This window comes from Bacillus rossius, chromosome 3 (genome assembly GCF_032445375.1).
Source record: "Bacillus rossius redtenbacheri isolate Brsri chromosome 3, Brsri_v3, whole genome shotgun sequence".
Lineage (NCBI taxonomy): Eukaryota > Metazoa > Arthropoda > Insecta > Phasmatodea > Bacillidae > Bacillus > Bacillus rossius.
In genome coordinates, this window is record NC_086332.1 from 29,715,541 (window position 1) to 29,859,719 (window position 144,179).

Here is a 144,179-nt window from a genome sequence, read left to right on the forward strand (position 1 = left end):
TTGTTTGCACAATTTTGTATATGAATATGTTAAGGTATATATTTTTTTTTTTACGTCAAAGTAGCTTTAAAGCGACAAGAATTAGTTTCCGCACGGCAAATAATTTCTTGAAAAACATAATATAGGGGAGTAGTTAAATGATGGGTTGCATCATGCAGTCTCTCGGAAACCCACAATTTCTGTTCCCTGTTGTGGCACGAGAGAAGGCCGCGGTGGTCGCCGGGGGCAGACGCCGCCGGCAAGGCCGGGGCGCCAGGGCCTACATATACCAGCTCCTAGGGGCGAGCCGCGCCACTGTGGCGGGGGACACCGCCCGAAGCGTACCTCCCCTGTCCGAGCGGCGTTCCGGCGCCGGGAGACCGTGAGTGACACCTGGGGCTCATTCTGCACTTCCAACACGACACCTGAGTTACAGCAACCGACAGCGAGTAACACGCAGTGCACCTGCACACGTGCTACCAGGTTTTATAACAAAACATTAGATGTATTAGGTCTGCTCGTATGGTGTGAGATCCTCAGGAATATTCACGTAACAAAATTTGAATACTTTAAAATGAAAACAAAATAACAGTTGAGGCCAAGTCTCAACCAAAACTATTTAAAAAAAAATGTTCTAAATAGTGAGATACGTTAAATTTAAATGACAATCAACCACGATATGAACAAGAAAATACCTTGAAATATCTAAATCATTTGCGTTATCCGACTAATTGCCCATTTATTAAATTAAAACAGAAAACTTAAAAAAAAAATTTAGGAAGTGTTTCGTCTGCTGGTACCCTGAAGTCTGCACGCTACATTTGAATAAAGGTTTCGCGTGAAGTGAATGTAGATAGAAACTGTAAAACATGTTGGGGAATTTATTTATCAACGGTAAGGCAATATTAAATAATCTTGTAGCGAAAACTCCTCTACTAACCTATTGAAAATTGTAAAAAAAAATTAATCGATAGCTGTAAGGATCGTTCTTTATCTATTGATAGAAAAAAGTTAAATTGAACTCTGTTAAAGAAAGATAGAGGAATTAATAACGTACGAATGAACAAAATACTCGAAATACATGAACACTTGAGAAATCATACATAGATACACTCTCATTAATTAATTACATCAAGTTAATAAAATAGTATATTAAATATGAAAGCCATTCAAACTATTTCCTGAGCAAAATAATTTAGCTGTAATAAAAAAATATCTACCTAGCGTGGCCAATATGATGAGCGCAAACTATGCAAATGTCTTCACTCGAAGAAAAAATTCTCAAATAAAAAACTCTTCGTTTATTTAATAAAAAAAACTAAAAAGTCTTCAATTCACTGTTATTTCCATCAGTGTAATGACATAGCACGCAGGCTAAATTGAAGTTTTTGGCGACTATTGGCATCTTAAAACAAAAACAAAAATTGGTGTCTGTAAAGTCGTTTTACGGACGATAGTTTAACGTGACAACGTCATAACAAAACATTGATGAAATGATTGATCCAGAAGAAAAGGAAATATCATATTCGGCCTGAGACTGAGCCGTAATAGGTTTTTGCAACCAAACCATTTAGGCATTAAAAATATTATATTCTTTGAGGAAGAATTTTTTTTTAATTTTTCTATCTTTTGTATGATAAAATCTACCGCTGAATACTTTTATGAATAAAATTGAATCATTTTTATTGAATTATCACTATTTTGTATGGATACAAAGGAGTGAAATGAAATCTACAATTTAATTGACAAATTTACTTTTATTTTCATTAATTTATTCAAATATATTTATTACTTTTGTAGTGTCGCGCGCGCCGTATTTATTTTTACAAGTAAAAAAATAAAAAGACCGCAGCAGCCGAGCTTCGATCCGTCTAACCTTAAATTGGTTGTCAGCGATGCTAACCGCACGGCCACGAGGCCATATTAGAAAGAATTGTTTCAGATGTAATATATATAGTTATAAAATTTTGTTTTGTGTTGTGGAAGTTTTAAAAACGTATGTAGTCCGCCCGTTTTTATAACACGATTTTATAACAAATACGCATCCCAAATACACCAAACTTATTTATAATGTGTTACAATTTTTTTTAAAACATTGTGCAAAAGATCCCGGGCGTAATTTGAATTATTATGTGTAACTGTAAAACACCATTGTTGGTTCAAAACGTATTTGAATATTCAACATTACTTTTAAATAACCGTAGGTACCGATTGTGCTGAAAATCGGTGGACGATCCTTAAATTACATAATATTAATAATTCAAACGACGAAAATATTATTGAAAAGTCAAATCGATGGTTGTTCCAATCGAGTGGAAGAGTGATGCCTCGCATGCGTACAATGAGCATAACAGGACACATCGGTAGCGGGACATCCGTAGTGGGACAATGTGCGTTACGGGACACTTTTTCGTGCGTGCAGCCGGCGTTCATCGATTTATTAGACGTTGTCACGTCAAAAAAAAAAAACCGTGACCGAGTCTTTGACCCAATTTACTATGCAAGGCATGTGGCAATGATCATTTCTTCACTCGACGAAACCGGTTTCTGCCGTGCGCGACGTGGACGAAGATTGACTTTGCCGCGTCTTTGCTTGGTCGATCCGCGCAACCGTGTTAGGACGTAATGATGAAGTTAATGACTTGTGGTGGGGGGTTAGAGAGGTTGTAAAACGGGGACGTAGCTCGCGGGGCTGTCGCTAGTCGCACAAGAGCTGATCCAGCGGTCATACGGCGGTGCAGTCGTCGAAGGCAGCCGGCGCTCGGCCTGTGAGGGCCCGCCAGGTCCCCGCCGTCGAGCAAGGTCACCCCGGGGAACAAGAGGTCGTGCGAGGTATTTCACGAAACACGCATAACAGTGTTGAGAGGGAGGGGCAGTCGCAGTTTTTATTTTTTACGTGAATTTCCGACAGGAATATGAATGCCTTTTCTCGGGTTGGGTGTCACTTCGGCTGAGGATTCGACACCGCTTAGAACTCGTAAGCTATGAAAGCTTCAGAGTTGAAGTAAATATACTAGTAGACAGGGGCGCAACAACTAATTTTCCAAACGGGGGGCAATATACCTTTTTATAAAGAATCATCGATCGCCCCTATTGAAGCGGCGGGTCCGGGGGTCCTCCCCCGGGAAAATTTGAATTTCAAGGTGGAAAATGGTGCTATTTAAGCAGTTTTACTATCTAAAATTTGATTACACAGCACTTTCTTTGCCCCCGTTTGCATCCACTTCAAGGTTTTAGAGGGGGGGGGGGGCAAAATACCCTTGCCGCCCCCCCCCTGTTGTTGCGCCCCTGCTAGTAGAGCAGACTTAGCTCATGGTCGTTACGTGTGACTCGCCCGGTTAACATTTGCAGTGATGACGTAATGAGCGTTGAGAGCTGTAACTCCGAAAGTAATAGACCGATTTGCGTAATTTAAACTTGAAGTTGCTCGTCAGTAATCACAGAATGGCGCTAGTTGAGTGGAATAACTATTAAAAAAAACTATATAAATGCCTAAGCGAAAACAGGTTATGTTGCAAAAGGAAAATAAAAAACCAGCGAAATCGCCCAAGTAGAAGCAATGAAAAATGCAGACAAGTGTCGAAGGTATTTAATGAGGCAAAAGGTAGCCGAGAAAAATGAGCCAGTGGGGCAAAACGAGCCCCCGAACGAGGCGCGAAATTTGCTCTCGAGCGAGCCTCAGAGAATGTAGAAAATTGTTTGGAAATGGACGTGGATATTCTCTCTGATGATTCTGATGTTGGTATGAAGTCGGTTTAGCCGATGATTGTGAGCGATGGGCCGAGTTTGTCGCGGTTTGGTGTCGCAATTTTTCTGGCGTGGCTGCTCGACCTCAAGTAAGACTTTCATAGAATTCACGTCACAAAATAAAGCAACGTCAATTTTGTTCAATTATTTTATTTATTTCGCACACAACATTCCTGTTCAGCGCGATGTAAATTCGTGAAACAATCCCCTGGCGGCTGTAGTCCAATATACAGTTTTTTTTATTTAAATAAATTTTTCGCAAGATATTTTTTCTTTTACCACCGATATTTAAATGTAGAATTCTTTATGTCATGGAGCACAAACACTACTACATTTACTGAATAAATAACAGTGAATTTTTTTTGTAATACATTTCGGTCGGAGCCATTCTTTAAGGCGGTATTTTTTGTAGTTTATTTATTTTGTTTCTAGGAGTTAAAAGCTTGTATTCATAAACTATTAATTAATGGGCATGAGGGAGTAGGACGTTCACTGGGAAAGTTTATTACATTAACTCTGAGGAAGTGCTCTTTTAGGATTTGGGGCAGCAATACGATAAAAAAACAAGGCACTAACACAATATTTCATGAAAGCGAATACATCATACGCAATCAAGGCATTATGAAAAATAGTGTATACATGACACGTGTTAAATAAACAGTGAATAAATGGTACATATTACATACATGATAGTAATAGTACAACATAGTAAAAGTTCAGTCTAACCTAGGAATGTAGGATGTCAAAATAGTAACATTTCAGTTTAACCTAGGAATGTAGAATGAACATTGAACAGTGTGTGATATTAAAGTGAATATTTTTTTTATAAATGGTTTTATCACTTCAATAAGTTATTATTGAAATTATTTAAGAACATCGAATGCCACTTTTAAACCCTGGCATGAACTAAGAGCATGCAATCATGAGTGCACAATTTCGAATTAACCGTTTGTATGTAGTCCTTGTCGCAAAACTGTCTGGTCAATTCGGTTTCCTTAAAATTCTGAGAATCAATTTTACAGGAAATTTTTTGGGAAACAAATTTTTAGAGTGTTTTTCGAATGATATCCTAGAATTGAGAAGTTTTACAAATAAGGCTACATACCAACTTTATTAGGTAATTCAAAACTGTATACCTAGAGACCTGCAAAATTCGCGGTTTCGATGGCCTTCAGGATAGACTGCACATACCCCTGTACACTCGGGCTAATAACGCAAGTTCATTGGCTGCCGACTTGTAAGTCGTCTCAGCTGGTTTGTCTGTGATTCGATCCTTCTTTGGTTGAGGGTTTATAACTGGTTGAGATTCGTCCAGATGAACAGTAAGCCAATAGCAAAATTATCTAAGAGGTATATGTGTTTGAATTCTAGCCTATCACCGAATGAATCCGCGAATTTTGCAGGTCTCTATGTATACCACACGACTTATTTTCTCTAAATTCATTCCAAGGTTGAAACATAAATTGTTTTAAGGTTCTCACAGCTAATAATAAAACACTTTTTGAATTTAAGTAACCATATATGTATAAACCTTTAATAGGGCCATGAACTTTCCGCAAAAATATTTCTAGACCAGCTGTGCGTTAAAACATTGTAGCCATTGTCTTTGTTTCGTGGATGCTGGGTTTACTTAAGGCACTTGTCCACTGTCAGCACACCAACCATAGCCATCCAGTGCGGAAGCAAACGCGTTCTGACTGTCCCGCCAGATGGGGCAATGGCGCAGAAGGGCACCAATTACAAGGAAACTATCTCTAGCGCGGACATAGGTACCTTATTTCAGTCTAATGAGTTGAGACCTGCAAAATTCGTGGATTCAGTGACCTCCAGAGTAGTATAGTTTGGCCGGTACTAGATCAGGATGCAGGTAGTGGAGCCGAGAGCCGGCTCCGCCATCTTGGATTGTGACGTCACGGCGGCCATCTTGGATTGTGACGTCACGGCGGCCATCTTGGATAAGCGTAACGTGACACTTTTTCGTGCGTGCAGCCAGCGTAACGGGACACAGTGTAACGGGACACAGCGTAACGGGACATAACGTAATGGGACAAGTATATCACGGCGTCCATCTTGAATCCGCCATTTTGTATGACGTCATTGTGTGTTCTCGAAAATTCCGGTGATGTGTTTTCCGCCATTTTGAATTATGACGTCACCGTTGCAATTTTCGTTACGGCCGCCATCTTTAACTTTTTTATTTATTATCCGATTTTAACGATTTTTTTTTAAATTTAAAAAAAAATTCACTTAATATAAATTTAATAAATTATTTATAAAAAAATTACATAAACGACACGGAGTTCGGAGTCCTCGGTTCGAACCCGACAGAGGCAAAAAAAAATAAAAATGGCGACCGATCCAACCCTCACAGTGGACGCAGGCAGACTGACCCCCACCACTTATGTCAATGCACATATACCATCAGGTAGTATGGCATAATGTCCGCCATCTTGAAGTTCGGACGCCATCTTGAAAATCTTTATTTATTATCCGATTTTAATGAAAAAAATTCCAAAATTCATCAAAAAATTAACGTATTTGAATTCTGTTTGATTATATCGATGCACGTCCTTGGTTCGATTCCCGACGAGAGTAAACAGTCGATCCTTCCTCCATGAAAGCTACCTAGACTGATCTACCACCACCAATACCAAAGTATATACCGTCAACTGGTATGACATCATGTCCGCCATCTTGTCTTCATCTGCTGGAGACCGCCATCTTGTTTTCGTATGCTAGAGTGTGCCGATACCATGTAGTATAATTATCTGGTCACCACACCTTTGACCTTGACCTTGACCTTGAAATTTGACCTTGACCTTGAAATTTGACCTTGACCTTGAAATTTGACCTTGACCTTGAAATTTGAACTTGACCTTGAAATTTGACCTTGACCTTGAAATTTGACCTTGACCTTGAAATTTGACCTTGACCTTGAAATTTGACCTTGACCTTGAAATTTGACCTTGACCTTGAAATTTGACCTTGACCTTGAAATTTGACCTTGACCTTGAAATTTGACCTTGACCTTGAAATTTGACCTTCACCTTGAAATTTGACCTTGACCTTTAAATTTAACTTTAACCTTGAAATTTTACTTTGTCCTTGTCAACCATCATGGACCCGACATTTAATGTTCAGTACATGCTACCAGGAGCGACCAACTGCTGGAGTACGTCATCTTGTGTGTGTACTCATATTATAGAGTACATTTACATCTGGTTAATTTTATTTTAACCTGCTACAGTGCAGTAATCATTTATTACCGAGGTGCCCACCGCCATCTTGAAATTCGGACGCCATCTTGAAATCATGTAATAATGTAGCTAGAAAAGCGGGAAAAAATCCAAAATTCATCAAAAAAATCACTCATTAACTTACAAATCGAATCGATGGATCCCTGTCCACGGTTCGATTCTTGACCAGAGACAGTTGTAACTAATTATTAAATAAATGTTAGGTTCTGTTTTCCATTACCTTTCGCGGAGTTTATTAATCATTCATTCTACGAAAATCAACTCAAGTCAATATACCGGACCAACGAATTAAATCAGTGCCGATTAGCCTATTATGAAAGTCTAATTTTTCATTAATCTGAATAACATATAAGCCGTTCATGTACAAAGCCACACATATAGATAAATTGCCTTCAGTCCATGAGACCGAGTCATGTCATTATCAGACGTATAGGCTAGTCATTTCAGGACCACATGACCTTCGTAATCCATCGTGACATTTTTATACATTCTAAAGGACCAAGTAACCTTGTAAAATATTTTAGTAACACCAAGAGGTGATAAACTAGTAAATATTCAATCACTACATTTTGTACTACGCGCAATCAACAAAAAAGGAAGCACCAACAACGAAAAGATAGCACCACCAACGAAAAGGCAACACATTTAGAAGCACCGACTACGAAAAGGCAGCACATTTGGAAGCACCGACAACGAAAAGGCAGCACATTTGGAAGCACCGACAACGAAAAGGCAGCACCGACAACGAAAAGGCAGCACCGACAACGAAAAGGCAGCACCGACAACGAAAAGGCAGCACATTTGGAAGCACCGTCAACGAAAAGGCAGCACATTTGGAAGCACCGACAACGAAAAGGCAGCAGCGACAACGAAAAGGCAGCACATTTGGAAGCACCGACAACGAAAAGGCAGCACCGACAACGAAACGGCAGCACATTTGGAAGCACCGACAACGAAACGGCAGCACATTTGGAAGCACCGACAACGAAACGGCAGCACATTTGGAAGCACCGACAACGAAACGGCAGCACATTTGGAAGCACCGACAACGAAACGGCAGCACATTTGGAAGCACCGACAACGAAACGGCAGCACATTTGGAAGCACCGACAACGAAACGGCAGCACATTTGGAAGCACCGACAACGAAAAGGCAGCACATTTGGAAGCACCGACAACGAAAAGGCAGCACATTAGGAAGCACCGACAACGAAAAGGCAGCACATTTGGAAGCACCGACAACGAAAAGGCAGCACATTTGGAAGCACCGACAACGAAACGGCAGCACATTTGGAAGCACCGGCAACGAAAAGGCAGCACATTTGGAAGCACCGACAACGAAAAGGCAGCGCATTTGGAAGCACCGACAACGAAAAGGCAGCACCATCATCAAAAAGGCCGCACATTTGTCATTGGCTCCAATATTCATTGGCTCCAATATTCATTGGCTCCATTATTCATTGATTCCATCAGTCTATTGATTCCATCAGTCTAGTGACTCCATCTGTCATTGGCTCCTACAGCCATTGGCTCCTACAGTCATTGGCTCCAACAACTGTCTTTTGTCTCACCAACTCCAAATATATATATTTGGCTAGAATTCTACGAGTCTAAGAGACTATGAGACCACATGGCTACGAGTCTAAAATGATCTAGCTGGTTACGAGTTATACGTGGCTTGCGAAGCTACAGAGCTACGAAGTTTCTAGTACACAGGTTTACATGACTGCGAGGATACAGGACTACAAGTCTGCAAGAGTACTTGACTACGAAGGTACTCGTCTACATGACTCCAGTTACCGCATCTGTCTTCGACGGAATTTTCTCTTTTGCTCCAACTGCTCCATCAGCATTATGTTATAAGATTACAAGGCCTCTTGCTTACGTAGCTTCAAGTCTACAAGCCTCCAATGCCTCATGACTGCGAGACTACGATCAATGAGGTTACGAGTCTACGCGATTGCGAGTCTTCTAGGTTACATGATCGCGAGGCTATAGGACTACGAAGCTTCTAGAACGCATGGTTACGAGACTGCGAGGCTACAATTCTACGAGGTCCCAAGACATCCAGGCTACGCGACTACGAGCCATGAGGTTACGAGACTACGTGACTACGAATCTTCAAGTTTACGAGACTGCGAAGCTACAGAGCTACGAAGCCTCTAGTACACAGGTTTACGTGACTGCGAGGATACAGGACTACGCGACTTCGAGCCATAAGGTTACGAGATTACGTGACTACGAATCTTCATGTTTACGAGACTGCGAGGCTACAGAGCTACGAAGCCTCTAGAAAACGAGTTTACGTGACTGCGTGGATACAGGAATACAAGTCTGCATGAGTTCTTGACTACGAAGCTACTCGTCTACAAGGCTCCAATTGACACATCTGTCTTCGATGGAATTTTCTCTTTTGCTACATCTACACCATCAGCATTATGTTATAAGATTACAAAGCTACTTGCTTACGTAGCTTCAAGTCTACGAGGCTCCAATACATCATGACTACGAGACTACGAGCCATGAGGTTACGAGACTATGCGATTGCAAGTCTTCAAGGTTACGTCATCGCGAGGCTATAGGACTACGAAGCTTCCAGAACGCATGGTTACGAGAATGCATGACTAATTGGCCGCATGGCTACGAAACTTTATGTCTCTAACTGACTACAATAGCACTATTCAGTGGTGAGAGTTAATTTATTTCATGCAAAGGTACTTGCTGCAAGCAGTTCCACTTTTCAACATCAGATGACGTCACGTTTTGCTTGCAGGTAAAATAATATTTATTTATTTTATGCGGGATGCGGGTTGTTCACTATCGATCGCATAAGAAGAATGGCATCGATAGTCTTCAAGGAGAAGGAAGTTCGTCCTTCCTGCTAGTGCTTCTCAGATTTCTCACGGTCCGCCATCTTGGATTGCGACGTCACGGCTACCATCTTAGATGGGTGTGACTTTGACCTTTGACCGAAACCGCAGGAATGATCGCAAACACACGGATTAACCATCAAAATATATATAAGAATTATCAGGAGCACACGGAGAAAACCATCATAATATTGGCAAGAATAATCAGGAGCACACGGAGAAAAACGACATATGTTTTCTTTGATATCATAAAATTACAGAAAAAAAATATTTAGAAATAAAAAAATTTAAAACAAAAACAAAAAATACATAAATAGATTCTGCTAGCTTGTAAACTTATCATTGCTGAGCAAAGATAGAGTTCTAGTACAAGCCAGAATTTTATGTATTTTTTGTTTTTATTTTAAATTTTTTTATTAATTTTTTTTATTTCTAAATATTTTTTTTCTGTAATTTTATGATATCAAAGAAAACATGTGTCGTTTTTCTCCGTGTGCTCCTGATTATTCTTGCCAATATTATGATGGTTTTCTCCGTGTGCTCCTGATAATTCTTATATATATTTTGATGGTTAATCCGTGTGTTTGCGATCATTCCTGCGGTTTCGGTCAAAGGTCAAAGTCACACCCATCTAAGATGGTAGCCGTGACGTCGCAATCCAAGATGGCGGACCGTGAGAAATCTGAGAAGCACTAGCAGGAAGGACGAACTTCCTTCTCCTTGAAGACTATCGATGCCATTCTTCTTATGCGATCGATAGTGAACAACCCGCATCCCGCATAAAATAAATAAATATTATTTTACCTGCAAGCAAAACGTGACGTCATCTGATGTTGAAAAGTGGAACTGCTTGCAGCAAGTACCTTTGCATGAAATAAATTAACTCTCACCACTGAATAGTGCTATTGTAGTCAGTTAGAGACATAAAATTTCGTAGCCATGCGGCCAATTAGTCATGCATTCTCGTAACCATGCGTTCTGGAAGCTTCGTAGTCCTATAGCCTCGCGATGACATAACCTTGAAGACTTGCAATCGCATAGTCTCGTAACCTCATGGCTCGTAGTCTCGTAGTCATGATGTATTGGAGCCTCGTAGACTTGAAGCTACGTAAGCAAGCAGCTTTGTAATCTTATAACATAATGCTGATGGTGTAGATGTAGCAAAAAAAAAAATTCCATCGAAGACAGATGTGTCAATTGGAGCCTTGTAGACGAGTAGCTTCGTAGTCAAGAACTCATGCAGACTTGTATTCCTGTATCCACGCAGTCACGTAAACTCGTTTTCTAGAGGCTTCGTAGCTCTGTAGCCTCGCAGTCTCGTAAACATGAAGATTCGTAGTCACGTAATCTCGTAACCTTATGGCTCGAAGTCGCGTAGTCCTGTATCCTCGCAGTCACGTAAACCTGTGTACTAGAGGCTTCGTAGCTCTGTAGCTTCGCAGTCTCGTAAACTTGAAGATTCGTAGTCACGTAGTCTCGTAACCTCATGGCTCGTAGTCGCGTAGCCTGGATGTCTTGGGACCTCGTAGAATTGTAGCCTCGCAGTCTCGTAACCATGCGTTCTAGAAGCTTCGTAGTCCTATAGCCTAGCGATCATGTAACCTAGAAGACTCGCAATCGCGTAGACTCGTAACCTCATTGATCGTAGTCTCGCAGTCATGATGCATTGGAGGCTTGTAGACTTGAAGCTACGTAAGCAAGAGGCCTTGTAATCTTATAACATAATGCTGATGGAGCAGTTGGAGCAAAAGAGAAAATTCCGTCGAAGACAGATGCGGTAACTGGAGTCATGTAGACGAGTACCTTCGTAGTCAAGTACTCTTGCAGACTTGTAGTCCTGTATCCTCGCAGTCATGTAAACCTGTGTACTAGAAACTTCGTAGCTCTGTAGCCTCGCAAGCCATGTATAACTCGTAACCAGCTAGATCATTTTAGACTCGTAGCCATGTGGTCTCATAGTCTCTTAGACTCGTAGAATTCTAGCCAAATATATATATTTGGAGTTGGTGAGACAAAAGACAGTTGTTGGAGCCAATGACTGTAGGAGCCAATGGCTGTAGGAGCCAATGACAGATGGAGTCACTAGACTGATGGAATCAATAGACTGATGGAATCAATGAATAATGGAGCCAATGAATATTGGAGCCAATGAATATTGGAGCCAATGACAAATGTGCGGCCTTTTTGATGATGGTGCTGCCTTTTCGTTGTCGGTGCTTCCAAATGCGCTGCCTTTTCGTTGTCGGTGCTTCCAAATGTGCTGCCTTTTCGTTGCCGGTGCTTCCAAATGTGCTGCCGTTTCGTTGTCGGTGCTTCCAAATGTGCTGCCTTTTCGTTGTCGGTGCTTCCAAATGTGCTGCCTTTTCGTTGTCGGTGCTTCCTAATGTGCTGCCTTTTCGTTGTCGGTGCTTCCAAATGTGCTGCCTTTTCGTTGTCGGTGCTTCCAAATGTGCTGCCGTTTCGTTGCCGGTGCTTCCAAATGTGCTGCCGTTTCGTTGTCGGTGCTTCCAAATGTGCTGCCGTTTCGTTGTCGGTGCTTCCAAATGTGCTGCCGTTTCGTTGTCGGTGCTTCCAAATGTGCTGCCGTTTCGTTGTCGGTGCTTCCAAATGTGCTGCCGTTTCGTTGTCGGTGCTTCCAAATGTGCTGCCGTTTCGTTGTCGGTGCTGCCTTTTCGTTGTCGGTGCTTCCAAATGTGCTGCCTTTTCGTTGTCGCTGCTGCCTTTTCGTTGTCGGTGCTTCCAAATGTGCTGCCTTTTCGTTGACGGTGCTTCCAAATGTGCTGCCTTTTCGTTGTCGGTGCTGCCTTTTCGTTGTCGGTGCTGCCTTTTCGTTGTCGGTGCTTCCAAATGTGCTGCCTTTTCGTTGTCGGTGCTTCCAAATGTGCTGCCTTTTCGTAGTCGGTGCTTCTAAATGTGTTGCCTTTTCGTTGGTGGTGCTATCTTTTCGTTGTTGGTGCTTCCTTTTTTGTTGATTGCGCGTAGTACAAAATGTAGTGATTGAATATTTACTAGTTTATCACCTCTTGGTGTTACTAAAATATTTTACAAGGTTACTTGGTCCTTTAGAATGTATAAAAATGTCACGATGGATTACGAAGGTCATGTGGTCCTGAAATGACTAGCCTATACGTCTGATAATGACATGACTCGGTCTCATGGACTGAAGGCAATTTATCTATATGTGTGGCTTTGTACATGAACGGCTTATATGTTATTCAGATTAATGAAAAATTAGACTTTCATAATAGGCTAATCGGCACTGATTTAATTCGTTGGTCCGGTATATTGACTTGAGTTGATTTTCGTAGAGTGAATGATTAATAAACTCCGCGAAAGGTAATGGAAAACAGAACCTAACATTTATTTAATAATTAGTTACAACTGTCTCTGGTCAAGAATCGAACCGTGGACAGGGATCCATCGATTCGATTTGTAAGTTAATGAGTGATTTTTTTTGATGAATTTTGGATTTTTTCCCGCTTTTCTAGCTACATTATTACATGATTTCAAGATGGCGTCCGAATTTCAAGATGGCGGTGGGCACCTCGGTAATAAATGATTACTGCACTGTAGCAGGTTAAAATAAAATTAACCAGATGTAAATGTACTCTATAATATGAGTACACACACAAGATGACGTACTCCAGCAGTTGGTCGCTCCTGGTAGCATGTACTGAACATTAAATGTCGGGTCCATGATGGTTGACAAGGACAAAGTAAAATTTCAAGGTTAAAGTCAAATTTAAAGGTCAAGGTCAAATTCCAAGGTCAAGGTCAAATTTCAAGGTCAAGGTCAAATTTCAAGGTCAAGGTCAAATTTCAAGGTCAAGGTCAAATTTCAAGGTCAAGGTCAAAGTCAAATTTCAAGGTCAAGGTCAAATTTCAAGGTCAAGGTCAAATTTCAAGGTCAAGGTCAAATTTCAAGGTCAAGGTCAAATTTAAAGGTCAAGGTCAAGGTCAAAGGTGTGGTGACCAGATAATTATACTACATGGTATCGGCACACTCTAGCATACGAAAACAAGATGGCGGTCTCCAGCAGATGAAGACAAGATGGCGGACACGATGTCATACCAGTTGACGGTATATACTTTGGTATTGGTGGTGGTAGATCAGTCTAGGTAGCTTTCATGGAGGAAGGATCGACTGTTTACTCTCGTCGGGAATCGAACCAAGGACGTGCATCGATATAATCAAACAGAATTCAAATACGTTAATTTTTTGATGAATTTTGGAATTTTTTTCATTAAAATCGGATAATAAATAAAGATTTTCAAGATGGCGTCTGAATTTCAAGATGGCGGACATGATGCCATACTACCTGATGGTATATGTGCATTGACATAAGTGGTGGGGGTCAGTCTGCCTGCGTCCACTGTGAGGGTTGGATCGGTCGCCATTTTTATTTTTTTTTGCCTCTGTCGGGTTCGAACCGAGGACTCCGAACTCCGTGTCGTTTATGTAATTTTTTTATAAATAATTTATTAAATTTATATTAAGTGAATTTTTTTTTAAAATTAAAAAAAAATCGTTAAAATCGGATAATAAATAAAAAAGTTAAAGATGGCGGCCGTAACGAAAATTGCAACGGTGACGTCATAATTCAAAATGGCGGAAAACACATCACCGGAATTTTCGAGAACACACAATGACGTCATACAAAATGGCGGATTCAAGATGGACGCCGTGATATACTTGTCCCATTACGTTATGTCCCGTTACGCTGTGTCCCGTTACACTGTGTCCCGTTACGCTGGCTGCACGCACGAAAAAGTGTCACGTTACGCTTATCCAAGATGGCCGCCGTGACGTCACAATCCAAGATGGCCGCCGTGACGTCACAATCCAAGATGGCGGAGCCGGCTCTCGGCTCCACTACCTGCATCCTGATCTAGTACCGGCCAAACTATACTACTCTCCAGGATAGACTCTACTACACTCTACACACTTGGGCAAATACCACCTGTTCATTGGCTGCTGACTTGTGAGTCGTCTCGACTGAGTGTCTGTGATTCGACACTTCTTTGAGAGAGGGTCTCTAATTGGCCCTCATTACTCCAGATGAACAGTGAACCAGTGGTAGAAGCAGCACTAAGGTATAATTATTTGAATTGTAGCATATCACGAAATGAATCCGCGAATTTTGCAGGTCTCTACTAATGAGGGATCAGATTATTTCATTAAAAAATACATCCCCTTAACCATTAACCGTAGCGTACTATGAACTAAATTTAAAAATGGTCCAAAAACAAAATAAACAAAATATTAATTAATAAAGCCACGCCCTTAAAAATAATTATCTGTTGAACTACGGGAGAAAATATTCATTGCAGGCAATTGCATCAGTTTCAAGCAGTTTATTAAATTGCATGCTATATCATAACGAAATGATATCTGTAAAAAAATATTAAACGATGAATTGTAATGATAAGATAACCATTGACGTCCAGATGACATTTGTCACTTTAAGACACTACTCACCTTAAAAACAAATATGATGGTAGTTCGAGAAAAAGTAACCGTACAGGTACCGAAATTTTTTTTATACGTTTCAAAACTTCAACGTACTTTACTTTTTGGACATAATTACCATACCTATTGAGGCACTTCTCATAATCAAATCCCCGGTCAACAGCAAACAGGCTCAACAAATAACCCGGAAAGCCAGCCAAAAGCTTCTGAGTGAAAGAATTGCCGCATATCACTGCCAAAAAAATCAAATCTTTTAAAGATAACACTTCTCATAACGTTTAACCAGTTTGGATATACCCTCTTCATAAAAATCATCCTCGTGGGAATGAAGCCACTCAGTAAAAACAATGCGGAATACACTGTCATCGTCGAAGCAGTGCGACACAAGCCACTGTCTCATGTACCCGAAGAGGTGGTAGTCGCTCGGTGCCAGATCCAAGCTGTGCACATCCCAACGGAACTGCTGCAAGTGCCCTCGGGTGCGTCTGGCGCTGTGCGGCTGAGCGTTATTGCGAACCAACGTGGTGCCGCCCCGTCGCTCGTACTGGATGGCTCGTTTCAGTTATATGAATTCGATAAGAGTATAAAGAAAATAAACAATTTCAAATTTAAATCGAATGAACGGTTCATCAAAACAAATGAATAATTTTGCTAAACTAATTTTATGTACTTATTTAAAATACTAAAAACATGTTGGCAGATACTTCTCTTAATTAAACCCGTAATAAATTTAAAAACCATGCAATATTTTTATTTTTAGTTTACATATCAAATAACATAAACCACCGTAGCCTTACAGAAATTGGGTACTTGCAATTTCAGTTTAATATTAAACACGGTCATAGTTTATGAAATGAGCTACTGTATAGAATTTTAACTCTTTCCATACCATACTAATTCAAGGAAGGATCAGAAAATTAAATTGGTATTATCGGTAAAGTCATGCTAAGTTACAGTGTGTTTCTCTCAACTAAATTTAAAATTTAAGAACACATATAAACGAAATAGTGTTGGGTGCTTCTTGTAGCCATAGTTGCCACTGCTATGAACGTTTAAAGTATTGTTATGATTTTATAATGTGTGGTGAATTGGGTTCGTAAGGGATAGCCCAATTAGATTTTATTATAGTTTTATTGATTTCTAATATTTACATTAATAATAAATAATTGTACTTAAAATTGTACAATCTCAAATCATTGACACTTAAAAACGTTTGTTCTCAAGTCACTCAATGTCTGTCAAGTTCCGCAGTTCGCACTCACTGGAGCTAGGCTGAACAGTGGTTCGCCCCTTACCTCGCGCCTGCCCACACTAAAAGTCTCGCGCCACTCAGTCGCCGCACTCTCACGATCCAGTCGAACTCGGCGTCGCGCCACTCTCTGTGAAGGGGGGGGGGGATCTCTCACCCTCTCCCCCCGCCATGTCGCACTTCCCTTCGCTCGGAATCCGCTCGGAACTGCCGCAGAGGCCGGCGTCGCTGCTTAAGTAGTGTGTGGCGCCCTTCTCGAACAGACGAGAACAGCTGTGACGAGCCGCGCCATCCCGGGCCGACCCGACGCCCGAAGCGTTTCAAATAGCGTCGCTCACTCACGTGACTTCACGTGGCGGCCCGCGAAATTCCCAAGTCCGCTCAGCGATAGATAAAAGCACCGAGGCAGGATGATGGGCGGGGAGCCGGTTATGGGGGGGGGGAAGGTTTGGAGAGTTAACGACGACCCTTTGTTATCCGGCCATCCACGCGTGGCATGCCTTACGTCAGCGGAAGCCACGTGACACGCGCATGTCATCAGTAGCCTGTCAGTGCCGCCAGCCAGCTCCGAACCTGGTGCGTGTCGCGGTCCTGTTTGCGTTCGTAACACTATTTTAATTTTATTCTATTACAGGATAAATGTCTGTTTCGTAACCAAACGTTTTCATCCAGTCAGTCACAAAATGTATAATTTATAACATTCATATTGCTACGCGTTGTGCCTGGCACCCGCAGTATCATATTCATATAAGTATGCAAAAGAGTCATGCAAAACAAAAAAAAAATAATGGTTACGAAATATTTCTTGAAAGTTCTAGCATAGTCAAATTTATTCCTATACCAAAAAACTAAAAATGTTTTCTACCATCTTTCACATATTGTTTTAGCACACAATCTATATTAAATGCTGTTTCACATAATAAAACTAAAAAAACACACCTTTTGGTTGTGATAATGCTTTAGTTATTTAGAAATATCATTATAGTTATTTACATAAGAATTATTAAACTAAAAAAAAGCACCGAAAAAAAATATCTTCCAGATTTCTTATAGTAATGAACTGAGATTTTACCACGCCTTAGGTTTTACATTACGCACGCTTAAATATATTCTTTGAAAAAAAAACCCTTAAGAATACTTGCATGAGTTTATTAGTTATTAAGCAACAACACACACTGCAAACAAATAGGAGGGATTTTAAAAAAAATGGTTTCTTTTGTGTTTATAAACAAACTGCAAATATTCTGAGTATTTTAAGAATGCCTTAAAATATGTCAAACAACAATTGGACTGGTTGGACTTTTAAGGCATTTAAAATTGATCAACTTAATAATCAAGGGAATAGTGGAGGGTGAGGTTTGAAGAGGTAGCCAAAGACTAGAATGTGTGAAGCAGATTACAACCTTTGTTAGAAACAGCTGTGTGGATTGTTCTGTCTAAGATAACACATTCACAACTGCGGAGACATGACAGTCGCTGATTACATTCCAACTTCCGGCTTTTCTCATCTTAATTTTTAATCCATGAGTTATTACCGAAATGGTTCAGAGTACACTCTACTCTTAGAGGTCCCTTCGCCTTAAGGCTTTCTGTGTTTAACTGTAACGCAAACAAAGGAAGATGTAGATATGAAGTAATGGTCAGCCAGTCACACATTTATTATTGAAATTTAAATATTTGCATTAAATATTGTTCAACTATAGACTTTTCTAATTACTTCATTTTCGCAAAGTAAAATTCTTTTTGGTGAATAATTTTTGCAATTATATTTCTTTTAAACCTTTTTTACTCATAAACAGAACAAAGTAAACTATTACATGGACTCTTTCATATTAAAGTCAATGCTACTGGTTACCTCATGACATAATTATAACCTAAGATGATACATCAGTTTTGTAGCATAATATTATCAAAAACTTTTGACACTTAAAAAAAGTACGATTATTTTATCTCAGACAAATAAGCAATGAGTAGGAAATTAATGAAGCTAGTATCCGCCGTATCTAATGATATCAGATAATAAGCCGAATTATCATCAACCACTTAAGATTTGTGAACAGCGATATTCAGTAAAGCTGAAAAATCTCATAACGTTTAATTTTGTTATACTTGGGTGCTTTTATTATCATTTTGCACTTTGTGAATATGACCTTATTTGTAAAGCAGTGAAGTCAAGGGTAGCATATGTACGGGAAGTGTTAATAGATACCTATAGTCAGGGTAATGAAAATGTTTTAGCATTTTCCGTTCATTTAGTCAGCATTGCTATTCAAAGTTACTCTTCTTGTTATTAGATCGGGTTTCATTAGACAGTTTTTAATACAGTTCCCTATTAATGTAGGCATCTCTCCGGGATCCGCAATATGCCAACATGCACCATGTTAACCAATATAATGCATGACTTAAAATGTTATTTATTAATTTTTTTACTGTCTGTACAGCATTGTTGGAGATATAGCGCTTGGCATGAACATTGTACTTTAGGCTTACCTCATTCAGACCTAAACAAAGAAAAGAGCGTTATTAAACTCCTTGTTTGAATAACCTACACCAGAGCAACGCTCGCGATAACAAGTATTCGATACTTAACTACCTGTTTGGCGCTGCGAGGACTGGTAAATCACAGCCCTCCAGTGCGCAGTTGTGCTTGAACGTGTATTCACACGCGTCTGTACATGAGATAAAAAAAAAGATAAAGAGGGGATACAAAACAGTACTTTACCAATGACATCTTAGGTGACATTCCAGACGGAAAACCACTTGTATTATTAGTCTTTTAGTCTAGTAGCCAGAAAGATATTTCACTATAAATATTTTCATGCTAGATTTTAACGTTTACATGAAATTATATAGTTTAAAGTAAAATATGTTTACCCTCCATGTGTGATGGTTGTTTCCCATCTTGTCTTTCCTTTTGGGTTTCATTAAATTGTATTACAGTAAAATAGACTTTATGTAAATAAATTTTACCAAATTGTGATCATTTCTGTTTAGATATCTTCAATGGGGAGCTCCACGCCAACACCGTGGATGGACCGTGAATGGCTTCAAGAGATTATGAGAGACGTGAAGAGCGATGGGCATTTACTAGTAACTGAGCACTGCGTAACGAACATGGGCGGCAAGGGCGAAAACTACCTCAGCGAGATGCAAAGGATAAGTGTAAAAACACGACAGTCTGATGACACCGAAGGCGAAATATTCATGGTCATTAAAAATATCCCTCCGGGGAAAGAAATGCAGAAAATCATAATGGAATCTACTGCCTTCCCAAACGAAATCAAAGTATTCAGAACAATCCTGCCTAAGTATCAAGAAATTCTGGACAAAGTGGCTCCTGGAAAGTTTCCCCCATTTGCAGCGAATTACATTTTCTCAGAAGAAAAGGAAACTCGTTTCCTTATTGTTGGAGATTTGGCAGCAGAACGTTTCAGAATGGCCAAGAGGCAAGAAGGCCTAGATCTCGACCATTGCAAAATTCTTATGAAGACTTTGGGTCGCTACCACGCGACTTCTGTTGCACTACATGACATAAATCCATCAATTGTAGAGTCTTTCAAAGAAAATATGTTTACGGAAGAGTCATCAAAAGATTTTGTAAGTAATTTTACGAAAATGGCCATTGATTCTGTGACAGACATGGTGCGGTCCTGGCCGGAGTGTGGGGTGAGGATGGCAGGGAAGTTAGAGACGTTATCTTCTATAACTCATGATATAGTAAAGGAACAGCTCAGACCTGATGGCAACCGTCTGAATGTGTTAATTCATGGCGATCTTTGGGTTAACAACATGCTATTCAAGTACGACGAAGAAACAGGCGATGTCCATGAAGTCAGGCTTGTGGATTTCCAAATGAGCTGCTATGCTTCGTTTGCAATGGACTTGCAATACTTCATCCACACCAGTCCCAATGATATGGTGCGTGCGAGGCACACAGAGGACCTCTTGAAGGAATATCACACAGAGCTGGAAAACACTTTGAACTTACTCGGCCAAGGTAACAAATCAATCAGCTTCCACGAACTTGTTGAAGAGTACGAAAGTAAAAACCTTTTCGGTTTTATTATGTCATTGCTTATTCTTCCCATTATCCAAGCAGACCCAGAAGATGCGGCGGACTTGGAGACTTTCCTCAGTGGTGGTGATGAGTCATCAAGTATGAACTCAAGAGCATGCAATAAAGAATTCGTAAACGTCATGAAGAGACTTCTCCCACTTTACGAGAAGAAAGGATATTTCTAAATAAAATTTCTTAGAAAAACCCAACAACTTTATGTGCCTAAATAAATCAGTCTAAGCTTAGATAAATATGACATGAACAACTTAAGAAAATATGTAAAACATATTCACTAAGCGGTACTGTCTTTAATGTTTATTTAGGTCAACATTTTTGTTGCGAATGCTATTATAATGCTGTCAACCCAAAATTATTTGAACAGAGACAGCATACGGAATAATAAGTTATAGCCTGTATTGCATAAGCTCTCAAGGTCTTTCACGCCAAAGCCATATTTTTAATGTAAATTTTCAGTATTATTTTTGGGATTATTTGTTAAAAAGCCATTTCTGTGGTATAGAAGACAGGTTACTCAACATTCAGTACCAAAGTTAAAGTCTAAGTCCCGCTTAAGACACGTCTGCATTTAGAATTGTTAAGTTTATGTGTTGTGCACCATTAAGCTTTCAAAAACGAACCGGGGACGTTTATATTCAGTAGCGGCCGGTGATGTTAAATTATGGGTGTTCACACACTCATACATACACACATGCTAATACATATGCACTCATAAATAAAAAAAAAGACCTGCTACCTTACTGCGTTCTTGAAGCCTGTTTTGGTGTCAGATTATCTGTGTTGGTGCGGCACCGTAGCAGTTACTGCTTATCTTGGAGTCGTGAAAGATATATTTCGTTTATTACACAAACTCATGTCTGTAATTGTAGCTCGAATTAACACAACGAAGCTTATTGAGCAGACTAGTTGTTTTTAAGAGATTTTAAATTGTAATTCAAATGGTAGATCGCTGATCTAGCCTCACATAAATAATAAAAAATTATGTTTGATGTTCTTGATTTTTCAAATTTGTGGCTGGGCTTAAGCTTATCAAAGTGTTGCGCCTGAAAGCAATGTGAAGCTAAAAAATATGATTTTACAAACTGTAATGCTACAAAGGTATTGCACCATTATTTATTTGTAAAAAAAAAAAATCCATTCTTCTGGTTTTCAGCTGAGCAAACTTGTTGATGACTCTATGATTAAGATCATGCATGCTATTTATTAGTCTTTTTTTCTATTGACAACATTGCTAAAGCAGTAAGTCTTTCTTCTGACATAGTGTTCCTAAATTTTTAATTGTTAACTTTTCCTTGTAGTAAGTTTTCTGTTCGCTAAAATTGTTTGTACGGAATTCATTATGGCGATTTTTAAAAATTGTACATTGCAATACGCGCCAAATAACGCAGTCACATTTTCACAGTAAAGTTAAAGTCTTACAACAAAAGGAAACTTTATAACATACCTCAGAAAAATGTTGTCCTGCGTAAGGCACAGAAAAATATTTTACAAACGCACAGTCCCACTATTATTTAAAAATATTTACGCTCGCATTGAACCACACGCAAATACTTGTTTCTACTGGACGTAAAAAACTGAAAACGGAAAGTTTGTTTGGTTAGGGGTGATAGTATTGGAGTGGACAATACTGGCATCTACCGGGCTGATTCATAAGTTATGACTTACTTCTCTGATCAGTGCTGCTGTGCGTGCTGAAATTTGTAACTACATCAGGACACCAGGACAATCACGAGCACACCAAGAGTCGTGCACTCGTCCAATGATAAATGTCCCGTAGGAGGTGACGTAATTCCTTCGTGCGCATGCGCAAAAGGACCGAGGCAGGCATGCAGGCAGCGCGTTTCGTGCACAGATCCATTGTGAACATTACAGCGTTGCCGTATCGCCGCAATCGAAAAAATGAAAACAGATGTCCGTGACAGATGCAAACAAAGCGACGAGTGTAACTCTGGTAGCTGCCACTGGTAAAAGTAGATAAAAAGGAACTTTTTAACTCTACAAAATAAATAAATGTTCTGTAGAAAACTGGGTGTGCACGTGCACTTGTGCTCTTTAATACCGGCCGCTACTATTTACATTCTCCGAAAAATCAAACTAATTCTAAAGACCTTTATAAAATCAACTACCTACTTCTTAGGTTGTGTTTTACAGGGCGTATACGCACTCTGGCTCTATGACATTACGTACAAAAGTTACAAAGTACGTACAACTTCAAAACTGTAAATGTAGTTCTTTGAATTGAGTGTGTGTGCAATATTCTGATGTAAAGGCAATTGCAAGAAATAAATCTTTAGTTTCGAAAAAGAACAAAAGAAGCTTCTTAACAAAACTTTTTTTTTCTTAAATTTAAAGTTAATAGTACCTATCGTTCCTGGAGCCAACTTTTTGGACAAACTTAGTGTTGCTTTTATGCCGACAGTTCATAGGAAAATACAGTTACAGTTTTCTGCCACTCTTCTTACCCCGAAATTCTGCATAAAGGGGCGACATTGAGGCCAGATGTTCTTAAAACTTCCATCGATACTTTTGAAACAACAAATGTGTGCTCCTGTACGTGAGTATGGCAACCTATGGCTGGGCTTTGTTGTGACTGGAGATCATTTTTTTTTATCAATAGGTCTCTCCTGCAAGTTTGAACACGACTTTCTTCGATCTATTTAGTGTTTAGCGTGTCACAATACGAGTTCACATTTATTTCGGTTTCATCACGGGATGTAAACTCAGCGAGTGGACCATGTCTGGCCAAGAACGCATCAACCTCTGTCTTGGTTGTTCTTCGGTTTGAAGGGAGATCATGGGTGGTGCCATGCCGTGGGTTGGTCGAATGGTGCAACTAAGATTTTTGTTATTAGTCACCATGCTGCACAGATCTTTTACAACTAATTTTTTTTAAAACAAATAATTTTTTACATTTCAAACTTATTTTTTTTTGCGCACGATAGTCTATCCATCTCACAGCTGCGTCGTGAGGGAGAAGGAGACCATACTTACGCACAATCAGTACTTAATAAATCGCAAACTTCTCACAGCAGAAAGGATGGGTATACCGTCTTCTACAAGGCAATCCCTCCAGTTACCATGACCGTGGGTCCAGAACAGTTCAACCTTCAACACGATTATTCAAAATTCCGCCCAGATACCCCAGATATTACTCAAGGAAATCTTCCTAGAGAATCAGTAACACAGAGTTTGACTCATACTGGTCCTGTATCTCTATTCACTAGCGGCTGATTTCGAAGAAGGTATCGAGAAGCTTGTATTATGATATGATAAATACCTCAATCCTTTTGGCGATTATGTAAAAAAAAAAAAAAAAAAAAAGGACCCTGCTGAACTTTTGGCGGTAACATTTTTATGTTACGTTAATTTGTCTTTTTTCATAGCCCATCGGAGGTTGATAAAAAAACTCTCCTCGTATATTAAGAAAACTACAGCCTTTTAGTTTATGTTTTTTTTATTTTCAGTGATAATTTTTCAGCTGATTATCGTATTCAAATTGGAATTTTTACGTCAAAGTTATAAAAAAAACTGAACGATAGTTCAAGCGGGAAAAAAAATATTCGTCACCATATTTACAATACAGTTTAAGCGATTACAAAAATAAAAATATAGTACTTATGTCTCTCAATGTGCAATTATAGAATACTCTTGAAGTATAAATTTGCTACATTATATAAAAAAATTTCAATTGTAGTTATTGCAAACAGTCAGAGGCATAATTTCAGCTTTTTAACTGGGGCGGTAAGGCGTACCGGGGGTGTTTGGGAGAGGGGGAGGTGTTGAATGCTCCCACGTGTCTGGGGGTCCTCATCCGGAAAATTTTTAAAACCTAGCGTTAAAATGGTAGTTTTGAAAGATTTTACAGACTATTATCACCATAAATCATAAAAAAAAATGGCTAACAATCTCTATTTACCTGAAAAGATTCATTGTAATTACTTTCATTAATATCCAATACATTTTGTTTTTCTGCGCTTAATATGGCTTAATTAATAATGAATCAAGAATGTGCGGTGGTAGTAAAATTTTATTTTACATTTATTTGTAAATTATTGATATTTTTTCCATGTAAATTGGGTGGCTAAATACTGGGTTGAAAAAACTGACAACCAGATTTACACCTATGGAAATTTTTATGGGTTTACAGAAACAACATGGAAAAATGTCAAATGCATTGCTAATTGACGAGCCGGGGCTACAAACTCTTTGGTCGGGCAAAAACTGGCTCAGAATGCGATTTATATAAATACACATTTACTGTTGATGTATTTGTAAATGTTGTTCACAAATTTTGATTACAAAAAAATTAAAATGAAGGTGGGTCCCAAATAATATAATTTTCTCCGAGCCCTGGCTAACAGGGCGTCGAAAAAGCCAATTACATCACCCACGTGTGGCATGTATCCAGTTCCAAACAAACTTTTGGTATTTATGGGGACATTATTCAGTTATGACGTCAGTGGACAGGCAGAGGAAGCATACGTGGAAAGGTTAAACAAACGTTTTCTTCTGGCACAATAAGAAATTCGATGACGTGAGTACGCTTGTACGAAAATTTATATATGTTTATGTGTATATACTAGCTGCGCCCCGCGGTGTTACCCGCGATTAAAAAGCATGCCCTTTTACTCTATATCCTTTTCTGTAGGTACCCCTTGTATGCAATATTTCATGATGATCGGTTGAGTAGTTAGGGCGTGAAAGCGTTACAAACAAACAAATTAAGAAACAAACAAACTCACTGTCGCATTTAAATTTCGCATTTTTTATTTATTGTAAAAAGTTATAAGTTAAAAAAAGAGTTAAGAAGTTAGGATTAAGATTCCAATACCGCAATGTAAACAACATTAAATGACTTATTATTTTGCGCCAGCACGTGCAAGTTTCGGGCACTTGAAACACGTGAACAACCAACATATAATGGACCGCGTGAGAAGCACGGAGTGCCCAAATGAATGCCTGCCACTTTTAAGGTTTGGCCCTGGGATTTGTTGATGGTCATTGTAAAAGCCAATTTTAAGGAAAATTTCAACCTCTTAAATTGAAACGGCAAGTTATTTGGAATAATGGGAATGCGGGGAATTAAAACACTCTCTCCTTTAGCAGCTCATGTCATAATGGCGGCTTTTATAATATTACTGCCCAGCTCTGTGATACGAAGTCTGGTGCTGTTGCACAGTCTGGGTGCATCCAGGTTTCGCATCAGCAAAACTGGAACACCAACTTTAAGCTCCAGCTTATGGGACGGCATGCCCATTAACTCCAGGGAGTTGAGAAATTAAATGGGGTAAGCAGTAGTATCGTCATTAGCCATCACAGTGTCTATAGATGTTTATACTTTTGAATCGCTGACGATCATGTTTAAAATTTTTTTCTTTACTGACCCTCTCGTTCTTTGGCGACATCGCTGCCCTCTCACACAACCACTCTTCGTTATTTATATTAACCTCCAAATTGGGAAAAACTTGCATGATAAGTTCATCCTCTGTAGGCACTGGATGAGAAAATTCTACGGAAAATAGAATTTTCCCATCTGAGTCCGATTCTAGACGACCCTCTCCAATTTGCAGCAGCTTATTCGCAAAGACACCTGATTCATGGTCGTTGTACAGATGGACGCGCATGTTGCAAGTAAGATGGAGCTTCTCGATCCTGGACCACAGTGGCAACGCCTTGAGACATGCGAGTAGATGTATATAGTTCATCCTGGGGCAGGGGAGGGGGGAGGGGGATCGGGGATCCGATCCAGCCACCTTAACGCTTCGCTTCATCAGCCATGTTGGATTATGTCACTTCCTTCGACCATACACACACGAAAAAGTGTCCCGTTATGTTCATCAGCCATGCACGCACGAAAAAGTGTCCCGTTACGTTCATCAGCCATGCACGCACGAAAAAGTATCCCGTTACGTTCATCACCCATGTTGGATTACGTCACTTCCGCCGGCCATACACGCACGAAAAAGTGTCCCGTTATGTTCATCAGCCATGTACGCACGAAAAAATGTCCCGTTACGTAACGAACGAACGGAGGAGGACGGACAGACCAGCTCGCCAGGACGTCTCGCTCTGAAAAGTATTAGGCGGTAATAAACAGCCAGGAGGTAACGAATATAAGCCTACTTCTACACGTGTTATGAACGCCGGATACATACGGCCAGGCAACCATGTGTTTTGGCGCGCTCTACTTCCACGACGCGCAACGGCACCGGCAAGTTTTTATTACTACCTCCTCTCAAGTTCTGATCTCCTAATACTTCACAGCAGAGAAGCGCTGTTGGTCGGAGCCTGTAGGTACTTCCTTCGCACACCTAACCTAACCTAACCTAACCTAACCTAACCTAAACTAACCTCACCTAACCTAATCCATATGCTAATCTATGCTAACCTAACCTAACCTAACCTAACCTAAACTAAACTAAACTAACCTCACCTAACCTAATCCATATGCTAATCTATGCTAACCTAGCCTAACCTAACCTAACCTAACCTAACCTAACCTAAACTAACCTAACCTAACCTAATCCATATGCTAATCTATGCTATGCTAACCTAACCTAACCTAACCTAACCTAACCTAAACTAAAATAAACTAAACTAAACTAAACCTAACCTAACCTAACCTAACCTAACCTAATCCATATGCTAATCTATGCTAACCTAACCTAACCTAACCTAACCTAATCCATATGCTAATCTATGCTAACCTAACCTAACCTAAACTAAACTAAACTAAACTAAACTAAACTAACCTAACCCATATGCTAATCTATGCTAACCTAACCTAACCTAAACTAAACTAAACTAAACTAAACTAAACTAAACCTAACCTAACCTAACCTAACCTAACCTACCCAAACCTAACCTAACCTAACCTAACCTAACCTAATCCATATGCTAATCTATGCTAACCTAACCTAACCTAACCTAACCTAATCCATATGCTAATCTATGCTTACCTAACCTAACCTAACCTAATCCATATGCTAATCTATGCTAACCTAACCTAATCCATGCCAATCTATGCTAATCCATGTCAATCTATGCCAATCCGTATGCCAATCTATGCTAATTCGTATACCAATCTATGCTAACCTGTATGCCAATCTATGCTAATCCGTATGCCAATCTATGCTAATTTATATGTTAATCCATGCTAATCCATTTGCCATTTTGTATTTCTAGTAATTTCCACCAACTTCGAATCGTGACGTCACCGTTGCACTTTTCGTCACGGCCGCCATCTTGGATTCGAATTTTTTTTTCGAACTTCAACTTTTCGAAATTTGATGTAAACATCAGCCGCCATCTTTTGCCTTCCTTAATACATACCTAAGACGTCACATTTGAAATTAAAATTATTATACAGCCACCATCTTTAATTCCAGCACAGACTACCAGATGGCGCTAAATTCAAAAATTAGTTGCCATAGGCGAAGCCATCTTGGTTCTCAAGTTGGTTGGTAGATGTCGCTAGTATCGCGCGCCAAATTCAAAATTAGTTGCCAGAGGCGCCGCCATCTTTAATTCTTAAAGTTACTGCCGGAGCGCGCCACCGTCGCCATCTTTAATTCTTAAATTTACTGCCGGATGTCGCCAAGTCGGTAGCCTGTATTCACCAAGTTCTCTGTTGCCGCCATCTTTAATTCATAAAGTCGCTACCAGATGGCGCCACTGTCGGCCATCTTTAGTTCAAGGCATTGTCGCCGGATGATGACAAGTTTGAATTTAAAAAACCTACAAGTGTTATGCAATGTGTAACCAGTCGAGACAAGTAGAGATAAGTTTGGAACATGAAGCCATATTCTAAACTACGTTTAATATATATATGTATGCATTTATATGTTTAGGTTTGATAGAGTAATGCAAGGGAATGGCTTTTCATTTATATTTGCGACAAACAAACCATCCATCCGATTACATTATTCCAAGTAACCATATTGGATGATGACATCACCGTTGCAAATTCCGTTACGGCCGACATCTTTAAATATATTATCCGAGTTTAATGAAAAAAATTTTTTAAATTTATAAAAAAAAAAAACTTTTACGACACTGAGCTCGGAGTCCTCGGTTCGAATCTGGTGAGGGCAAAAAAAATGGCGACCGATCCTTCCCTCGTGGTGGCTGCAGGCAGACTGACTCCCACCACTTTTTTTTCAAAGTATATATAATGTCATCTAGTATGATGCCATGTCCGCCATCTTGTCTTCGATGCTGGAAGCCATCATCATTGTATCGTCAGCGAGAGTACGCTGGCGCCATGTTAGTTTAGTTCTTATCCACTAGAGTGCAGTAATCATTTATTACTGTGACACCAGACATCTTGAAATTTGGCCGCCATCTAGAAAAACCGTAATTATTTAGTTAGGAATTCAGGAAAAAATCCAAAATTCATCAAAATAATCACTCATTAACTTACATATTGATTCTATCCGCTCCAGTCCTTGGTTCGATACTATATCGATGCAATAAAGTTTAATTTTATGAAAAAAAAATAATAATTTCAAGAAACCATGTTCAACATTCTTAAAGAGAAATAAATCCTCTACTACCATCATCCTATCAGACATCAAGACCAACATCTTTGGAATATTCGTAATAATTAACCTAGAAATTCAGGAAAAAGTTAAAAATTCATTAAATAAATTTGCAAACAATATACTGATTAATTAGGTCGACTAAGGTCCTTGGCACGATCCTGGACGAAGCTAAAATATAATTTAATTTAAATACCAGAAAAGTGTAAGGTTCGAGAAATAAAACACCACAAAGTCTTTTACAAACATAATATTTATTACACAATTTCTATCCTACTACAGGATTTCTTGCGAAAGCCAGCAATCTTATAAACATTTAGCCCTGCATAGACGTGCAACGACTACTTCTTAGCTCCAACAGCTCCAAATGCTCCAACAGCTCCAACAGCTCCAAATGATCCAACTGCCTTTTCTTTCAACAGCTCCAATGATATTGGGCTACAATGGTACGAGTCTAAGAGACTACGATGCTACAAGGCTACGAGTTTAAAAGGATCTAGCTGGTTCCGAGTTAAACATGACTGTGAGACTGCATGACTAAAAGACCGCATTGCTACGAAACTACATGTCTATGAAGCTACATGGATACAAGTCTACTCGGCTCCAACACGCAATCTACACACAGTACACACAGGAAACTGAACGTACACACAGTACACACAGGAAACGGAACGTACACACAGTACACACAGGAAACGGAACGTACACAAAGTACACACAGGAAACAAAACGTACACACAGTACACTCAGGAAACGGAACGTACACAAAGTACACACAGGAAACAGAACGTACACACAGTACACACAGGAAACTGAACGTACACACAGTACAAACAGGAAACGGAACGTACACACAGTACACACAGGAAATGGAACGTATACACAGTACACACAGGAAACGGAACGTACACACAGTACACACAGGAAAAGGAACGTACACACAGTACACACAGGAATCGGAACGTACACACAGTACACATAGGAAACGGAACGTACACACAGTACACACAGGAAACGGAACGTACACAAAGTACACACAGGAAACAAAACGTACACACAGTACACACAGGAAACGGAACGTACACAAAGTACACACAGGAAACAGAACGTACACACAGTACACACAGGAAACTGAACGTACACACAGTACAAACAGGAAACGGAACGTACACACAGTACACACAGGAAATGGAACGTATACACAGTACACACAGGAAACGGAACGTACACACAGTACACACAGGAAACGGAACGTACACACAGTACACACAGGAATAGGAACGTACACACAGTACACATAGGAAACGGAACGTACACACAGTACACACAGGAAACGGAACGTACATACATTATACACAGGAAACGGAACGTACACACAGTACACACAGGAAACGGAACGTACACACAGTACACACAGGAAACGGAACGTACACACAGTACACACAGGAAACGGAATGATCATACATACAGTAGCGGAAACACACAGGCTTAGTTGGAAATCGGAATACAAGAAATAAAAATATTAAATTTTTACTTTCAATATTTAATTACTTCTCAACATTACCCAAATACAAGTAAAAGAAGCCATTATTGTATGTAGCCAGCTCTCCTCAGTTCTTTGATTATGAAGGATATTTCTTTGATGCACGAATAGTTTCCTGCACAAAGCGAGCCATGTAGAAGTCTTAGCCGGTCAACCAATATGTTTGGATCTATCCATGACGTGTAATCAATCTCTTCTACCACCATCTTACTTGCTTGTTTATTATAAATTCTTTTATAATCACAATCGTCCCAGTGATCATAATAAGCATTATCAGATTTATTTATTATAACACGACGTTTCCATCGTTTCGGTCTCAGGACATCGCCACATTCTTCGATCTTGTCAGCTCTAGGTGCTTCATCACAGTCTATGCCTTTGTCAACAGCATCAGAGTCACTGTAACAATCACTGTAGAAGACATCCTCTTCACCCAGATTACCGTATGAATTCGCTATCGATGATGTCGAAGTGTCTTCATCGTCTTCATGCTTCCTTTCTAGGAGTCCATCATTTTTACAAAGAATGGAGGATCTACTGAATATAGGCTTGAATGTATTCTCACTTTTCACGGTGTTGATACTTACATTAGTTTCAGTCTTCCCGAAGCCATTAGCATCCTTCAATTTATGTTCTTCCTCACGATCGGGTGAGCTAATACCATCACGCTCAGGACAAGGAAAATTATTGTCGTAATGCAGATCACTCTTCTTTAGTCTAGTGGATTCATCGGTGTCCTCTATGCCGTAAGTAGTCTTGACTTTACATGTTCTACCATGTCTTTTTAAGCTGTCAATTCGTGTTAACAACCTGCTACAACGATTACAGCTTAACATGTTGCGTAGTGGGTTTCTAGCACAATCATTCTTCTCATGACGTCTAGCATTCCTTCTCATGACAAAATCCTTGCCACAGTATCTACAGTGGCTTCCTTCCGATTCAGCTGCAGATAACAAACCATGATCCATGGTAGCTTCTGTGACTAATGTTAGATACAAACTGTCAGTTTTCTCCAATTGGAACCATTTCTTAAATAGAATTTTTTAAATATTTCATCAGCGAGAGTTAAGTTATCTAATGCAAAGCAAATTGATGCAAGTAGTTCTGGCTGTCATCAAAAGATGTCGCCACGTGTTGCTTGCAGGTAAATAATATCTATTTCATTAATGCGGGATGCGGAATGCTCACTATCGATCGCAAAGGAAGGTTAGTTTCGCTAGACTCCAAGGAGAAGGAAGTTCGACCTTCCTGTTAGTGCTTCTTAGATTTCTCATAGATTATTATTATTCGACTGAGAAATGATTTTTTTAAATATCCACCTGATAAAAATATTACAAGTGATGATTCAGTGGCAGAAGTTCACTAATTAAATGCAACCTTGAATAAAAATTACATGCCTCATTAAGTAAAAAAATCCTTCATGCAGAGATCAATTCCTCATCAGTAACCAGAAGCACTCGGAGAAAACCATCAGATGTCTAGTCAGGAATAATCAAAAGCACCCCGAGAAAACCATCAAAATATTGTCAAGTATAATCAGGAGCACACGGAGAAAACCACAATAATATTGTCAAGAATAATCGGAAGCACACGGAGAAAACTATCAAAATATTGACAATAATAATCAGGAGCACACTAAGAAAACCACCATAATATTGACAAGAACGAACAGGAGCACCCGGAGAAAACTACCATAATATTGACAAGAATAATAAGGAGCACACGGAGAAATCCACCATAATATTGTCAAGAATAAACGGGAGCACACTGAGAAAACCACCATAATATTGACAAGGATAATCGGAAGCACACGGAGAAAACCGCCACAAGTTTTGTTTGATATCATAAAATTAAAACAAAAAAAATATTAAAAAATTAAAAATATAAACGAATAAAATTCAAAATCTGATTCTGGCTTGTACTAGAACTCTAACTTTGCACATCAAAGCGAAGTTCACAAGCTAGCAGAATCAGATTTTGAATTTTATTCGTTTATATTTTTAATTTTTTAATATTTTTTTTGTTTTAATTTTATGATATCAAACAAAACTTGTGGCGGTTTTCTCCGTGTGCTTCCGATTATCCTTGTCAATATTATGGTGGTTTTCTCAGTGTGCTCCCGTTTATTCTTGACAATATTATGGTGGATTTCTCCGTGTGCTCCTTATTATTCTTGTCAATATTATGGTAGTTTTCTCCGGGTGCTCCTGTTCGTTCTTGTCAATATTATGGTGGTTTTCTTAGTGTGCTCCTGATTATTATTGTCAATATTTTGATAGTTTTCTCCGTGTGCTTCCGATTATTCTTGACAATATTATTGTGGTTTTCTCCGTGTGCTCCTGATTATACTTGACAATATTTTGATGGTTTTCTCGGGGTGCTTTTGATTATTCCTGACTAGACATCTGATGGTTTTCTCCGAGTGCTTCTGGTTACTGATGAGGAATTGATCTCTGCATGAAGGATTTTTTTACTTAATGAGGCATGTAATTTTTATTCAAGGTTGCATTTAATTAGTGAACTTCTGCCACTGAATCATCACTTGTAATATTTTTATCAGGTGGATATTTAAAAAAATCATTTCTCAGTCGAATAATAATAATCTATGAGAAATCTAAGAAGCACTAACAGGAAGGTCGAACTTCCTTCTCCTTGGAGTCTAGCGAAACTAACCTTCCTTTGCGATCGATAGTGAGCATTCCGCATCCCGCATTAATGAAATAGATATTATTTACCTGCAAGCAACACGTGGCGACATCTTTTGATGACAGCCAGAACTACTTGCATCAATTTGCTTTGCATTAGATAACTTAACTCTCGCTGATGAAATATTTAAAAAATTCTATTTAAGAAATGGTTCCAATTGGAGAAAACTGACAGTTTGTATCTAACATTAGTCACAGAAGCTACCATGGATCATGGTTTGTTATCTGCAGCTGAATCGGAAGGAAGCCACTGTAGATACTGTGGCAAGGATTTTGTCATGAGAAGGAATGCTAGACGTCATGAGAAGAATGATTGTGCTAGAAACCCACTACGCAACATGTTAAGCTGTAATCGTTGTAGCAGGTTGTTAACACGAATTGACAGCTTAAAAAGACATGGTAGAACATGTAAAGTCAAGACTACTTACGGCATAGAGGACACCGATGAATCCACTAGACTAAAGAAGAGTGATCTGCATTACGACAATAATTTTCCTTGTCCTGAGCGTGATGGTATTAGCTCACCCGATCGTGAGGAAGAACATAAATTGAAGGATGCTAATGGCTTCGGGAAGACTGAAACTAATGTAAGTATCAACACCGTGAAAAGTGAGAATACATTCAAGCCTATATTCAGTAGATCCTCCATTCTTTGTAAAAATGATGGACTCCTAGAAAGGAAGCATGAAGACGATGAAGACACTTCGACATCATCGATAGCGAATTCATACGGTAATCTGGGTGAAGAGGATGTCTTCTACAGTGATTGTTACAGTGACTCTGATGCTGTTGACAAAGGCATAGACTGTGATGAAGCACCTAGAGCTGACAAGATCGAAGAATGTGGCGATGTCCTGAGACCGAAACGATGGAAACGTCGTGTTATAATAAATAAATCTGATAATGCTTATTATGATCACTGGGACGATTGTGATTATAAAAGAATTTATAATAAACAAGCAAGTAAGATGGTGGTAGAAGAGATTGATTACACGTCATGGATAGATCCAAACATATTGGTTGACCGGCTAAGACTTCTACATGGCTCGCTTTGTGCAGGAAACTATTCGTGCATCAAAGAAATATCCTTCATAATCAAAGAACTGAGGAGAGCTGGCTACATACAATAATGGCTTCTTTTACTTGTATTTGGGTAATGTTGAGAAGTAATTAAATATTGAAAGTAAAAATTTAATATTTTTATTTCTTGTATTCCGATTTCCAACTAAGCCTGTGTGTTTCCGCTACTGTATGTATGATCATTCCGTTTCCTGTGTGTACTGTGTGTACGTTCCGTTTCCTGTGTGTACTGTGTGTACGTTCCGTTTCCTGTGTGTACTGTGTGTACGTTCCGTTTCCTGTGTATAATGTATGTACGTTCCGTTTCCTGTGTGTACTGTGTGTACGTTCCGTTTCCTATGTGTACTGTGTGTACGTTCCTATTCCTGTGTGTACTGTGTGTACGTTCCGTTTCCTGTGTGTACTGTGTGTACGTTCCGTTTCCTGTGTGTACTGTGTATACGTTCCATTTCCTGTGTGTACTGTGTGTACGTTCCGTTTCCTGTTTGTACTGTGTGTACGTTCAGTTTCCTGTGTGTACTGTGTGTACGTTCTGTTTCCTGTGTGTACTTTGTGTACGTTCCGTTTCCTGTGTGTACTGTGTGTACGTTTTGTTTCCTGTGTGTACTTTGTGTACGTTCCGTTTCCTGTGTGTACTGTGTGTACGTTCCGTTTCCTATGTGTACTGTGTGTACGTTCCGATTCCTGTGTGTACTGTGTGTACGTTCCTTTTCCTGTGTGTACTGTGTGTACGTTCCGTTTCCTGTGTGTACTGTGTATACGTTCCATTTCCTGTGTGTACTGTGTGTACGTTCCGTTTCCTGTTTGTACTGTGTGTACGTTCAGTTTCCTGTGTGTACTGTGTGTACGTTCTGTTTCCTGTGTGTACTTTGTGTACGTTCCGTTTCCTGAGTGTACTGTGTGTACGTTTTGTTTCCTGTGTGTACTTTGTGTACGTTCCGTTTCCTGTGTGTACTGTGTGTACGTTCCGTTTCCTGTGTGTACTGTGTGTACGTTCAGTTTCCTGTGTGTACTGTGTGTAGATTGCGTGTTGGAGCCGAGTAGACTTGTATCCATGTAGCTTCATAGACATGTAGTTTCGTAGCAATGCGGTCTTTTAGTCATGCAGTCTCACAGTCATGTTTAACTCGGAACCAGCTAGATCCTTTTAAACTCGTAGCCTTGTAGCATCGTAGTCTCTTAGACTCGTACCATTGTAGCCCAATATCATTGGAGCTGTTGAAAGAAAAGGCAGTTGGATCATTTGGAGCTGTTGGAGCTGTTGGAGCATTTGGAGCTGTTGGAGCTAAGAAGTAGTCGTTGCACGTCTATGCAGGGCTAAATGTTTATAAGATTGCTGGCTTTCGCAAGAAATCCTGTAGTAGGATAGAAATTGTGTAATAAATATTATGTTTGTAAAAGACTTTGTGGTGTTTTATTTCTCGAACCTTACACTTTTCTGGTATTTAAATTAAATTATATTTTAGCTTCGTCCAGGATCGTGCCAAGGACCTTAGTCGACCTAATTAATCAGTATATTGTTTGCAAATTTATTTAATGAATTTTTAACTTTTTCCTGAATTTCTAGGTTAATTATTACGAATATTCCAAAGATGTTGGTCTTGATGTCTGATAGGATGATGGTAGTAGAGGATTTATTTCTCTTTAAGAATGTTGAACATGGTTTCTTGAAATTATTATTTTTTTTTTCATAAAATTAAACTTTATTGCATCGATATAGTATCGAACCAAGGACTGGAGCGGATCGAATCAATATGTAAGTTAATGAGTGATTATTTTGATGAATTTTGGATTTTTTCCTGAATTCCTAACTAAATAATTACGGTTTTTCTAGATGGCGGCCAAATTTCAAGATGTCTGGTGTCAGTAATAAATGATTACTGCACTCTAGTGGATAAGAACTAAACTAACATGGCGCCAGCGTACTCTCGCTGACGATACAATGATGATGGCTTCCAGCATCGAAGACAAGATGGCGGACATGGCATCATACTAGATGACATTATATATACTTTGAAAAAAAAGTGGTGGGAGTCAGTCTGCCTGCAGCCACCACGAGGGAAGGATCGGTCGCCATTTTTTTTGCCCTCACCAGATTCGAACCGAGGACTCCGAGCTCAGTGTCGTAAAAGTTTTTTTTTTTTTTATAAATTTAAAAAATTTTTTTCATTAAACTCGGATAATATATTTAAAGATGTCGGCCGTAACGGAATTTGCAACGGTGATGTCATCATCCAATATGGTTACTTGGAATAATGTAATCGGATGGATGGTTTGTTTGTCGCAAATATAAATGAAAAGCCATTCCCTTGCATTACTCTATCAAACCTAAACATATAAATGCATACATATATATATTAAACGTAGTTTAGAATATGGCTTCATGTTCCAAACTTATCTCTACTTGTCTCGACTGGTTACACATTGCATAACACTTGTAGGTTTTTTAAATTCAAACTTGTCATCATCCGGCGACAATGCCTTGAACTAAAGATGGCCGACAGTGGCGCCATCTGGTAGCGACTTTATGAATTAAAGATGGCGGCAACAGAGAACTTGGTGAATACAGGCTACCGACTTGGCGACATCCGGCAGTAAATTTAAGAATTAAAGATGGCGACGGTGGCGCGCTCCGGCAGTAACTTTAAGAATTAAAGATGGCGGCGCCTCTGGCAACTAATTTTTGAATTTGGCGCGCGATACTAGCGACATCTACCAACCAACTTGAGGACCAAGATGGCTTCGCCTATGGCAACTAATTTTTGAATTTAGCGCCATCTGGTAGTCTGTGCTGGAATTAAAGATGGTGGCTGTATAATAATTTTAATTTCAAATGTGACGTCTTAGGTATGTATTAAGGAAGGCAAAAGATGGCGGCTGATGTTTACATCAAATTTCGAAAAGTTGAAGTTCGAAAAAAAAATTCGAATCCAAGATGGCGGCCGTGACGAAAAGTGCAACGGTGACGTCACGATTCGAAGTTGGTGGAAATTACTAGAAATACAAAATGGCAAATGGATTAGCATGGATTAACATATAAATTAGCATAGATTGGCATACGGATTAGCATAGATTGGCATACAGGTTAGCATAGATTGGTATACGAATTAGCATAGATTGGCATACGGATTGGCATAGATTGACATGGATTAGCATATATTGGCATGGATTAGGTTAGGTTAGCATAGATTAGCATATGGATTAGGTTAGGTTAGGTTAGGTAAGCATAGATTAGCATATGGATTAGGTTAGGTTAGGTTAGGTTAGGTTAGCATAGATTAGCATATGGATTAGGTTAGGTTAGGTTAGGTTAGGTTAGGTTTGGGTAGGTTAGGTTAGGTTAGGTTAGGTTAGGTTTAGTTTAGTTTAGTTTAGTTTAGTTTAGTTTAGGTTAGGTTAGGTTAGCATAGATTAGCATATGGGTTAGGTTAGTTTAGTTTAGTTTAGTTTAGTTTAGTTTAGGTTAGGTTAGGTTAGCATAGATTAGCATATGGATTAGGTTAGGTTAGGTTAGGTTAGGTTAGCATAGATTAGCATATGGATTAGGTTAGGTTAGGTTAGGTTAGGTTAGGTTTAGTTTAGTTTAGTTTATTTTAGTTTAGGTTAGGTTAGGTTAGGTTAGGTTAGGTTAGCATAGCATAGATTAGCATATGGATTAGGTTAGGTTAGGTTAGTTTAGGTTAGGTTAGGTTAGGTTAGGTTAGGCTAGGTTAGCATAGATTAGCATATGGATTAGGTTAGGTGAGGTTAGTTTAGTTTAGTTTAGGTTAGGTTAGGTTAGGTTAGGTTAGCATAGATTAGCATATGGATTAGGTTAGGTGAGGTTAGTTTAGGTTAGGTTAGGTTAGGTTAGGTTAGGTTAGGTGTGCGAAGGAAGTACCTACAGGCTCCGACCAACAGCGCTTCTCTGCTGTGAAGTATTAGGAGATCAGAACTTGAGAGGAGGTAGTAATAAAAACTTGCCGGTGCCGTTGCGCGTCGTGGAAGTAGAGCGCGCCAAAACACATGGTTGCCTGGCCGTATGTATCCGGCGTTCATAACACGTGTAGAAGTAGGCTTATATTCGTTACCTCCTGGCTGTTTATTACCGCCTAATACTTTTCAGAGCGAGACGTCCTGGCGAGCTGGTCTGTCCGTCCTCCTCCGTTCGTTCGTTACGTAACGGGACATTTTTTCGTGCGTACATGGCTGATGAACATAACGGGACACTTTTTCGTGCGTGTATGGCCGGCGGAAGTGACGTAATCCAACATGGGTGATGAACGTAACGGGATACTTTTTCGTGCGTGCATGGCTGATGAACGCAACGGGACACTTTTTCGTGCGTGCATGGCTGATGAACATAACGGGACACTTTTTCGTGTGTGTATGGTCGAAGGAAGTGACATAATCCAACATGGCTGATGAAGCGAAGCGTTAAGGTGGCTGGATCGGATCCCCGATCCCCCTCCCCCCTCCCCTGCCCCAGGATGAACTATATACATCTACTCATGCGTTTATTTTATGCGCTGGTGTGCCCCTCTCTATAAGTGGTAGTGTCTGTCTAAAATCGCCTGCGAGCAAAACGACAACGCCGCCCATTAGTGCCTGGTTGCCGCCGATGTCCTGCAGGCTGTGGTTTAATGCCTCTAATGCATGCTTGTGCGACATTGTGCACTTCATCCCATACTATCAACTTGCACTGCTGCAAAAGGACTCCCCGGCCGCTGTTTTTGGTGATGTTGCATGTTGGGGTATCTTCGCTTGCAAGATTAAGCGGCAATTTTAAAACGGAATGTGCAGTACTGCCACTGTTAAGCAAAGTTGCAGCGATGCCCGAAGAAGCCACAGCCAGAGCTATATTTCGGTCCTTGCGGAGTTGGCCCAGCAGAAGATTCAGCACAAATGTCTTACCCGTACCCCCTGGTGCATCAAGAAAGAATAATCCTACATCTCCTCTATTGACTCGGCGCAGAATCGTTTCGTAGACTTGACGCTGCTCAAGAAGCAATCGTGGTGCCATTTCATTGACCTGGGCTTCTAAATCGGCAGTATCGTAATTTAGCTCCATCACAACATCGCTTGATAATTCGCCTCTTCGCTGCGGTGTGGGTAGGCCGATATCAGCAAGACGTTTTCCAGATATGGGAATCATTTTATCCTCAAACAATATCAAAGTTTTGTTAATGATTAAGTCATTGTGAGCGCCATCCAGCTTATGCGCGATATCTTCTAATAAAGCTTCCTTGTATTTATCCCACAGCTGGAGGGGATTGGATAGTCCGCAAGTGCTCACTAAAATTGCGAACAAGTCCCTTACTTTGGTCGCTGAGCGACAAAGGGCGGCTTCCGCAATAGTCGCATCCCAGTGGTTGTCGTTTACTAATAGCCCATGGGCCTCACATGCTTCCCTGAAAGTTACTCGCTCTTGACCACCTACGGTTTTAAGAAACTGGAAACTTGATGGGCCCTGAACCTCATTAAGCAACATTCGCAAGCAATAACATTCAAAGTTGTTGACGTGCACTGTATATATCCGACCCACTGCGTCTCCTGCCTTCACACCTGGCCAGTTTTCAACCAGTGTTCCCTGTACACGACGCTTCCATTCCTTCCTACATTTATTCCATGTATAGTATCGTGGTACTTCAGAATAGAGCAGAGTTTTTGCATAATTGTCATTTTCGCACAGTTGGAAGAATGCAGTCAGTGTTGTTTTTGGAGACGTCGCCGCTCTATCTCGGAAATTCTGCAAAGTGAAGTACACTCGCTCGCCATTGGAAAAGTGGACTGCCAGGTGGGTGACTGTGGGATGTCTCTCGTGCAGCGGTAAGCCCAGGAACCTCCATGCTGCTTCGTTGCTGCTGACGTATCTACCTACCCTAAACGTTTGGCATTAATACCGGCGTTACCATGTTGGGCACTGAAAACCGCTTGGTCATTTCCTTTGCAAATATATTTACAAATGTATTTAATTGCTTGAACAGAAATGCAGAATTCAACATTTAAATGTGCGTTAAATATTTTAGACAAAAGGGGCGAATAAGGCAAAATCCAGCTGTTGTCCACTTCAACTTCTACAAGGCCACCACGAATTCTAATTTTAGTAGTCCTAGCACCATGCTCGGGGGCTCTCCGCCTGTATTGGGGATATCCATTGTTTTTTGTCTGGGTATCCATTAATAGTGGCCAGGGATACTTGTCCATGCACTTTCCGTCCTTCTTGCAAGGAGACTATTGGTTTTGTACACCGCAGGGTCCGTGAATAATGTTTTTCACAATTATATCATGCAAGTTTTTGTCCGTATTCGGATCAGGAATCTCGGCAATTATAATGTCATCAATTTGATTGGGATGTATTTTTTCTTTCAGCCACAGCAATAAATGAACATGGGGCAATCCACGTTTCTGCCATTCAATCGAGTACAAAAAGCATTGTACCTCCCCAAATATTTGGCCGTTAGTAAGTAGAGCAACTAATTTTGGGACCTTTATTTTGAACACTCTAGCAATGAGATCGTATCTGTCGTTTGCTTTCTGGCCAGTAATGAGCGCTTCAGTTATTTCTATCCAGGCAGGGTTGCACGTAAACGTAACGAACAGGTCTGGTCGCCCGTAGTTGTGAATGTAAGCGAATGCGTCTTGTGTGTACTCGTGGATATATCTTGGGCTATTTACAAATGATGAGGGCAGGATTACCATTTGTACTAAATTGTTGGGATCGACGTTACCATCGGTTATTATGGTATCCTGCAAATGTATATAGCTCTCTTCTCACAGCCTGGTCTGATTAAGCGCTATGTATCTCAAGCGCTCACTCACTATTTTGACATACATGTCCACCAGAAATTGGATCAAAAGTTGCCTACACCACATTAGTAAATTAAAATAATTTTGCCGGAACATCACGTGGAACGCGTAAAGGTCCATGCAGGATACCTTTTTGTTTGGTATTAGACGGCTAGTAGCTGGATTAATTAATTGGATGTCAAAGTGATATTCCACCTGTCCTTTCCAAAATATGAGCGGGTATTCTAAAGCATCGTAGAACCGGTGCGTGTCGGCGATTCTGGAGAGTGGGCCATCGCGTGCTCGTAAAACAATGTCTCGAGCTGTGGTCTGATCGCTGCCTGCAATCACGACCGCTATTTCGTTGCTCGTTGGAGCGTTGTAGCGTCGCTCGTGTTGTCCGCGCGGCACACGGTCGGGGTGGACTACTACCTTACAGCTATCATCGGGCATGTTCTTAAGTGCCGTTTTGAATTCCCTGACTAAGGTGTTATTACCGTGCAGTACTCGTTGTATTTAACGGACCGTCTCTCTATCGACCCCTGGAATAAGCCTAGACGGTCGCTCAATTTCGGCTTCCTCGTCATCCATGAAAAACACCTGTAAGAACTGTGGTTGCATGTTCGAGGTAGGAAGTAGAGAACCAATTCTATGATAAACTTGACCTTGAATGGTAAAAGTCGGTGAAAATCCTGGCATCGCAATCACTCTGTCAGCACCAAAAGATGTCATATGGAAGCATTATTCAAGAAACGTCGTGATTCCTCAGTCTCGTAAGAAAATAAATGTTTTAAAGGCTCTACCGGCTCCTCTATTGAAGGAATAGAAACTTTTCCTCCAGAACAACACATTCCTGCAGTTTCTTCCTTCCATATAAGTGCCATGCAAAATCTACACTCTTTATTTACCGTCTCCATTTTTATAAGCCTATGACTGGCATAGTCAAGTGTTGATTCATACTCACACGCTGTTTTATCAAATACGGACCACGTGTTTCTTGCATACGTTTGCCGTCGCTTTTCCATCCGGTCAGCAATGGCTCGTCGACAATTTTCTGCCTCTTTAATAGATTCGTTAGCACGTAGCGATACCAAATATTGTGCGTGCTGTAGCTGTCTCAGTTGTGACTGCTCCGGAGTTTCAGCAGCATGTTGACTTGCCAAATATTAGGCGTGCTGTATTCGCCTCATTTCTGACTGCTCCAGTGTTTCAGCTGATCTAGAAGTAGCCTGTCGCTCCACTTGCTCAATTCTTCTAAGCTCCGCTTGAGGAGTCGTCTCTAGAATTCTAGCTACTTTCATAGCCCGAGCTTTATTACTCCTCTGCGAAATATTAGATTTGCGTTTTCAGGGCATTTCAAAAGACTACGACAACTATAAGAAAACAGCAAAGCAATAAATATAAATCAAGTCGGTAGTTTTTGATATAGGCTTTTAAAGATAAAGGAGCCGAGCGAAGATTATTTCGAAAAACTTCCAAATAATAAACAAATCACATAAATTATAAGTAACCTAAGAACAATGAACTTAAACCTGTAGGCACAGAAAATTTAACTAACCTTAAAATAATTTAATTACAGTTCTTTGACACTTTTTTTAAAAAAAAATATTCATAATCATAACTTTATCTCCTCAGCCGGTTGTATAATGTTCTCTGTTGCTTTTATTGGTCACAGTATGCTGCACAGTATCTAACCAAACAAACCGTTGTTTTTAAACGAACCAAAAATACTATTCTAATATCTTAATAAACAACAACAAAAAATTTGTTTCTTCCAAGGAGAAGGTGCCAGATCGACATAGAAGAATCTCACACAATCAATGTACATTGTTAAAAACGTATTAGTAAGTAAGTAGCCTATGTGTTAAGAAATAAATATTCACACGCATTCAAAAATGATAGCACGTTTATTTTTCAATTGATGAATTTAAGAACTAATCTGTTAGTGTCTCCTTTATTTATCTAGCCGCCGCGAGCTACACTAAGCGGACGTGTTCTTACCAAGGAGAAGAATATGAAGTTGCCAGACCGACACAGAAAAATGACACACAATTACTATTTGTATGTCTATGACCTATTATTTTTGTTATAAAAATGAATTTATCACTTTTTAACAACATTAGGGGGTGTAATTTCATATTAATATGTGGCCTATGTGTTAATCTAGGTTATAAATTATCTGTGTGCTAAATTTCATTCAAATCCGCTCAGTAGTTTTTGCTTGAAATAGTAACAAACATCTATCCAACCTTTCACGTTTATAATATTAGTGGAATTTACATGCTCTTAATTAACTTCTAATGTGATTTTTATCATCAAATAATTGTTGATTTCTGTACGTGCATCTTCTATTAAATTTTAATTTTTACCAAAAACACATTTATGCTGAGTAAATTATTTTTCTAAATTAATAGTTTAACCTAAAAAAATTGCATTTGAGACTAAATTTATCACAACTGTATCCTGTATTTTCTCAAAACCTGTATCAGTGAAATTGCTTTACCAAAAATTTCCCTGTCCGGATTCGTTGACCACCCCAATTTCTATAATTGCTAAGGCAAATGTTTAAAAGACTTTCAATTATCAATGCATCACAATAAAATGCATAAAATGATGGAAATGTGTCGAATTAATATTTACATAGCTAACACCTCCATGTTCAACTACAAAATGTAGGCGAATAACCATCGTGTCAAATATACGACATGTTGCGATGACCAAATGCTGCAAGAGTAATTAGCCTATTTGAGCTATGCTAAAATTTATTCGAAATAGAGATTATTCATAACTAGCTGCAGTACCCGGCGTTGCCCGGGCTGAACACAGGGTGAAGGGGACCTTTATCGAAATCAGATGTAGTTAATAATGTCAAGTGTGCAAAATAATTTATATCACTTTCAAATCCCGAAAGACTTTGTTCTGCCAGTGTATAGTTATTTACCTTTATATATCTAAAAATTGGTGGTCTGTATGTAATCTAGACTCTATAAAGCACTCTAGAAAAAAGCTGAAAAATAAGAGATTACTAATATTGAAAAGATTCCATTATCTAGCTAATGTTCGGCATGCATCGCAATGCCTCCTTAAGTTTTGTTTTTTAATATGTTTGAAGTAGTTACACATTTACAAATCATCTATCCATCTATCTAAATATATATATTTATTTCTATATATATACTTATATCTACATATCTACATATATACCACCCACTATATCTATCTCTTCTATATATAAATCTCTATATAGCTCTATACATCTATATATCTCTTTATCTAACCCATTTCATTCTCTATACCTCGCTACCTCAACTTGTCTCTCTCTATATCACTCTATCTCTGACTCTTTTATATTTAAATAAATTGTGTCATGCGTGCGCACTTATACAACAAAAACAGACGAAGTGCCGCTATATAATGTGAAATAAACACATTTTTTGAAACGATTCGTGCTCCAACTATTGCAAAATAGTTATACCGTCTCAGAAACCTTCACGGGCATGCGCATAACAACTCACCAAGATTTCATCTCAATCGGATGAATGGTATAGGAACGCATACGACACAAACAAACGAAATTTAAAGACATGACAAACACATCAAACGATGGTGCGTTTAAAATTCAAGGCAACTATATCTAATGACGAAGTTAAGAACAAAACTGTTATTAGCGCCTTTATTTTGCTAGCCACTGCGAGCTGTTTAAGCGGGTTGGTCTCACCAAGGAGATAAATATGAATTTGCCCAACCTTACTATGTGTATGATCGTGTGGCAGACATAGAGAAATGACACTCACTCACTATTTGTATGTCTATGACCTATGATTTTTTCTATTATAAAATGAAATTATCACTTTTTCGTTCCCTTTGGGATAGAATTTCATAATAATATTTTGTCTATGTGTTAATCCAGGTTATGAGCTCGCTGTAGGCCAAATTTCATCCAGATCCATTTAGTAGTTTTTACGTGAAAGAGTAACAAACATCCATCCATCCATACTTACAAACTTTCGCGTTTATAATATTAGTAGGAAGGCTAAGGTGATTCTAATTCTTGTTTATATTTTATGGTTTGCTAATATAATCATTTATATAACTATTTCTCCTTGCTTAACCCCCTAATAACATTAAAACAAATTTTAAAAGTTGGTGAAAGCCATGTGTATGAATTAACAATTTCCTACTCTCAAATTTAGTAATTTTTATTAATGGTACAGATTAAATTCATGAATATCTATTTCTAGGTTGAACATTTTTATTTTCAGTTTCAAGCTATATTTTGGTAAAATATTCTTAAGCAACCATACATCTTAAGTTAAGAATTATGAGAATCAATTGTTATATTTACTTAACTTTAAGTTTTATTGTAAAATTATATTAAAATATGGAAGAAAATACAAATTAACTCCTAAAACTTCCACAAAAGTTTTTTTTACCAGCATTTGGTGCAATTGTTAATAACTACACAATCTAATGATAAAGGCCGATAGCTGACAATATTTTTTTCTTAATCTTATCTGTTTCGATATACATCTTTATGGTATCTATTATCAGTGGAAATTTACTCACAACCTTGATCTAAATGATTCATATATTTATCTGCGTGTTTTAATATATCATTTAATTTTGTGAATGATATGCAATATGTATATGATAAAACTATCGCCTTTAGAAAAAATTAAGTTCAATCTTTATGCTGTACTTATAACGGGATAAAGGTGTATCCCTATTAAATCGGTTATTGAAAAAATAATTTTCTTTGAAATTTCGCAATGTGCTTGATACTCATTTCGATATATAACAATTATAAGTATATTAATGCTATTAAAAGATAAAATAAATAACATGGAATAATGCAACCAAGAATCTATAATATTTTTAAATTATTAAAGATTACAATACAACACTAACAATTATAAAATACTATGAAACTCCAGGTCTAAGAAAATTAATATAAATTATATGTACAAATAAAAATGAGTAAACCATACTTTAATAATAATAAATATTTTCAACTGTAAACTTAGTGATGAACCTTTAACACTTCACTTAAGCCTACTACACACGGGACTCTTTTGTGAGCAGAAAGGTGTACACTTTCTTGCTTACCTCGACTAGTAGCCAAATCGTGTCGTGTGAACACCCGACTCGCATGCGCGCGACTCGCATAATCTGAAGTGTATACTAGCTAGTATCGATTAGAGCAGGTACTATTTTTCGCTCTCTTTAGTGAGCGAGTCAAATGTAAATAAACAATACTATTGCGCGCGCGAATGTTTTTAATGTAAACAAACATTGTTATTGCTGGTATTTGGTATGGATTATTAAATAGTCTCTAAGCACATAAATATCATAAATAATAATACAAACAGTTGTGAGTGTGTGTAACTGGTAAGTGTTTGTAGTGAAATGTCGGACTGGACGAAAGAAGCAGTGGAATATTTAATTGAGACCTACAAAAAGCACGAAGTTCTGTATAATAGCAAACTTCCGGGATATCTGAATAAACACTCCAGAAAATATGCTTTAGAAAAAGTAGTTGTTGAGGTTAAGAAGGTGCGCCCTCAAACAACAGTGGAAGATGTAAAAAAAAAATTTCTTTCATTGCGGACTCACTATGGTCATGAGCTTCAAAAATTACAGCAAAGTCAACGAAGTGGTGCTGCAGCTGACAGTGTTTACAGACCTACAGTATGGGGGTTTCCTCTGATGGGTTTCGTGAAAGACCACATCCAGGCCAGAAAAGGAGAGTCAACAATGCCTTCTTCGTTGCAATGCGGAGAGCCAGCATCAGCGAATGTATCTGGAACAATGCTGACTGTAGAGGTAGGTTTTTCTTCTCCTTCTCAATGTAGGACTGCATTGAGTCTCCCTTGTTCTGAGTTTGCCTGGTTATGAGACATTTATGGGTAATTGATTTAATATGAAATACCTGCACTGCATACAGGTACATGACTGCAATGAATTTGTGCTTATTTTGATTACAGAAATTGTTTGAGTAAAATATTACATCTTTGTTTGTACATTCATGCAAAATAATAGGAAACACAGTGTTTTAGATTTATTTTTATTGCAGAAACACATTCACAATCCTGTAAAATTTATGAGTAAATTAATTTGTGAAACATAAAGCCAAAGGCCACATCACTAATGTTAAATAATAACTTAACCAAATATATATTTACAAGCATGGAAATAAAGCCAAGCACCTACAGCCTAATACAGTACAATACCTTTATTAACTTATGAACCAGATATAAATTATACCAAGTATCAATGAACAATAAGTATTTATTTAAGGAATTTCTGGTTGCTTCAAGTGTATTTCCACTCATATACATATTTACAACAAAGTTTGGTTATGAAATTGTAGACCTGTATACCTGGATTCCAAAATTTATGATAATAAATGACATACACAGTCATGCTTTCAAGGCTAGCAAGCAAAAAAATTAAGTAATGCATTATTTTTTTAGGAACAGATGTGCCTTTTTTGTGTACTGCATTAATTTAGAAATTGAATTTATTGACACATTCCCACTGCCAAGGCACAGCGCCAATACTGTTGAAATAAGCACATAATTTGTTTCTTATTTCAATTGCACTATTTTGGCATCTATTACCTATGTGTGCCCTAAGGCCTTTCAGACTATACCCTTGTTTAAATGTTGAATTTTGAGTATCTTCAGTTTCTATGCCACTTAGGTAACTACTTGAATGTTCTTGTATTAAATAATTGTGAAGTGCACAAGCAGCGAGTGTTATAGTTTGAACCTTGTCAACTGACAGATTAATTTTTGTAAGGAGCACGCGAAACCTATTCGCCAGGATGCCAAAAGCGTTTTTCACCACTCTCCTGGCACGACTTAAGCAATAATTAAATACTTTGCGCTCTTTTGTCGCAAACCTTTGACTGTATGGCTTCATTATATGCGGATGTAAAGGAAATGCATCATCTGCAACTAATGTAAATGGCGATACAATATTTGTGTTAGGTAAATTCATTGGTGGTGGGAAGTTAAGAGAATTGTTCTTGACTAATGAACTTAAATCGCTATTATTATACACACCACCATCACTAACACGGCCATTGCAACCAACATCGAGAAAGAGAAATCTATAATTTGCATCAACAACAGCCAAAAGTACAATACTATTAAAACCTTTGTAGTTATAAAAATATGATCCATAACATCTGGGGACTTGAAACTGAATATGCTTTCCATCCATAGCCCCTAGGCAGTTGGGGAAGTTCCATTGATCATAAAAGTCTCGAGAAACCTTTGACCATTCTTCTGTAGTGTTGGGAACCTGTAAAATAAATGTTTGTCATGTACCTTTTGTACACGCTTTTGTTACAGGATGAAGAAACACAGATTTTTTCACAATCATTGCCTGCCAGTGATCTCACCCACGAACAGTCTATTCCAGTAGATCACGAAGAAACAATTGATGTGTGCATGCAAGAGGTTCCAGATGAAGGGACAGTTACTGCCTATGATTTGTCGCCTGCCCCTTCCGGTTCATCTAGTATAAATTCTGGACCAAGTAGGAAGAGAAGGAAAGTGAATAGCGACATGGCACCACTTTTTGAAAAAGCAGATACAATATTGAATACTGTGCAGTCCAGACTTGGCTCCCAGTCACGCTCAGAATCCGGCACGCAATTGTTTGTCAGATTTTTGGCTGAACAGCTTGAAAAGATTCACGATGAAGAGTTAAGGCTGGTAACACAACACAAACTGCAAACAGTTGTGATGGAAGCGCAACTACAAGATATGCGGAAACGCCGACCAACGAACAATATAACCTATCCCGAATATTAAATAATTTTGTTAAGAAAAGTGTGCAAGATAAATGTAACATATTTGTTTGTATTTTAAATTGTATTTATTTTCATCCTGTTTTCCAATCTTTTGTTACCTATTTATGTTTACTTACCTTTAAATAATCGTCTTTTAAGGCATCATAAATAGCTCTACAGGTAGATGGAATGATTCCGCTCAATGTGGACGCAGTTATTCTGTATGCAAAGCTCAAACTTTGGTAAGTTTCGCCCGTTGCCAAAAACCTCAATGTAACAGACAACCTGAAAATATAATATACTTGCTGTAACTCATTCAAAACACTTACAAGTGTTATGTTTTTCTCATATAAACATATACCTACCTTTTCTCAACAGAAATACTTTGCCTCATATTTGTGCTCTTTTTTTTAATGCGTGATTCAACTACCCTTTTTAATTTTTGAAATGATTGCTCATCCATACGAAGGTAGTTTTTGTATGATTCTGGATCTTCCATTTTTAACTCCTCGTTCACTAGCCTATGTACACAGCCAGCCCCTTCATCACGCCTCTGTATCCAAGGTCTTGTCCACCACCTACGCCTTCTCCATCTGCTACTTTTCAATGCACATGCTATTTGTAAAGCACAAATAACACCTACAACACCAAGTACTGCTTCAATGTCAGAATTTTGCTCCATTGTTGAAACACTATTGTTTACAAACTGTCTTGTTCACCAAAGAGAGTTGTGTGTATGGTTCACACTAGCTAGTATACAAGTTAGAGGTCACTTTCTTTCACACTTTAGATGGTCACTTTCTTGTACAAGAAAGAGTCCCGTGTGTAGTAGGCTTTAGAAGATACATTTTTTAACATGGTGACATAAAGTTGAAGGCCATAAATAAATGAATAATATAATAAATGTAATACAAAAATTCGTTCAAATAGTGTAATAGTATAAAAACTTTAAAAAATAATTCACTTATTTGTTGATGTATTTATTTATAAAACTTTAAATGTAACAAACATTTTGACTCAGCCTCATGAATATGTTACGTTTGAGACACATGTAAGCTAATATGTGAATGATTTACTAAACAGAAAAATTTATGCTCTTACAGAATTCATGTCAGTAATCACGGATTCTTATCGCAAATATAAGATAAATAAAAATGTTGTTAATTTTTATACTTACTATTCAACACATTAAACATTAATTTTTCATTTTATTTTATTTTTTTCAGAAATAGCCTTTCTTTTCGAACACAGGCAAAAGCCTCTTCATTACTTTAAGATATTCTTCGTTGTTGGCCCGGATATCATTTGAATCAGACTGGTCCCTCCCAATCAGAACTCCCTCCATGTCAGCTGCATTTTCGGAATCTGCAGTAAGAACTGGAAGAGATAATACTGACATAAAGAACCCGTAAACGCCTTTCCTCTCGTACTCGTCCATCAGCTCCCGGAAGGTGACGGCCTTGTCCGCCTGCCCCAGCAGTTGCAGGGTGGAGCTCAGCTCTCTGTGGTATTCCCGGAGGATGTCCTCTGTGTGGGCGACCCGCACCTCGTCTCTCGGACTCGTGTGGATGAAGTACTGCAGGTCGATGGCGCAGGAGGAGTACATGGCCAGCTGGAAGTCCACCAGCCTGATGTCTTCCACGCCGCCGGTGACGTCGTTGTACTTGAACAGCATGTTGTTGATCCACAGGTCGCCGTGTATCAACACGTTCAAGCGGTTGCCTTCAGGTGAAAGTTGTTGCTTAAGTTGATGGGAGACTGAATCGGCTGCGTTTTGTAACTTGGTAGACATTCTCTCACCGCCGTCAGGCCACTGCCTGACAATCTTCGCGAGAGATGCTATTGAGGAACGCGAATAACTCTGTATGAAATCAGATCCAGATTTTTCTGAAACTATATTTTCTTTGAAGGATTCCACAAGCTGTGGGTTGTCTTCATGCAGTGCAACTGACGCAGCATGGAACCTTGCTAGTGCCTTCATGACAAGCAAGCAGTGATCGAGTTCCAAGCCTCGTTGTCTCGCTGCCATCCTGTAACCTTCAGGGGCCAGGTCGCTAACTATCAAGAAATATGGAAAAACACATTGGGAATAAATGTGCCTAGCTGCGAATGGTTTGAACCGTCCTGCCTTTTCCAGGATGGCTTCAAATTTTGGCAAAATCTGGCTGAATACTTTCATCTCATTTGGAAATGCAGACGACTCGGCGAGTTTTTTCTGCATTGCTTCTCCTGGCGGAATCTTCTTTGCAATCAAGAACATCTTGCCTGCTTTGTTGCCGGTTCGTTGTATGTGAACAGTGATTCTTTGCATCTCGCTGAGATAGTGGTCGCCCTTGCTGCTGGCATCTGTCACGTGGCAGTCGGTGACTGACAAGGATGGATCGATCTCCACGTCTCGCAGGACTTCCTGGATCCAAGCTCTGTCCATCCAGGGAGCAGAGATGTTGCTCTCCATTGAAGATGTCATCTCGCTGAATTCTGCACACAAAAAAAAACTTTAAAAAACTTAATAAACAACGGCACATTTTTAATGAGCACACCACACATTCATATTGAGCCATGAACCATTATATTTTTTGGCATATTTTTAGCATTCTTTGCGAGAAATCTAAATATTTAATTTAAATCAAATCAACTATTTTATATCGTTTTAAACGGAATAGTTTATTATTTACGCGTATCTTTTTTACACTTAGGTTTGTGACTATGTATTGTTACGAATGAAGACAGGACCGTGGAACTGGCTGGCGGCCCTTTCAGGCCACTGGCTTCATGCGCGTATCACGTGACCGCCACTGACGCAAGACTTTCCACGTGTGCATGGCCGAACTACAAGGGTCGTCAATACTCCCCCTCTCCCACCGCTGCCCTCACAAGGTCCTGCCTCGGCGCTGTTACCTATCTCTGACCGGCCTTAGAAATTCCGTGGGCCGCCGCGTGGAGTGGCGTGAGCGAACGACGCTATTCTCAACACTTTGGGTGTCGGGTCGGCCGGGATGATTAATCACATCTGCGTTCGTGGCACATTAAGATATATAGTGTCAAAATAAATACAATAATAAATATACATTAAAATGATTGCGAAAATACAAGAACGGAAGAATACGATCGGTTTTATTACTTACTTGCTAAGCAGATTTCCTGTGTGTTAATTTCTGTTTGACAACAACCTATTGCATCCCAATAAAATTCAGACTGTAAACTTCATAATTATAGGACCTTATAAATAGGTTAAAAAAGAGGGGCCAAGAACAAGAAAGTTTTAAATGCATTAACAATATTTTTGAATAATAACTTGTTCTTGATGACAATAGTGGAAATCGCCAGATTCAGTTAATTTTTCTGATGCTTTTTTAATCTATTCAGTTCAAAACAATATTTTTAATATTATCAGTATATCAAACAATATTTTAATACTTAAGCTTTCTTACTCTGCACTGACAGACGATAAATACAATTTATAAAATTCAATACATATTGTTACGAACTTATGTGGGAAGAACTGGGTTCGTAAGGGATAGCCTATTTAAGTTTTATTACAGTTTTATTAATTACTATCTATTATATTGATAATAAATAATTGTACTTAAAATCAATCACTTGCACTTAAAAATGTTTATTCGCAAGTCACTCAAAGTCAAGTTCCGCAGTTCGCACTCCTCACTGGAGTTAGGCTTTACAGTGGCTCGCCCCTTACCTCGCGCCTGTCCACACACACAGCCTCACGCCACTCAGTCGCACTCTCACGGTCCCGTCGCTCCTCGTCGTGCCACTCTCGAGGGGGTCTCTCACCAGCTTCGCTGATGTCGCAATTCCCTTTACTCGAGGAACTCTCCGAACTATCGGAACTGGCGCGGAAGCCGGCGTCGCTGCTTGCATACCCTGGCGTTCTTCTCGAACGTACGAGAGCGGCAGTGAAGAGTCGCATCATCCCGAGCCGACCCGACGCACGAGACATCGAGAATGGCCCAAAGTCACGTTCTCCGAGCTCGGCGGCATCTTCTGTAGGCCCGCCGACTTCCCAGGCCGCTAAAAGTGTGAATGACAATAGTCCTTGGCGGGATGATGAGCGGGGAGCGGAGGGGGATGGGTAGCCAGACCCTTGTAATCCGGCGGGCACTCGTGGCATGTGTGACGTCAGCGCCATTGCGAGGCCACAGCCAGACCCGCTGGAAGGTCTGCTCAGGTACGTGTCGAGGCCTTGCCTCCTAGCACGCACGTAACAATGTATTTCAAAAAAAATTTACTGAAACATACAGATTTAAATAACATTGTTCTGGATACGTGTTTCAATACAACTTCCATCTAATAAGAAAAAAAAGTTACCCATTTTACTAAGTGGATTCCAAAAAAAAAAAAAAACTTTAAGAGCAAATTACTAGCACGTTACCAAATTTCATAAATTAAGATATGAATGGTGGAATTACCCTGTCGCGATTGTACTCCAAAAATCTCACCAAATAAAATGAATATTAGGTAAACGATAGCTTTTTCTGGATTATACTTTGATGCTCACTAGGATTTCTGACAACTAAAAGTGAAAATCCCGTTTCCAAACCCAGGTTAGTTGGAGAATAAGAAAGTTCAGAGAACCACGGATCACGACGTAGATTCTTCTACTGTGTCATGGGGTCGGCAGACTTTCAAGTGAGATGAGCCATATATTAAGTAAACAGATTCTCAAATTTTTTTTAGAAAGCCAAACATGTATTTTCTCTGCATCCACGTGGAATTTTATGACGATAAAAAAAAGAAATAAAATCAAAATATTGTATCTAACAATTCTACTTAAAGTCTTAAAAATAAATGCTACTTATGGGGAAAAACACGTTAATGTAAAAAAAAATGTGGTAGTCTTTAGTAGAGCTCCACTGATAAAACAAGAAAACTTAAATTAATTTAATTAATTAATAAAATTAAAAAAAACCAGCTGGGTGAGTGTGGTGATGGGCGTTGCGATGGTAGAACATGCGTCGTGATTGTGCCGGATGATTTTGTTCGGCAATTTTTTTTTTGTGCTGTGGCAGCGCTGTGAGTTGTGGAGCCGTGCAATGCCATGGAAAGAGCCTCATGCGGCTTTCGAGCCGCGGTCTGCCGACCCCTGACTTATGAGATGGCAATGAAACACTTACGGTGTGAATGGGTGGGGAAAAAGGGAGTAATCAGATTTTGAACTTCCCATCAAACACGGCAAGTCCGCCACGTTTCCTTCTTGTGAAAACTCCGGCGCACCTTGTTGGGAGGCAGTGGGCCGGCCAACCAACTTTATCTCTTTAACGCAGCGAAACTCCTTCGGAATTCACTTAATTCACTGTTTACGTTCTATGTTGTCGCAGAATGTATCCTCGTACCTAAAATACGTAACACCGTTCATTGACTCATCACCAGTTCTCTATAACTACAGGATGTCCGAAAAGTCTTTTCATGATTACAAAAATTAATAACATCGGATAGAAGTAAGATAAATATATGAAACTGGTAACAAAATGTTGAGATACTATCCAAATATTTTTCTAACATCAGTACACTTCCACATGAGCACCATTCGTAGCACGTAGCACATCTAGTCAATATTCAATTTCCATCCACACATTAGCCAACATCATTGGAGGAATCTATCCAATGTTTCTGGTTATTCGTTGTCGAAGGGTTGCAATATCTGGTACATGTGTTCGGTGGACCTCGTCCTTGACATAACCCCATAAAAAGAAGTCTAATGGGGTTATGTCAGGAGAGCGTAGAGGCCAAACCGTTGGTCCATCACGACCGATCCATCGTCCATGAAAGGTCATATCAAGATAGGCACGGACTTCAAACCCCAATGAGGGGGGCACCGTCTTGTTGAAACATGACAGCGGGGTGATACTCAAGCAGCTGAGGAACAGCATAAATTTGTTACATGTCCAAATAAACTGGAGATGTGATGGTTGCCTGAGCGAAGAATGGCCCGATAATTCTGTCATGCAATAGCGCGCTCTGGTACACTCCATCACCTCGCCAGGGGGCTGTGAACCCCAAATGCGCACGTTATGGCGATTCACTACTCCACTGACAAAAAAGGTCACCTCGTCATAAAAGGCAATTCGTTGGAGATAGCCATTATCGTTCTCCATATGTGATAACATTTCGACCGCAAATTCATATCGACGTATACTGTCATTGGGCAACAGAGCCTGAACAATTTGCACTTTGTATGCACGAAACATTAAACGTTTGTGTATGATATCGTGGAGAGAGCTTTTTGGCATCTGTAATTCACGTGAGGCCCTTCGCACAGATTTCTTCGGACTTCGCAGAAATGACTGTCTCACAGCTTCCACCCTTTCAGCTGAGATTGATGGGCGATCAGACTTCGGAAGAACAGCAACCAAGCCTCATACAAAGTCTTAATTCTCTTGACATCAGGGGGAATGTTTCCATATGTGGTCTGGAAGTTTCTCTGCACTGTTATTGGTGATCGTGTCTCGTGGTACCACAGGACACACTGCGCTTTCTCCTGATTGGTAATCATGTCCGGCTTCCTGGGCACTACACCTCAGACACTGCACACCTACTGCGAACCTATAACAAAAAAACTTGAGTTATGACCTAACATTTTGACACCACTTTCATATTTTTATCGTACGTCTAGCAGAAGTTATGAATTTGTGTAATCAGGGAAAGTCTTTTCAGATATCCTGTATAATACCTGCAAACTTGAAATTTGGCAGGTATGTTTCTTATGCTGTATAAGCATTCACTAAGTTTTTTTTTTTTACTGAAATAAACGGCCGAGTGGAAGCAATAGCGTGTTTGCATGTATGTCGTACACGTAACGCGGAGACAAAAAAGGTTTAGAGCCGTGCAATTTGGAGCACATATTCTACGGGGTGGGATCGTATGCATCTCAAAACGATTTTTTCAAAATTAAATTTGGTTTTTATTTTCTGTTTTAGCGATTTACGACCACATTTTACAAATTATCTCCGCTTGTAATCACTCGCAAGACCCTCGTTATACCCTCAAGTATACCTCGACGCCGCGAGTAAAATAAAGTTTAGAACTTCTAAGTAAATTCGCGGGTTTTATGTGAAGTATTTAACTATTTCGCGAAAACCCTCCCTCATTAACATTGCATTATATTAAAACACATACTGAAATCTTACAATCAGAACATCTTGAAATTTTTAAGGAATACAAAAATGACATTTGGCATTTATTTAAAACAAGAATTATAATAATATAAATTTTCACATAAATTTTTGAGTGAAATTTGAAGTTTTATCAACGCATTGTAAGTACATTATGTCTGAAGTGAATTAATCGTTTTATTTTTACCATAAAGGAAATGGCTATTGATATTAGAAAATATGTTAAAATAGACTTATATAGTTTTTTTTTTATTTCAGCAGCATATTTATTTTATATTATATTAGTTTTCAATTTGACATATTCATAAAATAATGTCTTCCTCCTAAATTTATTTTCCTACTGGCAACAGCTATTGCATGATTCAGCCTTTCTTCACTTTCAGATATTAATTTTTTTATAATTATCTTTGCCATCTCAAGGAAATGCAGTAATGGTTAAATAACTGTGAATTTGAAAACCAGATATGAAAAAAAAATTAGTTGGACCTTGACATTAATTTATATACCAGTTTTTAGACCACGGGCACACCGGGCGTTTCTGGCGGTTAAAACTTATAGGCCTACCCGACGTTTTTTGGCTGAATATTCTTTCGACCTCTTTTCTTCGAGTATACCAGACAGGTCTCTTAAGAATAAACTAAGTAAATTGATCTAAATCGAACATGTAAACAACTTATCTAATAGAAATCGCCGAGTATAAACTGCACTGTAAAATATATTTTACAAATGGAACAGAAATAATTATGTAAATTTACCAATATTTGTTAATTTGTAAATTTTCCATGAAAGTAACTGTATCGCTACAATAAATAATTTCAAATAATACGGGCCTCGGATTTTTGCCAGGGCACTTATGCTTTTTGTTCCAGAATCTACAGTATGTAGTTAAATTTATTCGTAAACCGATCTCTGAATAGCTTACCAGTAAAAACTGCGCACATTAAAAAGCAACATATAACAAAATAAAAACAGTTGTTGTATATTCAACTATCTGTATCGTGATTTTTTTAAAAAGTCATGCTTGTATGAAATATCACTTAAAGTTTTAATCGACACGACATTTCTTGATAAACGTGATATTGTGAAATGTACTTCATAAATGCAAAAATAACCAAAGCAATGGTGTTGTAAAGATTTACAACATTATCATTGCAGTACTATTACAATTTTTAATTTTATTTTTGGCAAACGGTTTTCAAAAGAAACTTTTCTAAACGTAAAAAAAAAATAAAAATAAAAATCTGCGTGGCAACCGCCCCGGTTGCAACATTACAGAAACCTACACGGACCTCCGTGGTGCACGAGCTAATCCATCGCTCACACTTACCAGCAGAAAGACGGGTGTTCCAACACAAGATCGGCGTGGCTCCAGGCTCCCACTCGTCTGACGAGAGTGTACCACCAAATAACCCTGCTGTACCGACTTATGTAACATCTCTGATTCCGCAACCTTCACTCCAGGGTCAGCTGTAGGCAGTTCTTGCTTATCAGCATTCTACAGGTATTACTCGAATGAAGTATACCTATTGTTGTTGTCGTCCCTAGTATTATATTAGTCAAACTGGCATTAAGTACACCGCTTCTATTGTAAATAAAACATTTTTTATCAGCTGTATGACGTGAGTCTTTAAAGCAGCCAAAATTAAATACAAGAAACTATTTAAAAATAATAACTTCAGTACACGAAAAAATTCAGTTTGCTTTGCACATTAGTAATTTATACTTTATATCTCCTATTTTTCCTCTAACCGTACTTTCAGCTTAGTGGAAAATTTTTAGGAGTACGTAACTAATCTGGGTAAGAGAAAAATTTAATGCGTCTCAGGCTGGGTATCAACCATGATGGAAGATTCGTTCACGAATGAGTGTTTAGCTAGCCATAACAGCAATTGTTGCCATGATCATCAAAACTATCTTAATTCTAGACTTATGTCAGCTAAGCTCTCTATACCCTTATACAAATAGGAGTGTGTAATAGTGAAGTCTGGTGCAGGTTCAGGCTGAGGATTCAGTACTGGGTCAGGAATAACCGCCATCTGGGATTGTGATGTCATGGCGAGCAAACATTTAAAAAAATTCATGAAAAAAAATCACCGAACATCTTCAAAATTACTCAAACTTTTCCCATTTCAAGTAAAAAGTTCCTATTTTATGAGAAAATGTCCCGTTTAATTCTCAAAAAATTTCGGTTCCTCGAAATGTTCTAAAAGAGGGCTAAGGCCTCTAAGGTCATAATCGTTCCCTTTGACCCTCATCACGACTGAAATACCATACATATCGTGTAATTGGTCAACTCGATTCCATTTTCACCTTTAAAAAAAAGAAAGTATTTTGTAGACAATGGACTTTGAAGTATCGTGTTTGATCCCGGCAAAATCACTATAAGAACATTTTTTTTATCATTCCTCGACATAATTCACCAGGCAGTTACCACCTCCACTTTGACCCAGAAATACATTTTTCCACCCTTATGACTTCATGGCGGTCATCTTGGATCCGCCAATTTGTTTTCGTCTGTTAGAGTGTGTACCTGCCATTTAGGTTTAGTTTTACCCACTAAATTTCAGTTTTATTTATTACCTGATCATCAGCTGTCGTAGCATCTGCCATCTTGTCGGCCACATTGACTACAATTTGAAAATCTGTAATTTCCACTCTAAATATTCGTAAAATATTTAAAAGTATACCTAGTTACATTTGTTTTGCTACCGAGTTTAAGCAGAATTCGTGTCGTCATGCCCGACTTATATTTTGTCTGTGGCGATTTCGTTTTAACTGAAATGCTAACTAAAAAAAATCGCTATTCAAGTCTGAGGCCGTAAAATTAACATCGCGCTAAATGAATTTTCGCTTAATTTGAAGGCATACTAAGTGATATACTGATGTGCTAAGTTTAAGAGACTGCTCTGCATTGACATAATGGCAAATCGCAGTATACATCATCTTGAAAGCTCATTTCTTCAGTTTTGTCCTCATGTGACTCAGGTAAACCGTATACAAAGTGCAACCATAAATTAGATTTTAATGCTCCATGTTAGCCCAGTTATTGTATTCTGCTCGATATTACCAAGAAAAGTGCAAATGTCCTTTGATCCACCTAAGTTATTTAAATAATAGTAGTTTATAAACATTCCATGAAATGCAGATTTGCAATTTGGAACCTATTATCATTGACCTGTAATGCACCAAGCACAGTCTTAGGTTTAGATTCATGTCCAGGTTCTCGCAACCTATTGCTGGACTTTGACTTTACTACCAGAGCTTGTACACATACGAGTCTTCAACCTAAATTGAGAAGTTGGAACGTCAGCAGGAAGTTCCACAGTAGACAAATGTTCACCGTTACAGTTATTTGCACGTAGTCTCAAATTGTCAATATGAGTAAACAATTTATGACACTTATCACAGCAAAAACTCATTTTCTCTACTCGAGTCTCCATGTATAATGGGAAAATTCGAATGATATATCACAGTAGCTGCAAGGATGCCTATTTGATAACAATGTTTTTTAAGGATCGAGTCAGATGCTGAAATTTATGCTATTGCACTAATGCGCTATATTTTGTCTTTCCGTGTAGTCGAACATAACTGTTGTTCGAAAACTTCTTTCCATAGTGACAACATCGTTGGTCCGAAGAAGTCGCAAGCTTCCGGCCATATTTATGCTAGTGGTACTGCAGTTATCGAAGAATCCTTCACGGACAGGACAGAATGTCATTCACAAGGTTCATTCAATTAGCATAACTGCACTAGTGTTTTCGGTGAAGATGGTACACCTTCCCCTGGAATATCTGTGATCGTCGTCTATGTCACTACCGTTGAGATCTCTGTTGACGATGGTACATGTTCCACTGGTATCTCCGAGGTAGTCGTAGATGTTGCTACTATCTCAGACTGCGCCGTTGATGATTATCTGCGCTTGACCATTTACGGTTTTAAGAATCTGGAAACTTGATGGGCCCCGAACCTTATTAAGCAACATTCGCAAGCAATAACATTCAAAGTTGCTGACATGCACAGTTTATATCGGACCCAATGCGTCTCCTGCCTCCTCACCTGGCCAGTTTTCAACCGGCGTTCCCTTTACACGACGCTTCCATTCCTTCTTAGTTGTGTTCTATGTATAGTATCGTGGTACTTCTGAATAGAGCAGAGTTTTTGCAAAATTTTCATTTTCTCACAGTTGGAAGAATGCAGTCAGTGTTGTTTTTGGAGGTGTCGCCACTCTATCTCGGAAATTCTGCGAAGTGAAGTACATTCGCTCGCCATTGGATAAGTGAACTGCCAGGTGGGTGACTGTGGGGTGTCTCTCGTGCAGCGGTAAGCCCAAGAACCTCTACGCTGCTTCGTTGCTGCTGACGTATCTACCTGCCCTAAACGTTTGGCATTAATACTGGCGTTAACTTGTTGGACACTGAAAACTGCTTGGTCATTTCGTTTGCTAATATATTTACAAATGTATTTAATTGCTTGAACAGAACTGCAGAATTTAACATTCAAATGTGCGTTAAATATTTTAGACAATAGGGGCGATTAAGGCACAATCCAGCTGTTGTCCACTTCAACTTTTACAGGGCCACCAAGAATTCTAATTTAAGTAGTCCTAGCACCATGCTCGGGGGCTCTTCGCCTGTATTGGGGATATTCATTGTTTTTTGTCTGTGTATCCTTCAATAGTGGCCGGGGATACTTTTCCATGCACTTTCTGTTCTTCATGCAAGGCGACGATTAATTTTGTACACCGCAGGGTCCGTAAATCATGTTTTTCACATTTATATCATGCAAGTTTTTGCCCGTATTTGGATAAGGAATCTCGGCACTTTTATTGTCATCAATTTGATTGGGATGTATTTTTCTTTCAGCCACAGCAATAAATGAACGTAAGGTAATCCACGTTTCTGCCATTCAATCGAGTACAAAAAACATTGTGCCTTCCCAAATATTTGGCCTTTAGTAACTAGAGCGACTAATTTTTGGACCTTTATTTTGAAAACTCTAGCTATGAGATCGTGTCTGTCGTTTGCTTTCTGGCCAGGCATGAGCGCTTCAGTTATTTCTATCCAGGCAGGGTTGCACGTAAACGTAATGAACTGGTCTGGTCGCCCGTAGTTGCGAATGTAAGCGAATGTGTCCTGTGTGTACTCGTGGAGATACCTTGGGCTATTTACAAATTATGAGGGTAGGATTACAATTTGTCCTAAATTGTTGGGATCGATGTTACCAACGGTTCTTATGGCATCCTGAAAATGTATATAGCTCTCTGCTCTAAGCCTGGTCTGATTAAGCGCTATGTATCTCAAGCGCTCACTCTCTATTTTGACATACATGTCCACCAGAAATTGGACCAAAAGTTGCCTACATGGCAGCAGTAAATTAAAATCATTTTGCTATAACATCATGTGGAACGCGTGAAAGTCCATGCAGGATACCTTTTTGCTTGGTATTGGATGGCTAGTAGCTGGATTAATTAATTGAATGTCTAAGTGATATTCCACCTGTCCTTTCCAAAATATGAGCGGGTATTCTAAATCATCCTAGAACCGGTGCGTGTCGGCGATTCTGGAGAGTGCGCCGTCGCGTGCTCGTAGAACAATGTCTCGAGCTGTGGCCTGCTTGCTGCCTGCAAAAACGACCGCTATTTCGTTGCTCGTTGGAGCGTTGTAGCGTCGCTCGTGTTGTCTGCGCGGCACACGTCCTGGGTGGACTACTAACATACAGCTTTCATCGGGCATGTTCTCAAGTGCCGTTTTGAATTCACTGACTCAGGTGTTATTGCCGTGCAGTACTCGTTGTATTTTACGGACCGTCTCTCTATCGACCCCTGGAATAAGCCTAGACCGTAGCTCAATTGCGGCTTCCTCGTCACCCATGAAAAACACCTGTAAGAACTGTGGTTGACATGTTCGAGGTAGGAAGTAGAGAACCAATTCTATTATACACTTGACTTTGAATAGTAAAAGTCGGTGAAAATCCTGGCATCGCAATCACTCAGTCAGCACCAAAAGACGTCATATGGAAGCATGAATTATATTTTATAATATAATTCAAGAAACGTCGTGATTCCTCAGTCTCGTAAGAAAATAACTTTTTTAAAGACTCTACCGGCTCCTCTATTGAAGGAATAGAAACCTTTCCTTCAGAACAACACATTTCTGCAGTTTCTTCCTTCCATTTAAGTGCCCTGCAAAATCTACACTGTTTATTTACCGTCTCCATTTTTATAAGCCTATGACTGGCATAGTCAAGAGTTGATTCATACTCAAACGCTGCTTTATCAAATACGGACCACGTGTTTCTTGCATACGTTTGCCGTCGCTGTGCCATCCGGTCAGCAGTGGCTCGTCGACGATTTTCTGCCTCTTCAATAGATTCGTTAGCACATAGCGATGTATAATATTGTGTGTGCTGTAGCCGTCTCAGTTGTGAATGCTCCGGAGTTTCAGCAGCACGTTGACTTGCCAAATATTCGACGTGCGTAGTTGCCGTTGTTGGGTTTGCTCCGGAGTGTCAGCAGCACGTTGACTTTATAAATATTCGGCGTGCTGTATTCGCCTCATTTCTGACTGCTCCGGTGTTTCAGCTGACCTAAAAGTAGCCTGTCGCTCCACTTGCTCAATTCTTCTAAGCTCCGCTTGAGAAGTCGTCTCTCGAATTCTAGCTACTTTCATAGCCCGAGCTTTATTACTTCTCTGCGAAATATTATATTTGCGTTTTCGGGGCATTTCGAAAGACTACGACAACTGAAACAAAACAGCAAACCAATAAATCAAAATCAAGTCCGTATTTATCGATAGAGACTTTTAAAAGATAAAGGAGCAGAGCGAAGATTATTTCGAAAAACTACCAAATAATAAACAAATCACATAAATTATAACTAACCTAAGAACAGTGTACTTAAACCTGTAGGCACAGAAAATTGAACTAACCTTAAAAAAATTTAATTACAAAAGCACACAACTAAACTATCCAACTAATTTATAATAGGTAGGAACTAACCAATTGCAGGAGCCTTTAGGGGCGATATGTTCTTTGACATTTTTTTTTAAAAACATATTCATAATCATTACTTTATCTCCTCAGCCGGTTGTACTTATAATCCTCAGACGGAGATTGTTATTTGTTGTTTTTATTGGTCACAGTATGCTGTACAGTATCTAACCAAACAAACCGTTTTTTTAAACTAACAAAAAATACTATTCTAATATTTAAATAAACAACAAAAAAAAAAATATTTGTTTCTTCCAAGGAGAAGGTGCCAGATCGACATAGAACAATGACACACAATCAATGTACATTGCTAAAAACGTATTAGTAAGTAAGTAGCCTATGTGTTAAGAAATACATATTCACATGCATTAAAAAATGATAGCACGTTTGTTTTTCAAGGCAACGTTATCAATTGATGAATTTAAGAACTAAACTGTTAGTGTCTCCTTTATTTATCTAGTCGCCGCGAGCTACACTAAGCGGACGTGTTCTTACCAAGGAGAAGAATATGAAGTTGCCAGACCGACACAGAGAAATGACACACATTCACTATTTGTATGTCTATGACCTATTTTTTTTGTTATAAAAATGAATTTATCACTTTTTAACAACATTAGGGGGTGTAATTTCATATTAATATGTGGCCTATGTGTTAATCTAGGTTATAAATTATCTGTGTGCCAAATTTCATACAAATCCGCTCAATAGTTTTTGCTTGAAAGAGTAACAAACATCCATCCATCCTAACTTTCACGTTTATAATATTAGTGGAATTTGCATGCTCTTAATTAACTTCTAATGTGATTTTTTGACGTGACAACGTCTAATAAAACGATGAACGCCGGCTGCACGCACGAAAAAGTGTCCCACTACGGATGTCCCACTACGGATGTTCCTGTTTGCTCATTGTACACATGCGTGGTATCTCTCTTCATGCTCATTGTACGCATGCATGGCATCTCTCTTCCACTCGATTGGAACGACCATCGATTTGACTTTTCAATCATATTTTCGTCGTTTGAATTATTAATATTATGTAATTTAACGATTGTCCACCGATTTTCAGCACAATTTAAAAGTAATGTTGAATATTCAAATACGTTTTGAACTAACAATGGTGTTTAACAGTTACACATAATAATTCAACTTACAACCGGGATCTTTTGAACAATGTTTTAAAAAAATATTGTAACATCTTATAAATAAGTTTGGTGTATTTGGGATGCGTATTTGTTATAAAATCGAGTTATTAAAACGAAATAATATTATTCCCCTACCGTGAAAAAAATGATTATAAATTGTATATACCATCTGAAACTATTATATTTCATGAATGGCTTCGTGGCTGAGCGGTCAGCGGCGCTATATTCTAATCGTAAGTTTGTCGGTTCTAATCTAGGCTGGTACGAATTTTTTTTGAACTTGTAAAAATAAATACGGCGCACATAACATTTCAAAAGTAATAAATTTATTTGAATAATGAATGCAAATAAAAGTAAATTTATTAATTAAATTGTACATTTCATTTCACTCCTTTGTATTCATACAAAATAGTGATAATTCAATAAAAAATTATTCAATTTTATTCATAAATGTATGTAGAGGTAGATTTTATCATACAAAAGATAGAAAAATTTAAAAAAAATTCTTCCTCGAAGAATATAATATTTTTAATGCCTAAATGGTTTGGTTGCAAAAACCTTTTACGGCTCAGTCTCAGGCCGAATATGATATTTCCTTTTCTTCTGGTTCAATCATTTCATCAATGTTTTGTTATGACGTTGCCATGTTAAACTATCGTCCGTAAACCAACTTTACAGACAACCAATTTTTTTTATCATCATATATTTGTTGATTTCTGTACGTGAATATTCTATTAAATTTTAATTTTTACCAAAAACACATTTATGCTGAGTAAATTATTTTTCTAAATTAATAGTTTAATCTGAAAAAAATTGCATTTGAGACTAAATTTATCACCACTGTATCCTGTATTTTCTCTAAACCTGTATCAGTGTAATTACTTTACCAAAAATTTCTATGTGTCCGGATTCGTTGACCACCCCAATTTCTATAATTGCGAAGGCAAATGTTTAACAGACTTTCAATTATCAATGCATCACAATAAAATGCATAAAATGATGGCAATGTGTCGAATTAATATTTACATAGCTAACACCTCCATGTTCAACAACAAAGTGTAGGCGAATAACCATCGTGTCAAATAAACGACGTGTTGCGATGACCAAATGATGCAAGAGTAATTATTTGGGCTATGCTAAAATTGTTTCGAAATAGAGATTATTCACAATAGCTGCAGTACCCGGCGTTGCCCGGGCTGAACACAGGGTGAAGGGGACCTTTTTCGAAATCAGATGTAGTTAGTAATTGTCTTCTTAATTTGAATGTCAAGCGTGTAAAATAATTTATATCACTTTCAGATCCCGACAGACGTTGTTCTGCCAGTGTATAGTTATTTACCTGTATATATCGAAAAATTGGTGGCCTGTATGTAATCTAGACTTTATAAAGCACTATAGAAAAAAGCTGAAAAATAAGAGAAAACTAATATTGAAATGATTCCATTATCTAGCTAATGCTCAGCATGCATTACAAAGCCTCATTGAGTTTTTTTTGTAATATGTTTAAAGTAGTTACACATATACAAATCATCCATCCATATCTCTAAATATATATTTATCTCTATTTACATCTATATATATATATATTTGTATCTCTCTATCTCTATTTTTCTCTTTATATCTACATACATATTTACCTCCCACTATCTCTATCTCTTCTATATATAAATCTCTATATAGCGCTATACATCTATATATCTCTTTATCTAACCCATTTCATTCTCTATACCTCGCTCTATCTCAACTTATCTCTCTGTCTCTCTCATTCTCATTCTGTATATATATATCACTCTATCTCTGCTCTTTTTTATGTTTAAATAAATTGTCTCATGTGTGCGCACTTATACAACAAAAAACAGACGAAGTACCGCTATATAATGTGAAATAAAAACATTTTTGACGTGACAACGTCTAATAAATCGATGAACGCCGGCTGCACGCACGAAAAAGTGTCCCACTACGGATGTACCACTACGGATGTGACGTGTTTGCTCATTGTACGCATGCGTGGCATCTCTCTTCATGCTCATTGTACGCATACGCAGCATCTCTCTTCCACTCGATTGGAACAACCATCGATTTGACTTTTCAATCATATTTTCGTCGTTTGAATTATTAATATTATGTAATTTAACGATCGTCCACCGATTTTCAGCACAATTGGTACCGTTATTTAAAAGTAATGTTGAATATTCAAATACGTTTTGAACCAACAATGGAGTTTTACAGTTACACATAATAATTCATATTACACCCGGGATCTTTTGCACAATGTTTTAAAAAATATTGTAACACATTATAAATAATTTTGGTGTATTTGGGATGCGTATTTGTTATAAAATCGTGTTATAAAAACGAAATTATATTATTCCCCTACCCTGAAATTTTATATATATACATATTTCATTTGAAACTACTTACTTTAATGGATGGCCTCGTGGTCTTGCGGTTAGCGTCGCAAACTTTCAATAAGAAGGAATTCGGTTCCAATACAGGTAGGTGTAAAATTTTTTTTTGTACTTCTAAAAATAAATATAGCTCACGCAACATTTCAATAGTAATAAATATATTTGAATTAATGAATGAATGCAACTAAAAAAAAAATTATTAATTAAATTGTACATTTCATTTCACTCCTTTGTATACATACAAAATAGTGATAATTCAATAAAAATGATTCAAATTAAAAAAAATTTCTTCCTCAAAGAATATAATATTTTTAATGCCTAAATGGTTTAGTTGCAGAAGCCTATTACGGCTCAGTCTCAGGCCGAATATATTTCCTTTTCTTCTGGATCAATCATTTCATCAATGTTTTGTTATGATGTCACGTTAAACTATCGTCCGTAAACCGACTTTACAGACAACCAAATTTTTTGAAACGATTCGTGTTCCAACTATTGCAAAATAGTTATACCGTCTCAGAAACCTTCACGGGCATGCGCATAACAAATCACCAAAATTTCATCGCAATCGGATGAATGGTATAGGAACGCATACGACACAAACAAACGATGGTGCGTTTAAAATTCAAGGCAACTCTATCTATTGACGAAGTTAATAACAAAACTGTTATTAGCGCCTTTATTTTTCTAGCCACTGCGAGCTCCACTAAGCGGGTTGGTCTCACCAAGGAGAAAAATATGAATTTTCCGTACCTTACTATGTGTATGATCGTGTGTCAGACATAGAGAAATGACACTCACTCACTATTTTTTGTATGTTTATGACCTATGATTTTTTTCTATTATAAAATGGGAATTATCACTGTTTCACTCCCTTAGGGATAGAATTTTATAATAATATTTGGTCTATGTGTTACTCCAGGTTATGAGCTCGCTGTAGGCCAAATTTCATCCAGATCCATTTAGTAGTTTTTACGTGAAAGAGTAACAAACATCCATCCATCCATACTTACAAACTTTCGCGTTTATAATATTAGTAGGATGGCTAAGGTGATTCTAATTCTTGTTTATATTTTCTGGTTTGCTAATATAATTATTTATAGAATTAGTTCTCCTTGTTTAACCCCCTAATAACATTAAAACAAATTGTAAAAGTTGGTGAAAGCCATGTGTATGAATTAACAATATCATACCCTCAAATTTAGTAATTTTTATTAATGGTACAGATTAAATTCATGAATATCTATTTCTAGCTTGAACATTTATATTTTCCGTCTCAAGCTATATTTTGGTAAAATATTCTTAAGCAACCATACATCTTAAGTTAAGAATTATGAGAATCAATTGTTATATTTACTTAACTTTAATTTTTGTTGTAAAATTATATTAAAATATGGAAGAAAATACACCTAAAACTTCCACAAAAGTTTTTTTTCCAGCATTTGGTGAAATTGTTGCAAACTACACAACCTAATGATAATGGCCATAGCTGACAATATTTTTTTTTCTAATCTTATCTGTTTCGATATACATATTTATGGTACCTATTATCAGTGGAAATTTACTCACAACCTTGATCTAAATGATTCATATATATATATATATCTGTGTATTTTAATATATATCATTTAATTTTGTGAATGATTTGCAATATGTATATGATATAACTATCGCATTTAGAAAAAATCAAGTTCAATCTTTATTCTGTACTTATAACGAGATAAAGGCGTATCCTTATTAAATCAGTTATTGAAAAAATATTTTTCTTTGAAATCTCGCAATGTGCTTGATACTCATTTCGATATATAACAATTATAAGTATATTAATGCTATTAAAAGATAAAATAAATAACATGGAACAATTAAACCAAGAATGTATAATATTATTAAATTATTAAAGATTACAATACAACACTAACAATTATAAAATACTATGAAAATTCAGGCCTAAGTAAATTAATATAAATTATATGTAAAAATAAAAACGAGTAAACACATACTTTAATAATAATAATAATAATAAATATCTACAACTGTAAACTTATTGATGAACATTTAACACTTCACTTAGAAGAGACATTTTTAAATATGGTAATATAAAGTTGAAGACCATAATTGTGATGAATGTAATACAAAAATGCGTGCAAATAGTGTAATAGTAGCTATATTACTTTAAAAAATAATTCACTTATTTGTTGATGTACTTATTTATATATAAAACTTTAAATGTAACAAACATTTTGAATCAGCCTTATGAATATGTTACGTTTGAGACACATGTAAGCTAATTTGTCAATGATTTACTGAACAGAAAAATTTTTACTCTTACAGAATTCATGTCAGTAAGTCACAGATTCATATCGCAAATATAAATGAACTAAAAATGTTATTTTTTATACTTACTATTTTACACATTAAACACAACCTTTTTTTAATTTAATTTATTTTTTTCAGAAATAGCCTTTCTTTTCGAACACAGGCAAAAGCCTCTTCATTACTTTAAGATATTCTTCGTTGTTGGCCCGGATATCATTTGAATCAGACTGGTCCCTCCCGATCAGAACTCCCTCCATGTCAGCTGCATTTTCGGAATCTGCAGTAAGAACTGGAAGAGCTAACACTGACATAAAGAACCCGTAAACGCCTTTCCTCTCGTACTCGTCCAACAGCTCCCGGAAGGTGACGGCCTTGTCCGCCTGCCCCAGCAGTTGCAGGGTGGAGCTCAGCTCTCTGTGGTATTCCCGGAGGATGTCCTCTGTGTGGGCGACCCGCACCTCGTCTCTCGGACTCGTGTGGATGAAGTACTGCAGGTCGATGGCGCAGGAGGAGTACATGGCCAGCTGGAAGTCCACCAGCCTGATGTCTTCCACGCCGCCGGTGACGTCGTTGTACTTGAACAGCATGTTGTTGGTCCACAGGTCGCCGTGTATCAACACGTTCAAGCGGTTGCCTTCAGGTGAAAGTTGTTGCTTAAGTGTTTGGAAGACTGTGTCGGCTGCGTTTTGTAACTTGGTAGACATTCTCTCGCCGCCATCTGGCCACTGCCTGACAATCTTCGCGAGAGATGCTATTGAGGAACGCGAATAACTCTGTATGAAATCAGATCCAGATTTTTCTGAAACTATATTTTCTTTGAAGGATTCCACAAGCTGTGGGTTGTCTTCATGCAGTGCAACTGACGCAGCATGGAACCTTGCTAGTGCCTTCATGACAAGCAAGCAGTGATCGAGTTCCAAGCCTCGTTGTCTCGCTGCCATCCTGTAACCTTCAGGGGCCAGGTCGCTAACTATCAAGAAATATGGAAAAACACATTGGGAATAAATGTGCCTAGCTGCGAATGGTTTGAACCGTCCTGCCTTTTCCAGGATGGCTTCAAATTTTGGCAAAATCTGGCTGAATACTTTCATCTCATTTGGAAATGCAGACGACTCGGCGAGTTTTTTCTGCATTGCTTCTCCTGGCGGAATCTTCTTTGCAATCAAGAACATCTTGCCTGCTTTGTTGCCGGTTCGTTGTATGTGAACAGTGATTCTTTGCATCTCGCTGAGATAGTGGTCGCCCTTGCTGCTGGCATCTGTCACGTGGCAGTCGGTGACTGACAAGGATGGATCGATCTCCACGTCTCGCAGGACTTCCTGGATCCAAGCTCTGTCCATCCAGGGAGCAGAGATGTTGCTCTCCATTGAAGATGTCATCTCGCTGAATTCTGCACACAAAAAAAAACTTTAAAAAACTTAATAAACAACGGCACATTTTTAATGAGCACACCACACATTCATATTGAGCCATGAACCATTATATTTTTTGGCATATTTTTAGCATTCTTTGCGAGAAATCTAAATATTTAATTTAAATCAAATCAACTATTTTATATCGTTTTAAACGGTATAGTTTATAATTTACGCTTATCTTTTTTACACTTAGGTCTGTGACTATGTATTGTTACGAATGAAGACAGGACCGCGGAATTGGCTGGCGGCCCTGTCAGGCCACTGGCTTCATGCGCGTATCACGTGGCCGCCACTGACGCAAGACTTTCCACGTGTGCATGGCCGAACTACAAGGGTCGTCAATACTCCCCCTCCCCCACCGCTGCCCGCACAAGGTCCTGCCTCGGCACTGTTACCTATCTCTGACCGGCCTTAGAAATTCCGTGGGCCGCCGTGTGGAGTGGCGTGAGCGAACGACGCTATTCTCAATACTGTGGGTGTCGGGTCGGCTGGAATGACTAATCACATCTGCTTTCGTGGCACATTAAGATATATAAAGTCATGATAAAAATTAAAAATAATGAATATACATTAAAATGATTATGGAAATACAAGAACGGAAAAATACGATCGGTTTTATTACATAATTGCTAAACAGATTTCTTGTGTGTTAATTTCTGTTTGACAACAACCTTATAGCATCCCAATAACATTCAGACTGTAAACTTCAAAATTAAGGGACATTCTAAATAGGATAAAAAAGGCGGGCCAAGAACACGAAAGTTTAAATACATTAATAATATTTTTGAATAATAACTTGTTCATAAATTAAGATATGAATGGTGGAATTACCGTGTCTCAATTGTACTCCAAAAAACTCACCAAATAAATTGAATATTGGGTAAACGATTGCTTTTTCTGGATTATACTTTGACCCTCACCAGGATTTCTGACAAGTAAAAGTGAAAATACCGTTTCTAAACCCAGATTAGTTGGAGAATAAGAAAGTTCAGAGAACCACAGATCACGACGTAGATTCTTCTACTGTGTCATGGGGTCGGCAGACTTTTAAGTGTGATGAGCCATATATTAAGTAAACAGAATCTCAAATTTTTTTTTAGAAAGCCGCAACATGTATTTTCTCTGTATTTCCATGGAATTTTAAGACGATAAAAAAGAGATAATATCAAAAATATTTTATCTAAAAATTCAACTTAAAGTCTTAAAAATAAATGCTACTTAGGGGGAAAAACACGTTAATGTAAAAAAATAAAGGTGGTAGTCATTAGATGAGCTCCACTGATAAAACAAGAAAACTTAATTTAATTAATTAATAAAATTTAAAAAAAAAAACAGCTGGGCGAGTGTGGTGATGGGCGTTGTGATGGTAGAACATGTGTCTTGATTGTGCCGATTGATATTGTTCGGCAATTTTTTTTGGTGCTGTGGCAACGCTGTGAGCCGTGCAATGCCATGGAAAAAGCCCCATGCGGCTTGCGAGCCGCGGTCTGCCGACCCCTGGCCTATGAGATGGCAATGAAACACTTACAGTATGAATGGATGGGGAAAAAGGGAGTAATCAGATTTTGAACATCCCACCAAAAACGGCTACTTCCGCCACGTTTCCTTCTTGTGAAAAATCCGGCGCACCTTGTTGGGAGGCAATGGGCCGGCCAATCAACTTTATCTCTTTAACGCAGCGAAACTCCTTCGGAATTCACTTAATATTTCAACTATGACAACGAAACGATAGCCATGTACAAATCAAACGAACAGTATGCACGCGGCCCGCCATCTTTCCGAACTGTTTATACGACACGCAAAAGGGGCACAAGTAACACTTCACACAACAAGGACATAAGTCACAAAGTCCGGTCATTTCGCCCCTGTTGTTAGATCCAGGTAACAAACACACAGGTATATACAGCAAGGAAAAGAAAGCAATTTGTTACAGATTACATGATCTTGTTGAATTCTGTCCTAGATCATAACCATTGTCCACTGGCAAAGGGCACAGCTTAATCAGCGGACGTTGCAAGACACTTGTAGCAGTCCAGATAGTAGCCACCCGGGGGATACGGTCTGGTCCTGGGTGAAGAGCTTCAATTCGAGCGAGATCCCATTTGAGTGGAGGGGTGTGCTCATCTTTGATCACGACCAAATATCCAATCTTGGGCGAACCACCTGGCTTTGTCCACTTGCTTCTCTGCTGGAGTGAGTACAAATATTCCTTTCTCCAGCGTTTCCAGAAATCTTGAATTATACGCTGGACCAGATGCCAGCGATTTAATCGGTTAATGTTGAGGTGGGTGATGTCAGGTTCGGGTAATGATGTTATGAGCTGTAGAATCAAAAAAAGGAGCAGGTGTTAGGACATCAAGTTCTGACGGGTCTGAGCTGATCTCACAAAGAGGATGAGAGTTTAAGACCCCTTCGATTCGAATCAGGATGGTGGAGAGCTCTTCATAAGAAAGGATCTGCAAGACAATGACTTTAGTTAAGTGGCTTTTAACAGACTTCATGCCAGCCTCCCATAACCCGCCAAAGTGCGGTGCTGCTGGGGGGTTGAAATGCCATGCAATTCCTTCCTGACTCAGCTTACTGCTCACTTCAGTGTTATGGGTTGTCTGTCTTACAAACTAGTAGAGTTCTTTGAGTTCTCGATGAGCTCCAACAAAATTAGTTCCACAATTGTAAACATGGGTTGGCCTTCCCCTACGAGAGATGAAGCGAGAAAATGCTGCCAAGAACAAACTGGTTGAGAGATCAGAAACCAATTCCAAATGTAAGGTGTGGGTGGCAAGACAAACAAACAAGCATAAGTATCCCTTTGTGGACTTGCAACCACGAGTGCGAGTCATGGTAACCTGAAAGGGCCCACCATAGTCCACACCAGTATGGTGAAAAGCAGTCACTTGTTGGACTCTAGGAGATGGAAGTTCTCCCATGGTTAGAGTGAATAGAGAGGGTTTAGTGCGGAAACACCAGGGTGCAAATGTAAACAATGAAAATGATTGATTACCATTAATGTGAATGGGTGATCTGTGGGCAACAATATAGGGTGTTGAACAGGATAGGGAAGGGATGCCTGACTTAACCTCCCTCCTACGCGGATGATACCCACATTATCCATGAAGCGCCGAATTTGATGAGAACTGCACTGCCCCTTGTCAAAGTTAACCTTATCAGCTGCAAAGCATTGTTGGGCATGTCTGATGCAAACGTCCAAGCCCTTTTGCAGTTCCGTAGTTGTTAATGGTCCCAGAGAGCGCCTTTCCTTAGGTTGTTTTCAGTGCGAACATGTCTCCAGAATTCCTTTTCAGTTAAGTCATGTATGATGCTGACACGATTTGCCACAAATGTTTTCCATCGGTGGGGTGATTATGCAATTCAATGAAGAACAACTGTTGAGTCTGACCACACATACACTTGCATGATGTCCAGCACCCCCTTGTATACATTGGTCACGAAACTGATTAGCATGACTAACATCACAGCTGCACACAACTCAAGGCGAGGCAAAGAGATCCTTTTCAATGGTGCTACTCTTGATTAAGCCATCAATAGTAAGACCTTGATTCTGCCATCTGAAAACATTGATCTGAGATAGATGACACACGCATAGCCAACCTCTGAACTGTCGCAAAACCCGTGCAGTTCATGAACAGCTTTTACTGAGCCTGGTACACACCGAGGCAGTCGAAGTTGTGACAACAAACAGTTCAGACTTAAAATCACACCACCTGCATAAGACCTCTGGAGGAAGCTGTTCATCCCATCCTGCTCCAGTGAGCCACAACAGCTGTACAAGAGACTTGGCATACAAGAGGATGGGCGTCAGCCACCCAAGGGGATCAAAGATCCTGGCGATAATTGAAAGAATTGCCCTCTTGGTCCTTGAGCTGTTTAATGGAGTCATCTGATAAGAAAAAACAGTCTTAGCTAGGGTTCCACTGTACACCAAGCACTTTCACCACAGCTGGCTGTTCTTTGTCAAAAGACATAGATGCTGGGGATTGTAGCTGGTCTGGGGAAAGACATTCAAGCACTTCACTATGAGTGCTGGCAAACTTCCTGAGATGGAAGCCACCAGCTGCCAACAAAGCAATTAGTTCCTTTTGAAGAGCAATGGCTTCTTCAACACTATTAGCCCCTGTGACAACATCATCCACATAGAAATCAGACTTCAAAACATAAGCTGCTTGAGGGAAGTCACATTGCTCATCTTGGGTCAGCTGATGCAAGGTGCGAATTGCTAGATAAGGGGCAGATGAAACCCCGTAACAGTCTGCAAACGATAGTCCACTATAGGATCGGTTGGAGAACAACGCCACACAATTCGCTGGTAGTCTTAATGCTCCTTGTCCACCATTATTTGCCGATACATTTGTTTGATGTCTGCAGTGAATACTACTTTGTTTACACGAACCCGAAGCAGAATTTCTCGAACATCTGTCTGTAATTTGGGCCCAGTCATCAGCATGTCATTTAGACTCACGTCTCACTGGGTCTTAGCGGAAGCATTGAAGACAATGCGCAGCTTGGTGGTGGTGCTTTCTGCCTTGATAACTCCATGATGAGGAAGATAATAGGCTGATTCAACATCATGCAATGGGTTGGCAATTACTTCCATGTGACCACTCTGCAAGTAGTCCTCCATGAAGGCCTGGTACTCTGTACGCAGTCCAGGTTGCTTGACCAGACGGCGCTCAAAGGCCTCTAGACAGTGAACAGTGTGTGCTCTTGAGTCTCCAAGTATTGATTTAGGTGAATGGAATGGCAGGGAAACCATGTAACGTCCAGAAGGTTCTCATTGGTGAGTGGTTTTAAAGAAAGCCTCACAGGCTTCATCTTCTGGCGATAGAAGTGCACAGATGGGCAAGTCCTCTATTTCCCAAAACGTTTCAACCACAGTTTCCAGAGATGGCGGAGGGTACATAGTCGATACGAAGAGAGTGACACCATGGTTGGTTGATACAATGGGACTGGGCACTTTACCCATAAGAATCCAACCAAAAACTGTATCCAGTGCGACCAGTGAATCCATGTTTTTTACTAACTTGTGCCCCATGAGTATATATGGAAACAAATCTGCTCCAATCAAAATATCAATAGAACTTGGAGTAGCAAATGTTGGGTCAGCCAAATTTAAATGAAGTACATGATCCCACGTCAGAATTTACAGGAAATGTGGGCAAATCTGCAGTTATTTTCGGTACAACATATGCAGCAAGTGACAGTTGTGGGTTTGTTTTGCCAACTGGTTTAATACAGCATTTAACTAATCCCTTTGCTGTGTGTAAGGGAGCTTGTGATAGTCCATAAATTGGTAAGAACGCTTTTTGACGAGTCAACCCCAAAAGCCGGGCACAATGTTCAGTTATGAAGCTCGTCTGACTGGCTGAGATTAAGACTGCTCGAAAATTCTGGTAATAACTGACACTGTCTTGTACATCCACCAAGGCAGTGGATAATAACACGTTTCTGGGTTCTGATTGACCAGGTCTCTGAGCTGTAGCCAATGCAACAGCTGGTGTAGGTTTTGTTGCTGCAGATTCAGGTGGGGAATGCTGAAATGAAGTTGCTTCCTCTTTCAAAAGTGTATACGTGTTGGCTTCAGTGAAGCGCAAAAGCGAGTGGTGTCTACTCTTGCATGAATGACAGCTGGTTTTTGACCAACACTGTTTCATTTGATTAGATGCTCCCAGGCAGTTTAAACAAAGGTTAAGTCTCTTGAAAATCTAGTAGCGGTATTCTGGCTTGCATTGTACAAACTGTGGACATTTGTAAAGTGGGTGGTCACTGTCACATACACTGCACTTTACAGCAGAATCAAACGTGTTTCCAACAAACAGTGAAGTATGTTTAGAGCGAGACTGAGATACAGTGCTATAGTGTGCCTGACTTACTCGAGACCCTGACTTACTGGAGGCTCCAGAGATTGCCTCAGAAGCCCGGCGATGACTTTCAAGGAAGGCTAAAAACTGAGCAAATGTAGGCATTTCTGTGTCACTCCCAGAAATATGTAGTTCTCATTGTTGACGTAACTGGTTATCTAGCTTCCTTTCCAAAAAATGTAGCAAGAGTGGGTCCCAAGAATGTACTGCTAGTTTCATAGTACGCAATGCAGCCATATGTTCATTTAACACTGACACCAAGACACTTACTGAAGCAGGATGAGCAAGAGACACTGTAGATGCTTGCATAATTGCATCAATGTGGTGTGAGATTGTTGTATCTCTGTTCAATCAAATTCCAAGCTACTTTGAAGTTCTAATTGATCAATAGCAGGGATTGGATAAGAGAGAGTGGTTCTGGTCACAGTGATGTTTTAAGGTATGTTAACCTTTCAATATCGTTAAAGTGAGCATTTTTTTTACCACCAAAGTGGTAAAGAGGTTAGAAAAATTAAGCCACTCTGTTGAATTTCCTGAGAAATGTGGTAGTTTTATAGTTGGAAGAGTTACTTGAGATGGGATGTGCGAAGTTGGTGCTTTTGTGCCGTCATGCAATTTATTCTTGTTGCACGTGGCAATGTATATTGCCTGAACACGATAATACGTGTCGTCGAAAGCATTTGGCGACCACTGTGCTGTTTTTTTTTTGTTGAAATCCGGGTCATCTTTGAGCAACATTTCCAAAGTCAAGTGATCGTCTTCAAAACAAGTACGCAATTGTGACAGATCACGACACGTTGCGATAAACAACTTACGTTGCGTATCGTCACTCTTCACTTTATCGGCAAGTGCATCGGCACGAAATAACCTGTTTTCCCCACGCTCGAGACGTATCATGAACACTTCTGTCTTGTCATTCATTTTGCCGTTTAATGCACAAAACAGAAATAAAGCGAATGAAAGTCCGATAAATAAAGTATTCACCAACACTGCGACAACATAAGATAAAAAAACGCTATCACAATAGATGAGCGACACGAGACACGACACAAATAAGTACAAGCACGATTACTGGTAAATATCCGGCCCGTGTGGACCAAATGTTCTTTGTTTCATCGAATTTCTTCCGGAGGACCATAAATATAATAAGAGTCTGATTTAGTGAAAACAACTATGACAACGAAACGATAGCCATGTACAAATCAAACGAACAGTATGCACGCGGCCCGCCATCTTTCCGAACTGTTTATACGACACGCAAAAGGGGCACAAGTAACACTTCACACAACAAGGACATAAGTCACAAAGTCCGAACAGTATCCTCGTACCTAAAATACGAAACACCGTTCATTGACTCATCACCAGTTCTCTATAACTATAAGACCTGCAAACTTGAAATTGGGCAGGTATGTTTCTTATGCTGTATAAGCATTCACTAAGGTTTTTTTTTTTTTTTTTTTTTTTACTGAAATAAACGTCCGAGTGGAAGCAATAGCGTGTTTGTATGTATGTCGTACACATAACACGGAGACAAAAAAAGGCTTAGAGCCGTGCAATTTGGTGCACATATTCTCCGGGTTGGGATCGTATGCACCTCGAAGCGATTTTTTCAAAATTCAATTTGGTTTTTTATTTAATGTTTTAGCGATTTACGACCACATTTTACAAATTATCTACGCTTGTAATCACTCGCAAGACCCTCGTTATACCCTCAAGTATACCTCGACGCCGCGAGTAAAATAAAGTTTAGAACTTCTAAGCAAATTCGCCGATTTTTGGTGAAGTGTTTAACTATTTCGCGAAAACCCTCCCTCCTTAACGTTGTATTATATTAAAGCACATACTGAAATCTTACAATCAGAACATCTTGAAACTTTTAAGGAATACAAAAATGACATTTGGCATTTATTTAAAACAAGAATTATAATAATATATTTTCACATATATTTTTGAATGAAATTTGAAGTTTTGTCAACGCATTGTAAGTACATTATGTCTCATGTAGATTATCGTTTTTTTACCCTAAAGGAAATGGCTTTTGATATTCAAAAATAGTTAAAATAGACTTATATAGTTTTTTTTCTTTAGCAGCATATTTATTTGCATTATATTAGTTTTCAATTTGACATATTCTTAAAATAATTTCTTCCTCCTAAATTTATGTTCCTACTGGCAACAGCTATTGCATGATTCAGCCTTTCTTTACTTTCAGATATCAATTTATTTTATAATTATCTTTGCCATCTCAAGGAAATGCAGTACTAGTTAAATAAATGTGAATTTGAAAACCAGATACGAAAAAAAAAAAATTAGTTGGACCTTGGCATTAATTTAGATACAAGTTTTTAGGCCGCGGGCACACCGGCCGTACTGGCGGTTAAAACACATACCTACCCGACGTTTTTTGGCTGAATATTCTTTCGACCTCTTTTCTTAGAGTGTACCAGACAGGTCTCTCAAGAATAAACTAAGTAAATTGATCAAAATCGAACATGTAAACAACCTATCTAATAGAAATCGCCGAGTATAAACTGCACTGTAAACTATTTTTTACAAATGGAACAGAAATAATCATGTAAAATTACCAATATTTGTTAATTTGTACTTTTTCATGAAAGTAGCTGTATCGCTAGAATAAAAAATTTCAAATAATTAGGGCTCGGATTCTTGCCAGGGCACTTATGCTTTTTGTTCCAGAATCTACAGTATGTACCTATTTAAAGATATTCGTAAACCGATCCTAAATAGCTTACCAGTATTAACTGTGCACATTAAAAAGCATAATATAACAAAATAAAGCACAATTGTTGTATACTATTCAATTATCTGTATCGTGATTTTTAAAAAAAAGTCATGCTTGGATGAAATATCATTTAAAGTTTTAATCTACGCGACAATAATTCTTGATAAACGTGATAATAAATAATATTCAATGTTGTTTTCCAAAAATGTATTTCATAAATTCAAAAATAAAAAATAACCAAAGCAATGTGTTGTAAAGATTTACAACATTATCATTGCAGTACTATTTCAATTTTATTTTTGGCAACTGGTTTCCAAAAGAATCTTTTGTAAACGTAAAAAAAAAAAAAAAAAAAAAAAAAATACGCACCTCCGTGGTGTACTAGCTAATCCTTCTCTTACACTTACCGGCAGAAAGGCGGGTGTTCCAACACAAGACCGGTGTGGCTCTAGGCTCCCACTCGTCTGACGAGAGTGTGCCGCCAAATAACCCTGCTGTACAGACTTACGTAACATCTCTGATTCCGCAGCCTTCACTCCAGGGTCAGCTGTAGGCAGTTCTTGCTTATCATCATTCTACAGGTATTACTCGAATGAATTATATTGTTATTGTCGTCCCTAGTATTATATTAGTCAAACTGGCATTAAATACACCGCTTCTATTGTAAATAAAACATTTTTTATCAGTTGTGTGACGTGAGTCTTTAAAGCAGCCAATTTTAAATACAAGAAAATATTTACAAATAATAACTCCAGTACACTAAATAAAATCAGTTTGCTTTGCACATTAGTAATTTATACTTCATATCTCCTATTTTTCCTCTAACAGTACTTTCAGCTTAAGTGTAATATTTTTAGGAGTACGTACCTAACCTGGGTGAGAGAAAAATTTAATGCGTCTCAGGCTGGGTATCAACCATGATGGAAGAGTCGTTCACGATTGAGTGTTTAGCTAGCCATAACAGCAATTGTTGCCATGATCATCAAAACTATCTTATTTCTAGACTTATGTCAGCTAAGCTCTCTATATCCTTATAAAAATAGTAGTGTGTAATAGTGAAGTCTGGTGTAGGTTCAGGCTGAGGATTGAGTACGGGGTCAAGAATAACCGCCATCTGGGATTGTGATGTCGAGCAAACATTTAAAAAAAATTCCTGAAAAAAATAAATCAAACATCTTCAAAATTACTCAAAATTTTCCCATTTCAAGTAAAAAGTTCCTATTTTATGAGAAAATTTCTCGTTTAAATCTCAAAAATTTTCTGTTCCTCGAAATGTCCTAAAAGAGGGTTAAGGCCTCTAAGGTCATAATCGTAAACTTTGACCCTCATCACGACTGAAATACCATATATATCGTGTAATTCGTCAACTCGATTCCATTTTCACCTAAAAAAATGAAAGTATTTTGTAGACAATAGACTTTGAAGGTACTGGGTTTGATCCCGGCAAGATCAATCTAAGAATTTTTTTATCATTCCTTGACATAATTCACCAGGCAGTTAACCACCTCCACTTTGACCCAGAAATACATTTTTTCCACCCTTATGACTTCATGGCGGTCATCTTGGATCCGCCATTTTGTTTTCGTCTGCTTGAGTGTGTACTGTGTACCTGCCATCTAGGTTTATTTTTACCCACTAGAATTCAGTAGTATTTATTACCTGATCGTCAGCTGTCGTATCATCTGCCATCTTGTCGGCCATATTGACTGTCATTTGAAAATCTGTAATAACCAATCAAAATAATCGGAAAATATGTATAAGTATGTCACGTTACATTTGTTTTGTTACCGAGTTTAAGCAGAATTCGTGTCGTCATGCCCGACTTATATTTTGTCTGTGGCGGTTTCGTTTTAACTGAAATAATAACTAAAAAAATCGCTATTCAAGCCTGGGGCAGTAAAATTAACACCGCGCTAAATTAATTTTTGCTTAATTTGAAGACACGCTAAGTGATATACTGATGCAATTAGTTTTAGAGACTGCTCTGCATTGTCAGAATGGCAAATGGCAGTATTCATCATCTTTAAAGCGCACTTTTCAGTTTTGTCCTCATGCGACTCAGGTAAACCGTATACACAGTGCAACCATAAATTATATTTTAAAGCTCCATGTACACCCAGTTATTGTATTCTGCTCGATATTACCAAGAAAAGTGCAAATGTCCTTTGATCCACCTAAGTTATTTAAATAATAGTAGTTTTTTTATCATTTCATGAAATGCAGATTTGCAATATGGAACCTATTATCATTGATCTGTAATGCACCAAGCACAGTCTTAGGTTTAGATTCGTGTCCAGGTTCTCGCAACCTGTTGCTGCACTTTGACTTTACTACCAGAGGTTGTACACATACGAGTCTTCAACCTAAATTGAGAAGTTGGAATGCCAGCAGGAAGTTCCACAGTAGACAAATGTTCACCGTTACAGTTATTTGTATGTCGTCTAAAAATGTCAATATGAGTAAACCACTTATGACACTTATCACAGCAAAACTTCATTTACTCTACTCGAGTCTCCATGTATAATGGGAAAATGCGAATGCCATATCACAGTAGCTGCAAGGATGCCTATTTGATAACAATGGACTTTTAAGGCTCGAGTCAGATGCTGATATTTATGCTATTGCACTAATGCGCTATATTTTGTCTTTCCGTGTAGACGAACATAACTGTTGTTCGAAAACTTCTTTCCATAGTGGCAACATCGTTGGTCAGAAGAAGTCGCAAGCTTCCGGCCATATTTATGCTAGTGGTACTGCAGTTATTGAAGACTCCTTCACTGACACGACAGAATGTCATTCACAAGGTTCCTTCGATTAGCATAACTGCACCCGATAAAGTATCCTCTAGCGTTTTCGGTGACGATGGTACACCTTCCACTGGAATATCTGTGATCGTCGTCTATGTCACTACCGTTGAGATCTCTGTTGACGATGGTACATGTTCCACTGGTATCTCCGAGGTAGTCGTAGATGTTGCTACTATCTCAGACTGCGCCGTTGATGGTACAACTTCAATCAAGGTCGGCGTTTATGATGGTAAAGATACCATAGAGTTCACAATAATTGTCAAGTTACTGGACTTATTTGTCAGAAAAGTCACACTAGACGATCCTCACACCACCATAACCAGTACCTCAAGACTATAAACATTGAACCAGAGAACATGTGGTTTTGGTTATGTTTTGTTAAATATAAGTTGAAAATAAACCAGTATTTACGCTTAAAAAATATCATGCTCGTTATGCAAAAACTACGTCTGGTGTTGCACCTCCCTCAAGTACAGTACTGGGCAAGAGATTAATATGTTGATGCTGGTTTTCCTAAAATACTAGATAAAACATAAAATATTAGATAACTCTTGAAACGATTTCGTTTTCACTTACCACAATCAAAGAAAAATTATGCTGGTAAAAGGTGTGACAAGAATTCTACATCCCATCTAACCTGAACACTATTGAAGGATCGTGGACAGGTGTAATAATCGTGATAGTTGTATTCAATTATATGCTTCGGTGGCGACAGACTGTAGTCAATGAACACAAGTCTCCAGCAAGGGATAAAAGTTTTGAGAAGTTATAATATATGCCCTTTCACCCATTATATTGGATAAATAAACATAAAAAGGCAGCTAAAACACCAAAAACTTTTTATCAAAACCAAAATATATTTATATATGTTTTTCAATTTTTAAGGAAAGGCAAGGAACTGTGAATATAGGTTACTGAGATACTATTACATACATAACATTAAATAATTTCAAAGTAATTTTACAAAAAAACTTAATATTTTCCTAACAAAACAAAAATTCTTTTCACATAGTAATTAACTAAAACTAAACTTATATATATATATATATATATATATATATATATATATATATATATATATATATATATATAACATCAGCCAAATAGATACAACATTCTGTGTAAATCAATAATTCAATATTAATAGGAAAAAGTTTCAGCTTATGTGTGTGCATATACACAAATACACATACACATCTATAAACACATACACGTGTAAAAACCTCTTCAGAAAAAGATATCACAGCAGAGATCTTCAATCATGATATAAAATATATAATATACCTATAATACTTAAAGGAATATTAAATCATACTAATGAAAAATGGAATATTTCTCAAAACTTTAGACACCACTATATTATACCAAATAAAACTGCTAAGAAATTAATTTTTTTTAAGTGTATGCATGATTGACTGAACAAAATTAGTGACTTAAGAACAACAAATAATTCATGTCAATTTTTGTTTGAACTGTACATGTATATTTTAGTGTTATGAACGTATGAATTGAAGCAATCAGCCAAACTCATTAAATCCCTAATTACAGACAAATCAACAAGGATTTGACTCTGAGTAGAGAAAAATGTTAATAATCAAGTGTTATAGGTAAAAAAGGTTATACTTACATTACTCAAAAAAGATAAACTACAACAAAATGTGAGGAAAATAACATTTCATATAAAATAACTAAAATTTAAAAATTCTTAGGTTTTTTTTTATAGATCAAGAGTGGTACATAACTAATTTAATTTTTCCCATCAGACTTCTGAGATTGAAATATTCCAATTGCAATACTGTTAAAGATTGTGATTCTCTATAAGGTTTGTACAACCTGATTCAATGAAGTAAATCAATAACAAACACTGTTGTACAAAATAGCAAGCACACATCCCATGTACACTATCACTCATCAGTGGCGTAGCCAGGATTTGTGTATGGGGGGTGTTAAGAAGCATGTCCCCCCCCCCCCCCCCCCCTCGCCGTATTAGAGCGGGGGGTCTGGGGGTCCTCCCCCGGGAAAATTTGGATTTTAAGGTGTAAAATAGTGCTATTTTAGCAGTTTTCGGTACTTAAATTTAAATATTGTAATGGTAAAAATTTTTATTAATTTTATTATGAAATTTGTTTGAGTGATGAATAAGAAATTAATTAAAATTTGGTGCTAAGGGGGGGGTTTCAAGCCCTAACCCCCCCCCCCCCCCCCTGGCTACGCCCCTGTCACTCATACATGCTCACATTAATGCACACTTTATCAATCACATGCACAAAATTAAAAAACAATATTAAGACAGTTACTTAGGAAAAAAAATAAACAAGAGATAAAAATTAAGACCAGACAGATGAAACCATAAAAAATTTAAATTGAATACTTAGAAATTTTAAGATTAACATTGCACTGACACTTTTTAATATTTAACAAAAAAACACAGTCTGAACAAAATACTTGCTTCCAAAGCATCAATTAATTTTTTAACTCATATTTGTAAACTGTAAAATTAATAATAAAATTACTCTATTAATGATAATAAAAAAATCATAAATATGTTAATTGTAGTATGGAAACATATTTAAAAAAAAGAATGTAAATTTTAACTATGATAAACAATAACCATTTAATTAAAATCACTTACTTAAAGTCTTTTCTAATACCAAATTACATAAAAAAGAAACAAACACAATTAAAACTACACTATTTTGAAGGAAAAAACAATACTCTCCTTTAATTATATAAGAACTACAAATTGTGTTATTTAATGTATAGGCAGTTCTTGTTATTTTATTCACAATTCTAATACTATATAAAGTTATAAAATCTATTGAGTGTTAACTGGCTTGAAAATATCTCAAACATTATGTAACTGTACATAACATCATTGTATTTCAAGTAGTATTGTAGCCATTTATTGTTACTCATGTCTTGAAAGCAGCATGTTTCAATTTGTACTAATTCTTCCTTGTAGAAAAATGTGTGATTTTGTTACAAACTAGTTTGTTAATGTAATTAAAACTATTGGATATGGTCAAGTTTAGCTACAGCAAAATTGATATTCCACTAATTGTAAAGGTTTCCGAACACTGCACACCAAACCAAAACGCAATAAGATGTCAAGGCATTGAGCTAGCAAATCTGCAGGCACCTAACTTCCTTGTACACTAACTGCTGGGTCGTCCTCGACGGGTGAAAGGTTGGGGGGGGGGGGGGGGGGGGGGGGGGGCACCAAGAGGAGACCAAGTTGAGTTTCAAAATATTTATTTTCATTCTTGGGTTTACCCTGATGGAATGAAAATTACAACATTGGAATCCTTACACAAGTTATGCTGTCCGCAAAACAATACATTTACAGTTATGGCCGTGGTAAGGTTTACAGATTTTCTTTTGAAATTGTGGGTTTTTTAATGTTTCTACATTAGGTAATGAGGCAAGGACATGATAAAATTATTTGCGCTCTGGCCCTTATTTTCTCTCGACGGCCCTGGCTATACGCATCTAAAAGCAAAAAAAAAAAAAGGAAGTAGTCCCTATACTACCAATAATGGGCAAAAAAAAAAAAAAAAGGAGGTACGTGTCTACTCCTACAAAATTCCTTTTGCTCTGAAGGTCGGGAGCAAGTGATTGAATATCTGTTTGTACTTCTCGCCCGAATGCATGGGGCGGTCCTCCCGCTGCCCTTCGCCGTCCGGCAGCGCGCCGTTGAACTCGAACCCGTCGTCGAGCAGGATGGCCAACTCCGTGGCGGCGAGGAACAGCGCGTGGTCGGCGTTCCCGTCGAGAGCGTGTCTCAGCTCGGCCAGACTCGGGGGTCTCCGGCCGCAGCCGAGGCGCGCCAGCACCGAGCACAGCTCGCCGTGGTACTCGCGCAGCAGCGCGTCGCAGTGGTCGCGGCGCACCTCGTCGTCCGGGTCCACCACGAAGAAGTACTGCAGGTCCACGGCCGGCGACGCGAAGTGCGCGCTCTGGTAGTCGATGAGGCGCACGTCGTCCACCTCGCCCGCCTCGCCGTAGCTGAACAGCGCGTTGTTCACCCACAGGTCGCCGTGGTTCAGCACGTTGAAGCCGTCATCGTCCCGCCGGAACACCTCCGCGAGGCGGTCCATCAGGTTGTCGGCGAACCTGCCGGGCACGAGCCAGTGGCGGATCCAGGATTTTGGTTTGGGAGGGGCTTGACCCATCTGAGGCTAAGCTTTATCAAGGCAAACACTAAAACAATAGTGGACCCAGATGCTTTTGGAGGGGGCTTGAGCCCGTTAGCCCCCCCCCCCCCCCCCCCCCCCTCTGGATCCGCTACTGGGCACGACCGTCTTTCGTTTGTCTCTCGCTGAGTAGTTCTCAATGGGTAGCCTGCGACCCCTCCACCGAAATCATTCCCTCGGCGATCGAGGCCACGACCCCCCCAGGAAAATCCTAGTGCTCGAACATTTTGTCTTCCCTTTCGACACAGCCGTTTTGTGTAGTATATTAGGGGGTAGTGATGCTCCCAGAAGGAAAAAAAAAAGTTTTTAAAACACTTTCACCAAGTTCGTTGCGTGTCAACTTATAAGCGCGCGAACTATTACGCCTATACTAAAATTAATGTGTTCATAAATTCGCTTAATGAACAATGTAATTCATACTCCTTTTTTTTTTTGTAAAGAAAACCAACAGCATAACATATCACTAGAGACCTGCAAAATTCGCGGAGTTTCGATGGCCTTCAAGATAGACTGCACATACCCCTGTACACTCGGGAAAATAACGCAAGTTCATTGGCTGCCGACTTGTAAGTCGTCTCAGCTGGTTTGGCTGTGATTCGATCCTTCTTTGGTTGAGGGTTTATGACTGGTTGAGATTCGTCCAGATGAACAGTAAGCCAATAGCAAAATTATCTAAGAGGTATATGTGTTTGAATTCTAGCCTATCACCGAATGAATCCGCGAATTTTGCAGGTCTCTACATATCACAAATCACCATGTATTTGGGGATAAAATTAGTGGTAAAGATAACACCGTATTATATTATTTAACATTGGTAGATGTTGGTAGACTCACCTAGACTGTGAAAATATTTTATGGGACTGAAACATTAAAACGAATATAATATTTTAACAGTTTTATTTATTTAAGATATATTTTTAATTTTTTTCAGGGAAGCTTAGCGGAGGATGGCCACACTTACTGATAATTATAAAAACACCAATTCCGTAGTGAAACCAGAACCCACGGCCTCGAGTTTTCTTTGGACACACTAGTTACTACCTGCATAGTATGCTATTACGATTTGTTTTATGTGTAACAAACTATCTCTCGGAATACGGCATTTGGAAGAAGTATTTTCGTTAATGGAACGGTGCTGCCATCTGTGGCGAATGGTTAGAACCAAAGTTCACTAAGCCATAGGGAAACCTTAAAGTATTAACTATTTAATGAATATTACCAAGATGGTTAGCAGTTTAATAAAATTCGTTGTCGAAAATCAACCGGGGTTTAATATTTTGGTCCTGTCTTTTCTCGCTTTTCTCGGAGCCGTTTCATTACACAGTTTAAAATTTCGGTCTTCTAATCAAATGATTCGATTGCCGAAGTAGCTGCTCCGGCAAAGAGTTATAGCGCCGGGTGCATAAAAAGTGTATTTCGCGTAAAGAAATGTAGTTCAAAACACAATTATTACGCTCGGCATTATTTTAAGGAGTTCGTTTCCGAGTTTCGTATTATACGGGTATTTTCATCACGAGAACTCATGAATTTGCTCGTTACCGAGGTTAGATGTTACAACATCTCTGGAGAGTACTGAAAAACTCACGTGTTTTTTTTTTTTTTTTTTTTGTAAAAGAGATTGACTTTAAGTGATTTTCAAGACTATTATTATGATCGCTGTATCAAACTAAAGCTAAAATTGTGGTATTCGCTCCAATCAATAAAGAATGTATATAAACTACAGGTGGGGACATTTGTCTGAAGATGAGTTCAGCTGATTTTATCTCCTGCGTATGATCCTAAAAAAAAACTGTGTTCTCGTCTTGACCGGTCGGAATAAAGTTTTACCAATTTTAGGGCTTAACACTGTGCCAGTTGGCAAACCGACTGTACATTATTTAAACAACAATATTATTTCTGCGCTATCTACACAGCATCACTGCACAGGTGGCAAAATAAACAAAGGATGTTAACGTCGCGTGGCTTTGCACAGAGGGAGAAAGTTGTAGTCTATAGCCCGTCCCACTCTTAGATTGCAGTACACGGCTTATGGCGCGCGCTGTTGCCAAATCTCTAACACAGTACGAATTTCAGGAGATGCGTGTCTTTGTAATTTGGATCGAACAAGAAGAATTTTAAGAAATCATATCGTAATTTATAATATTTAATTTTATTACACATATAAATTTGTAATAATGCCACTTTTATGTAAATTAAAAAAAAACTACCTATTGTAGACGAAATTTTCTTATAGTTTTCTTTTCTGTTCTAAAAATCCCATATATATAATTATATATATATATCACATTTTCATGGGCCCGATAAATGCCGAATTTTTGGACAAGTCATGTCCAAAATGATAAATAAAATACGGTAATGGAAATTCTCGGTCGAGTAAGTTATGGGAAAAATCCGAACAATTGGTTCGAAATGGGGAAGATTTTTTGAAAAACAGAAAAATCGCAACAACTCCCATAATATGAATAATATCAAATCCGTTTTAACGTATGATAACTCGGATTACCTAATGCCGAAAAATGTTTTCTAAATACATTTTTGATACGACCAGCCATAACTGCATGGGTTCGAAAAAAATTTTCACCGGACAAAAAAACGTAACTGCCTTAGTAGACACCTTATTAAATCTGTTTAAATTGTTTGTAATAATATCATAATTATTTTCCAAAACTTTGTCTAAAACAATGTTTGATAAGATGCTTGGTGAGAAGGATAGAAAAATAATTCAAAATTTTGTACCATGATCGCTATTAAATTCCTTCGTATTTATTTCATACATTTTACATATTATGTTCAAGAATCGATTATAATATTTTTTGTTGACTAAGGAAGCCATGTATTTGAAATTGCTTGTAGGACAGAACTCCACTTATCTAAACACACGACCCTGTTTCCTCTTATGACGGCAGCGCGCGCTCTTGTACTGATAAGACACATATTTAACAGCTACATATTTCCACGGAAACTGTAGAAGCAATTGAGATGGAGCTGCTTTTAAAAACTAATTCAATTTATTGTGAACATTTTTCTCGCTTTCGTCCCCCATCTATCTTTAATAGAAAAAATGTTTTCCGCGGGTCAACCTTTTGATGTGTCAGTTTGTGAGAAAATGCATTTCAATATATTAAAAACATTATTTAAGTGAAACCTGTACAGTTTTTGTCTTAACATTTGTTCGGTGGCGTCCTAAGGCATTAATTTACTAATAAAAAAAATCTGAATGAAATACACATGTAGGTTTTCTTTTTTTGATGTGAAACATATCGGAATACTTCAAAACAGTTCGCAGCGAATAAGTTATGTTTTTTAATTTTTTCGGACACTTAAAATATTGTTAAGTATTCAAAATAAGCATTGTCTGATGCGTATTTTGATTCTATACAATATGAAAAAAGCTTGGTCCAAAAATTAAAATTTTAAATTTCGTTTGATTTTTGGCAACAACGCACGAAGAAACAAGGACAGTGCTAACGGCAATCGGCGTGTGTTTGAGAGAGAAAGAATGCGCCCATTTACTTCCACACTGCAATCTAAGAGTGGGATGCTCTATAGTATTCACAGTTCTAGGTGATCAACTGCTCGAGCGATAGCGATAGCGCCCCTTTTTCTTTAAGAAAAAGTAACATTAAAAATTATGTTCGAGGTATGTGCTAATTTTGAAACATATATTTTTGCATTAAACGATGTTAGGCAAGACCCATGGAGTAAAGAAACGACAGAAGATGGCATGCTGTGACGAAGTGTAAGTCACTTTTTACCTCATTATCACCATTTTGCAACCCCAAAACATTGCGGAAATTGTGCTTGATCACGCCAAATAGTGGTACGAACCATAATTTTCGTTGTTAAACACAGTCCTTCAAAAACTGTTCCCCAATGTTTTGCGTGTCACGCATCAGTTGAACCAAAAAAAAAGTAGTTTAACGCAGTGTCTATGTAGCAATGCATGCGTGGCCACTTCCTGGTAAAGACCTACCGTGATCTAACGTAACTTGTTCCAAGAACGTAAGCATAATTTCAATTCGTGGCAGAATTTTTTTTTTGGGGGGGGGGGGGGGGGGGGGGGTGTTAGATACGTAAAACCACACTGCCTGCTGTGTGCTTCCAAATTCTTTCCATTAGTTGGTTGGAATTAGGATATTTTTTTCAGGATTTTGGATCAGAGGGGGGGGAGAGAGGTCTGACCTGTTATAATCTAACCCACAAGCAAGTACTATCCAGGCGGGTTCTTCTAGAACTGTGCCGGGCCGTAGCCAAGATTTTGTGAAGTTTTCTTTATATTATTGAATTTTAAAAGAAAAGTGATGGTCATACTCAAATCCCCAGGGAGTAGCGGACTTTCAGAAATTCAACGTTTTCACACAGAAATAAAAGAAAACTGAAAATTATATTAATATATATATATTTAAAATTTTTTTAATACTTTGTTCTTAAGTCAATTATTTGAATAATAATATGGGTTTGTATGAAATAAATTGGTTACAAAAAAACAAGAATGCAAACAGGAATTAAATATAGACTATTCGGAAACACGATTCCTGCCGCTTTTGCATGTGAGACATGTCAGACCATAATAAGGTAAAAAAAAAAAAAAATTGTTCCAACAGTTCGTGCAGCTAGGTTGGTAGCGGGCTGACCTCTCCAGCTTGTCGGCGACCTCGGGGCCTGCGGCGGGCCAGCCGCGCAGCTCGGCGGCCAGGCGCCGCACCAGGCCCGACAGCACGCCGCCCCAGTGGGCGCGCGCCTCCGCCGACTCCGTGATGTGTGACTGGGAGTACTGCCGCATGGAAGCCGGGTCCAGCTCGTGCAGGCGCGCCGAGGCGGCGTGCAGCTGCGCCAGCCTCCTCAGCAGCGCCGAGCTGTGCGCGAGGTCGAGCCCCCGGCGCGGGTGCGCGCGCAGGCCGGCCGCCGTCAGGTCCTCCAGCACCAGCAGGCGGCGCGGCCGCTGCGGCGAGCAGGGCCGGCGCAAGGTCAATTGGCGCCCTAGGCGAAAAAACCTCCCCCCCCCTTCCCTCCCGCCGGACACCACAAAAAAAAAATTTTCCTTGCCTCAAAATACATCACGTAAGCCTAAGATTTGGTCAACAATCAAATGTAAGCAGGCTTGTGTGTTTTTTTTTTTTTTTACTTTTTTACTTATTACAAATCATAAACAGGTCACCGTGGACTTTAAATAATCACTTATATCAATATGAACATTCCAAACTGTTACAAAAAATCAATTTTCATCTAGTTTCAATAATCGTTAAACATTATTATATCAGCTGTTATGTGTCGTGCTGCGCCGCCGCCAGCTAATTGGCGCCCTAGGCGGTTGCCCAGTTCGCCTATATGGACGCGCCGGCCCTGGCGGCGAGGAAACGCCCTTCACTGCTCCAGCTCCCCAACACAGTCAGGCACTCTGGCTACTGGTACCTTCGAATATATATATACTGTATAGAAGTCGCGAGTGGATAGGATTTACTCTACGTTTTTTTTCCAGGAGCGTATGATGAGCAGCTTAAGAACTTCACCGCTGCAGTGCGCTGCCGTAACGCCCTGTATCGTCTTAGGTTCTTATTTACACGTTAGAGCGCAGCACTTTCGCCCGCTGTCATATCCAAAGCTGGTACGGATCAAGGGGCATTCTTCATTATCGTGTGAGACATGGGCGTAGATCCCGGACACCCCCCCCCCCCCACCAGGAATCAAAACTCCCCTCTCTGAGCGAGCCCGCTTGCGCGTGCAAAACGTAACTGTGAAATTGAAATGATAAACGTTATCCTGCCACCCTCCCCCCCCCCCCCTCCCAGGGAATCACAACTGATTTTCGCCCATGGTGTGAGATTAAAAAAAAAATAATGAATTCTTTTGACTATAGTTACAGCCACAATATTATTCATGTCCTTATTAGGATAGATTTAAAAAAAAACGTAACCATAAATTTATGTTGTAAATAAACGCAAGATGAGTCTGAATTCAACCGACAAACATAGCTGCAGTTTCATCACGATTGAAATATGTTGAAAAAATGCCGGGACTTAATAGTCTAAAGTGCTAAGTGCTAAAGTGCCGGTATACGCCTCTTGATTTGGAGCTGAAAAACAGGTTTATTGCAAACAACGGAGGAAACATTTAATAAGTAACACAAAACGTCTGAATGATTTTTAAATGAACAAAGTTCTTCAACAACCACAAAAATTGATCTTGCAAAATGAGTTAATAGAAACATCTCTATACCCCACACAGGTCCAATCATATTAGGTTTTGCAGTGGTTGTATAAATTGGTCCAACCACACACGCTATCAGATCACAATAAACCAGGAGTTGGGCGCTGGGAGTGTCGGAGGAGCACGCACGCACCTCCTGGCAGAGGTAGCACCTGGGCGCGAAGGGCGCGCGCGCCTCGGGCAGCGCCTGCTCCAGGAGGCGCGTCAGGCGCGGGATGGTCTCGCTGTACATGCTCATCTCGCGCGGGAAGGCGCTCGACGTGCTGATGAACTCCTGGTGCTTGCCACCCGACGGCAGCGACTTGAGCAGCAGCGCCACCTCGCGCTCGGCGCCGGCCGCCTCCGCCTCGCCGTCCCCGCCTGCGAGCAGCCGTCACCCGGCCTCCAGCCTCCAGCCTCCCGTCTCCCGTATCCAGCCTCCCGTCTCCAGCCTTCCGTCTCCAGCCTCCCGTCTCCCGTCTTCAGCCTCAGCCTCCAGCCTCCAGCCTCCCGTCTCCAGCCTCCCGTCTCCAGCCTTCCGTCTCCAGCCTCCCGTCTCCCGTCTTCAGCCTCAGCCTCCAGCCTCCCGTCTCCCGTATCCAGCCTCCCGTCTCCAGCCTCCAGTCTCCCGTCTCCAGCTTCCAGTCTCCCGTCTCCAGCCTCCCGTCTCCAGCCTCCCGTCTCTAGCCTCCCGTCTCCCGTCTCCAGTCTACAGTCTCCCGTCTCCAGCTTCCAGTCTCCCGTCTGCAGCCTCCCGTCTCCCGTCTCCAGCCTCCCGTCTCCAGCCTCCCGTCTCCACCTCCCGTCTCCAGCCTCCCGTCTCCAGCCTCCCGTCTCCCGTATCCAGCCTCCCGTCTCCCGTATCCAGCCTCCCGTCTCCCGTATCCAGCCTCCCGTCTGCCATCTCCCGTCCCCGTACATTGTTCCAGCACAGGGCCACAATAACCCGGACAACAGTGACACGGCCAACTCTAATACGGCTGTCGGCTATCATTCAAGCCGAATGCGTCCATACATTGCACCACAAAACAGTGTAAGTCCTATAGGAATTTTTTTTTAATTTCCTGTTTATAGCTTGAGTACTTAACAATATAATATTTAGTCGTTTCTTGCACATCGTGAGGTTAAGTTTATTTTAGATACAAGGAAGCAAGCTATAGACAAGTTGATTATTCCGCTGTTACCTATGCTGAAACTTAAAAATAAACGTAATAAACAGTTGAAGTCACACTAAATATTTGAAAGTGTACCCAAACGCAAAACGAAATTTCGTTTCTCAGCATAAAGATTTACTACCATGTAGGTAAATATTTTTGAAGTTTAGTTCTGTAAGGTTTCCGGGTTGCTTTCTGACGTGCGGCGCGAAACTACAAAATTAAAAAATTATATATATATTCTTCTTGCGGACCGTCTGGGCGCGTATTTTGTCGTGTTGACGTCACGGCTACCTTGTATTTAATTGGCTACTGAGCGTGTCAGGCCGGTCGTGTTGTGTTCGTCTTCGCATCGTGACTCCATCTTTGGAGGGGCGAATGGCCGGAGAGTTTTGGGTGGTACGGAATAATTTCCGGTTAGCTGGGGGATCCGAAATTTTAAAAACATCAACGCATTTTTTACGTATTGTCAACAGCGGTTGCATTAAACACTGGCACTGAAAAATAAAATTATACAGGTTGTCCCTTAGCTAGAGAAAGAAAAAATCCACGGATTCATTTCGCAATAGGCTAGAATTCAAACTCGATCACCTTCACATTGCAGCAGTGATTGGACCACGGTTTACCTGAAGGACTCTTGAGCCAATGAAAAAAAAATCCTCAACAAAAGCAGTATCCAATCACAAGCATCCCATTTAACAGGTATCACGAGTCAGTAGAAAATGAGCAGGTCTAATTTTCCCAAGTAAATATAGAATCGCGAAGTCTATCCTAGAAACCGCGAATTTTTCCAGTCTCTACCCATTACACAACGTCAAACAGAGAACAATAGATAGGCCAGTTAAAAACGGTTCTGAATTAAAAAAAAAAACAGAAATTCAAAAAGTGTCGTAGTTTTTGAATTTCAGGCATTTTTTTCAAATGTTCACCCCTCACCAAATGACTAAATATTTTTGCCACAAAATAACCCCTCTATTGATTAAAATTAAAAATAAAACCAAACATGGTAAACGTTTTACGTAAAAAAATACTTTGCTAACAAATAACTTCCTAAGGCCCTGAAGCCCACTAAATTCAAATTTCCGCATTGCTGTTCGTGGCTGTAATTTTGCAGTGTTTCGTTGACAGACAAGTATATAAATATAAATAAATAAATATATTACATATATAAAGAGCTGGATTTGACATTCTCCGCCATCCACTAAATTTACGTCCCGGAATTCGTAAACATTATATATGTATACACACACACCATTTATAAATTTTAAGTATTTATCTACATACAAATATTTAGCTAAACCTATATTTTCTTGGGCGAAACATTCATCATACCTGTTTTGTTCCTGGCGATCCTGAGCGAGAAGAAATATATTTCGCTGGCGTAGCCTTCGTCCTGGGTAGCTTTCCTCTTGAAGTGAACGTCTTTCAAGGCGAAGTCGGAATGTTCTCCGCCTTGTCTGAGGACCGCCTCCATGAACCGCCTACCCGCCCAGGGCGGCAGTCCCGGCACCGCGTCGCCTTCTTCCTCGCTCGCAGCTGCAGCTGCAGCGGCAGCGGCCATCTGCGGAGCACGCCAGCTGTGGCAGCACGTGCATCGACCGCTCCACGCCGGTTCTGTCAGCGAGTTTTCAAATCACGCAACGATCGCAACGGCGCAAAACGCAACTTATATAACTTATATGATCTACCTATATATTTTCGCCAACGACCAGAAAATCCCTTGTTTATCGTTATTGAATAATTATTATTAACAAATCTTCGTAAACGCTGTTTGCCACCATCAAGTGCATATAGTAGCACAAAACAAATGGGAATTTTAAACTATTAGAAACGGCTCCGAAAAAAGTGAATAAGAGTTGAAAAATACTAAACCCCTGCTTTGGACCTGATTTTTGACAAGGAATTTTATCAAACTAATGCCTATCTTGTTCAGATTCACTATAAAGTCCGCACACGTTAGAAGTTATATTTGTATGGTATTACTAAAATATTAAACTGAAAATTTTTTAAACTCATATTATAACACTAAGAATATGTATATTTATTTTTGTTCAGATGACAGAAATCAGTCTGTAAATACATCCTACAAACCAACCTCTAACCTTATTGAGCTGATTCAACATTATTATTACATAAGATTGATATTAAAAAAAGTAAAAAATAAATTACAGTGAGGAGATTTGGGCCACGTTCAAAATTCGCACTTGAGATTTACAAGCTCTTCACCGCTGTGCTACCGAACCTATTGGCTTTTGCAAGAAGAATATGTATTATAATTATTGTAATGCCAGGTTTCTCATGTATTTTAAAACTTGTATATACTTTTTACTATGACTATTTTAGTTTAACAAATATGTTCCAGGGCCGTTTCTCTAACATAAAGTTTCATTTAGAACACCAATACGTTTGGTTATGCCCCCTTAAGTTCACCCGAAAGTGACTACATGCGGGTTTAAGTTGCTTCACGCGGGTCCGCCATCTTGAAGACTTCGGCAACGTGGTTACACATTTCCGTTCATTCTACTTCCGTTCCATTCACGAAATTGCCGTGCACCGAGAGCTAAGACGTTTACACATTAAAAAAAAAATTGGTTGTCTGTAAAGTCGGTTTACGGACGATAGTTTAACGTGACAACGTCATAACAAAACATTGATGAAATGATTGCATACTTTTATGAATAAAATTGAATCATTTTTATTGAATTATCATTATTTTGTAAGGATACAAAGAAGGAGTGAAATGAAATCTACAATTTAATTGATAAATTTACTTTTATTTGCACTCATTAATACAAATATGTTTATTACTTTAACGAACAGATTATTTTAACTATAACCTTTATGCATGTTTGCTATTTAACTTCTTCCAATCTGTGTTATTCTGTTCAGGATAGGACGATGATAGGAAAAGTAGGAAACGAATGGGAGTGTTTCAAGGATGATGTGAAGGAAAATGGCTTACCCAATACACAAATGCCTTCAAAAATAATATATTTGCGCCACGGACTCTGCAGCAATGCTAGGAGGAACGGGTTAGCAAAGAGCAATGAAAATGTTACATTGAAATGCATGAAAACAGAATTACGCCACGGACTCGGTCGCAATGCTAGGAGGTTCAGGTTAGCAAAGAGCAATAATAAAATGAGCGTAACGGGACACAGCGAAACGGGACAATGTGCGTTACGGAACACTCTTTCTTGCGTGCAGCCGGTGGTTCACCGATTTATTAGACGTTGTCACGTCAAAAAAGTTCGATGTACTCACGACACCAGGGGTTCGATTATGAAATGCACTAGCCTCGTCTTGTCGTGACTCTTGCGCGCGACTACCCGCCTTCCGCCAGTATCCGTATCCTCACACACCAAAAACACGGGTAAGGGACATATAGACTCCCACATACTTGTAGTCTCCGAGCACCGTCGACTGAGGCGGTACCACTAGTCGAATGTTGGGAAATAACGTTATTCTTTCCATCTACACACGAGCCGAAGCTATCAATAATTTAGTATCGTGGCGAGTGGACGAGAGTAGAAAGCGGCAAGTAGGCGAGTGATGGTTCAACACGAGGCAAGGAGCGAGTTAAGTAGATGTTCCGAGTGTCGAGCTGTGAATAAGCGATCCACTAATGAACTCTACGAAAACGTCGTCACTCATAACTTTCCAGTAAAGGGCGAGAGGCCAATGAGTCGGGGTGGGGGAAGCTATCCAATCGTCCACCATTCATTTTTACTGAATCCAGCCCGTTTTACCAAACTATTCGACTAAACAGTTCTGTTCACACGCGGCAAAATTACTTAACTACTCGCCACTCAATTAAATTACTGGCCTAACGTAAACCAGTCGGTAGCGACGCCGCGATAGGTCGATATACCGGTCACAGACGAGATTTTTCAAATATCGCAAATGCGATATGGAGAAAAAAAAGAGCGATATATTATATGCCACAATTTTGCGATGTTTGTCATAACAATATTTGCTCACTGCAGTTTCTAATTTAAATGTGTTACATGTAGTGGGAATTATAGACATTTGCGTGGTATTTTGAATATATTTACGATATTAGTTGTACCTATCCTAATATTTGCAATGTTGAATTTTACGATGGCGATAGTGATATTAGTGATAAATATACTAGCGATAAGCCCACATCGCCATTACTTTTAGATGTTTTAAAATAAGCGATGCATAACATCGATATCGATCGGGTTTCCACGTATAGCAACAATATTTAAGGTCAAGGTCAGGGTCAAGGTCATCCAAGATGGCCGCCATGATGTCACAATCCAAAATGGCGGGCATCGGCTCCGGCTCCACACCCAGAACCCAGGCGCCGGACCGGCGGACACTAAATTAAATGTATAATTCTTTAAACTAATGCCCTGCGTAAGTAATAAGTATACATAGGGAAATTGTGAGATTTGAGCTAAACCATATGGCGGAGAAATGAAGATAAAATGAAATGCAAGCACCTTGACAATTTTCAAAAATCTGTACCGGGTATGTAATGTTTGTTTTCACTCTTCTAAAAAAAAGTTCAAAAAACGACATTGGAAACAGAACTACTATTCCACCTTGAGCGTATTCTTAAAATATTGTCGTAAACAGACTCCACTCGGATATCTTGAGCAGTTTTTTCAAATCGCGTGGTTCTCTTCGGACGCTCTGCACACCGTAACCGTGCGATGTAAAATCCTAATTAAAAAAAAAAAAGATCCAACTCACGTGATCATTGAAGAGAGAAATATATAATTAATGAGTGAATGATTGAGAACATTTGAGCAGATGTGGAGCTCAGTTACAGTATGTTTGGATACGGCGGTAAACACCAGGTTCTACGCAGGCAATTTGGATTAGAGCACGTGAAACTACGCAAGATACCTGCTGACTTAATTTAAGATTGATTCGTTCGATTCAAATTGACTTTCACAGCTGCACAGATAAAACCAATGATGTTGAAACTTTCGTACAAGAGGACTCTTTTTGCTAACGGAAGGTACGCCAATAAGATTTGTTGGCGAAAACACGTGGCAAAATTAGAAAATTGACTAAGAGGCGAGAAATAGAAATAAGAAGCCAAGAACTATGTTAAAAGTAATGTAGGTGATCTCCTACGGAAACTTGAAGATAAGAAAACGAAGTAGCCTATTTATATCATACTGATGGGGCTGGAAAGCTGGAAAAAAACTCTTGACACATTTAAATATAAATAGATTAATGATACTGCGATTTCAAGGAACGTTTGTTCATAAACTGTACTAATATCATATCTGGCATCGGCAGAGTGAATCATTTAGCTATCTGAAGAGCCAGAGAGATGAGAGCCATCGAGCCATCGTAGCTGCGTAGATACTGGAAGAAGACGTTTCCACGCGCTCACGCGCAATGTACACAGCCCAAATCACGCCAAGCACACCTGCTAACATGACCGCGAGTCACTTACAAATGGCAACACGACAGCACCACAGCCTCGCTGCACAAACATATCTGTTCACACTTCTTCACGAGGCAGAGAAAATTCTACTTCCATGTTACTTCAAACACATTAGTTAAATCATTTCCCCATTGCAAGACCGTTGAATATATTGATTTCATAGTTTTCGAGAGGCGATCTGCGATGGAGTTAGTTCAACAAATTTTGTTCGCAGCCAATAACACATTCCTGTTTTTACAAAAGATTCTCTTTTATGCAGAAAACGTATTTTTTGATCATTGGGAAAATTCTAAAAACTCTCTACCTTCAAGATAACGTTCGTGAAAAAACAGCAGTTTCTCTTGTATAAACCCTTTTAAAAAATCCCCCTGTGTGCTGAATACGGGCTTATTTTTATTTTTAGAAGAAAAAAAACTTAAAAAAATCAATGCAAAACAACAGTGTGCTATTAAAAACGTATAACATACGCAATTTCTGATAACTCCCAAAAATTTAACAATTTTTTTAATTCGTTAAAAAAAAATATCCTTAAATTACTAACCGGTGTGGTTAAACCAAAATCCCGGGTTTGCTAAAAAATATTTTACTAAATTTACAGGTAAATTGGTTAAATACAAAAAAAATCCAAAAACGAATTTTCAGAAAATTTAAAGAATAGTATTGCCATTTTCGAAACTGGTTTGAAATGTGTTAAATCAACTTTTTGAAGAAAAAAAAATCGCGATCTGCCAAAATGTAACGCTTCGATCGTTGCTTGTTCGTGGTTTGCGCTGCTTCCCAGCACTTGCTCCGAAATAACAATCGATATTTACAAAAAAATTAAACACGCCGCGAAATTGCGGCGGAGTTGAGCTTTGCTGTGTGTCCATTTGTTGCATAAGCACAAACACAGGAATCAAATTACGAAAGTATGTTTTTTTAAAACATCTCTGCTTCCTCGGCGATAAAGTGGTCAGATCACGTGGGGCTCCCATCAAAGCGACACGGGTTCGATTGCCGACAGGGGTCGAACACTGACTTCTGCATTGTGTTGAACGTACCGGGTGTTGCCGCTTACGGGCTGAATTATTAGTCAATAAAGTAAATCAAGGTTCATTTTCTTGTTTTCACACTGCTAACCCGTCAAATCATTTGAGTTGAAATAGTGACTAACAGGGCAATGTATGTTACGCGAAAAAAGATTTCCACTACAGCTGTGCGCTAAAACTTTGCAGTATTGTCTGCGTTTATTTCAGGCACATGTCTAATGTCAGCACACCAATCTACCAGTGCGGAAGCAAACACGTCCTGAATGGCCCGGCCAAATAGGGCAATGGCTTCTCTCGCAGACGGTCACCAATTACTAGAGACCTGCAAAATTCGCGGATTCATTCGGTGATAGGCTAGAATTCAAACACATATACCTCTTAGATAATTTTGCTATTGGCTTACTGTTCATCTGGACGAATCTCAACCAGTTATAAACCCTCAACCAAAGAAGGATCGAATCACAGACAAACCAGCTGAGACGACTTACAAGTAGGCAGCCAATGAACTTGCGTTATTTGCCCGAGTGTACAGGGGTATGTGCAGTCTATCCTGAAGGCCATCGAAACCGCGAATTTTGCAGGTCTCTACCAATTACAAGGGAAAAATTGCTAGCGTAGGTATACCTTATTGCAGTGTAATGAGCAAACAGATTTTTTTTTGCGAAAAATACATGCCCCTAGTCTCAAGAGAAACTAAGAGCCCGGGGGCAAACCATTTTGTCGGACTACCCCCCCCCCCCCCTCCCAACAATAATTTAGTTAAAACGGCCTCCTGGCTGGGCGCGCGAGCTCTTTAAGCGCGGCGGGCGCTAAGGGCGACACTGGCTCGCGCATCCATATCTCTCTTCGCCTCTAAGCGTCAGGCACAAAACAGGCGTGCAGTCTTCTAGTCGTAACGCGCCTCCGTGGGGCTTTAGGTGGCGACCCTATCATCTTATGCTGGAATATTCCCTATACCATTTACAGTACTGTGCGTAATATTCTTCATCACAAAAAAAGTCCATGAAAACACCCGTTTTAGCTTCTTTTTTTTTTTATTCACTGTCCTAAAAGTACACGTTATAGACGAAGCCATGGAACGAAGCTTGTACAGACAAGTGCAATGGCTAGAGACCTGCAAAATTCGCGGTTTCGATGGCCTTCAGGATAGACTGCACACTCGGGAAAATAACGTAAGTTCATTGGCTGCCGACTTGTAAGTCGTCTCAGCTGGTTTGTCTGTGATTCGATCCTTCTTTGGTTGAGGGTTTATAACTGGTTGAGATTCGTCCAGATGAACAGTAAGCCAATAGCAAAATTATCTAAGATGTATAGGCCTATGTGTTTGAATTCTAGCCTATCACCGAATGAATCCGCGAATTTCGCAGGTCTCTAGCAATGCCTCGTAAATGCTGTTCGTAATCAGACACTTTCCATTCATTTTGTGCTGTTTGTAAATGGCGCGTTAACACCTGGGGCTCTGCACGCTTTTTGGCGAACCAGCGAGGCGGCTACCTTTATGCACATCTCTTTAAACTCAAGAATTAAAAAATATATTAAATCTCGTAAATGTTACCGTGACTATAACCGCAAATGTGATCTGAACGTCATCACTTAACTTGTAATGTTTCCTACAGATTAGATTTACAATTCCAAAACTCTGCCGAGACCCCGAGACCCCTGGAGTAGGCGCCGCCCCTCTCCCCCCCCCCCCCCCCTTCCACGCAAATAACCTGTCTCTCGGAGGCCCTGCCACTAGCAGTTACCTGTCCATGCTTCTTCTGTCGCCTCGCGACGCGGTGCAACACACGTCGCTCAACCAACAGTACGTCCTCCGCGCTAGCCATGTGTGTGCACACGTGTGCTGCGTGCTGGTACCTCTCGCCCACAATGGAAGCCGAGGGGAATCAGTCCATTGTCCGAGCCTCTGGCGCCCCAACGGCCGGCCGTAATTTGCTGATAAGCACTATCGACAGGGAACTGTTATCAGCGGCTGCAGCGCCGGACACTAGCACTCGAGACGGTCCACCTTCGCGGGCGAGATGACGTTCCACGTAACGCTGTTACAGTGGCGACCCTGGACTCTGCGGGGCCCTGTCCTTTTTACTTTTATGGAGGCCCTCTCCCGGAAAATTGGAAAAACCAACTCTTTCAAACAAAATTATAAGCCAACTTGGGACTTAAATTTGTAGAATGATTTTGCTCATTTATCTTAAGTAATGTTGATATTCTTTCCTGATAAATTATCTTTATTACAAAAAAAATATATATATATATTTCTTTTCTATAAATGCTTACCATCTAATTCCGGTGGATTCGCGTAATTAATTAATGTCGACATTATTGCACGTGTATAATGTTAGTCGTAACCTTTTAACACAATTTTTTTTTAATGAGCTAAAGCATTAGATTATAATTCACACAAAACAAACCAGAAACCTTACTGAGAAGTGTAGGCAGAATGCTAGACATGTCATTGGTGGATGCGTAGACCAATGGTGTACTGAGTTTGGCCTCCTGTCCACGTTCCCACTTATTTACGTAAAATTTGCCGATATAAATGCCGAAATATGTTGTATATCAATTATATGTGTTTATTTTTGTTTTATATTTGCGAGCTTAAAAAACCTGTAAATAGTTATTAGTTTGTAACTTCACAAAGAGCATAGTATAAGCCAGGTACCAAGTTATAATTTCTAATTCTACTGTAAGCTACTGTTGGATAGATTTTCTTATAAGCTGTTCCCTCAAATAAGCGATTATGGATAACTAACCTTCACCAGTTAGTTACTTTGGCATGCAACCCTGTTTCCACGAAAGAGGCTAAACAAGGATCTTGTTTATCCTTGTCGGTGGATGGCTTCCGAATTCAGCTCCTGACAGTGGCGTACGCAGCTCCTTACCATCCCCCCTCCAAATCATAAAAATCTAAAACAAATCCTGTGTACGCTCCTTGCTCCTGAAGGTTTCTTCGACAACACTGAATACTCAGCGTAATTTACGAAAGAGCTTGCGTTGATACCATCAGATTCGATGCCCCACTACAACTAACCACTTCTGAAGTTTTCGACAGCTGGTCCCAAGTGCCAAAGCAAGGACATGAAGACACGCCAGTCATTCGGCTACCCCTTATCAACCCCCCTCCTTTTCCCAATCATCTACATTCTCTCTTCCCCACCGAATTAGCAACACAACCCCCTCCTACTTTAGCAGCATTCCCACGCGTACATATTGTTTGTCTCATGAAACTTGTCTAAAATTTATCAGTTCTCAAAAGCAGTACCAATTGTACCCATTTCCCAACGTTACATGATGCTTCTTTTTTTTAATAACACTGACAACCACATGTAGTTAGTTGTTTATAACTATTGACAAGACGACAGTGGCAGAAGGATACTTAGACCATTGGTACTATTTCTATGAAGCGTCAAATTTGAGAAAAGTTACAAGATAAAAACTATAAAAACCTCGGAAGTAAAACATTTTCACTTTGTGAGGAAACGATGCAGTTTACTCTACTGGTTGTTAGTGTAGTTTAAATAATTACTATACGCATAGTTCAATCTTGTTTTATTATATGGAAATTTTGAAGCTTATAAATGTGTAATTATGCTCGCGTAAAACCCTTTAAATCTGACGCCCACCGAACTCTGGCGCCCAGAGCAACCCGCCTCCTTTTTTATAAAAAAGATCAGTTCAGGATACTTTTGTCACTAACTATCAACAAATTTCTGCATCCATAATTTACATTAGGTAAGTACTATAAGGTTTCATGAACTCTCGAACGCTGAAACACGTTTCTGACAGTTCTATTGGCCAATAAGTATTCCAATGTTGGGACCAAAGGCTATGACAGAATCTCCTGAGTGGACACTTAACCTACTTATCTTCTCAAGTCTCAACTAACACGTTAAAAATGTTTAAAAATAAGAATTCTGCCCGAAAGTTTAACTGGTACAGTAACTAATTAAACAAATGTAAAAAAAAAAAAATTCTGTACTGAATGTATGAGCTAAAAATGTAAATTATTCTTTAATTTTACCAAAATCGTTGCTAGGATTCAATTCTAATAGTTCTCTTATAAAATCTGCATGTTAAACTGTTTAGCATGCTTATTGCAATTGTAGAGGCAAGCATTCGCGTGTCTATTCGTCAAGTATGTAATCACAAGGACGAATAAAGTACCTACTAAAGGTCTGAAACAGTGACAGATACAGGAATTGTTTTCGGGGAGATGGGTTTAATTTTGTAAAAAAAATTGTAAACTATTTAAATTTGAAGGCGTGTACTAAAACGAAAACTTACATTACTATTAACACTGACTTATGGGCCTACAGAAGTAGCCGTAAGTGACTTGGCTTCTCACAAGTCCGACACTGGTCCGAAGTAAGTATACATATAACTGCGTTACTGTTAAATAAAGGGCCTTAAAATTATTGCTAACTGCGCAGCTTGCGTGCGTATAAATTCCTGCTCTACGACAGTATTCAACGCAATGAGTTTCCAGTTGCTACGCTGTAGGTACTCACGTTCGGCGGAGAGCCTGCAGGCAGCGCTGCGATCGAACGGCTTCAGTCCTGCCACACCACCGCGCGCAGCACAGGAAATGAGCTGGCAGGTTCTTGTTTGGCACGGTGGAAGAAGGGGAGGGAGGAGGAAGAAAGAAAGATAGAGACGGCTGAACGCTTGTTAAAACGGTCCGCTCGAAGGCTACTCCGGTCATTCGAACTCGACCAGTGACAATACCGTGTTCCGTAACCTGCCCACAGCGCACTACGCGCTTTGTTTCAGAGTTTGCAGAGGTCGCTGATAAAGCCCTTCGTTGGAAATAATGATGATTCTGAACTGAAATAATCCCTCAAACAAGTGCATCGTGATTATATTTGCTTAGGCTACAATCTTGTCCATTAACTGCATGTCAGACGCGGAGGCCAAATTTTATTTTTGATGTGTAACTTCTTAACTCTCGCTATACGGCATTTGGTATGAGCGTAATTTCGAGACTGCAACAGAAGTCGTAAGTATGGAACGGAAATGTGTAACCACGGTGCTGCCATCTGTGGCGGATGGCACAAACCAAAGTTCACAAAGGGAAATTTTTTTATAACATTTACTGTTTAATGAATTATAACAAGATAGGCAGTATATTAATTAAATTCCTTGTCGAAATAAAGTCCAAAGCCAGGTTTAGAAGGTATTTTATAAAAGCCTTTTCACTTTTCGTTTGTAGGGTATACTATGTTAACTAAAATATTTAAATTCAAGTGTTAAACTTTGTTCTCATTAAACGTTGTATGACACTATTGAAGTTTAGTACTGATACCATAATTATTTGCAAATCCCAAGCCTAACTCTGATTTATTTAATGCCATGTTTTGCAGTTGCATTTTTCCTTTGTATAATAACCCCCCCCCCCCCCCCCCCCCCCGAGAAGTCTTCCTTGAGCGGCCCCTGCTGCATGTGGTTTGGAGCACTGAGTTGGGACCGATTGTGAAAGCTCCATTTTCTATCACAACCTTGTTAAAATTATTGATACAGTTATTCATTGTATTATCACTCACACACACACATATATAGACACACACATTAGTCCGGTCAAAATAGACATAAAAATTGTGATCAAATAACAACAATTCCGACAGAGCTGAATTTTGGTAGAGACCTTGGGTTCACCAGTAGAAATAAAGTGCTAAAAGTCCCCATAGATCCCACATGTGCTAATAAAGTTATTCAAGGTCAAAGGTCAAAATGTTTGGTTTTTTGGATTTTTCTCAAAAAAAGTAAGTTTTATCAAAAATATAGCCCAGACAAAAATTGTAGATTATAAAATTATCTACAAAAATGGTTCTTATTCCTTTTTTTTCCCCTAAGAATCACCATTCCTAAATTATCGCCATTTTAAAGTTGGAGTTACCTATTTCTACACGATATGAACACAAATTCCACGTAATAACGTAGTTAGGCACTTAATATAAGTAAAAATGCCTATTTGTGTCTCTTATATGTATAAAATATACAATACTAAGAATATTGTTACGATTTCCCTGCGGGTTCGTAAAGGATAGCCCAATTAATAGATTTTATTTCACACACAGTTTTATTTATTACCACTACTTGTCACTTACAAATAATCTTCTAAATTGGCAGATAATTAATTACACGTAAAGAAATGTCAATTCCCCAGTCACTCGTTTCACACACTTCGCTGGGCCGCACTTCCGGCGCAACTCTCACAGCAGCACCCCTCGTGGGTCTCCGCCGCCGCCGCAGTCACACCCTTCGCCAAGATCCCACACGACGACTCGCTCGCCACTTCACTCGGGACTCCGCCGCGCCCGCGACTCTATCGCCCGGAAACTCCCGACTCCACTGAACTCACTCACTCCCTGCCCTGGAACCTTCGTCCAAGGACTTCGCCACTCTGCCGCACCCGCGGCACTATCGCCCGGAAAATCCCGACCCCACTGAACTCACTCACTCCCTGCCCTGGAACCTTCGTCCAAGGACTTCGCCACTCTGCCGCACCCGCGGCACTATCGCCCGGAAACTCCGCCGCGGGAGAACTCCCCACTGAACTGCTCGTGAAGGTCGGCCCAACCTCCTTATATAACCCTTGGGTTCCCGTCCAGAACAATCGGGCATGTCTCCGAGATATCGCGCGACCTTCGCCGTCGAAATGCCCAGAAACGCGTCGTGAGTCCTCGAAGGACGCGGCGGCTGCTCAAAGAACGCCGATAAACTCAACAAGCATCGGGTTCCCACTAAACGCGCCGATAAACATGTCTAAGTCCTTTTATTCCGCAGTGCGGCCTCTTTTAAGTAACTCGATCTGAGGCAGGTGCGCGCTGCGACGGTCAGGATGTTGCGAGACAGTATGACACGAGATACCAGGGAGAGGATGCGGGTGGAAGAGGGGCGCAGACAGGCCGAACGAGCACGGCGATGCCAAGCACTGCAGCCAAGCGCGATCGTAACATTGCCCCCTCCTTAAACCTGTTCGTCCCGAACAGGTAATGCATCTCCTCCTGGAGGTCCCCATGCTACTCGAAGTTTAGGCCTCCTGCCTTTCCTCCATCGCGGGCTGTACAGTCTCACCAGATAACCCTCTATCTCATTAGATGTAGCTTCTCTTGTCACCTGGCGACACTTCTGCGTCGCAGATGCCCCATGTCGTTCAGCCAGCTGCCCGAGACGAGCTGACCGATGCCTTGGACGGACCCGATACTCTTGAGTGCATTGCTTATTGCCTTCCAACAGTTTCCTTGTTCCTTCCCTTTTTCTCTCCATTTCTTCTCTCGCAGCTACTTGTTCGCACAGCATTTCTTCCCGGCTCTTCTTCGTCTCTTCTTGGTTACTCGTGCCCTCTTGGTTCTTCTGTGTCTCACCTGGACTGCACTTAGTTTCTCCTTGTACCCTCTTCATGACTCCTTGTGTTCTCATTTTCTCTTCTCGGTCTTTCTTCCCCTGTTCTTGGTCTTTCTTCACCTCTTCTTGGTCTTCCTGAGTCTCTTCTTGGTCTTTCTTCGTTTCTTCTTTGCACTTCTCTATCTCTTCTTGACTCTCTTCTCGGCTTTTCTTCAGCTCTTCTGTGCATTTTGCTCTCTCTCTTTGGTAAATGTCCTCTTCGCTGTGTTCTTTGCTGTTCTCTTCGCTGTTCTCTTCACTGTTCTCTTTACTGTTTTCCTCTTCGCTGGTCTTCTCTTCGCTGGTCTTCTCTTCGCTGGTCTTCTCTTCTCTGGTCTTCTCTTCGCTCGTCTTCGCTTTTCTGTTCTTGTCCTGGCTGTTCTCCTCTCCTTGGATAATGTCCTCTTCGCTGTGTTCTTCGCTGTTCTCTTCGCTGTTCTCTTGACTGTTTTCCTCTTCGCTGGTCTTCTCTTCGCTGGTCTTCACTTTGCTGTTCTTCTCGTCGCTGTTCTTCTCTTTGCTGTTCTTCTCTTCGCTGTTATTCTCTTCTTGGCTGGTCTTCTCTTCTTGGCTGGTCTTCTCTTCGCTGGTCTTCATTTCGATGTTGTTCTCTGCGCTGTTCTTCTCCTGGCCGGTCTTCTGTTCACTGTTATTCTCTTCGCTGTTTTTATCTTGGTTATTCTTATCTTGGCTGTTCTTCTCTTCTAGGCTTATCTTCACTTCGGTCTTCATTTCATTCTTCATTTCTTTCTGGCCATTCTTCATTTCATCCTGATCCTTCCTCATTTCCTCTAGGCTATTATTTGACCCGCTCTTCGTTTCTTCATGATGGTCCTTACTCTCATTATTTTCACTATTTACTTCTTTCGCAGAGTTCTTCATACTGCTTATCCATGCCCTCATGTCATTCACCATTTCTTCCAGGATAACCCTTACCTTCCTGATATCTTCTACATTTAACTCTTCAGCAGCCATCTCTTTCTAAAGCATTTACTAATTAATCAACCTAAATATTTTTTTCTAATACTGTTCTTAATTTTAAATGGTCTAGCCGAACCTTCTAATTAAACTAACAATAACTATTACATTCAAAACTAACACTGACTACAGTATACTCATACTAACTCTAGAAAATTTCAAATTCACTAAAGTTCTAAACACTAACTATATTCTCAAAAACTAAATTCTATCCTCAACTTTTATTCTAATAATGTAACTGAATCCTAAATCTATTAATTAGGGCTATCCCACTTCTGACACCAAAATGTTACGATTTCCCTGCGGGTTCGTAAAGGATAGCCCAATTAATAGATTTTATTTCACACACAGTTTTATTTATTACCACTACTTGTCACTTACAAATAATCTTCTAAATTGGCAGATAATTAATTACACGTAAAGAAATGTCAATTCCCCAGTCACTCGTTTCACACACTTCGCTGGGCCGCACTTCCGGCGCAACTCTCACAGCAGCACCCCTCGTGGGTCTCCGCCGCCGCCGCAGTCACACCCTTCGCCAAGATCCCACACGACGACTCGCTCGCCACTTCACTCGGGACTCCGCCGCGCCCGCGACTCTATCGCCCGGAAACTCCCGACTCCACTGAACTCACTCACTCCCTGCCCTGGAACCTTCGTCCAAGGGCTTCGCCACTCTGCCGCACCCGCGGCACTATCGCCCGGAAAATCCCGACTCCACTGAACTCACTCACTCCCTGCCCTGGAACCTTCGTCCAAGGACTTCGCCACTCTGCCGCACCCGCGGCACTATCGCCCGGAAACTCCGCCGCGGGAGAACTCCCCACTGAACTGCTCGTGAAGGTCGGCCCAACCTCCTTATATAACCCTTGGGTTCCCGTCCAGAACAATCGGGCATGTCTCCGAGATATCGCGCGACCTTCGCCGTCGAAATGCCCAGAAACGCGTCGTGAGTCCTCGAAGGACGCGGCGGCTGCTCAAAGAACGCCGATAAACTCAACAAGCATCGGGTTCCCACTAAACGCGCCGATAAACATGTCTAAGTCCTTTTATTCCGCAGTGCGGCCTCTTTTAAGTAACTCGATCTGAGGCAGGTGCGCGCTGCGACGGTCAGGATGTTGCGAGACAGTATGACACGAGATACCAGGGAGAGGATGCGGGTGGAAGGGGGGCGCAGACAGGCCGAACGAGCACGGCGATGCCAAGCACTACAGCCAAGCGCGATCGTAACAATATACACTCAATAAAAACTGTCCCTTAGCCAGGCCTTGAGCATCATCTGCTTACTCTATTGTCCACATGGCAACAGACATATACCTGCTTCTTCAAGTGGCTAAGGTGAAATACTTTTAGTGTTGAATATTTCTTTCGAGTGAATACACGTGTTTATTGCTAGCGTCTAATATTACAGGTTGTACCAATTAATATTTTCGAAAAATGTCACAATTATGTTTTATTTGTAATAAACTTTTGACTGAAGGTGAAACTGTTACAGTTAGTCATGGAATGAAAACTTTGATCGATGCAAGTATCGAAAGAGGTGATGAGTTTGTTTGTCATCTCAGAAGTGAAAAGTCTGTAACAATCCACGTGGATTGCCGAAAATCATACACCCGGAAAAATTCAATTGCTGGTATTAAAAAATAACATGAGGATGAACAAGCCGATCCATCAAAAGTAAGTCCACCTCGTACTAGAGCGCGTGTGAAGTGAATCATATACTTTTGTTTTAAGAAATATTGCTTGTTTTGTGGCGATGAAGCGGATGAAGAGGCTGAGAAAAAAAAGCGCAGCATCGTCGAAGAAAAAATTTTAATGTTACGACACTTTCATTCAGAGTCCGTTTTGAAAGTAGTTCAAGAACGGTCTGAAGAAGTATTAAAAGCTGTTACTGCACGTATTAATTTTGAATATTATTTAGTTGCTGCTGAGGCTAAGTATCATGACAATCGTTACAAATATTTCCTAGGACCTAATATTGAGGGTAGCAAGGGTCGCCCTCAAGACGAGGCAGTAAACTCTGCGATGGAGGAAATTTATAAGATTAGAATATTAACAGAAATCAGAACTACAATTTAAATCAATCACCTATATCAACCTCAAAATCAGTAACCACCATATCACAATGCAGAAAATACCATACTTTGACATGTTGTGGAAGTTTTTTGGTGGTTACATTTTTTAACATCCAATATTAATTATATATTTGTTCCAACAGAACAATGTGTCCATTGGCTATCCAATTCACATCAATATCACGCCCCACTAGTCCCCCAAAATTTTATATATATTTTTAAAAAAGTGTCAAAGTTATCTCGAGTGTGGGGTTACTTTGACAAGGCATTTAAATACAACTGATGTCAAAGATCTAAAGCGTAAAGGTTACTTTGAAATTATTTTTATAAAAAAATATTAATATTTTATGCATTATACTCAAAATTAAATTAAAAACTAGTTTTGTTAGGCAATTGATCATTTTTATTAAAGGCATGTTTAACACAATAATACCAAACACTTAGGGTACAATTATAGGCACATAATCAGTCTTGCAATTATCTTTGGAATCATAATTAACATTATTATTATTACAATCAACTTTAGTAATAAACTTAACGAATTTGTCAAAAGAAAAAGCTTAATATAATTATTAATCTGTATCTTCGCACTCCATACATTCATAGGCAGGATTGGTTGAGCTTTTGTTACACATGCCACAAATCCAATTGTTGCAAGTGAGGCAGCAAATCGTCAGCAGTATGGTGGTAGAATCGGAAGTCACACTTACAAATGTAACAGAGGTTGTCCTTGTTCTTGCCTTTCTTCTTGCCCGTTATTCCCTAAATCACTTAGAGGAACACCTTCATCGGAAGAAGTCTGGTCAGTCTCAGGCGGAACCCGAGAAGTTGAGGGAATTGATGTGAAGGTCGGGTCATCCTCGATAATTGAGACAGTTTCAACAACTGAGACATCATTTTCGATTTCTAGAACATCATCGAATGTTGGGACATCATGGGTTGTTACAGATATTTGTGTACCTGGTTTATTAACGACTTTTTTCCCTCTTCTGTGTCGAATTCTTTCAGAGTTGTAGCCCCTTGTCTCTTTTAAAAAACTCCAGCAGACTGCTGTCGAGGGCACGTCCAGACTCTTCTGAGCAATCTGCTGGAAGCCTTTTCAAAACGGCTTCCGGATCAAAAGGGCACAGACCTGTAGTTCTTAAGGAGCTCTGTAGATTTTTCTTTATACTTATTAGGAGCCAATGCATCCATCAATCTCTTTAGCAGCATGGTTAACTGTGGCTTTGGGACGGCGCAACGTGTTCTTGATTCTTTTCTCCAGCTATCCAGAACCTTCCGCCATTGTTTCTTTAAAGGCTCATAGATACCCACGTCCAGAGTTTGCATCATGTGCGTCGAGTTTGGGGACAGAGTTGTAAAATAAATGTTTTCTAGTGCAGTTTTGATGACTTCAGGTGAAAAATGAGATGCCAAATTAGTAGGGAGAGCGTGCCGACTCTGGAACATAGGCGAGGGGGGAGCGGGGTAATCCGGGGATTATCCCATTTTTTATGGTTTTTTACGCATTTTTTATGGTTTTTAATGTGCAAATCCAGTTTTTTATGCCCTAATCCAGTGGCTAATCTGCTAATCCAGTGGCTAATCCGCTAATCCGCAAATTCGCAAATCCGCAAATCCGCAAATTCACAAATCCGCAAATCCGCAAATCGCAAATTCGCCATTTTGTATTTCTAGAAATTTCCACCAACTTCGAATCGTGACGTCATGATTCTGTGTCGTCTGCTGGAGGCCGCCATCTTGATTTCTTCTGGCCGCCATCTTGTTTGGTCTGCTGGAGGCCGCCATCTTGATTTCTTCTGGCCGCCATCTTGTTTCGTCTGCTGGAGGCCGCCATCTTAATTTTTTCCTGGTCGCCATCTTGTTTCGGCTGCTGGAGGCCGCCATCTTGTGTGACGTCATATAGTTCTGTTGGTCGCCACCAGGTAGCAGCAGGTATTATTTTATTTTAACTAAAATATTTTCAGTGCCGAGGCTGGGATTCGATCCATGGGACGTGAAAACGTCCAGGATGTCGTGGTTACGAGGCGGACGCCTTGACCACTAGACCACGAGACCAATTGGAATATGGTGGAATAAATAATCTATATATGCTATGTACTGATGTCAAGTTTATGATAAAAGGGGGAGGGTATTTTTGCCTTCCTTAATGCATACCTAAGGCGCCACATTTGAAATTAAAAATCATTATACAGCCGCCATCTTTAATTCCAGCACAGACTACCAGATGGCGCCAAATTCAAAAATTAGTTGCCAGAGGCGCCGCCATCTTGGTTCTCAAGTTGGCTGGTAGATGTCGCTAGTATCGCGCGCCAAATTCAAAAATTAGTTGTCAGAGGTGCCGCCATCTTGGTTCTCAAGTTGGCTGGTAGATGTCGCTAGTATCGCGCGGCAAATTCAAAAATTAGTTGCCAGAGGCGCCGCCATCTTGATTCTCAAGTTGGCTACCAGAGTGTGCCACCATCGCCATCTTTATTTCATATTTCAGCTGCCAGGGCACAGCACCATTCGATAGATCGAATGCTAATCGATATATTTACTTTTATTTCATATTTCAGCTGCCAGGGCGCAGCACCATTCGATAGGTCGAATGCTAATCGATATATGTACTTTTATTTCATATTTCAGCTGCCAGGGCGCAGCACCATTCGATAGGTCGAATGCTAATCGATATATTTAGTAACAAGTGTTGCTACCAGAGGGCGCGATATTTAAATTTAAAAAATATTACAACCTTTAAACAATTCTCCGCCATCTTGGATTCAACAGCCCCACCATCTTGGAAGCACCTGATACACCCAAGGACTCGTTCCAATACATGCACAGAGTGCACCGAAAAGATTGTTCCCTTACATGCACAGAGTGCACCATATCGAATGATCATGATATGTGTTCCTTTATATGCATCAGAAGCAGGCATAAGAAATTTTTTCTTATAGGCATACTTTAGTGTTAGCTTTCCTGTAATGCATTTAATAATAGTGTAAGCTCATTATTATTATTTAGTGATAGTGAATTTATAACTATGATGTGTAGTCTCATTCTCTTCGTCTCGACGTGGCGGAAGATTCTCTGGAGTGTAAGCTGAAAATAAAAATAAAAAAACTTGTGTTTGAATTTATAGTGGTATGCTGCTTTCCACATCGCCTTAGAGACTATGTCTCAGGAGGTACAGCATTAGATGCGTTAACTCCTTTTTTTTATACATGGTGAGTTTCCCCGAGAGGCCTATTTTCCATGTTTAACAAGGGCGCAAGCACTATGCTTCACCGTCACTCTCTCCGAAGCCGCTGTCCACTCCATCATCTGGCTCCACTTGCTCTTGAGCCTCCATTACAGCTTCAAGGCATGCTATAATACCGTTGTAAAGGTATGTTAGAAACTCGTATTCCTCTGGAAAATGCAGCGAACAAATTGATCGCGGAGACCTCTAGATGGTGTACTATCGCATCTATATTCATGCCGATGCAAGCATGAAGCGCAAATTCAATGCAATCGCGAATTTCCTCAAAAGCTGCCATGTTCATTATGGAATTGTCAGAGACAGAATGAAGACTATAGTTGCCCGGGTCTTGACGGAAAGATGACAACAACCCCGATGTCGCGCTACACATTCCAATGAGGCGCCCAGCGCGGGCTGACGTCACAGCTTGTTGATCCCAAGCTGCAGAGTGCTGGGTCGTGTTCAGGAAGTAGTCCACACATTATAAATACATTGCAGGAATAGAATCTCAACAACAGCCCACACAAACGATTCCATAGAATATGCTTCGATTGAGAACAAGCAATAAGGTAAAATAAAATGTGTATATGTAATCTTAAACTCTCATATCGTTTCTCTTTACCCATGTCCTCACGGTATCGGGAAACCCCTTCCAAGACACCTGTAATCTTTCACCACGCTTTCGATGAATTTTATTTACCAAGTATGTATCGGGGTATTTTGTAATTTGGATTTCTGAAGCATAAAAAACACCTTGTATTTCATTTCTATCCATATCACTCAAGTTATACACACGCGGAAAGCTGGACCTCATAGCTGTTACTTTAAACACTTCGTGAGACCAATTCGGTGTAAACCCCTTTTCAAAAACTTTCTTGTTTCGTGACACGCGTACATGATCCCCCACACAAGCCTTAGGTTTTCTAGGGTCAATTGTCTTTACATATTTGTAAATACTTTGTAGCAAAGAGTCATCCTTCACTTGATTCGGAGCCATGCCAATGGTGCGGTGGAATCTGTTATTGTAGACACGTAGAACTTGTGGTAAAATTTTAAGCCACTTATAATTTCCTTGAGCTGAAAACTCGCGAAAAAGCAGCGATTTTAGAGATCTATTAAACCGCTCTACCACATTTGCTTTAATCTCACTGTGAGTGGAATAATGATTAATATTTTTTCTTTTCATAAGAGCTCTGAAAGTTGAGTTATAAAATTCTGTTCCCGCATCACTTTGAATACTTTTAAAACTTCCTGCTTCTTTCAAAATACTTCTCATGGCAGCAGTAACCATCACACCTGTCTTTTGTTTAACTGGAACTGCATAAGCACGTTTGCTGTACACATCTATGGCAGTCAGGATGTACTTGTAACCACTGTTCACTTTAATGTATGGTATCATTTCTACCAAATCAATCTGTAGTAAATCATGGAGTCCATATGTTAAAACCCTTCTGCGAGGAAATATAATACGTTTGCCTCGGTGAAGCTCGTATGCAATCCCACGCTGTGCGTCGCTCATTTTGCAATGTATCCTGATTCTTGTAACTCTTCAAGTATCGAAAGGATTTCGTTATTGTGTCCGGTGTGGCCAGAAGCCTGCGAGGCCATTAACAACCTGAGTCGATCTACTATCTCATTCGGATCATTCCAATAAATGAACTCTCGTTTACGACCTAAATCCAATGTTTTATGTAACAATCCACTTCCTCGTTGCTGCGAACCAATATGTGGAAACAGTTGCTTAATGATATCAAATTTCGCATGTGACGTGCTTTTATAGAGATTTGTTGCAGGATCATTCTTTTTAAAATAAGCATTTGTAAGCTCTAGTAGATTACCATATTGTTTAAGGGCCGATTCCGAGTACGTATGCGGCTCTCTGCGAAATAAAAGTTCAAATAAACCAGGAGCAGGTTGTATTAGTTCATCTTTAACGCGAATCATATTGTTATCGTGAAAAAATACTTCCGTGTCCCCTAAAAACCAGCGGTTATGTCGTTTAGATACACCATAGGTTCCATCACCAGAGCGAAGGTTGTAGCTCTGCAAATAAGACTGCACTCCACCTAAAGAATCATCATATGGAACACCGTGATGTTTTAAAGGAATAGCGTTCGAGTCATCACTATCGCTTGATTCTAAATATTGTTTCACAGTAGCTTCTTCCGCAGAATCCTGCTTCACAGTATCGATAGACTGTGCGAGCGATGTAGTAGGTCCAAGTTTATCCAAACGCGAATTAACAGACTTGAATATTTCTTCATTAATTGCATCCCTCTCCAAACGAGCTCGTTTGGCAAGTAGATACTTTGCACGAACATTTTCTATGACGCGCTCCAACTTACTAGCCTCAAGAGACATGACTGCAGAGTTAGCGATAGCATATCACCCTTTTATATACAACTAGCATCAATACGTGAGTGATCTAGGCATATCTAGAGCTTGATGGTTTTGGAGGTGCTGGTTTTGGAGGTGCTGGTTTTGGAGGTGCTGGTTTTGGAGGTGTTGGTTTTGGAGGTGCTGGTTTTGAAGATGCTGTTTTTGCAGGTGCTGGTTTTGGAGGTGAAGGTTTCTTAGACAACACACCGCGAGAATATTCATCAGGAGTAATCGTCAAAACACCAACAGTGCGATTCATTTGTGAAAGATGTTGTACAATTCCAGCATTAATTTTCAATACCATCTCAACCATGTTAGCATTTAGTGCATCATTTAGTTCCTCTATAAATGTTTGTGCGAATAAATCTAACCTGCTCTCCAACGAGGTGCACATATCACCCAACTTTGTCGACACACCTGAAAGACTTTCATTTAATTGAGCAATTAAATGCTGTTCTTTAGCCTCCATATTGCGCAAGAACTCCATAATCCCCACTTGCACATCTCTTGTTACAGTAAGTGATCTGTTGATATCTGTAACTTGTCGTGTCATACCATCAGTCATCGAATGCAAAGCATGTGTAAAAACCCCGCTTACTGCGTCAACATACTTCTTATTAGCAGCATCACCATCTTGTTTAGGATCACCAACTCTCTTCAAATGTTTCCAGCTTAAGTCGCAGTCCCCTTCACGAGTAAACGTCATGCATGAGTCGTGCGATCGTTTAAGTCCACCACCACCGAACTTTGACATCATGATTCATGAACCTATCACAATAAACTGATCAAAACCACATCTGTAACGCCCTTTATGTAGAGGAAAATCTTTAGCTATCACAATGAAACCATGCTCATTAGGACTGTTCCAACAGTGACCGCAAAGAGTTTTAAATCTCTCAAAGCTCATATCTGTACCGACATGGTCGGAAAACACATGTTTTAGATTAAGATCGTCCATTTTAAACAAAATTATTAGATTACAATTATCTCGCACTAATTGCTTTCGGGTTTGGGTATAAGTTTGTACCAAGTAGAAACAGTCGATCTTGTGGTGTCGCCCCATAGAATAATACTTTTGAACAATGCTTTGTTTATCACAAGCAACATCATCGAAGATTAGCACAGAGTTGGGGAGGGCTTGACTGGGGTCTAAAACATCAGCATTTTCTCGAAATTTAAAAAATTTCACTCCCCCGACATTTTCCAGCACATGGGCTAAACGTTGATATTTTGGTTGTTCTAGGGATTTGCTATATAAATACACATTCTCAAAACGTATCCCATTTGGGTGTTCTAGAAGTGAAAGTATAAGACAAGTTTTGCCAGAATTCGAAGGACCTGACACTATACACCGTATGGTATTTGGTAACAGAGATCCATGACGTTCTTCAGTTTTACTAAACACATCATCATCAATTAGTGAAATTGGTAAAGCGAGCTGTTGTTGAACAACCTCCATTCTTAATACTAAACCTAAACACTATAAAACAGTCATCCTTATAGTGAAACCACTCAGTGTCTTGATATGTCTTGTATGAGACGGAAGAGAGGTTCAGGCTTAGTTAATTCTGTTATAAATAAGCTACCATTCGAGGCACATCTTCCGGGCTACAATTTCTGTGGACCTGGCACGAGACTAGCCGAGAGACTAGCAAGAGGTGATCGTGGTGTGAATGCACTAGACGAGGCGTGTCGTCTTCACGATATTGTGTATGCGAATAGTAATAACTTGGCTGAAAGACATAAAGCGGATAAAATATTAGCTGACACGGCCGAGAAGATTAGAAAGTCTCCCGAAACTAAATTTGGACAGAGAGTATCCGCGTGGACCGTTAACAAGATTATGAGAGTGAAACGTAAGCTTGGTGCAGGTTTAAGATTTTCATCATCATCAAAGAAGAGAAACCGTAAATCTGTCAGGAAAGCCCTGGGGAAGAAGGGTGGTCTATTACCATTTATATTTCCAGCACTCGCTGCATTAGGCAGCTTAATTGGTGGAGCTGCGGGTGTTGCTAAAACTGTTTCCGATGTCCTGAGTCAGGCACGTATGCAAGCGATAGCACGTGCAGCAAAAAACGGTTCAGGACTTTATCTACGCCCCTACCCACAGTCGGGTGGTGGGGGAAAGCGAAGAGGAAGAAGAAGAAAGAAAAATCGCGGGAGCAGGAAGCGATAATCAAAAACTTACCAAAGCGAGCTCTTACAAACCTCGAGTTAATGAAGGCGATAAAAGAATTGAAAATACCATACTTTAGACAAATATACATGCGCGATTCGCTACCTAAGAAACCATTGCGTAATGAAAGTGCTATTTTGAATCTAGACTCATCCAAAGGACCGGGAACGCATTGGACTGCTTATGTCAAGACCGGTCCTAACGTTGAATATTACGATAGCTTCGGAGACTTGCCTCCACCAGTGGAACTGATACGATATTTAAACAAGTGCAACATAACCTATAATTATGACAGACAACAAAAGTTGCATTCATGGAATTGTGGTCACTTATGCTTAAGATTTTTAGTATCAATATATAAGAAGCATTAGTGTTATCATAAGCCACATATGCGACAGAGTGTTTATAGAGAGACCACACACAACGCGAGACGCAGTGTAAACTAGACAAAATGTCAATAACATTAATTTTAACTGGGAAGAGCTCGATTATGAGAACCTACTACTTCCCTCCCTTGCAATTGGATGGAGAGTGGACAATGGCATTGATCGATCTGACAACATATAACTCGATACCGAACATTGATGAAAATAATCAAGTTTTTCGATACATCGCAAACAATGAACATCATGAAATGAAATTACCAACAGGTGCATATGAAATAAGTGACATGGAAGCTTACATAAAACAGAACCTACCTGCAGATTCAACATTTCTATTACGAGGCAACCCCAACACCTTACAGTGCATAATGTTCAGCAAGAATATACATGTGGATTTTAGTGGAAAAAATACATTAGGTGAAATGCTTGGATTTTCTTCTCAAGTATACAAAGCAGGTGAGCTGCATGAATCGACAAATCCTGTAAATATATTCCCCGTGAATGTTATACGAATTACAAGCAATGCTGTGGGACACACATACTTGAATGGTAAATTAAACAACACTATTCATGAATTTTCCCCCATAGTACCTCCGGGATATAAGATAAATGAACGACCTACCACGCTCATTTATGTCCCAGTTACCGTTCAATCGATATCGGAGCTCGACATTCAAATAGTCGATCAGGAAGGACGCTTAGTTAACCTAAGAAAGGAAGAAATAACTCTAAGACTGCATTTGAAAAAACAATGGGAGTGAAATATTTTTCTAAGCATAAATGGAGCGGTTCAGGTGTGTCCTTATCCAGTAGACGACGAGACATCAAGCGGCTAACATCTGTTAACGTGAGATTCCTTAAAAAACTTGGATTTAGAGTTTATCCTCATGGAGAACACCGTTCTTGAAGTCGAGCAAGCACCACAATTTGAGGATTCTATTTCAAAAACTGAACTGCATATTTACAAACCATACTTAAATGGACCCTATGCCCCCAACTCTGAAATCCGTATAGTGATTCAAAATCATGATGCATACACAAACATCTCAAAATCCTTTTTGCGTATACGTGGAAAACTCGTAAAGGCAGACGGACGGAAACCGGACCATGCAAAGATTATAAACAATGGTGTATTACATATGATCAATCGGATAGGATTTGAACTGAACGGCGTTCTTATAGACCAGACCAGATCACTAAGAGTGGTATCTACAGTGAAGAATTATCTTTCACGAACTCGTGATGAATACGCCATCAGCAAAATGGAGGGATGGTGTCTCGAGGAAAACTATAGCTTGCCTCTAACAGCCGATGGTGTTTTCGAAATCTGTGTTCCGCTAAGCCATCTCCTCGGCTTTGCTGAGGATTATCACCGTATACTTCTAAACTCCAAACAAGAGTTAATTATAGTTTTAGAAAATACGTACATTAACTCGATCGTAGATGCGAGTGCGCAGCCTCAAGCAGTTAATTTAACCATAAACTCTATCGATTGGGCCGTACCACACATCCAAGTGTCTCCAGCGGAACGCACGCGACTGCTTAAGCTTGTGGAGAAAGGCAGAAATATAGATATAGCATTTAGATCTTGGTCTGTTGAAACATATCCCAGCATGCCACAAGCACAAAATGTCAGCTGGTCAGTAAAGACAAGCTTCTCGATGGAAAAACCACGATACATAATAGTCGGCTTTCAATCGGCTAAACATAATGTAATGGCTGCCGATAAATCGAGGTTTGACCACTGCAACATAAAGAATATAAAACTATTCTTGAATTCAGAAAGTTATCCGTACACGGATTTGGACATAAACTTCGACAATGGATTTTACTTAATCGCATATGATATGTATTCAAATTTTCAAGAGTCTTACTATGGAAAGCAGAATGCACCTTTGCTTGACCCTCATCAGTTTAAGGAACTGGCTACGTTATTCATGTTTGATGTAAGCCGTCAAGCTGAGAAAATACCTTCGAATATCATAGATTGCAAGTTGGAGATCACAAGCTCAGCCAACCTACCGATCTTAACACAAGCATTTGCAATAATATTGCACGACAGACTTGTCTCCTATAATCCACGAGACAAAGCTGTTAAAATACTGAGTTAAGCATAGTAGAGGCTCAGTCGTGTCTCAGCCACCATGAAGTATGTTAATCTGCAAGGATTTTTCTCTCAGTATGGCTTTATTACCAAGGAACTTAGCATCGCTGACTCTGAGGGGAACATAATTACGCGAACATTCAAACCGCCGTTTGAGTGGAGAGACATTAGTCGTAAATACCGGAGAAGTAATGCGTGGCTCACTAAAAATTTTCATAGTTTAAAATGGGAACACGGATTGTTTCCCTACAACAGTCTTTCCACCATCTTGACAACTCACTTGAGTGGAACTGTAATAGTTGCTGGAAGCGAACAGAAAAGATGGTTGGGTAAACACTGTCTCAAACACATGCACATAGTGGATGCACAAGAGGAATATGGCTGCCCGGCTTTCAAAAAATTAGACATAATGTATGCTCAAAATCGTGACAGCATAAGACCTGTATCGTCTCGCCGTAATGTCGCATTGCTTAGGGCTTGGATGCTAGAACACAGCGATCCTGGAATGTTGGATGACGCGCTCGAAATGGAATCAACAACAAGCGAAGCAACGGTAAACATGTCTGGACTGGAGGCGCTATAAATTGAGGTCATCGTCCCGGGGTACGACAGTCAGCGTACAGTTCGCGGTCGTGCGGGCGTAGACTCACTATATATTCAAGAAAAATGACATTCGATCCATCGGCACGCTACGCAGACGTGTCACCCGGCTTTCGTCGTGTGGCATACCTTACCGGAGATGGAGAGTTCCACCTCATAGTCTGCAACTTCAATCATCACTGGAGCACCGATTGCAATCTGGAGGCTCCGGACTTTATTGAGACGCCCTGCAATCAGGTAGATTGTGTTGTGCACTACTTGAGACCCGACAGTAAATTTCCTACTACCTTAGAAGAACTTAAGGCAGCAGCCGCTACTGAAACTATAACCTCAGAACCAGATTATTCTGCAGTAAGGTGTGATTTGAGACGCAGCACGAACCCAGAGACAGTTGTGCATTGGGAGGAGAAGTGTGACGGTTATGTTCACTACACAACTTATGAAAACAGTGTTTGCTACGAGACATGTAGTTTCCTTCAGTGTAAACTTTATCGATTCACCCCATTCGCTTAAGTTTGAGAGCTAAGACAATACCTATGTCAGTCATGTTATCACCGCGATTCCATGATATAACTCAAAGCCAAGAAGATGCCGTAATAGATGAATTGTGGGCACCGAGCATCTTAACATGGGATGAAGCGACAAGATATTTTAATTATCCTCCTGATCCACGATCTAAAGAAATGAAGCCTTCGACTTTGTTTGACAATACCGAAAATAGATATCTTTACAAACGTGCAAGTCTGAACTGTGTTGAATTTCATGTAGAGTTCTATGAATTTGATATTGGATTGAGTAGTCTTCGATACGTTTATTTCGAACTTTGTCGCGAAAATACTCATTTCCGACTGAGGTGGCACGCTGATAGACCATACAAGTCCGTGACTCTCTTGACTGTTTTCGACTGTCAGCATAAAGACTGTGTAATAAATCTTAGTCATCCAATGGCAAAGTTTCCCTGTACTATTGATGAGCTCAAGACATCCCGTGACAGAGACTATGAAAGTACTTTCTCCGAATGGTGTACCGGAATTAAACACTATCGGCATAATCCCGCTACATGCATGTGGAACCCACCTCACGACACGCCTTGCAGTATTCATTTGTGTTCCTTGTCGAGAGGTCGTTTATTACGAGAAAACAAATTCTCGGTGTCGACGCATCTAAGCAAGCAACTATGGGGATATAGATAATGGACTGTTCTACGAGATGCTCTACTCTATGGAATTTCGTAATCAATTTATTCATTCGGATGGGCAATATATTTTTAAATAGGATCGCCGCTTCCTGGGTCGACAGTCGAGCTGAAACTGTGTCGGTGTGAGGATCTGTGCCAAGCAAGATGTCTAACTTTCATTCAAGAAAGAAATACGTGAGTGTAAATCCTGGTCTAGGCAGTGTTGATTACAGCGAGTGGAGTCAAGACAATTTAAAACACATATCGGAAAGCTGTGACGGCATGTTTCACTCGAAACAAATACTCGACCCAGGACCTCAAGAAATACCATTTGAATTAATTAACTGCTCGGGTTATGGACAATGTATTGTTAACATGCTTCGACACGATACAGTGCTGCCTGCCACGAGTGAAGACGTCTACGCACACGCATTCAACCAGACAGCTACCCAATCGGTTCAGGTTATCCCTGAATGCATTCAAATCAGCCCTGATTCGCCAACATCCATCATACCTGTAGCTGAGCCAATCACCGAGGCGACACCGAAGTCCACCAGACGACAGCGAAAGCCTGCTGCCTCTCGCAAGAGTCGAACCAGAGATCTCAGTCATTTAGGACCGGTGAGTCAAGATGTCGGAGTTCAGAGTCTAGTGCTTCCATACAAAGAACTGGCGAGATGGCCCGGGTAGCAGTGCGCTCATTACTTCTAGAATTATTAAGCAAAGTATAATTGAATTTTTGTCACTTTGTGTATGTAAATGTTTCAGCTGAATACGTAAATATAATATTCTTTGTGTGTAAGGAAATGTTCAAGTTAGCATTCAAATCTTTTTTTTATCGTCACTTTAATACTCTTTGTATGTAAATGTTCAGGTTTGTATGCAAACATTATGTGTGATTTTCTTGTAATATTTCAGTTTTGCATAAAGTTTTAAAATAAATTGTTAAAAGCATAATGCATATTTTATTACCGAAACTGTTTGCAACTTAAGTAAAGAACGTGTAGGTTACTGTATTTTTTATTAATACTCTTTTCAATTATATAATTTTCTGGTTTAGTATAATTTAAAAAAAAATGTATTCAAATTATCCATCAGTCTCTGCGCCCGCACGTTCACGAAATGTATGTTGACTACAATAAAACTAATGTGTAACCTCGGATTTATTGTTATGATTTAAGTATTCCTCTGATATAAAATAAAAGCTAGCATTGAAACGTCCTGCCTTCCTGGGCCGACCAGCGGGTTGACGTGCGAGAGCCCGTGGATGAAGCTCTCTATTTTCAGAGAAAGGAATTTGTTTTTCCAGACAACTGTCGTCGCACCTAAGAGGTGTCTATATGCTGTCACAGACTTGGTTGACAGTTTCTGCAATCGTTGTAATGCATTACAACGATTGCAGAAAAATGTTTTCAGTAAGCTATAATAAAAAAACATTAATTAAATTTTAATTCTGAAAAAAGTGAATGGTAGAAAATCTACTTTCTAAAACAAAAAACATATAGTTTAACTAGTTTTCCATGATCACCATATTATTAAATGATTTTACCAAATATAATCTACTCAACTTTCTTAAATTAATAATTTTCAGTTTATAACTGTCATCTAAAGCCGACACACAGAGTAGGCGATTCCGCGAGAATTCAGGTCATCGCCCGACGCAGATTTATATATATATACACCTGCCACAGAGGTCGGAAACCTCATTTGATCGCAGCCAGCCCTCGTCAGCCCTCGATACCTCCTCCGCAGAGAGACGTTCTTCTCCAGATAAGGTATGTGTCCTGTCAGTTCTGACTGACAACACGAGATGGAGTACATTCGTTTCGTTAAAACACGTTCGCGCACTGTGTTTACAGTTCTTATTTAACAATATGTCCACTATTTTAAATAAATAAACACGTTAAAACGGTCGAATTAAGCAATAACTAAATCCATGTATTTATATTACTTAAATTGTGTATTATCACGGAAAAATTACTAAACTCTATTTTTTTTTTTGCGATTATATTACTTTGAATATTATTCCTGTTTTCGCTTATTTATTAATGATTGAGAATCAACTTGTTTTCATAATTATTTTTACAACGGGATGCGTGTATTTAATATTTCTTTAATACATCTTTCATTCTGTTACTGAACGCTATGCGCGATTTATAAAAACAACAACCATTCAGAGCTCGTTCTTTGCTTGCAAACAGTTAAATAAATTTTGTCAAACTTTAAACAATATTAAGCGTGATATGAAGTTGATATACATTTGTTTTCAATACAGTATGTTCCATGTAAATAATAATTCTCTACATTCTCAGAATATACCGACATATAATTAATTTCTTGCACATTGTTTACATGTCTTAAACATTTTATATTTCTACATTATTTACAACTTGAAATACTTCACAAATAAATATTACAAGAAGTTTTCTCATGACATACAATTATTTCATATTTACACTTATTTTTTCAATACAAATTTTTACACATATTATGGAAAATAATAAGTGCTGATACAGCTGTTGGTTTCAGTATATTAGAGCAAGCATCTTTTATTTATTTTTCAGGTTCTAACTTGTTGAGCGTATCCTTCTTTATTTTTTTTAAATTCCTTTTATAATAATGTCTTCTCCATACTCTAATAAGCGTGCTAGATTTGAGGAAAGCGAGCCTTCGATGTCTGAGCTCGATGAATCATCTATTGATTCATTGATTTCATCTTCATCATCATTTGAGTCAGTGATTTTATCGTCGGCTGATGATTCATCCAACCTAGAGATCGAAGACACGCCACCTCCCTCTTTGCCTAGCCTGAAGCCCGTCGCTTTAGATTCCGCATTCCAGGGTCGACTTGTTGATTCCAGAATCGCGAATGATATTCCCCAGCCCGACCCCAACATTAATAGATTTCTCTCCAGGTGCAGGGAACCCTTTCTGGACGTAGTGGGTGGCGTTCTCCGCCCATTCAAAATTTATCTTACATTGGCCGCGGTATTTATTAAGGAGGATCCTGGGCAGGGGCCCATCAGTGAAAGCTTCCACTTCGCCTCCAAAAGTATCCCTGTTTTGTTAAGTGAGGACCTAGCAGAAATTTTCAGTTTCACATTAGTTTCTGTGCTTATGGAGCATGTAAGTGAGTTTGCTTTGCGCGGGTCTGGATGGATGTTGAGTCATGTAAAACATCTCGACATGCATGTCTCTGCATACCGACCATTCACGGTGGGGGCCGCGCATACAAAGTTGCCTGCATTTTTGTCTAACCGCAAAGCTTGTGTAAACATCGAGACTGACCGTGAGATGTGCTTTCTGTATGCCGTTATGGCAGGTGTGACGCCGGCGGCTGGGATGGTTACTCGTACTGGATCGTATCCTAATCCTCTCGAGGTTTTTGATACGACCGGTATGACGTTCCCCATGACACTGCATCAGGTTAAGATCTTTGAGAGTCTCAATAATATTTCCGTGAACATTTATTCTTGCGTGAGTGATCAGGGAACGATTATTGACGAGGATTTTAACAAACCCACTGATGCAAGTATCCAGCCGATTTGCATTACCTCTATGCGATGTGATCGCCATGTGAATATTTTGGCTATTCGTGCGTCTGGTGCTCCCGCTCATCTCCATTTCGTGACTATTAAGAATTTGTCCCGCTTGCTTTCTTCTCAACTCTCGCGTGATCAACATACAAAGTGGGTTTGCGAGCGCTGTCTTCAGTATTTCCATACTGTGGACAAGTTGAACTCCCACACTGATTTGTGCAGCCAACACACGGCCGTTCGGTCAGTATTCCCGACTGAGGAGACTAAATTGCTCGAGTTCACAAATGTATCCAAGAAGGAACGTATGGGCTTTGTCGCTTATTGCGATACAGAGACCTACTTGAAACCGATGTCCACCTGTTTACCGGAGACCGATGCCTCCAGCACCACGACGGTGAACGAGCACGTGCCTTATGCATGTAGCATTTTATTAGTTTGTTCGTACGATGCTTCGCTTACCAGATATGCGCACTTTGAAGGGGAGAATTGTGTTGCCGACATGGTCTCTACCTTGATTGATATGACTAAGTGGGTGTGCGCGATTTATGCTAAGACCGTTCCCATGAAAGCCCAGACTCCTGCTGTTGCTGCGCGGTTGGCGAGTCAGACACATTGCCATATATGTAATAAGACACTAGGTGACAAGTCAGTGTTGGACCATGACCACCTGACCGGTGAGATTCGTGGTTATGCGCATTCTAAGTGTAATATTGCATTTAGACTGCAGAAGAACCAACTGGTGGCTATTTTCCACAATCTTCAGAATTATGACGCCCACTTTTTGATGAGACCATTAGTCTCACGTCATATTGCACAACCTGACGGTTCCTCCATTTTGGAGAACCCCGGGGAGGTCAGGGTTATAGGCACGTCTCTTGAAAGTTACAAGAGCATAACAAAGTACATACCGATTACCGGTAATGATGCGAGAGGAGGTACTCGAACAGTGCGTTTAAGATTCATTGACTCCCTTAACTTCCTAACTTCATCTCTGGATACTCTGGCAGGTAATCTCTCGCCTGCTCAGCTGAGCCTCACTCGTGTCCAGTTTCCAGAAGACGCACAGTTTGATCTAGCTCGTAGGAAAGGGGTGTTCCCATACGATTTCGTCACTAGTATGGCAGAACTGCAGACGACCTCACTACCCCCTAGGGAAGCATTTCATAATGCTCTTAGTGGGACTGACGTGAGTGACGGGGACTATGCTCACGCTAGATCTGCGTGGAATGTTTTCCGCTGTAAGACTTTGAACGATTACGCGTTGCAGTATTTGAAGGTGGATACGTGTTTGTTGGCTGACGTGTTCGAGAATTTCCGTTCAGTTTGTTGCCAGTCCTATGGCTTAGATCCGGCGCACTACATTACGGCCCCATCACTTGCGTGGGACGGTTTGTTGAGCAAGTCTGAGGTGTGTCTGGAATTAGTCACCGATCCAGATATCTATCTTTTCTTGGAGAATGCTGTTCGGGGTGGGATCACCAACGTTAGTCGGCGCTATGCGAAGGCTAACAATGTTTACATGAGCGATTATGACTCCAGCCTGCCGTCTTCCTACATCTGTTATTTCGATGTAAATTCTCTCTATGGTCATACGATGCTTGGTAAGCTTCCGGTGGGCAACTTCCAGTGGGTGCAGGAACTCGAATATGCAAACTGGAACTTTAGCACCATGGACACCGATGGTGACTGCTCATGTTTTATAGAGGTGGATCTATCCTTTCCGCGTGAATGTCATGACCGGCTATCAGACCTGCCGCTTGCACCCGTGAATGGCGTACCGGTGAACGGCAATATGTCAAAGCTCTTATTGATACTTGAACCGCGAAAGAACTATGTTTTACATGCAAAAACACTGCAGCACTACCTTACGTACGGGGCCGTTCTTGACAATGTTCATCGTGTTTTGCGCTTTGAACAAAAATCCTGGATGGCGTCGTACGTACGGTATAATCTGAATTGCCGTGCTCAGGCAGCGAACCCCTTTGAGAAATCCTTCTATAAATTAATGAATAATTCAGTTTTTGGCAAATCTTTGCAGTCGCCGCGTAGGGAGCGTGACATACGTGTGGTTTCGCGGTACGATACCATATATGGTGCAGCAGAGTTGATAGGTCGTCCGTCATTTAAGGCAAGGCGGATCGTCGATGAGAATCTGGTCCTCATTGAGTTAGCCAAAGGTTCGGTAACCTTCAACAAACCCCTTTACACTGATGTGGCCATCTTAGATTTATCCAAATTGCATCTCTATGATTTCCACTATAACTATATGCAGGTTAAGTTTCCCTTTCCATCTCTGCACCTGCTTTACTCAGATACCGATTCTCTTCTGTACCACATCGAGTGTCGCGATGTGTATTCTTCGATTCTCCCCGATTTGGCTTCTCGATTCGACACTTCGAATTATGCTCCAGATAATGTTCAAAGGTTTCCATCAGTCAACCACGGCATGACTGGTGTCATAAAGGATGAAGCCGCTGGATGCATCATTACTGAGTATGTTGGTCTTCGCCCCAAACTTTATGCATACAAGATGGACGATGGTGCTTTTACGCTTAAAGCCAAGGGTGTGAAGGCCAGTGTACTCAGCTCGCTACTTTTTGAGCAATATCTGGATTGCTTGCAAACAAATTCACGGGTTTGGGGGACTCAATATCATTTTCGTTCACGAAATCACATTGTTTGTACTGAACGCGTGACTAAGGTGGCGTTGTCATCAGGTGACGACAAGCGGAGCATTTCCGATGATGGAATTAGCACGCTTCCATGGGGACATTACCGTCTAGATCCCTGAACCTGAGTTCCCCACATAATAAGAGATTCTAACTTTTTTTTTTATTTTATAATTTTCCAGTTTATTTTTTTTTGTACTATCCTCATACCTTGGTACGCTCAATAAGCATTGCTGCTCCGAGTCGAGTTGTAGGAAAACAACAGCACTCCAAACTCCTCCTCCGCTCGGAGTGGTCAACTGGGTAGATGGCAACCAACTTCGATTCATTGCCTCCCCCTTCAGCCATAAAACATTAAGAATGTTGGACAGAACTCATGCACTACAGTACTGCGCATGTGGAGATAAAACCATCGGTATGTTTAACATGTAGAGATTGCACTCATCTTATTTACACGGTTCAGATAGTGAATGTGATAGTTTTCTTTAAATGCTAGTCTGTTTAATAATTTAAAGTAAATTTGAGTCTATCCTGATTTTAAATGCTAATGTGGTTAAACTTTGTTGCATGTCATCTTTCCGTCAAGACCAGGTCAACTATAGTCTTCATTCTGTCTCTGACAATTCCATAATGAACATGGCTGCTTTTGAGGAAATGCGCGATTGCATTGAATATGCGCTTCATGCTTGCATCGGCATGAATATAGATGCGATAGTACACCATCTAGAGGTCTCCGCGATCAATTTGTTCGCTGCATTTCCAGAGGAATACGAGTTTCTAACATACCTTTACAACGGTATTATAGCATGCTTTGAAGCTGTAATGGAGGCTCAAGAGCAAGTGGAGCCAGATGATGGAGTGGACAGCGGCTTGGGAGAGAGTGACGGTGAAGCATAATGCTTGCGCCCTTGTTAAACATGGAAAATAGGCCTCTCGGGGAAACTCGCCATGTATAAAAAAAGGAGTTAACGCATCTAATGCTGTACCTCCTGAGACATAGTCTCTAAGGTGATGTGGAAAGCAGCATACCACTATAAATTCAAACACAATTTTTTATTTATTTATTTTTTTTTTCAGCTTACACTCCAGAGAATCTTCCGCCACGTCGAGATGAAGAGAATGAGACTACACATCATAGTTATAAATTCACTATCACTAAATAATAATAATGAGCTTACACTATTATTAAATGCATTACAGGAAAGCTAACACTAAAGTATGCCTATAAGAAAAAATTTCTTATGCCTGCTTCTGATGCATATAAAGGAACACATATCATGATCATTCAATATGGTGCACTCTGTGCATGTAAGGGAACAATCTTTTCGGTGCACTCTGTGCATGTATTGGAACGAGTCCTTGGGTGTATCATGTGCTTCCAAGATGGTGGGGCTGTTGAATCCAAGATGACGGAGAATTGTTTAAAGGTTGTAATATTTTTTAAATTTAAATATCGCGCCCTCTGGTAGCAACACTTGTTACTAAATATATCGATTAGCATTCGACCTATCGAATGGTGCTGCGCCCTGGCAGCTGAAATATGAAATAAAAGTACATATATCGATTAGCATTCGACCTATCGAATGGTGCTGCGCCCTGGCAGCTGAAATATGAAATAAAAGTAAATATATCGATTAGCATTCGATCTATCGAATGGTGCTGTGCCCTGGCAGCTGAAATATGAAATAAAAGTAAATATATCTATTAGCATTCGATCTATCGAATGGTGCTGCGCCCTGGCAGCTGAAATATGAAATAAAGATGGCGACGGTGGCACACTCTGGTAGCCAACTTGAGAATCAAGATGGCGGCGCCTCTGGCAACTAATTTTTGAATTTGCCGCGCGATACTAGCGACATCTACCAGCCAACTTGAGAACCAAGATGGCGGCGCCTCTGACAACTAATTTTTGAATTTGGCGCGCGATACTAGCGACATCTACCAGCCAACTTGAGAACCAAGATGGCGGCGCCTCTGGCAACTAATTTTTGAATTTAGCGCCATCTGGTAATCTGTGCTGGAATTAAAGATGGCGGCTGTATAATGATTTTTAATTTCAAATGTGGCGCCTTAGGTATGCATTAAGGAAGGCAAAAATACCCTCCCCCTTTTATCATAAACTTGCCGTCAGTACATAGCATATATAGATTATTTATTCCACCATATTCCAATTGGTCTCGTGGTCTAGTGGTCAAGGCGTCCGCCTCGTAACCACGACATCCTGGACGTTTTCACGTCCCATGGATCGAATCCCAACCTCGGCACTGAAAATATTTTAGTTAAAATAAAATAATACCTGCTGCTACCTGGTGGCGACCAACAGAACTATATGACGTCACACAAGATGGCGGCCTCCAGCAGCCGAAACAAGATGGCGACCAGGAAAAATCAAGATGGCGGCCTCCAGCAGACGAAACAAGATGGCGGCCAGAAGAAATCAAGGTGGCAGCCTCCAGCAGACGAAACAAGATGGCGACCAGGAAAAATCAAGATGGCGGCCTCCAGCAGACGACACAGAATCATCACGTCACGATTCGAAGTTGGTGGAAATTTCTAGAAATACAAAATGGCGGATTTGCGGATTTGCGATTTGCGGATTTGCGGATTTGTGAATTTGCGGATTTGCGGATCTCCGGATTAGCAGATTTGCGAATTTACGAATTTGCGGATTTGCGAATTTGCGAATTTGCGGATTAGCGCATAAAAAACTGGATTTGCACATAAAAAACCATAAAAAAATGCGTAAAAAAACCATAAAAAATGGGATAATCCCCGGATTACCCCGCTCCCCCCTCGCCTATGTTCCAGAGTCGGCACGCTCTCCCTACTCAAATTGTGACCAATGACAACAGCTTTTTCATTTTCTTCTCTGTGTACCTTGATGTACGGTAGCAATATTTTGAAGAACCATTCCTCGAAGAGGTTCATATCAAACCAGCTGCTGCTACTGTTCCTGTAAATAGTTACAGGTGGCGCACCCTGTGTCCAGTTGTAAAGATGCTTCGATTTGTAGACAACCATGGGAGGAATCAAATGTCCTTCTGCTGTGCCACAGAACATGATGCTGACAGATGATTTCGAATGCTCCTGGACTCTTTCGACGCGTTTGTGCCCTCGGCGTACTAGGACTTTTATCGCCCCCGGGTCGTCTGTAATATTTGTCTCATCATAATTATAAATTAGAGCAGGACATGTCTCCTCTAAAGCTGGTCTCATGTTATCAAAAAACTCTTTTATCTCGTTAGGAACCACTGAGGACCTTGAATTTTTGATGTTTGTGGCCAGAGGTTGCGTGAGGTAGTTCCGAGCTGCAAATTCGTTCACAAAGTCATAGCCTGGCAAATTGTCTTTCCACTGTTTTACAACTCTACCTTCCTTGTTGATAATCATTTGAACGATGGTTCGAATTTCGGCCTTTGTGAAAGGAAACCCCCAGTCTGCTAGTATGCACAAGGTATCTGCTATTAATTTCTCACTCTGAGGTGTCAAAACCGTGGGATGGCCTGGCTTTCTTTCGTGCTTGTGATGGATCCTGTTAAGAATTGTGGTCCTTAATTTTGTACTTCTTGGCAGCACCTGCCTGGGCAAGTGTCCCCATTCTCACTTCTGCAACAGCTTTTGCAAGGTCTTCATCACTATAATGTCTATAGTCTCGGGCACCCAGTTTTCTTTTATACGTTCTAACCATTGTGACTTATTTGTAATGCAAATAAACACAATGTTAACCTATAACAAATAGTAAAACCTTATATAACACATATGCAAACATATATATCTTAATCTACCCAAAACTATATATGATTACGTAAATAGTACTACAAACTTACCGACAACTAAGCAACCAAACAGTACTAAGCCGTATTTACGCACCACACTACAAACAACGACGAACACGCTCGGACTAGTCGGTGAGTCAGGTGATCGCAAAGCAACCCACGCGCCACCCTCACCCCACTCGGCCCACTCCCCCCACTAACCCACTCCCCTCACTCACAGCACTCCCCTTCTGCCTCACAAGGTCACGCGAGTTTGCTCCGCACATATTTACACCTTATTTTGGCACTCTGTTAAAGTAGCCCCAAATACTGTAATTTACCCTTAAAGTCACAGTAACCCCGTTTTACAGTATTTTCCCATAAAACTCTGTCATAACAGATCGTGAAGCATGGGCGTCGCCAGCCGATGGCCTAGGGGGTGGGGGGCAAGTTGTGGGAAAAGTGTGTATTTTTTTGCATTTGGCTACATTTTTTTGAATCTTCAGGGCTCTAGGGGGAGGCAGCTGCCCCCCCTACCCCCCCTTGGCAACGCCCTTGTCGTGAAGTAGGCCTACGGGGGAAACCACATTTAAAAAAACGCGACAAGTACACTACCTCACAGGTGGCGTGGAAATGTGTGCATATAGTGTAGAATCTAACGCTTTCAACTTTTAGAATGGCGATTTTTAGGAAAAAAAAAGTATTAGAACCATTTTTATAGATAATTTTCTAATCTACAATTTTTGTCTGGGCTATATTTTTGATAAAACTTAGTTTTTGAGGGGGGAAAAACAAACAGAAAATTTGAACTTTGACCTTGAATAACTTTTTAGCACACATGGGATCTATGGGAACTTTTGGCTCTTTATTTCTACTGGTGTACCCAAGGTCTCTACCAAAATTCAGCTCTGTCGGAATTTTTGTTATTTGATCACTATTTTTATATCTATTTTCCCGGACTAAAACAAAATAAATAAACATGTTTGTGAAAATCCTGTGTCTGCCTCGAACATTCCTTTTGCCCTAATCTGTATGTAGCCCTACACAGGGGCGGATCAAGGATTGACTTCTGACAGAGGGGGGAGGGGGATTTGCCATCGGTAGTCTGGACCTAGTTTGTTTCCTGTTTATTACTTCAGATGTCGTACTATCCAGTGTATATTTTAACCTTCTGAGGGGAGGGGGGGTGGAGGGGCACGTGACTCACCCCCCTCTAAATCCGCCTACAGCCCTATCTGCTATTTCTGCAAGCTACTAATAGCAAATAGGAGTTAGTAGTATTTATTACAAGCAAAATAACTACCATTCATCATGAAAATTAAAGATAACTATTAGATACACACGAGATTACATTCTGGATGAATGTTGCTGAATTCTCATCCAATCACCTGAGTTGTTAAATTTGATGGTAAAAATCAGAATAAGGAAATAATTTTTGCAAGCAACTTCAGATGAACCAAACAAATTAACCAACTATAGTTTTAGAGTCTTTAGAGTATTTTGGATTTTTTACTATGAGGCAGCCAAAAATTTAAATGCTGTTTCCAGCATTTTGTGGGAATGTGAAAAAATGAAAAAATAAAAAAATAAAATACAGGTACAGTGCAAGAGCACGTGAAATTGCAAGGATTTTTTGAGTTAAGTACAATGCATATATAAGAAAGAACAAGTATAATTAAGTGGAACTTCTCACATCTATTCACCCTAAAAAACTGAGCAAAATTCTTTTCCTTATCGAGTCAACATGGGAAATAAAACTAGGCACTCCCAAATGCAATTATTGCAATGCATTTTTTTTTTTCATTTTTTATGTTTTGCAAGGAAATTGTTTGGAAACCAGTTGCAAAAATATTTTATAGGCCTAATGCTCAATAATACAATAAAGGTTGCTGTGGGGGAAAAAAAATATCCATGCTGCAACCTCAAGTTTATCATAGAATAAAACTGCTTGTTATGCTAAACAAATAGTTTAATATATTAAAAAGAAATAAATTATTCCATTTATACAATTATTTATTGTATATATAAAAGAAAATAAATTGATAACCATCCAAAGAACTTGTAAAATAAAAAAATTAAAATTACATTAGGTAATTTGCACTGTTCCTTTAATGTGTCACGATCTTCACAGTTCTTGAGTACTCTGACTAGGTTTATGAACATAATGCTAGTTGCAAATCTTGTAAACCAGTGTTATAATATTAATTAGTAAAATTTGGGCCATGTCTAAGTGGACTTTCTACCATGCTGTGAGTTGCAAGTATATGTGATTCCCTAGCTGTTGTGCTTTGATACAAGGCGAATCTTTTACAAGAGGTCTCGTCACCAGCTTTGGCACAAACCAACCTTGGCCAACTCATTTTCGAGTTTTAGGTTTGATGAATATTTAGCTTTTAAGATTAAAATGGAAGACCTCATTAATAATTTACACAAAAAACCACAGGTAGTATTAAAATAAAAATTCGTGTGCTATCGACCACACACGCCCGCTGTAAAAAAAATGACAAATTTGTTACAAACATGGCGACAAAAATTTGCGAAGATCTTAAAATTTCTGACCCTCTACTTTATTCGTTACATTGTGCAAAGCTTCAACTAAGTGAATCAATGAAAGCTCTTTTTCATTATTCGATTTGATTTTGCCAGGAAATTTGCTATTCATTTTATTTGAAGCTTCGGTTGAGATGCAAAACTGTGCGTCTGATGTGAAGCTTCGTGTTTGTTTCAAAGCTTTAAAACAATGAAACCTAATATTCACTCATAAAAATCTTAACCTTTTTTTTTGTATATGTTTTGCTTGAATACAGTTGGTTACTTAAAAAAAAGGCACTCCATTTTCTTTTATGAATGTTATTATAGTATGCATCGTTATTTTATACATTTTTATTGAATGATGTTATACATGAGGCCCAACTGGTTAATCACTTGATCAGTTCAAGCAATACAAACATTAAACAATATTTTTTTTTGCTTCAATCCTGTATTTCGTAAAATAAACGCAATACAGCTTTGATTCAACTTTTAGAATATTTTAAAAATTAGTTTTGATATTCGCTTCGCATCAAAAAGCTATTATTATTGGCACAGACCTATTCATCACCCTGCAATAACTTCTAGTGGGGAGCTCTAAAGGGATAGGTGCACACACTTGAACTACATCACCTTCACAGCTATCCAGACCAAACCATAGGTGATCCTCGTCCGTAATTTTCAGAACAAGTGGTATCGCCTGCACAAGTGCCTCAAGGTCAACAGAGGACACTTACAGCACCTCCTCTAGGTAAGTTATTGTCACGCTGTACTGTATTTACTCCCTCACTCATTCTTTTAACACATATTCCACAGGGTCTCTTTTAAAAGACTCTCCCTATATTTTGCTACAGTTCTAAAAATGTGCTTCACAATTATTTTTGATTGTTCATGTTTCAGATTACTTACAAGTAAAAACAACTTTACATTTGGTATTCTTGGAAATATCTGCAAAAAAAAAAAGTTAATTTTTGTTTGCTTTTGCAGGTTTTTGAATCAGCATATTTGGCAAGGCACTTTCACATGGTCAGCCATTGTGCAAACAAGATAATATTGAGAATTGCCCCTGAAATAACACAGAAAAGCATATCCATAAACACTGAAATTCATTTTAATACACCACAAAGCACCGAAATGCAATTAAAATCGTGAAACTAGTCAGCATTTTCAATCAAAATAAAACCTCTACTAACAAATATTAAATATGTAATCTTTTAAATATTAAATTCAATGAAAGTAATTTATTTAGCAGAAAGTTTGTACCTAATATTATGTAAAGCAAAATTGGAAAAAGTTTACTCCTTACTAAACTTGCAACTTTATTAGTTAGGTACTCATTGTTACATTACGACATTAGCACATTTTTCAAACACAAAAATACTTAACAGATTTATATTTTATTTGTTCCGAAAAGTTATACATGCATATTACAAATCATTATATTGTAAAAGTGCATCACTTAACAGTCAAATTGACCGTTTTGGAGAAATTAGTATCAAAATAGTAGATTTAGTATGTGATATTTTTTCTAATAAATATATTTCATAAAATATAAAACCAATAAATATATTTCATTAAATATAAAAACAATAACACAGAAATCTCCTGTTTTAAAAACTAAATTGGGCTGAAAATAAAACAATAAAATCCTTTCTCTACCTATAGTGATGTACTGGTGAAATAAAAGTGGCCTGTTAATATGTCAGGTGGATAGTAAGTGTAAAATTTAGCATCCAGTGTTTTGTACTTATTCTTAACTGTTGTATGGAGGGGACACGAGATGTATTTTACCTGGACCCGAACCATCTCTCAGCACAACCATGCACCTGAGGCACTAAGACACTAAGGCATTCTGGTGAGCAATTTTTTGTCAATTTACATACAATAATAAACAAATGTAAAAAAAAAAGTGAAGAACATTGATGGAAAAGTTAAGTTACCAATACCAAATGAAAAACGTTTTAGGCTTGTTAACACCTATTCATCTATTCACTTTTCTTTGCAGTGGAAACTAAATGCAGTTGGCAACACTTTGGAGAAATGAGAGACCTAGCTCATTATCAGGATGCGGTCAGAATACTTTGAAACTGTGATAATCCATTCATACCAAATGAATCTGGTCAATCCTGACATTGTACATGGTCAATAAAAACATAAACTAAATTTAGGCTGAGTACTTTCCGCCAATAAAAATTGCAATAAAAACCAAAATCAACGTTTTAGCAATTGCGTACCACTTTACATTTTTAGAAACATTGGTGTACCACTAGTCACTAGGCCTACGTAATATTTTAGATATTAATTCATAAACTATTGTTATTTTTGAAATTTAAGAAAAAATAAAATGTCTATTGCAAAATGGCAGTTTTATTTATAACAAATAACTCTGAAAACAAACAAGTATAGACATTAATTCAAATTCAACAGCATTACAAAAAAAAATTATTTCAAATTGAGTCCAAAAATCAATATTCATAATAAGCAGCTATTTTTAGTGGGACACTTGTTGCTGTTTGTCTATTATCCAACTTTCAATATCAGGGTCAATGGAACATAACTTGACAGCATTTGATCGCTTTCCACCTGCAATGTTGCCGCATACCACAGTTGTTTTTTGTGGTTGAATGCGAGGTAAAATTGAGGGACTTGTTTAAAATGTTTATTTAGCTACATACACACACAAACTTAACATATTCATGGAGAAAGTTTACATACAAGCCACAGCTTACTTCTATTCTTTTAACTTTTCTCAGGTACTCAATTGAAGATGTGATAACAAAGAGAAAGGAATGTTTCAGAAACCTTGTAACATGTTTAATACAACCCTCCATAATCATACAATGCATGCATAAACTTTTGATGGGAATAATCAACCAGGTAAAACATGAAAGTACAGAAAACTACACATTTATATATAGAAAAAGCATAAAAAAAAATTACTACAATATTTTATACAAACATAAAGTATTTAAAAAAACACTGCTTGCTTACTTTCTTTCCTATAGTACTGACTAATTGAGTTATTAGTTAACCTGAAAATTAGAAAATATCTAAAAAAAAAATATGGTTATGAAAAAAGTAATACCAATTAAAGTAACTACAAGTTATAAAACACACATGCTGCATGCAAGATCTAGAAGTCAGCTAATATAGATAACCATGTCCATAAAACAACCAGCAAGTGCACCATCAAATGTGTTAACACACAACAAACTAGGCATCTACTTGGGTAAACTTCACTCCTAGGAGTGGAACACCATACACCCATGTTGGTAAGACAGACTCAGTATGTGCATTTAAAAATTACTGAACTATTGATGATCTCTATTTCTAAACTACTCTACGCTTTAAAAAAACTTCAAATATTTTAATATTCCAACAAAATAATATCATGTGTTGTGTAAAACCTATTTTCACAAAAAAATTTCCTTCAAATAATTCAACCTTGACAAAAATTTTTTAATTCAATGCAAGTTAATAAAATTACAGAAAACATCAAAGCATAGAAACTAGCAAACTAGTTTTAATAATTGTAAAATTTAAATGAGTAACGTCACTACTGCCAGGATCACCATTAAAATTCTCTACTGGCATTAAACATATCCTGTAAAGCGAGGTTTTAAAATAAATATAAAAATTCCTACTGCTTTGCCAGTGGTGATGCTCTACGTTAATGCACAAAACAAGATTAATCAATGAAACTTCTTAAACTGCTCAGCAATAATGTGTGTATGCTGTAAAAATTATAATTCTCGATTAACAAAAAAAAAATTGCACATAATTGACTTGAAAGTAGTTAATCCCAGGGCTGGAAGAAGCCCTAAGGAGTGACCAGAGAAGGGTATTGGTGTAGGCCTGCCTACGTGTGCAGATCTCTGTGGAAGCAGCGAGCACCCAAGGACATCCTGGAGAATCGAGGCGGAGCAGGGCTGTGTGTTTACAGCCACAGCACACGAGTCAGTTCGAATTAAGGGGTATTAGTTACAACCATCGTGCATGTTTCTAATTTATATTCTTGATATAGAACACAACTTGGTATTCAATACAATAAGTCACCCTACATTCACTAAGTTAAATCTAATTTTAGTATACTGACCTAAGTATTTTAGCAATTTCTCTGTGTGAAAACATTTTTGGCACATTTTTTACTACGTTTTCAGACACTTCAGTAAACAAATATTTTTTTCTGTCAACAGAGTTGATGTTTTTTTTAATCTCATTGGACAAGGAATTTGACAAGAGTATAAACCTTTGGGAGTTTTCATGGCCATAAAGATTGAGATTACCTTTTGTCATGTAGTCAGATACAAGTAATAACCAAAAATTTAAGTAGACTGAGAAGACATTATCCATTTTCATTTTGATTACCATTTTTGTTTATTGGTTAATGCTTTGTGTTATATAGCCATTTCTAACAGTAAAGCAAAAGAGGAAACAAGGCAAAATGACATTAATGTGCAGCATCTCACCAGAGATCAAGTCATTTTAAGACAAGTTCACCAAACATTGATTTAGTAATAGTGAAGTAAATGTGTTGGTTTTGATTGGTGGCCTGGTACTCTTTGGCAGAATTAAGATGCAATAATGAGATGATAATTAAATTTTGTAGATTAGTATTTGCAAATAATAATCATCACACAAGCACTTTATCACCAGCATGACTGGAATTTTTGATGCCCTTGGTAAGTTCTGAGATACTGCTCAAGTACCTTCAAAATCTTGAGATCTGACACCAATTATGTCCTTGAAATCCTGGTGATAAATTGGCATATTATATCTTAAATAAATACTACACTCAAAACAATATATAGGTATAAAAAATATTAGTGCAGAGTACAGGTAGGTACCATAAAAAATTAATAGGGTTAGTTATTTACTAAATAAAAAAAATTCAAAGTTCAACATGTTTATTAAATTTTTTATAACTTACTACAAAAATGTAACACATTTAAACAAAAATGATTTTTAATTTCTGCAAAACATTAACAAAAACCATTTAAAACTATGCAAAAAATACAGTATTAATGAAGTAGCTTGGCTTCTGGGTTGTAGCCATCTCCTTGGCGAATATGTGAATTATTCGCCAAGGACACGGCTACAACCCAGAAGCCAAGCTACTTCAGACAATGGCTGTGAAAGCCTGCGAACATTACAGTATTAATGATTTTTATTATGTTTTACATTTGATGTTTCAATACTTTTTATCAAAAATTGATTTTATAACTGACAATAGATACTCTGAAGGAACGAGATTAACACGAGTAAGAAACAGGGATAATGGAGCAACAGAGAAAGGTAACAAAGGACAATAGCAAAACTGTTATCTAAGAATGGCCTGTAAAAAAAAACATCATTAACCTCACAAATTTATATAAAATAATACATCAAAGCTACTTGGCAACCAAGAACTTAATACATCAAAAAATTAATTTCTGTAAAGTAAAGATAAAGTTAATTCAATTATTTTTTTGGCATAAAGCAAATTTAATCATGTGCAGTAGAAACCATGTTAGAACATTTAATCTCCAAATCTACTGAACTTTACACACTTTCAATATTACTATATCATACAATAACTGAAAAATTCATTAAAACAATGACAAAAAGTGTGCATTAGTCACTAAAATGTGACTATTCAATATATTCAATATAAATAAAAATAACGACAATAAGTCTGACGTATTCCACATAAAATCAAAGTTATCAAAACCACATTCCTTGTACTTTTAGGCATAATCTTGCACAGTACAATTGAACTATAATATCATACAATAAGATGATTTTACATTACACAAATATTTCTATAAACACCAGTTATTTCTGACCACCTTGACTATAATTTATCAGTCAAAATGACTGAATACTTGATAAAAAGTCTAACTTCATAACTTTATAAAATCAAAACAACTTAGCAAAAATAAAAAAATAAAACTGAACTGTCCTTTCCTGGACAATTATCCTGTATGTCAACTTATGGGAAGATGTGGCAACAATGATGAGAAAAAGTGAACACAATTTCTGTTAATGAAATAATATTTTAATGTTTGCCGTTAAAGAAAAGCAGCTCCAAACAAAAATTGATGATGAACTGCTCTAAATATAATGAATAACGTGTAGTTAAAAGTGCAGTTAAAATATTGTAATGCATACATAGTCAGCCTGCAAACGGTCAGATCCTGTGAAAGCTACTGGAACCAGCCTGGATTATACCAGTCACAAATGACTCGCATAACAATGATATTCGTTTAAGCTCAAAAACATAAACCACAATTTTCAGGTCTCCCACATGGTAAATAGGATTAATAATTTAAATTTACCGAGCTTGAAAGTATGGGTATGTAGAGTCCTCTCCTCTTTTTTTACATGTTTTCTAATAAGGTAGTGAAGGGTAAGTGTGTGCAGGCGGGAAAGTGTGCGCAGTGACGTTTTTCAGTAATTGGTAACACTGATGCAGCAATTGACATGCAAGTATTGTAGTGAGTTGGGAAAGAAGCAAGAAGAATGAACAGCGAAGATTCCTAATTAAATTCTGCGATTTGTACAGGTAATATACTAGTTTTCACTGTGTATAATGCAATATTTTGGTATGTTAATATAAGGGCTTAAGCCTTTGAAAATAATTCAATCGTGTTCTCACAGTTGTCACGTAAAAACTGGCAGGCGTAGCTTACGTTTGCTGTAGCTCACTTGTGAAAATTTTCCTTCTTATGCCATCTAGCGGGACTTTTATGAACTAGTGTTGCAGGCGTGCAAATGTGCGCACCAATATTGTTAATGCGCACACTTACCCGCCTTCGTACACTTTGCCTCTCGTTCCCGAAAAATACATTCAATTAGTTTACTATTAGTATTTTGCTATTACATAATTCCTATTATAATTCATATTATTTTTTCCAGTTTTCACTCGATATGGGTAAATATAAGAGAAAATTTAACTGCCAGCTGCGAAAGGCATTGACCACTCATCAGATTTCATCGAACCAGTTGAAGATGGGGATGTACGAAATGAAAGGAGACCAAATGAAGAATTGGAGGATAAAATAACAGGAGAAGAAACAAAGGCGCAAGAAAACACAAACGTGTCACAAATAGAAATCATTCCAATTGCTGGCACTTCGTCAGGACCAACTGTCTCAGTCACAGCGATTTATCCCTTGCCCAAAGCTCAAAAGCAAACCAAAAGGAAAAGAATTTGGCAGAAATCTGAGATTTTAACTGCAACACCTTACAAAAATTTGCTCTTAGAAAAAAAGAAACTTAAAGAAGAGGAAGAAAATAAAAAAATTGAAAATGCGAAAGTAAGAGCTGAAAGAAAGCTAATCAAGTCAAACATTCAGTGTTGAAAAACAACAAAGAAGAGAAATGTGAAACATCGAAGTTACTTACAGCCAAACGCAAACTAACATTCAATACGAGAAGTGCGTCCGATCAGCAATCTCCTTCACAAGACTACATCTGCCCTGGATGTGATGAATCATGCAGTGATGAGGACTGGGTGTAATGTTGTGAGTGTAGTGAATGGTGGCATGAACTTTGCTCATCTTATGAAGGGTGCGGAGTTTTTTATTATGATTATTGTTTAAAGAATATGTGATGATTTTAACTGGGTGCGAGTAGCGTGTGTAGGGAATAGTAGCATCAGATTTACTGGTTGTATAAAAAGAAATTCTAAATGTTTTAATTATCAAAATAATATGTTACATTTATGTATAAATGTATAAATTTTTGTCCAGTACGATTTTATGTGTAAAAGTTTTTATGTGTACAGAAATATAAAGTATACAATGTACAACTGATAAGAATTATGCGCACACTTACCCGACATGCTGCGCACACTTACCCTCTGTGGGTTGCCGACTTTTACCATTTTGCTCATTAAAAGAGAATCTCCTGCTCTACAATTACTTGGGCTCTCCCGGACATTCCCGAAAAATTATTCTATCATCCTGTATTATTAATTTTCTTCAAATGCGTATTAATAAATATTCATGCCAAATATTCCACTAAATGCGCACACTTACCCTCCACTACCTTATACCTGTATTAGGGATGTGTCTACAAGATATTTAGTTCATAGTAATAATGACTTAAAAATTATTTAATATTGATTTGTTGCTATAATGAAAAGAAACCATTTAAAAATTAATACCCCTAAATAGCTTCCAAGACAAGAATTGTTCAAGTTGTGAAACATTCTGTTATCTAACTACATATACGCCTAGAGAGTAACTTAAGTTTTATATAAAGGGCTCATGTAGATCCCAACTATGTACTAGTGTTGATATGTAACCTACCTACATTTGTAACATTCTTCAAACACTTGTGCAATGACTATAAGAATTTGGGTTCATGTAATATCAAGTAGAATATCATCTAAGGAAAAAGTATTATTTTCTACTGGCATGTTTCAACTAAAAAAAAACAATTTATGTTTTATTACTAGACTAATAATATAAACAATTTTTTTTCTCAAATACAATTACTATAATACCAATACTATACACAGTTACCTAAAAATATGTACATAGTATGATGGTACAGTGGTAAAACGCTAACCTAACATTGTAAAGGACTTGAGTTTGAATTCAGTTAAACTAAAGTGAGTTTGGTTATCCACGATCTCCTGAAATTACTCAAGGATATTGCTGGGGTGGTTCCTTACTATAGGCCACGGCCAAGTTATTCCTCATTACTCTTCATTGTGATGTTTTAAATCTTAAATAACTTTCACTGCTTTGATTCAATGAAAAAAAAAATTACCTGACGAGTTGTGGGCCACTAATTTAGAAACAGGCCGTCATATAAAAAAGTCATGCCAGTTATAACTTCACATCAGCTAAATATTTGATCATAGGAACATGATGTTCAGCGATACATTATTCCAGTAACAATTCTTCATCAACAAGAGTATTTTTTTTTGCATTCAAAAATAACATCTTTGGAATGATAACTTAATACTGCACCTAAGGTTTTTGATAAAAAAAAAAATGTGTTTCATAAAACACCTTTTTCCCTGTACATTGGCAGAAGACGGTGCATTAGATTTCTGTACCTTTGGCTTAAGTGAGGACCTTCTTTCTTTGTCTCACTCTCTTCCTGCCTCATAGAATCAAATTCAAAATTTTCGCTCAAAAGAATTTGTAGGTCCGTGACAGCTGCGAAGAGTCCATGCCACACCTTCTTGTCCAGCTCATCATTCAGTTCCGCTAGCGAAGGCACCTTCTTGCGATAGCCAAGACGTTCCAGAACCCAACACAACTCTTTGTGGTACTCTTCGATCATCGTGGCTCTGTGGTTGAAGCGTGCGTCGTCG

The 144,179-nt window shown here is 39.2% G+C and overlaps 6 protein-coding genes across 8 annotated transcripts in view; 1 reads left to right on the forward strand and 5 right to left on the reverse strand.

Annotated features, from left to right (window-relative positions):
* Positions 1-294: 294 nt before the first annotated feature.
* On the forward strand, positions 295-22,958 carry LOC134530448 (uncharacterized). Its single transcript, XM_063365271.1, has 2 exons — positions 295-361; positions 19,566-22,958. Exon 2 carries the CDS (start codon positions 19,575-19,577, stop codon positions 20,811-20,813), a length of 1,239 nt encoding a protein of 412 aa, XP_063221341.1. The 5' UTR covers positions 295-361; positions 19,566-19,574; the 3' UTR covers positions 20,814-22,958.
* Positions 22,959-47,789: 24,831 nt separating this feature from the next.
* On the reverse strand, positions 47,790-49,765 carry LOC134530450 (uncharacterized). The gene is made up of 3 exons (XM_063365273.1): positions 49,449-49,765; positions 49,221-49,368; positions 47,790-48,590 (listed from the first exon to the last, which is right to left on the reverse strand). The coding sequence occupies exons 1-3, from the start codon at positions 49,763-49,765 to the stop codon at positions 47,790-47,792; spliced, it is 1,266 nt and encodes a 421-aa protein (XP_063221343.1).
* A 21-nt stretch (positions 49,766-49,786) lies between these two features.
* LOC134530449 (uncharacterized) lies at positions 49,787-57,631 on the reverse strand. Its single transcript, XM_063365272.1, has 2 exons — positions 57,541-57,631; positions 49,787-51,561 (listed from the first exon to the last, which is right to left on the reverse strand). The coding sequence occupies exon 2, from the start codon at positions 51,548-51,550 to the stop codon at positions 50,306-50,308; it is 1,245 nt and encodes a 414-aa protein (XP_063221342.1). The 5' UTR covers positions 51,551-51,561; positions 57,541-57,631; the 3' UTR covers positions 49,787-50,305.
* A 10,981-nt stretch (positions 57,632-68,612) lies between these two features.
* Positions 68,613-79,593, reverse strand: LOC134531423 (uncharacterized). The gene is made up of 2 exons (XM_063367126.1): positions 79,505-79,593; positions 68,613-70,453 (listed from the first exon to the last, which is right to left on the reverse strand). Exon 2 carries the CDS (start codon positions 70,440-70,442, stop codon positions 69,198-69,200), a length of 1,245 nt encoding a protein of 414 aa, XP_063223196.1. The 5' UTR covers positions 70,443-70,453; positions 79,505-79,593; the 3' UTR covers positions 68,613-69,197.
* A 5,516-nt stretch (positions 79,594-85,109) lies between these two features.
* On the reverse strand, positions 85,110-104,475 carry LOC134530451 (uncharacterized). Of its 3 annotated transcripts, none has more exons than XM_063365275.1 (5): positions 104,405-104,475; positions 94,770-94,998; positions 92,438-92,664; positions 90,732-91,039; positions 85,110-86,017 (listed from the first exon to the last, which is right to left on the reverse strand). In XM_063365275.1, the coding sequence occupies exons 2-5, from the start codon at positions 94,996-94,998 to the stop codon at positions 85,480-85,482; spliced, it is 1,302 nt and encodes a 433-aa protein (XP_063221345.1). In that variant the 5' UTR covers positions 104,405-104,475; the 3' UTR covers positions 85,110-85,479. The 3 variants fall into 3 exon arrangements, with proteins under 3 accessions (XP_063221345.1, XP_063221346.1, XP_063221344.1); XM_063365276.1 differs by lacking the exon at positions 104,405-104,475 and adding an exon at positions 104,181-104,361; XM_063365274.1 differs by lacking the exon at positions 104,405-104,475 and adding an exon at positions 101,642-101,774.
* A 35,281-nt stretch (positions 104,476-139,756) lies between these two features.
* Positions 139,757-144,179, reverse strand: part of LOC134530453 (uncharacterized) — a 16,052-nt gene continuing 11,629 nt past the window's right edge. The window contains exon 5 of the mRNA XM_063365277.1: positions 139,757-144,179. This exon is cut by the window's right edge and continues 219 nt beyond it. Within this exon, the coding sequence (XP_063221347.1) occupies positions 143,861-144,179 (319 nt within the window). The 3' untranslated portion in view covers positions 139,757-143,860.

What these genes read in the sequence shown, in the direction of transcription:
- LOC134530448 (XM_063365271.1), top strand. Translation starts at nt 19,575, where the DNA reads ATGGGGAGCTCCACGCCAACACCGTGGATGGACCGTGAATGGCTTCAA.
- LOC134530450 (XM_063365273.1), bottom strand. Translation starts at nt 49,765, where the DNA reads ATGGAGCAAAATTCTGACATTGAAGCAGTACTTGGTGTTGTAGGTGTT. An exon ending in AGTATTTCTGTTGAGAAAAG is followed by an intron (nt 49,369 to 49,448) that starts GTAGGTATATGT and finishes TTATATTTTCAG; the next exon opens with GTTGTCTGTTACATTGAGGT. An exon ending in TAAAAGACGATTATTTAAAG is followed by an intron (nt 48,591 to 49,220) that starts GTAAGTAAACAT and finishes TTTATTTTACAG; the next exon opens with GTTCCCAACACTACAGAAGA.
- LOC134530449 (XM_063365272.1), bottom strand. Translation starts at nt 51,550, where the DNA reads ATGACATCTTCAATGGAGAGCAACATCTCTGCTCCCTGGATGGACAGA.
- LOC134531423 (XM_063367126.1), bottom strand. Translation starts at nt 70,442, where the DNA reads ATGACATCTTCAATGGAGAGCAACATCTCTGCTCCCTGGATGGACAGA.
- LOC134530451 (XM_063365274.1), bottom strand. Translation starts at nt 101,722, where the DNA reads ATGGCTAGCGCGGAGGACGTACTGTTGGTTGAGCGACGTGTGTTGCAC. An exon ending in GGTGCTACCTCTGCCAGGAG is followed by an intron (nt 91,040 to 92,437) that starts GTGCGTGCGTGC and finishes TGCTCGCCGCAG; the next exon opens with CGGCCGCGCCGCCTGCTGGT. An exon ending in GTCGCCGACAAGCTGGAGAG is followed by an intron (nt 86,018 to 90,731) that starts GTCAGCCCGCTA and finishes CGTGCCCGGCAG; the next exon opens with GTTCGCCGACAACCTGATGG.